Source organism: Cetorhinus maximus, chromosome 3 (genome assembly GCF_964194155.1).
Source record: "Cetorhinus maximus chromosome 3, sCetMax3.hap1.1, whole genome shotgun sequence".
Taxonomy (NCBI): domain Eukaryota; kingdom Metazoa; phylum Chordata; class Chondrichthyes; order Lamniformes; family Cetorhinidae; genus Cetorhinus; species Cetorhinus maximus.
The window spans coordinates 4,507,397-4,649,563 of record NC_135881.1 but is presented as its reverse complement, the minus strand read 5'-3'; the positions used below and the strand labels follow the sequence as shown (position 1 = coordinate 4,649,563).

Genomic DNA, 142,167 nt, shown 5'->3' with positions numbered 1-142,167 from the left:
CGGATGGGGGTTTGAATCCCAGGACAGCAGCTGGTGGAATTTGAATTCGGTTTTTGTTTTATTCCTTCATGCGATGTGGGCTAGGCCAGCAATCATTGCCCAACCCTAATTGCCCTTGTTTGGGGGGCAGTTAAGAGTCAACCACATGGCTGTGGTTCAGAAATCTGCCATCCTTACCTGTCCTGGTCTCTGTCTGACTCACGTTACTCTTCACTGCTGTCTGAAATGGCCTAGTAAGCCATTCTGTTCAAGGGTAATGAAAGGTGTGCAGCCAATGCTGACCTTGCCATGCCTATAATCTCATGAAAGAGTAAATAAATACTATCGAAATTAATATTGTTAGGGTGCCCTTCATTGCTCAGTTGGCAATGGTGACACTGGATAATTTTGCCTAGTTGTCATTGCGACAATCCTGGAAACTGGCAGCAGGTCAAGATCACCATGAAGCCGACTGGGAGGAGGAGGTCAGCATCACTGCGAAGCAGACCAAGAGGATGCGAAGGAGATCAGGATCACTGTGAAGCAACCCGGGAGCAGTGTGAAGCAGGTCAGGATTACTGTGAAGCAGACCAGGTGGAGTCTGAAGCAGGCCAGAATTAATGTGAAGCAGGTCAGGATCACTGTGAAGCAGACAAGGAAGAGTGTGAAGCAGGGTCAGGATTAATGTGAAGCAGACTGGGAGGAGTGTGAAGCAGGTCAGGATCACTATGAAGCAGACCAGGAGGAGTGTGAAGCAGGTCAGGATTAATGTGAAACAGACCAGGAGGAGTGTGAAGCAGATCAAGATCACCTTGAAGCAGACTGGGAGGAGTGTGAAGCAGGTCAGGATCACTATGAAGCAGACAGGGAGGAGTGTGAAGCAGGTCAGGATTAACGTGAAGCAGACATGGAAGAGTGTGAAGCAGACCGGGAGGAGTGTAAAGCAGGTCAGGATCACTATGGAGCAGACCAGGAGGAGTGTGAAGCAGACCAGGATTAATGTGAAGCAGACCAGGAGGAGTGTGAAGCAGGGTCAGGATTAGTGTGAAGCAGGGTCAGGATTAGTGTGAATCAGGTCAGGATTAATGTGAAGCAGACAAGGAAGAGTGTGAAGCAGGGTCAGGATTAATGTGAAGCAGACCAGGAGGAGTGTGAAGCAGGTCAGGATTATGTGAAGCAGACCAGGAGGAGTGTGAAGCAGATCAAGATCACTTTGAAGCAGACCGGGAGGAGTGTGAAGCAGGTCAGGATCACTATGAAGCAGACAGGGAGGAGTGTGAAGCAGACCGGGAGGAGTGTAAAGCAGGTCAGGATCACTATGGAGCAGACCAGGAGGAGTGTGAAGCAGACCAGGATTAATGTGAAGCAGACCAGGAGGAGTGTGAAGCAGGGTCAGGATTAGTGTGAAGCAGGGTCAGGATTAGTGTGAATCAGGTCAGGATTAATGTGAAGCAGACAAGGAAGAGTGTGAAGCAGGGTCAGGATTAATGTGAAGCAGACCAGGAGGAGTGTGAAGCAGGTCATGATTATGTGAAGCAGACCAGGAGGAGTGTGAAGCAGATCAAGATCACCTTGAAGCAGACCGGGAGGAGTGTGAAGCAGGTCAGGATCACTATGAAGCAGACAGGGAGGAGTGTGAAGCAGGTCAAGATTAACGTGAAGCAGACATGGAAGAGTGTGAAGCAGACCGGGAGGAGTGTAAAGCAGGTCAGGATCACTATGGAGCAGACCAGGAGGAGTGTGAAGCAGACCAGGATTAATGTGAAGCAGATCAGGAGGAGTGTGAAGCAGGGTCAGGATTAGTGTGAAGCAGGGTCAGGATTAGTGTGAATCAGGTCAGGATTAATGTGAAGCAGACAAGGAAGAGTGTGAAGCAGGGTCAGGATTAATGTGAAGCAGACCAGGAGGAGTGTGAAGCAGGTCAGGATTATGTGAAGCAGACCAGGAGGAGTGTGAAGCAGATCAAGATCACCTTGAAGCAGACCGGGAGGAGTGTGAAGCAGGTCAGGATCACTATAAAGCAGACAGGGAGGAGTGTGAAGCAGGTCAAGATTAACGTGAAGCAGACATGGAAGAGTGTGAAGCAGACCGGGAGGAGTGTAAAGCAGGTCAGGATCACTATGGAGCAGAGCAGGAGCAGTGTGAAGCAGGTCAGGATTAATGTGAAGCAGACCAGGAGGAGTGTGAAGCAGGTCAAGATCACTATGAAGCAACCTGGGAGGAGTGTGAAGCAGGTCAGGATCACTATGAAGCAGACCGGGAGGAGTGAAGGAGGTCAGGATCACTGTGAAGAGACCTAGAGGAGTGTGCAGGAGGTCTGGATCGCCGTGATGCAGACAAGGAGGAATATGAAACAAAAACAGAAAATGCTGGAAAAACTCAGCAGGTCTAACAGCATCTGTGGAGAAAAAGAAAACAGAGTTAAGATTTTGAGTCCTTATGACTCTTCTTCAGAGTAAAAGAGAAGTAAAAATATAATGAAATTTATACTGTTTAAGGGGGGGGGGGGGGGGTGCAGCAGGTGAAGCTCCTTTAGCCAGTACCACTATCATTAACACCCCTTTGTCCTTTCGCCCATGACATCCTTGTCAATCTCTCCTTTGCCTCCACCAATCACTGGCCTTCCATTTAGCTTCAATGCAGTTTCCTCTACATTGGAGAGACCAAATGCAGACTGAGGGACCACTTTGCAGAACACCTTTGGTCTGTCCGCAAGCATAACCCAGGCCTTCCTGTCGCTTGTTATTTTAACACTCCACCCTGCTCTCATGCTCACATGTCTGTCCTTGGCCTGCTGCATTGTTCCAGTGAAGCCCAACGCAAACTGGAGGAACAGCACCTCATCTTCCGATTAGGCACTTTACAGCCTTCCGGACTTAACATTGAGTTCAACAACTTCAGACCATGAATTCTCTTCTCCATCCTTACCCCCTTTTTATCACCTTTTTTCAATATTCATTTTCATTTTAAAATTTTTAGTTTTTAATTTTTATTTTTTAACCATTTATTTTCATTTTTATTTATTTTCATTTTTATTCATTGTTTTATCCCCACCTTTTATCCTATTTTCACTCTTTTTCCCCACCACCATCCGCTCCCCACACCTCGAATCCCCATAAGGGCCCTCTGTCACTTGTTCATGTTGTTCTTTCCAGAGTACTTACCCTTGTCCTGCTATTATCACATTCTGCTTTCTTACCTTAATGCCGCCATCAGCACCTCCTTTAGACGGTATCACTACCATTAACACCCCTTTGTCCTTCTGTTTATGACATCACTGGCAATCTCTCCTTTGCTTCCACCTATCGCTGACCTTCTATCCAGCTTCACCTGCTCCACACCCCCCCCTTAAACAGTATAAATTTCATTTTTACTTCTCTTTAGCTCTGAAGCAGAACTCAAAACGTTAACTCTTTTTTTCTCCACAGATGCTGTTAGACCCGCTGAGTTTTTCCAGCATTTTCTGTTTTTCTTTCAGATTTCCAGCAGCTGCAGTATTTTGCTTTTAAGAAGGAATATGAAGCAGGTCAGCCAGAGTGTGAAGTAGATCAGGATCAATGTGATGCAGATCTCGAGAAGTGTGAAGGAGGTCAGGATCTCTGCGAAGCAGACTAGGAGGAGTGTGAAGCCGATCAGCATCACTGCGAAGCAAAGCAGGGAGAGTGTAAAGCAGGTCAGGATCATTGTGAAGCAGACTGGGAGGAATGTGAAGCAGGTCATCATTACTGTGAAGCAGACCGGGAGGAGTGTGAAACCGGAGAGGATCACTGTGAAACAGATCAGGAGAAGTGTGAAGCAGGTCAGCATCACTGTGAAGCAGGCTGGGAGGAGTGTAAGGAGTCCATGTGGTGTAGGTACACCCACAGTGCTATTAGGAAAGGAGTTCCAAAATTTTGACCCAACGACAGTGAAGGGACGGCGATATTTTTCCAAGTCAGGATGGTGAGTGACTTGGAGGGGACCTTCCAGGTGGTGGTATTCCCACCTTCCTACTACCCTTGTCCTTCTAGATGGTAGTGGTCCTGGGTTTGGAAGGTGCTGCTGAAGGAGCCTTGGTGAATTCCTGCAGTGCATCTTGTAGATAGAACACACTGCTGATACTGTGCATCGGTGGTGGAGGGAGTGAATGTTTTTGGATGTGGTGCCAATCAAGCGGGCTGCTTTGTCCTGGACGGTGTCAAGCTTCTTGAGTGTAGTGGGAGCTGCACTCATCCAGGCAAGTGGGGAGTATCCCATCACACTCCTGACTTGTGCCTTGTAGATAGTGGACAGGCTTTGGGGAGTCAGGAGGTGAGTTATTCATCACACGATTCCTATCCCCTGACCTGCTCTTGTAGCCACAGTATTTATATGGCTGGTCCAGTTCAGTTTCTGGTCAATGGTAACCCCCAGGATGTTGGTAGTGGGGGATTCAGTGATGATAATGCCATTGAATGCCAAGGGGCAATAGTTAGATTCTCTCTTGTTGGAGATGGTCATTGCTTAGCACTTGCGTGGCGCAAATGTTACTCTCTACTTGTCAGCCCAAGCCTGGATATTGTCCAGGTCTTGATGCATTTGGACATGGACTGCTTCAGTATCTGAGGAGTTACGAATGGTGCTGAACATTGTGCAATCATCAGCGAACATCCCCACTTCTGACCTTATGATGGAAGGAACATCATTGATAAAGCAGCTGAAGATGGGCCTAGGACACTACCCTGAGGAACTCCTGCAGTGATGTCCTGGAACTGAGATGACTGACCTCCAACAACCACAACCATCTTTGTTTGTGCTCGGTATGACTCCAACCAGTGGAGAATTTTGCCCCTGATTCCATTGACTCTAGTTTTGCCTAGGGCTCCTTGATGCCACACTCAGTCAAATGCTGCCTTGATGTCAAGGGCAGTCACTCTCACCTCACCTCAGGAGTTCAGCTCTTTTGTCCATGTTTGAACCAAGGCTGTAATGAGGTCAGGAGCCGAGTGGCCCTGGCAGAACCCAAACTGGGTGTCAGTGAGCAGGTGACAGCACTGCTGTTGACCCCTTCCATTACTTTACTGATGATCAAGTGTAGACTAATGGGGTGGTAATTGGCAGGGTTGGATTTGTCCTGCTTTTTGTGTATAGGACATACCTGGGCAATTTTCCACATAGCCGGGTAGATGCCAGTGTTGTAGCTATACTGGAACAGCTTGGCTAGGGGCGTGGCAAGTTCTGGAGCACAAGTCTTCAGTACAATTGCTGGAATATTGTTAGGGCCCATAGCCTTTGCAGTATCCAGTGCCTTCAGCCATTTCTTGATATCACGTGGAGTGAATTGAATTGGCTGAAGACTGGCATCTGTGATGCTGGAGACCTCTGGAGGAGGCCGAGATGGATCATCCACTCGGCACTTCTGGCTGAAGATTGTAGCGAAGGCTTCAGCCTTATCTTTTGCACTGACCTGCTGGGCTCCTCCATAATTGAGGTTGGGAATATTTTTGGAGCCTCCTCCTCCAGTGAGTTGTTTAATTGCCCACCACCATTCATGACTGGATGTAGCAGGACTACAGAGCTTAGCTCTGATCCTTTGTTGTGGGATCGCTTAGTTCTGTCTATCACTTGCTGCTTATGCTGTTTGGCAACATGTAGTCCTGTGTTATAGCTTCACCAGGTTGACACCTCATTTTTCGGTATGCCTGGTGTTGCTCCTGGCATGCCCTCCTGCACTCTTCATTGTTTCAGGGTTGATCCTCAGGCTTGATGGTAATGGTAGATTGGGGAATATGCCGGGCCATGAGGTTACAGATTGTGTTCGAGTACAATTCTACTGCTGTGGATGGCCCACAGCACCTCATGGATGCCCAGTCTTGAGTTGTTAGATCTGTTTGAAATCTATCCCATTTAGCACAGTGGTAGTGCCACACAACACGATGGAGGGTATCCTCAATGTGAAGGCGGGACTTCGTCTCCACAATGACTGTGCGGTGGTCACTGCTACCGATACTGTCATGGACAGATGCATCTGCAGCAGGCAGGCAATACCACCTCTAAAGCCTTCACATCCTTCCTAATTGTGGTGCCCAAAATTGGACACAGTAGGGGGACATCTGACCATGAGCTGCACATTAATTGTGTTTAGTCGTGTGCAGGTGGTGGGCAATAACTGAGCATTCACTTTTGCCCCTATGAACACACACAGAATTTTAAAAAGATAAATCTTTATCCACGTCATTGAATTCGTTGAGGAGGTGACAGAGAGAGTAGACAATAGTCACGCTGTAGGTTTTTAAAAGGCCTTTGATAAGGTGCCACATATTAGACTGGTCGGAGACAAGTGGCAGAATGGACAGTTAGCTGGAAGGAAGCAGAGACTTGGGGCTAAAGGGTATTTATTCAGATTGGCAGAAAGTGCCCAGTGAGCATCCCCAAGGGTCAGAACTGGGACCACTGGTTGTTCACAATTTATTATTTACGATTTAGACTTGGCAATGAAAAACATCAATTCTAAATTTGCAGACGATACCAATTCGTGGGGAGGGAGGCAGTCAACTCTGAAGAGGATTGCAACATATCCCAGAAGAAATTAACAAACTAGCAGAATGGACATACAATTGGCAAACAAATTTTAGCATAGGTAAGTATGAGGTCAAAGCATCCCACTTGATTGGCACCCCATCCACCAACTTCAACATTCACTCCCTCCACCACTGACGCACAGTAGCAGCAGTGTGTACCATCTACAAGATGCACTGCAGCAACTCACCAAGGCTCCTTAGACAGCACCTTCCAAACCTACAACCTCTACCATCTAGAGGGACAAGGGTAGTAGCTGCATGGGGAACACCACCACCTGCAAGTTCCACTCCAAGCCACTCACCATCCTGACTTGGAAATATATCACCGTTCCTTCAGTAGCTCTGGGTCAAAATCCTGGAACTCCCTCCTTAAAACAGCACTGTGGGTGTACCTACACCACATGGACTGCAGCGATTCAAGAAGGCAGCTCACCACCACCTTCTCAAGGGCAACTAGGGATGGGCAACGGATGCTGGCCTAGCCAGCGATGCCTACATCCTGTGAACGAATGAATAAGATTACATTTTGGTAAGAAAAGCATTGAGATCACATATGAGTTAGAAATTAAGAATCTAAATGTGGTAAGGAGCAAAGAGATCCAGGAGCACAAATAAACAGATCACCAAACATAGTGACACAGCTACATAAAGCCATGAAAAGGCAAACCAGAGGTTATTTACAGAAGAAATTGAAAATCAGAGAAGTTATGCTGAAACATTTATCGAACCTTAGTTAGACCACACCTGGAGAAAGGTGAACTGTCCTGGTCACCAGATAATCAATAGGAAGAAAAGGGTGTGAAAAATAATTGTCACCTAGTCACCGGAATTGGGAGGTTATTCCTATCGGGAATGGATGAATAGGCTGAGTCTCTTTTCTCTTGAGAAGAGTGGTCCATAGAGCTCTTGACATTTAGGAAAGGTTTGATGGAGCAGACAGAGAGAGATTGGATTTTAACTCACTCAAAACCCACTCACACTCAGATTGAGTTCAGATTGGTTCTACTTGTGGTGGTGGGGGGAGAGAGCAAAGCTACAGTTCCACCAAGATCAGATAGTCACCAAGAAATCCAATAGAGAATTCAGGAGAAACTTCTTTAACCAAAGGGTGCTGAGAATGTGGAACTCACTACCACTGGGAAAGGTTAGGCCAATAGTACAGAGGTCATCCAAGACCCTGTTGCCCGGGTCTTAACTCACACTAAGTCCCTTTTCCCTACCACCCCCTGTGCTCGCTAATCTACATTGGCTTCCAGTCAAGCAATACCTTGGGCTTAAATGTCTCATCCTTGTTTTCAGACATCTCAATGGCCTCGCTCCTCCCTTTCTCTGTAATCTTTCCCAGCCCCACAACCCTCCAACATCTCTGCATTTCTATAATTCTGCCCTCTTAAGCATCCCCGATTTTAACTGCTCCACCATTGGTGGCCGTGCCTTCAGTTGCCCAGGCACCAACCTCTGCAATTCCCTCCTTACGCCTCTTTGCCTCTCTACCTCACCTCCCTCCTTTAAGACACTCCATAAGACCCACCTATAGTGTGTAGTATAGTGTTCTGTTGAAGCAGCTTGGGATGCTTCATTATGTTGAAGGCACTGTATAAAAATAAGTTATTGTTGTTAACAGGAAGTGAGTAAGCATATGAAGGAGGATAAGCTGATAGGTTTGGATGAGGACCAAATGACCTTTTTCTGTGCTCTATGTTTTATGTAATTCTAGATGTTGGATAAATGAAGGCACGAAGGTTCCTGTCCTTGCTTAGTGCCCACTTCTCTGAGTGAGAAGGCCATGGATTCAAGACCAGAGCACACACAGAATTCAGGCTTCACACCCAATGCAGTACTGAGGGAGTGCTGCACTGTCAGAGGGTCAGTACTGAGGGAGTGCTGCACTGTCAGAGGGTCAGTACTGAGGGAGTGCTGCACTGTCAGAGGGTCAGTACTGAGGGAGTGCCGCACTGTCAGAGGGTCAGTACTGAGGGAGTGCCGCACTGTCAGAGGGTCAGTACTGAGGGAGTGCTGCACTGTCAGAGGGTCAGTACTGAGGGAGTGCCGCACTGTCAGAGGGTCAGTACTGAGGGAGTGCTGCACTGTCGGAGGGTCAGTACTGACGGAGTGCCGCACTGTCGGAGGGTCAGTACTGAGGGAGTGCCGCACTGTCGGAGGGTTAGTACTGAGGGAGTGCTGCACTGTCGGAGGGTCAGTGCTGAGGGAGTGCTGCACTGTCAGAGGGTCAGTACTGAGGGAGTGCTGCACTGTCAGAGGGTCAGTACTGAGGGAGTGCTGCACTGTCAGAGGGTCAGTACTGAGGAAGTGCTGCACTGTCGGAGGGTCAGTACTGAGGGAGTGCTGCACTGTCAGAGGGTCAGTACTGAGGGAGTGCTGCACTGTTGGAGGGTCAGTACTGAGGGAGTGCTGCACTGTCAGAGGGTCAGTTCTGAGGGAGTGCTGCACCGTCGGAGGGTCAGTACTGAGGGAGTGCTGCACTGTCAGAGGGTCAGTACTGAGGGAGCACAGCACTGCTGGAGCGGCAGTACTGAGGGAGTGCCACACTGTCAGAAGGGCAATACTGCTGTCCCCATGTACTGCTGCTGTCTCCCTGTACTGGTGCTGTCTCCCTGTACTGGTGCTGCGTTCCTGTGCTGGTGCTGTCTCCCTGTACTGGTGCTGTCCCCCTGTACTGCTGCTGTCTCCCTGTACTGGTGCTGTCTTCCTGTACTGGTGCTGTCTCCCTGTACTGGAGCTGTCTCCCTGTACTGGTGCTGTCCCCCTGTACTGGTGCTGTCTCCCTGTATTGGTGCTGTCTCCCTGTACTGGTGCTGTCTCCCTGTATTGGTGCTGTCTCCCTGTGCTGGTGTGTCCCCCTGTACTGGAGCTGTCTCCCTGTACTGGTGCTGTCTCCCTGTACTGGTGCTGTCTCCCTGTACTGGTGCTGTCTCCCTGTGCTGGTGCTGTGTTCCTGTACTGGTGCTGTCTCCCTGTACTGGTGCTGTCTCCCTGTATTGGTGCTGTGTTCCTGTACTGGTGCTGTGTTCCTGTACTGGTGCTGTCTCCCTGTACTGGTGCTGTCTCCCTGTACTGATGCTGTCTCCCTGTACTGGTGCTGTCTCCCTGTACTGGTGCTGTCTCCCTGTACTGATGCTGTCTCCGTGTACCGGTGAAGTCTCCCTGTGCTGGTGCTGTCTCCCTGTACTGGTGCTGTCTCCCTGTACTGGTGCTGTCTCCCTGTATTGGTGCTGTGTTCCTGTACTGGTGCTGTGTTCCTGTACTGGTGCTGTGTTCCTGCACTGGTGCTGTCTCCCTGTACTGGTGCTGTCTCCCTGTACTGATGCTGTCTCCCTGTACTGGTGCTGTCTCCCTGTACTGGTGCTGTCTCCCTGTACTGATGCTGTCTCCCTGTACTGGTGAAGTCTCCCTGTGCTGGTGCTGTCTCCCTGTACTGGTGCTGTCTCCCTGTACTGGTGCTGTCTCCCTGTACTGGTGCTGTCTCCCTGTACTGGTGCTGTCTCCCTGAACTGGTGCTGTCTCCCTGTACTGATGCTGTCTCCCTGTACTGGTGCTGTCTCCCTGTACTGGTGCTGTCTCCCTGTACTGATGCTGTCTCCCTGTACTGGTGCTGTCTCCCTGTACTGGTGAAGTCTCCCTGTGCTGGTGCTGTCTCCCTGTACTGGTGTGTCTCCCTGTACTGGTGCTGTCTCCCTGTACTGGTGCTGTCTCCCTGTACTGGTGCTGTCTCCCTGTACTGGTGTGTCTCCCTGTACTGGTGTGTCTCCCTGTACTTGTGCTGTCCTTGGTTCTAGTTCTATCGAAATGCACATTCTCCCCATCACAAAAACATCCCACTTCCGACTCTGTAATATCGCCAAATCTGCTCCTGCTCCAGTCCGTCTGCCTCTCACAACCTCACCCTTACATTTTTTTACCTCTGGATTTGACTATTCCAATGGTTTCCTGGCCAGCGTTTCACTGTCACTCTCCAGCACCTTGAGTAATGATCTGTTGTCTGGATCCTAATTCGCTTGAAATCCCATTCATCCATCATCCCGGTGCTCACTGTCAGCACTTGGCTTTCCAGCTGTGCATCAGTTTTAAATTTCTCATCTTTCAACATGAATCGCTCCGTGGACTCACCCCCTTTGTCTCCGTAACCTCCTCCATCCCTACAACCCTCTGAGAACACGCAATTCTCAATCACTGGCTGTATCCCCAGCAGCCTGGATCCTAAACCCTGGAAATCCTCTATCCCTGTCCCTCTCTCTCTCTCTCTCTCTCTCTCTCTCCCTCTCCCCTCCTTTATGACAGTCTTTGACCAAGCTTTTAGTCACCTGTCTTAATATCTCCTTACGTGTCTCAGTGTCGATATCTCACTCCTGCCAAGTACCCTGGGACCTTTTGGAGGTTTAAGGGACATTCTGAGGTGTCTGACCTTTCTACAGGAAACATAAAGTACTGACAATCCCTGGTATGGGATCCGACAGTGCCAGTGTTTTGTGGGCAGGCTGCATGTTGTTATCTTTTTATTCACCTTTCTCACCTTACCTCTCTAAATGGTTGACAACTTGTCAAAGGTGCTGCCATTGGCTTTGAGCCTAGACTGAAGCCTGACCAGACTTTCCACTGTGCGGAGCGAGGAGAGGGCAGGAGGTGTAAGACAGTCGACTGCAATTATCACATCATTCATCCCGGAATAATGGCTTGTGCGCTACCTCCCCCTCGACCCATTCACGTTACCATTGGCAGCTGTCCCCTCCACTCTCCGCATTACACACTCTGCAATTCAGCCATTAAATCTCACCTCTCTTTTTGACTTTAAAACAGTAAAAGTCACCTCTTCAATTTAACGTTCACTCATTTTCAAATTGTCGGCCTTGTTTACAAATCCGTTCATGGCCTCAGCCCCTCCCATCTCCGGAATCTCCATCAGCCCCAAAACCCTCCAGAACCTCGTCTCCAATCCTGCCCCGTTGCCCATCCGTGATTTCCACAGACCCACCATTGTTGGATTCAGCTGTCCAGGCCCCCAGCTCCTGAATTCCCTCCCTAACCCTCTCGGACTCTCCACCAACATCCCCTCTAATATTTCATTGGTGTACACAGCCTGTTTTGTGGCACCGCTCGGTACATCGACAGGGACCGCTCGGTACATCGACAAGGACCGTGCGCTACATCGACAGGGACCGCTCGGTACATCGACAGGGACCGCTCGGTACATCGACAGGGACTGTGCGGTACATCGCCAGGGGCCGCTCGGTACATCGACAGGGACCGCTCGGTACATCGACAGGGACCGTGCGGTACATCGACAGGGACCGCTCGGTACATCGACAGGGACCGCGCGGTACATCGACAGGGACCGCTCGGTACATCGACAGGGACCGCTCGGTACATCGACAGGGACCGCTCGGTACATCGACAGGGACCGCTCGGTACATCGACAGGGACCGCTCGGTACATCGACAGGGACCGCTCAGTACATCGACAGGGACTGTGCAGTACATCGACAGGGACCGCTCGCTACATCGACAGGAACCGCTCGGTACATCGACAGGGACTGTGCGGTACATCGACAGGGACTGTGCGGTACATCGACAGGGACTGTGCGGTACATCGACAGGGACAGCTCAGTACATCGACAGGAACCGCTCGGCACATCGACAGGGACTGTGCGGTACATCGACAGGGACCGCTCGGTACATCGACAGGGACCGTGCGGTACATCGACAGGGACCGCTCGGTACATCGACAGGGACCGTGTGGTACATCGACAGGGACCGCTCGGTACATCGACAGGGACCGCTCGGTACATCGACAGGGACCGCTCGGTACATCGACAGGGACCGCTCGGTACATCGACAGGGACTGTGCGGTACATCGACAGGGACCGTGCGGTACATCGACAGGGACTTCCCGGATGTGCACAGGTGTATCTTAGAGCAGATATCGGTTGTGCACGGCCTGTTTTATTGCTCTGCGAGGGGTTCCCAAGGTTCCTGCACAGCCACACACCCCACACATCTCAGTGGGAACAAGGCTGTCGACCTCGCTCTCCTTTCAGACACTTTTAAACACCGATCTCGTTTGGCTCAGCTTTTCGTCATCTGTCCTAGGACCTCCTCATGTGTTTCGGTGTTTGATAATGTTTCATAAAGCACCTTGGGGATGTTTTAGCATATATAAAAGCTGGTTTATAAATAGCATTGGCTTTTGTTGGTATCCAGTTTTTCTTCGATGGTGAATCCTCCCTGGAAAGTTTCTCCACATTAAGTCCAAGTTGCTGTGACACTTCTCCCTGAGCGAGACCGAGCTGACCACTGCCAGGGACGATACGGACCAGATAGACGGTCAAAACCCAAATGCTACCTGCAGTCATCTGAGGTGTAATACACCTTTAAGACAAATGTTGCACTGTAAGGTCACATGATGTTGATAGCCAATAGCAGAGCAGCGCGGGCTCCCTCTGTGGTCAGTCGCCTTGAGTTCGAGTCTGAAGAGGAAAGACAGAGTTTGGAGTTGTCAGCTGACAAGTGTCGCTGCTGAGTTCCATGTGTAAATAAACAGAATGTGTTCCTCCTAAGAACTGATCTTCTCTGTCTTGGTACCAGCTCGGTCACCCCGAAACCAGCGAGCAATCGGATCCTTTAGCCCCGAACAACCAGGATCCACTGGATCCCACACCACTACCACCCCCAAGTCAACACTTTACCTTTATAGAGTTGACTCGGGACTGGAATTAAAAGTTTTGTTGACTTCAGGTCTGTACCGTTTAACGAAACCATGGCAAGAGCTGCCATTGCATTCCCACAATCCTGCTCAACATCATCAGCGGGTGAATAATAAATAAATCAGCCTTTCAGGGTCATTCCACCTGAGACACCCCCTCACGATCCCCTCCCAAAAAAAACAGGAGGAATTTGATCAGTTCTGCTCCAGACCACGGGGTGGCGGTGTTGTCAAAGACACCGTGCCCGCTCTCCAGGTCAAAGTCTCGGAATAGTTTCCCTTCCATAACAACAACAACCTGCATCTACATGTCACACACTCAATCCTTGGAAGATGTCTCCGAGCGCTTCACAGCAGCGTAATGATTGTCACTGAATGACATGGTGACATATTCGTCACGTGCTGACCAAACAAGGTCAGTTGTGGGTCAGCGGGTGGCAAAATTGCTGACCGGTCAACCCGTTGGTTTTGGGTTCAAGACCCACCCCAAAGACTGCAGTACGTCAAATAGACTGACCAGTGAAGGACTGAAGGCAAGCTGCACTGTCAGAGGGTCAGTACTGAGGGAGTGCTGCACTGTCAGAGGGTCAGTACTGAGGGAGTGCTGCACTGTCAGAGGGTCAGTACTGAGGGAGTGCTGCACTGTCAGAGGGTCAGTACGGAGGGAGTGCTGCACTGTCAGAGGGTCAGTACTGAGGGAGTGCTGCACTGTCAGAGGGTCAGTACTGAGGGAGTGCTGCACTGTCAGAGGGTCAGTACCGAGGGAGTGCTGCACTGTTAGAGGGTCATTACTGAGGGAGCGCTGCACTGTCAGAGGGTCAGTACTGAGGGAGTGCTGCACTGTCAGAGGGTCAGTACTGAGGGAGTGCTGCACTGTCAGAGGGTCAGTACTGAGGGAGTGCTGCACTGTCAGAGGGTCAGTACTGAGGATCTAATCCAGAGTCTTTCAGCCTTTTCTGCCCTTTCCTAATGTTTCCTGTGTTACAGCACAGGACTACTTGCGTGTCAAACAGAAAAAGCAGCTTGCGATAGACAGGCCTAAGCGATTCCTCAACCAGAGATCAAATCTAAGCTCTGCAGTTCTGCCAAATCCAGTCATGAATGGAGTGGACAATTAAACAACTCACTGGAGCAGGGGGCTACACAAAATCCCCATCCTCAATAATGGGGGAGTTCAGCACATCAGTAGACAAGCCTGAAGCATTTGTTACAATCTTTAACCAGAAGTGCCAAGTGGATGATCCATCTCGGCCTCCTGCGGAGGTCCCCGGCATCACAGATGCCAGTCTTCAGCCAATTCAATTCACTCCACGTGACATCAAGAAATGGCTGAAGGCACTGGATACTGCAAAGGCTATGGGTCCTGACAACATTCCGGCAATAGTACTGAAGACTTGTGCTCCAGAACTTGCCGTGCCCCTAGCCAAGCTGTTTCAGTACAGCTACAACACTGACATCTACCCGGCTATGTGGAAAATAGCCCAGGTATGTCCTGTACACAAAAAGCAGGACAAATCCAACCCGGCCAATTACCGCCCTATCAGTCTACTCTCCATCATCAGTAAAGTGATGGATGGGGTCATGGACAGTGTTATCAAGTGACAATTACTCAGCAATAACCTGCTCACTGACACCCAGTTTGGGTTCTGCCAGGGCCACTCAGCTCCTGACCTCATTACAGCCTTGGTTCAAACATGGACAAAAGAGCTGAACTCCCGAGGTGAGGTGAGAGTGACTGCTCTTGACATCAACTGAGTGTGACATCAAGGAGCCCCAGCAAAACTGGAGTCAATGGGAATTAGGAGGAAAATTCTGCTGGTTGGAGTCATACCTAGTACAAAGGAAGATGGTTGTGGCTGTTGGGGGTCATTCATCTCAGCTCCAGGACATCAGTGCAGGAGTTCCTCAGGGTAGTGTCCTTGGCCCAATTGTCTTCAGCTGCTTCATCAATGAACTTCCTTCCTTCATAAGGTCAGAAGTGGGAATGTTTGCTGATGATTGCACAATGGGCCTGAACTTCCTCGCAGTGGCAATCAGCATCAGATTGCTACTCTGTGCCCAATTTCTTACCTGATTTTCTTTTCCCAACCTGTCTTTGCCTGACCTCCCAACTCAGGCTGGGCGAGATCCAGCCAGTGCACATCTCTGGGGCCCAGCATCGAAGTCCAGCAGTCGAAGAGAAGGAGGCCACAACACTTTGGGGTCCCCTCTGGGGTTGAGGGTGTGGGGGAAGTCCCATGGGGGGTAGGGGGTTGGTCTGTGTCTGTACAATAGTTACCCAGGAGTTAAAAGTGGTTTTAAACCTTCTTCCTTTTTCATCTTCATCTGAAGTTTCCCAGTGCAGGGCAATTACCCAGGAGAAGTTTGCGCTTCTGGGCAATTGCCATGCAAACCTTCTGAAGGTGTTTCCCCCAATACGACACTGGGAAATTACGGCTAAATGTTTGGCACGATTCGTAACTCCTCAGATACTGAAGCAGTCCATGTCCAAATGCAGCAAGACCTGGACAATATCCAGGCTTTGGCTGACAAGTGGCAAGTAACATTCACGACACACAAGTGACAGGCTGTGACCATCTTTAACAAGAGAGAATCCAACCATCTCGTCTTGACATTCAATGGCATTACCATCACTAAATCCCCCACTATCGACATCATGGGAGTTACCATTGACCAGAAACTGAACTGGACTAGCCAAACAAATACTGTGGCTACAAGAGCAGGTCAGAGGCTAGGAATCCTGCGATGAGTAACCCACCTCCTGACTCCCCAAAGCCTGTCCACCATCTACAAGGCACAAGTCAGGTGTGTGATGGAATACTCCCCACTTGCCTGGATGAGTGCAGCTCCCACAACACTCAAGAAGCTCAACACCATCCAGGACAAAGCAGCCCACTGGATTGGCACCCTTACCACTCCTTCAGCATTCACTCCCTCCATCACAGACGCACAGTGGCAGCAGTGTGTACCACTTACAAGATGCACTGCAGCAACTCACCAAGGTTCCTTCGACAGCGCCTTCCAAACCCACGACCCCTGCCACCGAGAAGGACAAAGGCAGCGGATGCAGGGAACACCACCAACTGCAAGTTCCCCTCCAAGTCCAACACCATCCTGACTTGGAAATACATCACCATTCTTTCACTGCCGCTGGGAACTCCCTCCCTAACAGCACTGAGTGTTCCTACGCCACATGGACTGCAGCACTGAACAGCAATACGTGCTGACCTTGCCAGCATCGCCCACAATCTGGGAAAGAGCGAGGCTGCATTTCAAAAGTACCTCGTTGGCTCTAAAGAGCACTGGACCTGAAAGACACTATAGAAGTTTGGCTGTTCTCTCCGTCAGGATTTTCGTATCTCTCTTTTGCCTCGTTCACCTTCATTGCTTTCCATTTCTCTCCTGGTGTTTGACAAGGTGTTTACTAAAACCCGCTTTCACAGCCAGATTTCCTTTCTCAGTGACATCTTTTGGTTATCTCCACCTATCACTGGCCCTCTATCCAGCTCTACCTGTCCCAACCCCCACCCCCCCCCCAAACCAGCTTATATTTCACCCCTTTTCTATTTTTCCTCGGTTCTGTTGAAGAGTCACACGGACTCGAAACGTTAACTGTGTTCCTCTCCGCCGATGCTGTCAGACCTGCTGAGTTTTTCCAGGTGTTTTTGTTTTTGCTATAGAAATGCAAGTCTTTTCTCACGGGTGGACATAAAAGATCCGGTGGCACTATTTGGAGGGGAGGGGAGTTATTCCAGGTAAACCTGTCTGAGCTGCTGAGCATCTCCAGCACTTTCTGTGTCCATTACAGGAATACAAACTCCTTTATTATTACTATTTCTGTTTTTAACTCCTTTCATTAACCAGAGACAGGGGAATTAGGAATATAATTATCAGTAAGACAATATAACACAAATGACAAACCAATTTAAATATAATAAGCAGGTGTTTTTATTACATTGTTAAGTCAAAAATTGATCTGCACCAACTTGACCCACCCAAGGCTGGAGACAAATCCATTCAAACCCCCCACGTGTCTCGACTGGAATTGAACTACATTTCCCAAGGGGCAGTTCGGCGGCTCCGCGCATGCGCACATGTGTTGGCCGCCTCGGGATCTGATTGGGTCGGTCCGTGACTGGTCGCTGGCCCGGAAGTGGGGGTCAGGTGGCCCGCGAGCACGAGTCGCGAGCGCAAGGCGGGAAAAAGCGGTCGCCACGCGTGGGGAGGAGGAGCTGCTGCGCCCCCCGTGTCGCTGGAGCAACAGGAGAGACTCCGGCCCCGCCTACAAGGGGGGAGACTCCGCCCCCCCCCGCCCGTCCGTCACGTCCAGCGCCCCGCCCCCTCCACACACGGACGGCACCGCCCCCTCCGCTCGCTCTGCTGCCCCCGCCCCCCCACCACCCGGAGCCGTCCGCCTCTCACCGGCACCGGCACCATGAGCGGAGTGGCGGCCGCTCCCGCGCGGCGGCGCGGACACGGGCACGGGCACGGGCACGGTACCGGGAGCGGGTCCGGGAGCGGGAGCGGATCGGCGGGGATGACCAGAGCGTCTCGGTCCCTGAGTCACAAGGACCTGAACAAACTCCAGGAGGCGGAGCTGAGCGAGAGGAACTGGCTCAGGTAAACCCGTCAAACTACCGGTAATTCTGCCTGTATCACCCTGTCCGGTAAATCACCCTGTGCACCGGGTCTGACTGTATCACACTGTCCGGTAAATCACCCCGTACACCGGGTCTGCCTGTATCACCCTGTCCGGTAAATCACCCCGTACACCGGGTCTGACTGTATCACCCTGTCCGGTAAATCACCCTGTGCACCGGGTCTGCCTGTATCACCCTGTCCGGTAAATCACCCCGTACACCGGGTCTGACTGTATCACAGTGTCCGGTAAATCACCCCGTACACCGGGTCTGCCTGTATCACAGTGTCCGGTAAATCACCCCGTACACCGGGTCTGCCTGTATCACCCTGTCCGGTAAATCACCCCGTACACCGGGTCTGACTGTATCACAGTGTCCGGTAAATCACCCTGTACACCGGGTCTGCCTGTATCACCCTGTCCGGTAAATCACCCCGTACACCGGGTCTGACTGTATCACAGTGTCCGGTAAATCACCCCGTACACCGGGTCTGACTGTATCACACTGTCCGGTAAATCACCCTGTGCACCGGGTCTGCCTGTACCACCCTGTCCGGTAATTCACCCTGTGCACCGGGTCTGCCTGTATCACCCTGTCCGGTAATTCACCCCCACACCGGGTCTGCCTGTATCACACTGTCCGGTAATTCACCCTGTGCACCGGGTCTGCCTGTATCACACTGTCCGGTAAATCACCCCGTACACCGGGTCTGACTGTATCACCCTGTCCGGTAAATCACCCCGTACACCGGGTCTGCCTGTATCACACTGTCCGGTAATTCACCCTGTACACCGGGTCTGCCTGTATCACCCTGTCCGGTAATTCACCCTGTGCACCGGGTCTGCCTGTATCACACTGTCCGGTAAATCACCCTGTACACCGGGTCTGACTGTACCACCCTGTCCGGTAAATCACCCTGTACACCGGGTCTGCCTGTATCACACTGTCCGGTAAATCACCCTGTACACCGGGTCTGTCTGTATCACCCTGTCCGGTAATTCACCCTGTACACCGGGTCTGCCTGTATCACACTGTCCGGTAAATCACCCTGTACACCGGGTCTGCCTGTATCACCCTGTCCAGTAATTCACCCTGTACACCGGGTCTGCCTGTATCACCCTGTCCGGTAATTCACCCTGTACACCGGGTCTGCCTGTATCACACTGTCCGGTAAATCACCCTGTACACCGGGTCTGCCTGTATCACACTGTCCGGTAATTCACCCTGTACACCGGGTCTGCCTGTATCACACTGTCCGGTAATTCACCCTGTGCACCGGGTCTGACTGTATCACACTGTCCAGTAATTCACCCTGTGCACCGGGTCTGACTGTATCACACTGTCCGGTAATTCACCCTGTACACCGGGTCTGCCTGTATCACCCTGTCCGGTAATTCACCCTGTACACCGGGTCTGCCTGTATCACACTGTCCGGTAATTCACCCCCGCACCGGGTCTGCCTGTATCACACTGTCCGGTAATTCACCCTGTGCACCGGGTCTGACTGTATCACACTGTCCGGTAATTCACCCTGTACACCGGGTCTGCCTGTATCACACTGTCCGGTAATTCACCCTGTGCACCGGGTCTGACTGTATCACACTGTCCGGTAATTCACCCTGTACACCGGGTCTGCCTGTATCACCCTGTCCGGTAATTCACCCTGTACACCGGGTCTGCCTGTATCACACTGTCCGGTAATTCACCCTGTGCACCAGGTCTGACTGTATCACACTGTCCGGTAATTCACCCTGTACACCGGGTCTGCCTGTATCACCCTGTCCGGTAATTCACCCTGTGCACCGGGTCTGCCTGTATCACACTGTCCGGTAATTCACCCCCACACCGGGTCTGCCTGTATCACACTGTCCGGTAATTCACCCTGTGCACCGGGTCTGACTGTATCACACTGTCCGGTAATTCACCCTGTACACCGGGTCTGCCTGTATCACACTGTCCGGTAATTCACCCTGTACACCGGGTCTGCCTGTATCACACTGTCCGGTAATTCACCCTGTACACCGGGTCTGCCTGTATCCCTGTCTGGTAATTCACCCTGTACACCGGGTCTGCCTGTATCCCTGTCTGGTAATTCACCCTGTACACCGGGTCTGCCTGTATCCCTGTCTGGTAATTCACCCTGTACACCGGGTCTGCCTGTATCACACTGTCCGGTAATTCACCCTGTACACCGGGTCTGCCTGTATCCCTGTCTGGTAATTCACCCTGTACACCGGGTCTGCCTGTATCACACTGTCCGGTAATTCACCCTGTACACCGGGTCTGCCTGTATCCCACTGTCCAGTAAATCACCCTGAACACGGGGTCTGCCTGTAACACTGTCCGGTAAATCACCCTGAACACGGTGTCTGCCTGTAACACTGTCTGGTAAATCACCCTGAACACGGTGTCTGCCTGTAACACTGTCCGGTAAATCACCCTGAACACGGTGTCTGCCTGTAAAGCTATCCGGTAAATCACCCTGAACACTGTGTCTGCCTGTATCACTGTCCGGTAAATCACCCTGAACACTGTGTCTGCCTGTAACACTGTCCGGTATATCACCCTGAACACGGTGTCTGCCTGTAAAGCTATCTGGTAAATCACCCTGAACACGGTGTCTGCCTGTAACACTGTCCGGTAAATCACCCCGAACACCGTGTCTGCATGTATCACTGTCCGGTAAATCACCCTGAACACAGAGTCTGCCTGTGTCACTGTCCGGTAAATCACCCTGAACACTAGGTCTGCCTGTATCACACTGTCCGTTAAATCACCCTGAACACGGGGTCTTCCTGTATCACTGTCCGGTAAATCACCTGAACATGGGGTCTGCCTGTATCACTGTCCGGTAAATCACCCTGAACGCCGTGTCTGCCTGTATCACTGTCCGGTAAATCACCCTGAACACGGGGTCTGCCTGTATCACTGTCCGGTAAGTCACCCTGAACACCGTGTCTGCCTGTATCACTGTCCGGTAAATCACCCTAAACACCGTGTCTGCCTGTATCACTGTCCGGTAAATCAGCCTGAACACGGGGTCTGCCTGTATCACTGTCCGGTAAATCACCCTAAACATAAGAACTAGGAGCAGGAGTAGCAATAAAGCCCCTCGAGCCTGCCCCGCCATTCAATACGATCATGGCTGATCTCATTTCGGCCTCAACTCTAATTTCCCACCCTCTCCCCATAACCTTTCAACCCGTTACTAATTAAAAATCTGTCTAACTCCTCCTTAAATTTATTCAGCGTCCCGGCATCCACTGTACTCTGAGGTAGTGAATTCCACAGAACCACGACCCTTTGAGAAAAGTAATTCCTCCTCATCTCTGATTTAAATCTACCACCCCTTAGCCTAAAACTCTGGCCTCTCATTCTAGAATGCCCCACAAGGGGAAGCATCCGCTCCACGTCTACTTTGTCTATTCCCTTTAGCATCTTATATACCTCAATTAGATCTCCTCTCATCCTTCTAAACTCTAGGGAGTATAGGCCTAAACTGCTCAATCTCGCCTCATAAGACAAGCCCCGCATCTCTGGAATCAATCTAGTGAACCTGCTCTGAACCGCCTCCAGTGCAACTACATCCTTCCTCAAGTAAGGGGACCAAAACTGTGCACAGTGCTCCAGGTGCGGTCTCACCAATGCCTTGTACAGTTGCAACAACACATCCCTATTTTTATACTCTATTCCTTTAGCAATAAATGCCAAAATTCCATTTGCCTTCCTTATTACCTGCTGTACCTGCAGACTAGCATTCAGCGATTCATGCACGAGGACACCCAGATCCCTCTGCACTGAAGAATTCTGAAGTTTCTCTCCATTTAAATAATAAGTCGCCTTTTTATTCTTTCGACCAAAATGGATAACCTCACACATATACACATTAAACTCCATCTGCCAAATTTTCGCCCATTCACCTAACCTGTCCATATCCATTTGTAAATTTCTTATTTCTTCATTGCATAAGATTGTAAGTAAATCACGCTGAACACGGTACCTGTCTCTATCACTGTCAGTAAATCACCCCAGACACGGTATCTATCTCTATCACTGTGTCACCCTAAACGCGGTCTCTGTATTACTGTTGGTAAATAATCCAAATGCGGTGTCTATCTGTATCACTGTCAATAAATCACCCTAAGCACGGAGTCTATCTGTATCATTGTCCGGTAAATCGTCCAAATGCGGTGTCTATCTATATCACTGTCAATAAATCACCCAAAACATGGTATCTATCTGTACCACTGTCTGTAAATCACCCTAAACAAAGTGTCTGTCTGTATCACTGTCCGGTAATTAACCCTGAACATGGTGTCTATCTGTATCACTGTCCGGTAAATAACCCTGAACATGGTGTCTATCTGTATCACTGTCCGGTAAATAACCCAAAACATGGTGTCTATTTGTATCACTGTCCGGTAAATAACCCTGAACATGGTGTCTATCTGTATCACTGTCCGGTAAATAACCCAAAACATGGTGTCTATTTGTATCACTGTCCGGTAAATCACCCTAAACACGGTGTCTATCTGTATCACTGTCTGGTAATTAACCCTAAACATGGTGTCTAGCTGTATCACTGTCCGGTAAATAACCCTGAACATGGTGTCTATCTGTATCACTGTCCGGTAAATCAGCCTAATCACGGTGTTTATCTGTATCACTGTCCGGTAAATCACCCTAAACACGGTGTCTATCTGTATCACTGTCCGGTAAATAAGCCTGAACATGGTGTCTATCTGTATCACTGTCTGGTCAATCACCCTAAACACGGTGTCTATCTGTATCACTGTCCGGTCAATCACCCTAAACACGGTGTCTATCTGTATCACTGTCCAGTCAATCACCCTAAACATGGTGTTTATCTGTATCACTGTCAATAAATCACCCTAATCACGGGGTCTATCTGTATCACTGTCCAGTAATTAACCCTAAACACGGTGTCTATCTGTATCACTGTCCAGTAATTAACCCTAAACACGGTGCCTATCTGTATCACTGTCAATAAATCACCCTAAACACGGTGTCTATCTGTATCACTGTCCGGTAAATCACCCTAAACACGGTGTCTATCTGTATCACTGTCCGGTCAATCACCCTAAACATGGTGTCTATCTGTATCACTGTCCGGTCAATCACCCTAAACATGGTGTTTATCTGTATCACTGTCCGGTAAATCACCCTAAACACGGTGTCTATCTGTATCACTGTCCGGTAATTAACCCTAAACACGGTGTCTATCTGTATCACTGTCCGGTAAATCACCCTAAACATGGTGTCTATCTGTATCACTGTCCGGTAAATAACCCTGAACATGGTGTCTATCTGTATCACTGTCCGGTAAATAACCCTAAACACGGTGTCTATCTGTATCACTGTCCGGTCAATCACCCTAAACATGGTGTCTATCTGTATCACTGTCCGGTAATTAACCCTAAACACGGTGTCTATCTGTATCACTGTCCGGTAATTAACCCTAAACACGGTGTCTATCTGTATCACTGTCCGGTAAATCACCCTAAACACGGTGTCTATCTGTATCACTGTCCGGTAATTAACCCTAAACACGGTGTCTATCTGTATCACTGTCCGGTCAATCACCCTAAACATGGTGTCTATCTGTATCACTGTCCGGTAAATCACCCTAAACATGGTGTCTATCTGTATCACTGTCCGGTCAATCACCCTAAACATGGTGTCTATCTGTATCACTGTCCGGTAATTAACCCTAAACATGGTGTCTATCTGTATCACTGTCCAGTAATTAACCCTGAACACGGTGTCTATCTGTATCACTGTCCGGTAAATCACCCTAAACACGGTGTCTATCTGTATCACTGTCCGGTAAATCACCCTAAACATGGTGTCTATCTGTATCACTGTCCGGTAAATCAGCCTAAACACGGTGTCTACCTGTATCACTGTCCGGTAAATCACCCTAAACACGGTGTCTATCTGTATCACTGTCCGGTAAATCACCCTAATCACAGTGTCTATCTGTATCACTGTCTGGTAAATCACACTAAACACGGTGTCTATCTGTATCACTGTCCGGTAAAAAACCCTAAACACGGTGTCTATCTGTATCACTGTCCGGTAAAAAACCCTAAACACGGTGTCTATCTGTATCACTGTCCGGTAAATCATCCAAATGCGGTGTTTACCTGTATCACTGTCCGGTAAATCACCCTAAACATGGTGTCTATCTGTATCACTGTCCGAAATTAACCCTAAACACGGTGTCTATCTGTATCACTGTCCGGTAATTAACCCTGAACACGGTGCCTATCTGTATCGCTGTCCGGTAATTAACCCTAAACGCGGTGTCTATCTGTATCACTGTCCGGTAATTAACCCTAAACACATTGTTCTTCTGCATCACCGTCCAGTAATTAACCCTGAACACGGGGTCTATCTGTATCACTGTCCGGTAAATTACCCTGAACACCATGTCTGTCTGTATTACCGTCCGGTAAATTGCCCTAAACACAGTGTCTATCTGCATTGTTCTCGGTAAATCACCCTAAACACAGCGTCTATCTATCACTGTCCGGTAAATTGCCCTAAACACGGTGTCTATCTGTATCACTGTCCGGTAATTAACCCTAAACACGGTGTTCTTCTCTATCACCGTCTACTAATTAACCCCCGAACACGGGGTCTATCTGTATCACTGTCCGGTAAATAACCCTGAACACCGTGTCTGTTTGTATCACCGGTCCGGTAAATTGCCCTAAACACGGTGTCTATCTGCATCGTTCTCGGTAAATCGCCCTAAACACAGTGTCTATCTGTATCATTTCCCGATAAATCGCTCTAAAGCATAAGACATGGTGTCTATCTGTATCACTGTCCGGTAAATCACCCTAATCACGGTGTTTATCTGCATCATTGCCGGTAAATCACCCTAATCACGGTGTCTATCTGTATCTTTGCCGGTAAATCCCCCTAAATACGGATGTCTATCAGTATCACTGTCTGGTAATCAGCTTTAACATGGTGCCCCTTTCTGCTGTCTGGCAAAACACTCCAAACTTGGTTTATGTACTATTGAGAAAGCAAAGGCAAAATAATTGCATTCATTTGCAATCTGACAAATATTGTGCCATTCTAGGGACATGTGGTTATAGGAGCATGTAAGTGTGTATCTACCACAATGGAAAACTAATGTATGTGTTTGTACACTGTAGAGCAGGTACAAATTGGCGAGGAAAAGAAAAGCAGAGTATATAACCATGGCCAGCTCAGATGAAAACTGCTCACACTTTGAAAGGAAGGTGCTCAACCCAGTGAGAGATGATGAAACTTAGCAAGTTTGATGGAGGATGTGGTAAGAGAGAAAACAGATTGCAGCATAAATATCAGTTACTGAAGACAAACACAAATAGTAAGGGTTGAGCAAGATCAGGTAATACTGGCCCAGCAGAATGACCATTTGTCTAGGTCAAGCAGTGTGGGGGAGGAGAAGCTGCTCAGAAGGCCCCAAGAGCCCTCATAATTCATGAGAAGGGCCCTGGCGAGGAGAAATTTGGGAATGGAAGAAATTCTGATGAGCGCAATTCTCCACTGCTCGCATGAGCGGCCCTGAGAGAGAGAGCAGGGTGAAAGTGATGCAGGCAGGCTGAACATAGTAAGTCCTGTTGACCAGTTTGTGCGGGGAAATCCCAAGGTCCTGTTAGTAAACTTGAAGGTTTGGAGCCTAAGCTGCAGTCTGGTAATGTTTGGCTTGTGATGGATTTGGCATGTGCCTGTGGGCTGCAGTACTATTCATTATTGTGCAGAGCACACCTGAGCGTCAAAGTTTCCATCCTTACCTTCAATTGTGCAGGAACTTCTTCCGCACTCAGATCCTTTCACACTCTCCAAATGTGATAAATCAGGCTTTTTTTGCCACCTAACTTCAAAATGGGAAAATGCTGTAAAGGTGGATATCAAGATTCCTGTTAGTTCAGTTTCTGAAGCCTATTTCAAGCTGGAATTGTAAAAATCCCTGCCTAGGTGCAGCAAGACATAAATGCCTAAAATTAAATACAACTCAGTTGGCTTGCACCAAGGGCAGTGTCACTCAATTGCAAAAAAAATGAATACGACAAATCGCTAACAGCCAAAGTACCTTTTAACCCAATGAAGGGAGAATTTTCACTACCGATTTCATTTGAAGAGAATTTGACGTTTTGTAACTTTAAGAACATAAGAAATAGGAGCAGGAGTAGGCCATTCGGCCCCTCAAGCCCTGCCCTCTCATTCAATAAGATCATGGCTGATCTGCCCCATGCCTTAGCTCCTCTTTTGTGCCAGCTCCTCATAACCCTCAACTCCCCAATTATTTCAAAAATCTATCTACCTCTTAAATACTTGCAGTGATCTAGACTCCACAACTCTCTGGGTTAGAGAATTCCAGACATTCATTACCCTCAGAGAGAAGAAATTCCTTCGCATCTCAGTTTTAAATGAGTGCCCCCTTATTCTGTAACTATGTCCCCTAATTCGAGATTCCCCCACTAGTGGAAACATCTTTTCAACACCTACCCTGTCAATCCACCTCAGAACCTTGTACATTTCAATAAGGTCACCCCTCATTCGTCTAAACTTCAATGAATAAAGGCCTAACCTGTTTAGCCGTTCTTGATAAGTCAACCCCTTCATCCCAGGAATCAGCCTAGTGAATCTCTTTTGATCCGCCTCCAATGCCAATATATCCTTTCTTAAATACGGGGACCAAAGCTGTACACAGTACTCCAGGTGTGGCCTCACCAAAACCTTGTATAATTGTAACAAGGCTTCCCTATTTTTAAACTCCAACCTCCTAGCAATACAAACCAAGATTCCATTTACCTTCTTAATTACTTGCTGCACCTGCATGCTAACTTTTTGTTTCATGCACAAGAACACCCAGATCCCTCAGTGCTGCACTTTTTTGGAGTCTCTCTCCATTTAAATAATAGTCTGCCTTTTGATTATTCCTACCAAAGTGCATGACCTCACACTTTCCTACATTAAACTCCATCTGCCAAGTTTTTACCCACTCACTCAACCTGTCTATATCCCCTTGTAGATTCCTTATGTCTCCATCACAATATGCCCTCCCATCTACTTTTGTATTATCAGCAAATTTGGTTACATTACATTCTGCCCCCTCCTCCAAGTCATTAATATAGATAGTAAATAATTGAGGCCTCTTTGTGGCACTCCACTAGTTATGTCTTTTCAACCTGAAAAAGACCCATTAATCCCGACTCTCTGTCTTCTGTGTGTTAACCAATCCTCAATCCATGCTATTACATTACCCCCAATACCGTGAGCTCTTATCTTGTGCAATAACCTTTTATGTGGCACCTTATCAAATACCATCTGGAAATCTAAATATACTACATCTACCAGCTCCCCTTTATCAACTCTGCTTGCTATATCCTCAAAGAACTCTAGCAAATTTGTCAAACATGATTTCCCTTTCACAAAACCATGTTGAGTCTGTTTGATTGAGTTAATCTTTTCTAAATGTCCTGCTATTTCTTCCTTAGTAATGGACTCTAGCATTTTCCCAATGACAGATGTTAGACTGACTGGCCTATAGTTTCCTGTCTTTGCCTCCCTCCCTTCTTGAACAGGGGCATCACATTAGCAGTTTTCCAATCCGCTGGGACCCTCCTGGAATCCAGTGAGTTCTGGAATATTTCAACCAATGCCTCCACTATCTCTGCAGCCACTTCCTTTAAAACCCTGGGATGCAGGCCATCAGGTCCTGGCGACTTGTCTGCCTTTAGTCCCATTAGTTTGTCAAATACTTGATACAGACAGTTACAAGATCTTTCCTCCCATTAGCTCCTTTCTTATCTGATATCTTTGGAATTTTTAAAGTGTCCTCCACCGTGAAGACCGATGCAAAACATTGGTTTAAATTATCTGCTACTTCCCTGTTCCCCATTATCAATTCTTCAGTTGCATTCTCCAAGGGACCCACGCTGACTTTAGCCACTCTCTTTCCTTTTATATACCTGTAGAAGCTCTTGCTGTTTGTTTTTATATTTCTTGCCAATTTACTTTCATTAGCTTTATTAGCTTTTTAGTCTCCGCTGCTGGTTCCTAAAAAATTCCCGATCCTCTGGCCTATCACTAGCTTTCGTCACTTTGTATGCCTTAGTTTTTGATTGGATACTCTCCTTGGCCGTTAACTACAGGTGGTTTACCCTTCTCATTGAGTCCTTCTTTTTGACTGGGATAAATTTTTGCTGAGTGTTATGAAATATCTGCTTAAATGTCTGCCACTGCTCATCCACTGACCTTTTCCCTTAGTCTATTTTCCCAGCTCGCTTTAGACAACTCTTTCTTCGTACCTCTGTAATTGCCCTTATTTAAGCTGAGGACACTGGTTTGAGACTCAACTTGCTCGCTGTCAAACTGAATTTGAAATTCTACCACGTTGTGATTGCTACCCCCTAGAGGATCCTTAACTACGAGATCTCTTATTAATCCCACCTCATTGCACATTACTAGATCTAAAATAGCCTGTTCCCAGGTAAGTTCTACAACATATTGCCCTAAGAAACAATCCCTAATGCACTCTACAAATTCGTCTTCCATGTTACCCCTGCCAATCTGATTTGTCCAGTCAATGTGCAGATTAAAATCACCCATGACAATTGTAGCAGCCTTCTTGCATGCCTCCCATTATTTCCCAATTTATACTTTGTCCTACAGTGAGGCAACTCTTCGGGGGCCTATAGATGACTCCCACCCATGACTTCTTCCTCTTGCTATATCTTATTTCTACCCAAACTGATTCCACATTACGATCTATTGAACCGATTATCACTACTCACCACTGCACTGATATCTTCCTTTAGTAACAAAGCTACCCCATCTCTTTTTCCATTTTGCCTACTTTTCCAGAATGTCGAATACCCTTGAATATTGAGTTCTCAGTCTTGGTCACCCTCAAACCACATCTCTGTAATAGCTATCAAGTCATATTCATTCATTTCTATTTGTGCCGTCAACTCACCAATCTTGTTACAAATGCTGCGTGCATTCAGATAGGGAGCCTTAAGCTTTGACTTTTTACCATTATTAATCATTCTGGTTCTAATTTCTGCTGCACTCTTCTGCTTATATTTTCTGCCCTTTCCTGTCACACTTTGATTATCATTCGCCTCTTCATTACCCTGCACCTCTGCTCTCTTGTTTCATTTTGATTTTTTAAACTTCCCTTCAATTCCCTCCCACCCCCGCCACTGATTAGTTTAAATCCCTATCTACAACCCTAGTTATACGATTCACCAGGACACTGGTCCCAGCATGGTTCAAATGAAGCCCGTCCCAACAGAACAGCTCTCTCCTTCCCCAGTACTGGTGCCAGTGCCCCATGAATCAGAACCCATTTCTCCCACACCAATTTTTGAGCCAGGCATTTACCCCTCTAATTTTATATCCTACACCAATTTGCACGTGGCTCAGGTAGTAATCCGGAGATTATTACCTTTATGGTTCTGCTTTTTAATTTGGCCCTGAGCTGCTCGTAGTCCCTCAGCAGAACTGGGCTCTGAAATGGCCAGGGAAACCACTCAGTTCAAGGGCAGTTAAGGATGTGCAACAAAAATGCTGGCCTTGTCAGCAACTCCCACATCTTATGAAAGATTCAAGAAAAAAAAAATCCACAGCTCAAAGGTACAGGAGGAACTGTATCTTTCAACGTAAGTCTAAGGTGGATTGTTTTTTTTTTGGCCAAAATGCAGGGACTGCAAAGATACATATCTCAGTTCGTTTTGACCATATTGATATATTTCAGGTCAATGTACCAACATGTGTTGAGAAAGAGAATGATTACTTGTCATTATTTATGCTGTTCATCCAGCCTTGAAGCAAAGTTTTGTTCAATGCTAGTTAACTAATGCGTGTGTGACTCCGTTACAAGTACTTTGATTTGTAATAAGTAGGTGGTGGGTTCAGGCCATACTCCTGGATTTGAGCACAATCTCAGCCAGCACTTCCGTGTCCTGCTGATTGTGTTGTAGGCAGGTACTGCCTTTTGGAGATGTTAAGAAGGCCCATTCTGCATGCTCAGGTGGATGTCAAAGATTCCATGGTGCTATCTAAGGAAGAGCAATAAGTTCACTGGTGTTGGCCAACGTGCCCCACTACCAAGAGAAGTCTTAATTCCACAGGTGGTCCTGAGCGCATTACCTTTTTGGAAGTTGTCTTGCAGTTCCCAATATCCACTTGTGTGATGACATAACGCAGGGAAGTAACTGTAAAAGCCCTCCCTTGTCACCTGAAGCCGATATCTATGTTTACTCTTTCAATCTTTCTGAGAGGATGCTCAAGATAGATCGCTCAATGTTGGTGTCTCAGGGAATCGAGGGATATGGGGAACGGGTGGGAAAGTGGAGTTGAAACGCAAGATCAGCCATGATTGTATTGAATGGTGGAACAAGCTCAAGGGGCAGGGCAGGGCAGACTACCCTGTTCGTATCTCTTGTGTAGAAAAATATGACAACTTTGCAGCTGTGACGTTCTGGAAATCTGAATCTCTTTCTGGAATTACCTTGCCGGAAACCCTATTTTACTCTGGAGAGACACTTGAAAACTAAAGTAGTAAAAAGGTATGCAGGCGAAAGTGGGAAATTGGGATTGAAAAGAAAATTTAAGAGCTTTGAAAATCTTGTGTCGCACCTGCAGGGACCAAAACTGGCACCATATCAGGGCGCAGTGCAAAGAGGGCACTGCATAGTTTTATCAAGGCATCCCAAGTTATACTGCACTGATCCAGCAATATAACTTAGCATTCCACTCACTCTCTGTATTGGTTCCCCAGAGGGATTCAACATGTTCAGTGGTAAATCTGCAATGATATCCTATATCCTTTCTCACTGCACTTTTAACTATTTCCACAGTATGAGAATATACCGATGACACATGTATTTTGCCTGCTCCGATTTTCCGCTTTCACATTATGTAACTTCTCTGTTATTAGCTGCCTGCTTCCTCCAACTCAACTGTTCTTCGTATTTTAATGTTAACCACAAGGCACAATGATCTGAATGGCCTCCTTCTGCACAATTCTATATAATTGCTTGGCTAACATAATATCTAAGCAGGTTCCATTTGCCAAATGGTTTAACCCAATTTGCAAGAATGATATGTTACCTGGGTTGCATTTATTTACTAAATATTAGAAATATTTGTTCAATTATTGCGCATCCATTGTTCTGTTAGAACCATAGAAAAGCTACAGCGCAGAAAGAGGCCATTCAGCCCATCGTGTCTGCACCAGCCAAGAAAGAGGAAAAGAAAAGAAACTAGCCACCCATTTTAATCCCACTTTCCAGCATCTGGTCCATAGCCTTGTAGGTTTCGGCACCTCAGGTGCGAATCCAGGTACCTTTTCAATGAGTTGTGTTCAGCCGCAACTACCAACTTAGGCAGTGAATTTTTGACGCCCACCACCCTCTTGGTGAAAAGGATTTCCTCATGTCCCCTCTAATCCTTTTACCAATCGCCATAAATCTATGCCCCTAGTAATTGACCCCTCAGCTAGGGGAAACAGGTCTTTCCTGTCTACCCTATCGAGGCCCCTCATAATTTTGTACACCTCAATTTGGTCACTCCTCAGCCTCCTCTGTCTGAAGGAAAACCGTCCTAGCCTATCCTACCTTTCTTTATAGCTGAATGTTCAAGCCCTGGCAACATTCTTGTAAGTCTCCTCTGTACTCTCTCCAGAGCAATTATGCCCTGCCTGTAATGTGGTAACCAGAACTCTGTACGCAATTCCAGCTGTGGCCTAACCAGCATTTTATACAGTTCCATCACTTGTATTGTATTCAATATTTCGTTCAGTAAAGGAAAGCATTCCATAAGCTTTCTTTACCATGTTATCTACCTGCGCTGCCACCTTCAGGGACCTGTGGACATGCACTCCAAGGTCTCTCACTTCCCCAACCCATCTCAATATCTTTCCGTTTATTGAGTATTCCCTGGCTTTATTTGCCCTCCCCAAATGCATTACCTCACACTTTTCCAGATTGAATTCCATTTGCCACTTTTCTGCCCACTCAGCCAAACCATTGATATAATTCTGGAGACGACAGCTACCCTCTTCACTGTCAACTAATCGGCCAATTTTTGTATCATCTGCAAATTTCTCAATCATGCCTCCCACATTTAAGTCCAAATCATTAATATATACAACTAACAGCAAGGGCCCCAACACTTAGCCCTGTGGAACACCACTGGAAACCGCTTTCCATTCACAAAAACATCCATTGACCATTATCCTTTGTTCCCTGTAGCGGAACCAATTTTGGATCTAACTCACCACCTTCCCCTGTATCCCATGGGATCTCACGTTTCTGACCAGTCTGCCATGTGGGACCTTGTCAGATGCCTTACTGAAATCCATGTAGACAACATCCACTGCACAACCCTCATCAATCCTCCTCGTTACTTCCTCAAAAAATTCTGTTGAATTAGTAAGACACGATCTTCCCCTAACAAAACCATGCCGACTATCCCTGATCAATCATGCCTTTCTAAGTGACAGTTTATCCTGTCTCGGTATTGATTCCGATAATTTGCCCACTACCGAAGTCAGTCTGACTAGCCTATAATTTTCTGGCCTATCCCACGCACCCTTTTTAAATAATGGTACAACGTTGCAGACCTGCATTCCTCTGGTACCTTGTCTGAATCTAGTGAGGATTGGAAAATGATCATCAGAGCATCTGCTATTTCCTCTCTGGCTTCCTTTACCAGCCTGGGATACAATCCTTCCAGCCCTGGTGATTTATCCACCTTCAAGGATGTCAGCCCCTCCAGTACTCCCTCTCTCATTGTGCTTATTGTATCTAATATAGTACACTGCTCCTCTTTAACCATAATGTCTGCATCATCCCTCTCCTTAGTGAAGACAGAGACAAAGTACTCATTGAGAACCCTGCCCACATCTTCAGCATCAATGCACAAGTTACCATGTACATCTCTGATAGGCCCTTCCCTCTCCTTAGTTGGTCTCTTGCTCTGAATGTACTGGTAAAACATCTTTGGGTTTTCTTTGATTTTACCGGCCAATATTTTTGTATCCTCTCTTTGCTTTCCTAGTTTGCTTTTTTATTTCACCCCTGTACTTTCTAGACTCCTGCAGGCTTTCTCCAGTACTAAGCTTTTTGTGACTGCCATAAGCTTTCTTTTTCTACTTTATCTCACCCTGTATGCTTCTGGATAACCAGGGGGCTCTAGATTTGGTAGTATCACCCCTTTTCTTTGTGGGGACATGGCTACACTGTGCCTGTAGAATCTCGCTTTTCAATGCCTCCCACTGATCTGACACTCTTTTCCCTTCTAGTAGCTGTATCCAGTCCACTTTTGCCAGTTCACCTCTCAGCTTTGTAAAATCTGTCTTCTGCCAATTTAGAACTTTTACTCTTGTTCCATCTTTGTCCTTTTCCATAATGATGAAACTGCATTATCCTCACTTTCCCCAAACTGGTCCCCCAATGCTACTTCATCCATTTGCCCAACTCCATTTCCTAAGACTAAATCTAGAATTGCGCCCCTTCCCGTTGGGCTTGTTACACGCTGGTTGAAAAAGTTCTCTTGAATGCAGTTCAAGAATTTTGTGCCCTCTGTGCCCTTCACTCTGTTCGTATCAATAGAGCACCCCTTAAAGTTTGAAATTCAAGGGAATACAAGCCTAGTCAATGGAAAGCCTAGTCAATACAATTTGTCCTCGTAACTTGATCCTTTTAGTCATTTACTCTACTCTGGTGAATATGCGTCACATGCCCTCCAAGACCAGTATGTCCTTCTTTGAGTAGCATGCCCTGTACTAAATGCAGTTATTCCAGATGGATTCTAACCAGAGCGCTCTGTGCAGTTGTAACTTAACCTCCACTGCCTTTTATTCCATGAGTAATATGATCTGCTGTTTTATGCTATTACTTGCCTCAGGATATGGGGAAACACGGTATAATGGAGTGGGTTTGTAAACAGAGGAAATGTATTACTCTATTCAAAGATTAAGACGTTATATTACTAATCTCGAGGTACTTTGTTTTTTTAGCCAGTTATAGATGAACTCTTTAGGTCACCGAGTAATTCTGTACTTGGATCCTTTGTGTGAATTGTAAGTAGATCAAAAGGTTGAACAGATCTTTGTACCATAAACATCCTTAATCATTTGTTTGGTAATCTAATCGAGAACATCTGACCAAACCTATCTCTAACGCAGAAGTTGTCAGATATAAAATTGCTGTGTAGGGTGAAATTCAGTTACAACTTCCATTTTTATAATGTGATTATTGTAAAAGGAGTCCCAGGGTGCTGCTTCACAAGGCACATTATCAGTGAAAATTTGACACCGAACCACTTAGAAATATTAGGACATGTGATCAAGTGCCTGGTCAGAGTTAGGCTTTATGGAAGGACTTAAAGGAGGAGAGGGGTTTAGGAAAGAAATTCCAGTGTATAGGTGCTTTGGAGCTGAAGGCGCAACTGCCAGTCAGCACCCCGTTGGGTTTCAGGGTGCTGTTTCCTGATAATTTCCATTATCTTTACTCTCATGATGTGGGTGGTGCAGACACGGCAGGAACATAGGAGTAGGCCATTCAGCCTGTTGATCCTGCTCCATCAATCAATACAATCATGGCTGGTCATCTACTTCAGCGTGACTTTCTTGCACTATCTCCATATTCCTTAATGTCATTATCTAAAAATATGTCAATTTCTGTCTTGGACATGCAGAATGATTGAGCTTCCACAGCCCTCTGGGGTAGAGAATTCCAAGGTTCACCACCCTCTGAATGAAGAAATTCTTCCTCATCTCAGTGTTAAATGGCCTACCCTGAGATTATGCCCCCTGATTTTTGACTCACCATGCTGTCTTATCTACATCCATCCTGTCACATCTTGTAAGAGTCCCTTAAGTTTCAATGAGGTCACCGCTCATCCTTCGAAACTCAGCTCTAGGGAACACAGATCCAGTCTCCTCAATCTCTCATAAGACAATCCTGCCACCCCAAAGATTAATCTGGTGAACCTCTGTTGCACTCCCTCTATGGCAGATAAGGGGACCAAAACTGTACACAAAACTCCGGGTGAGGTCACACCAAAGCTCTATGCAACTGCAGCAAAACATCCTTACTCCTGTACTCACATCCCCTTGCGATGAAAGCCAACACACCATTTGCCTTCCTAATTTCTTGCTGCACCTACATGGTAACTCTTAATGACTCATGAATAAGGTCCCTTTGGACACCTGCACTTCCCAAACTCTCTCCATTTAAGAAATACTCTGCCTTTCTGTTTTTTCTACCAAAGCAAATAACTTCAAACTTATTCACATTATATTCCATCTGCCATGTCCTAACCCATTCACTTAGCCTGTCCAAGTACTCTTGAAGTCTCCTTGCATCCTCCTCACAACTTGCATTCCTACCCAGTTTGGTGTCATTAGCAAATTTGGAAATGTTACGGTTGGTCCCTACATCCAAATCATTTATGTAGATTGTGAACGGCTGTGGACCTGGCATTGATCCTTGTGGTACCCCACTAGTAACAGCCTGCCATCCTGAGAATAATTCGTTTATTCCTACTCTCTGAATTCTGTCTGTTAATCAATTCTCAATCCATGTTACCCTCAATCCCATGCACCCAATTTTATTTACTAACCTCCTACGTGGGACCTTAGAGCCTTCTGAAAACCCAAATACACCACATCCATGGTTTTCCTTTATCTATGCTGCAAGTAACATCCTCAAAAGACTCCAAGTTGATTTCGTTTTAATAAATCTGTGCTGACTCTATCCAATTTTACCATTCCTACAAATGCCCAGTTATCACATCCTCAATAATAGACTCTAACATTTTCCCTTCTCCCAATATCAGACCAACAGATCTGTAGTTCTCCATTCTCCCTCTTCCTCCCTTCTTAAATAGTGGGGTTACATTTGCTACTTTCCAGTCCGCAGAAACCTTTCCAGAATCTGTAGAATTTTGAAAGATAATTACCAATGCATCCACTTTCTCTCTAGCTAGCTCCTTCAACACTCCAAGGTGAAGCTCATCTGGTCCAGGGGATTTACCAACCTTCAATCCAGTTAACTTTTCAAGTACTACCTCTCCTCGTATTTCTGGGAGATTTTCTGTATCTTCTTCCATGAAGACAGATGCAAAGTAACTGCTTAGTTTCTCAATCATTTTCCTGTTCTCCTGTCCCCACCTGTAATGGGCCCACGTTTGTCCTGGCTAATCTTTTCCTTTTCATGTGCCTAAAGGAGCTTTTACAGTCCGCCTTTATGTTTCTCACTAGTTTGCATTCATATTCTCTTTTCCCTTTATCAGTTTCTTGGCCCTCCTTTGCTGGATTCAAAATTGCTCCCAATCCTCAGGTGTACCACGTTTTCTGGCAACCTTATAAGCCACTTCCTTTGATTTAATGCAATCTTTAACTGCTTTTGTTAACCATGGTTGATTTACCTTTCCCTTTGGGTGTTTGTGCTTCAGACGCATGTATATGTATGTAGACCATGTAGTCATTCTTTAAATACTAGGCATTGCCTGTATACTGTCATTTCTTTGTGTACTTTCCCAATTCATCCATAGCCAACTTGCAGCATTTATTGCTCATTCTGTGGACATTGAGTCAACAACGTAGTTTGGGGCTAAAGTCACATATAGGCCTGACTGGTTACGGGTGGCCAGGATATCGGTCAGGTTTTTACAATAACCCAACAGCTTTCACCGTCATTTTTATGCTCCCAGTCCACGAGTAACCAAGTTTACTCAATTTCCTTATCCATATCGCAGAGGTTGACAGAAATGCAACTTTGACCTTGTTAAGGAATTTAGTAGGTGACGTGCTCTGAAGGCTTGCAGTGAATAGAATTTGTATGACGGAGGTGGGCCAACTAGTCTATAGTTTTCTTTCACATGAGTAGCAGTCTGAATGCCATGTACCCACCCCTGTTCCCATATCCTTTTATTCTCCTTTCCTTCAATCCTCCATGTAACCTATTGAATGTTGATTGGCCTTTGCGTCAGCCTCATTCCAAGGCTTCACAACCCTCTGTTTTATTCTATAAAAAAAAAGGTTTCTGCTGCTCCCTGCATTGAATCTTTCATCTATGTTCCTTCGTTTTAGACCCCTCAATCAATGGAGACTGTCTGTGTACTCTGTCTTGTCCCTGCATAATTTAAACACTTCACATTAGATCAGCGTGTAATCCTCCCAGTTCTACCAAAGAGCTGCAGTTTATCAAGTTGCGTTGCTAGTCCTGGTTTCGTCCCTTGACATTCCATTCTGGGTTCAGCATAGATTTGTGTGGGGTTCAGACTGTTACAGTTACAGCATTATTTGATCTTTGAGGAACCTTTAAGCAAAAATGCTGTTAGATTTTGTTTCTAGCTACCACGCCTGCTGTGACGAGCCTGATTTTAAATGAAGTTGATGATATTGCCATCCTTGTGTTTGTCAACAAGGAGAAATTTTGTCAATTTGCCTGTACGTTACAGCGCCATTAATATGTAAGAGTGAAAATATGCTGATTCCAAAGTTAAGCATTGTTTTTTCTTTCCCCCCAGGGTCTGTTCAGTACAGGCCGAGTATCCTTTACCCTTAAATCAGAAAACCGAACATATCCGACAAACACACGTTTTTTTTGTGAACTTCATCGGCGTTTGGTGCAGGAGGCCTAGTTCGTTGTTTGTCTGCACTGTTTACCTTGCGATTTTTGTGGTGAACATGTCAAAAAGAAACTTGTTACATGTACCCTGTACTTATTATTCAGTGATACATCTTACTTTTCTCGCCATTTTATTTACTTTAGACTATAGCTAGCCTAGGCTTAAGTTATTTAGGCTATTATAATGTAAGTTCATATGCAGTACCCGAAAACCAAAATGATCTGAAATCCGAAATGCACTTGTCCCTAGGGTTTCGGGTAAAGGATACTCGGTCTGTTGGAAGAAAGAGAACTTGTTTTTATACGTGGGCCTTCATGAGCTTTGGATATCCAAAAGTACTTTGGAGCCAATTTGAAGTGCAGTTACTGTTGTAGCGTAGAGAGATGCAGCAGCCACTTTATGCACAGCAGGATTCCACCAACAGCATTGAGCTAAATGCTTTGGTGGCTGAGGGGCTAAATGTTGAGTAGAATGCTACGGAGAACAAACTGCTGCTCTTCGAATAATGGCGTGGAACCTTTTCCATCCACCTGAGAGGGCAGGCAGGTCCAACAATGACAGCACCTCCAGCAATGCAATGCTTCCTCAGTCCTGTACATCAGCGTCAGTACTGCCCTGGAATGTCAGCCTACTAGACTGAGTGAGAACTGACCCCACAACCTTCCAGCTCAAGAGCCGAGAATATTACAACTGAGCCAAGGACACTCTATTCGATGCTGTAAACTGACTCCCAAAATGGATTTCATCCCAATCTGAGCTTCCTATTTGAAATGTTTATTTTGAAGCCCTATTTAACACAATGAACTGCTTGTGCTGAAGCTTTCCTGATGTAGTGTGGCATGCTTCAATGTCACATAGCCCATTTGTACATTTTCTTCTGTCTAGCAATAAAGCCAGCAGTTTGTGTAGAGAGGCCTTCGCAGTGTAATTTATCTAGTTACTTAATTGCATCCAGATGCTGACGTACAGGACTGTGGGATGACCTTTTAACCAGATGGTAAATTTGCAGGAATGCTGTAAAAACTGGTTGGAACCAAGAGGGTGCAAGTGCATTTGTGTAAATCATTTTCCTGCAAGTAGTGTAAAAGTGAGATCATTAAGCTGCTTTTAAAAAAAATATATTCACCCCCCCCCCCCACCCTTCCAAATCTACAGCAAGACTCGACAGTCCCCTCATAAATCTAAGATACATTCTTAGATGTAGTGGTCGTGAAAGAGACACCAGGATGGTATGTTGCCTCCCTGGTGCCAGGGTCCAGGATGTTTCTGATCGGGTATGGGACATTCTGAAGTGGGAGGGAGAACAGCCAGAGGTCGTGGTACACATTGGTACTAACGACATAGGCAGGAAGAGCGACGAGGTCCTGCAGCGCGAGTTCAGGGAGTTAGGCAGAAAGTTAAAAAACCAGGACCTCTAGGGTTGTAATCTCAGGATTACTCCCTGTGCCATGTGCCAGTGAGGCTAGAAATAGGAAGATAGTGCAGCTGAACACGTGGCTGAACAGATGGTGTACGAGGGAGGGTTTCCGATATCTGGATCAGTGGGATCTCTTCTGGGGCAGGTGGGACCTGTACAAGAAGGACGGGTTGCATCTAAACTGGAGGGGCACCAATATCCTGGCTGCGAGGTTTGCTAGTGTCACTTGGGAGGGTTTAAACTAGTATGGCAGGGGGGTGGGAACCAGAGCAATAGGTCAGCTGGTGAAATAAATGACTGTGAGCCAGTGAATATGGCCAGTAGGACTAAGAGGAAGGGCAGGCAGGGAGAAATTACTGAACACAGTGGGACTGGGGGTCTGAAATGCATTTGTTTCAATGCGAGAAGTATAACAGGCAAGGCAGATTAGCTTAGAGCTTGGATTAGTATTTGGGACTATGATGTTATTGCTATTACAGAGACTTGGTTTAAGGATGGACAGGATTGGCAGATAAACGTTCCAGGATTTAGATGTTTCAGGCAGGATAGAGAGGGATGTAGAAGAGGTGGGGGAGTTGCACTGCTGGTTAAGGGGAATATCACAGCTGTACGACAGGAGGACACCTCGGTGGGCTCATGCAGCAAGACAATATGGGTAGAGCTCCGGAATAGGAAGGGTGCAGTCACAATGTTGGGGGTTTACTATAGGCCTCCCAATTGCTGGCGGGAGATTGAGGAACAGTTATGTAGGCAGATTTTGGAAAGATGTAAAAGCAATAGGGTTGTTGTGGGTGATTTTAACTTCCCCTATATTGACTGGGAATCACTTAGTGCTAGGGGTTTGGATGGTGCAGAATTTGTAAGGTGCATCCAGGAGGGCTTCCTGAGACAATATGTAGATAGTCCAACTAGGGAAGGGGCAATACTGGACCTGGTATTAGGGAATGAACCCGGCCAAGTGGTCGAAGTTTCAGTAGGGGAGCATTTCGGGAAAAATGACCATAATTCAGTAAGTTTCAAGGTACTGGTGGATAAGGATAACAGGAGTCCTTGGGTTAAGGTGCTTAATTGGGGGAAGGCTAATTATAACAATATTAGGCAGGAACTGAGGAATCTAGACTGGAGGCGGATGTTTGAGGGCAAATCTACAACTGACATGTGGGGGGCTTTCAAACATCAGTTGAAAAGAATTCAGGACCGGCATGTTCCTGCTAGGATGAAGAATAAGCATGGCAAGTTTCAGGAACCTTGGATAACAAAGGATATTGTGAGATTAGTCAAAAAGAAAAGGGAAGCATTCGCAAGGGCTAGAAGGCTGGGAACAGATGAAGCCCGTGGAGAATACAAAGAAAGTAGGAAGAAACTTAAGCAAGGAGTCGGGAGGGCTAAAAGGGGTCATGAAAAGTCACTGGCAACCAGGATTAAGGAAAATCCCAAGGCCTTTTATACATATGTAAAAAGCAAGAGGGTAGCCAGGGAAAGGGTAGGCCCACTCAGGGACAGAGGTGGGAATGTGTGTGCGGAGCCAGAAGAAATGGGAGAGATACTAAATGAATACTTCTCATCAGTATTCACCAAAGAGAAGGACTTAGCAGTCGATTTGTCTAGGGAAGAGTGTGTAGATAGCCTGGATCATGTTGAGATCAAAAAAGAGGAGGTGTTAGGTGTCTTGAAGAATATCAAGGTGGATAAGTCCCCAGGGCCAGATGGGATCTACCCCAGAGTACTGAGGGAGGCAAGGGAGGAGATTGCTGGGGCCTTGACAGAAATCTTTGTATCCTCACTGGCTCCGGGTGAGGTCCCAGAGGACTGGAGAATGGTCAATGTTGTTCCGTTGTTTAAGAAGGGTAGCAGGGATAATCCAGGAAATTACAGGCCGGTGAGCCTTACGTCAGTGGTGGGGAAATTATTGGAGAAGATTCTTTGTGACAGGATTTACTACCATTTGGAAGCAAATCGGCATATTAGCGAGAGGCAGCATGGTTTTGTGAAGGGGAGGTCGTGTCTCACTAACTTGATCGAGTTTTTCAAGGAAGTGACAAAGATGATCGATGATGGAAGGGCAGTGGATGTTATATACGTGGATTTTAGTAAGGCCTTTGACAAGGTCCCTCATGGCAGACTGGTACAGAAGGTAAAGTCGCATGGGGTCAGAGGTGAACTGGCAAGATGGATACAGAATTGGCTTGGTCATAGAAGACAGAGGGTAGCAGTGGAAGGGTGCTTTTCTGAATGGAGAGCTGTGACTAGTGGAGTTCCGCAGCGATCAGTGCTGGGACCTTTGCTGTTTGTAGTATACATAAATGATTTGGAGGAAAATGTAACTGGGCTAATTAGTAAGTTTGCAGACAACACTAAGGTTGGAGGAGTTGCAGATAGTGAAGAGGATTGTCAAAGGATACAACGGGATATAGATCGGTTGGAAACTTGGGCGGAGAAATGGCAGATGGGGTTTAATCCGGACAAATGCGAGGTAATGCATTTTGGAAGGTCTAATACAGGCAGGAATTATACAGTAAATGGCAGAACCCTTAAGTGCATTGACGGGCAGAGGGATCTGGGTGTACAGGTCCACAGGTCACTGAAAGTGGCAACGCAGGTGGATAAGGTAGTCAGGAAGGCATATGGCATGCTTGCCTTCATTGGCAGGGGTATTGAGTATAAAAGCTGGGAAGTCATGCTGCAGCTGTATAGAACCTTGGTTAGGCCACACTTGGAATATTGCGTGCAATTCTGGTTGCCACATTACCAGAAGGATATGGAGGCATTGGAGAGGGTGCAGAGGAGGTTTACCAGGATGCTGCCTGGTCTGGAGGTTATTAGCTATGAGGAGAGGTTGGAGAAACTCGGATTGTTCTCACTAGAGCGACGGAGATTGAGGGGCGACTTGATAGAAGTTTACAAAATTATGAGTGGCATGGACAGAGTAGATAGAAGCTTTTTCCCCAGGGTGGAAGAGTCAATTACTAGGGGACATAGAGTTAAGGTGAGAGGAGAAACCTATAGAGGAGATGTGCGGGGCAAGTTTTTTACGCAGAGGGTAGTGAGTGTCTGGAATTCGCTGCCAGAGGAGGTGGTGGAAGCAGGTACGATAGTGGTGTTTAAGAGGCAGCTTGACAAATACATGAATAGGATGGGAATAGAGGGATACGGACCCTGGAAGTGCAAAATGTTTTAGTTTGATAGGCAATATGATCTGCGCAGGCTTGGAGGGCTGACGGGCCTGTTCCTGTGCTGTACTTTTCTTTGTTCTTTGTTCTTGTTCAGGCGTGTAACTAGGGTAGAATGGTGCAGATGAGTCACTGTTTTTCCTTGAAATTCCACTTGGATTTTATTTGTGGATTGGAAAACATTTAATTGCAGAACCTTTCCTCTGGAGAGGGAATATGTGGAATAAAAACTGGTAGGATAGGAGCTTTGTGGGTTAAATAAGACTTGCTTAGTCAATGCTTTGTGCTTTGTCGCACACAGGTGTCGTGGATTTACTTTACTGCTTCCACCTGACCTGAGCTTACCTCTGGCTCCACCTACCTTCCCACACTGCTTATAAAATAAATCTCAGCACTGTTAAGAACCTGGAATCGGCATTCAAACTTGAAAAGATTTTTTTTTTACCAGTAATCAAATAATCTCTGCGAAGCCACACAACCAATTTCCTTGGAACTTAGAGCGAGCTGAATTAACAATTAAAACATGCATCTCTGTAACCTCCTGCAATTCACCCAAACCTCTCTGCTCCTCCAAGTCTGGCTGCTTCTGCATACCCAATTTTCAACACTTCACCATTGCTGATGGTGCCTTCAGGTGCCTGGGCTTTTAGCTCTGTATTCCCTCTATAAACCCCTGTCCTCTTTCCTCCTTTAAGACACACCTTAAAATCTACCTCTGACCAAACTTTAGGTTACTCAATGTCCTTATGTGACTTGGTGTTTTTTCTTAATAATGCTCCGGTGAAGAGCTTCAGATGGTTTGCTACATTAGAAGTGCTATATACGTGCAAGTTTTTGTTGCCCAGCTACTGAAGTATCGTGGATTAATAAACCAAAGCGTAACTTCATTTTCTATGGTTATTCGAGGCAGAGATAGTGGATTTTTATTTGTCTCTTGGGAAATCGAGGGATGTGGGCAGCAGGCAGGAAAGCGGAGTTGAGGTAGATAAGCTGTGATCTTATTGAAGCAGGCTTGAGGCACTGTATAGTTTAGTGCTGCTCCTATTTCTTACGTTCTTAAAACGCTCGGTAGCTCCGAGGTCTATTTTTCACGATTGCTCATTTTGAAAACATTTTGACAGTATTTAAATCGGTCAAAAACATTTGTTTGGTCTTTGAAGTATCGATTTTTCCCCAGTGTTCTCTGACTGGGGGAGAACACCGTTGCCTCATTGTTTAAATATCACTTCTCATGTGGTACTATTCTGGTAGATTTCTAAACTGGCTTACTGGAGAGGATGCGGCTGGTAAGCAGTTACCTTATCCTACGGATTAACAAATAGGTGCTGCTGAGAGATTAAGTCAGCAAGTCCTACGCCAGCTGTTACTGCTTAATAGCTACTTGCAAGGAAATGGATTTTTTTTTTCCATATTTTACCTTGGGATGTGAGACACTGGGTAGGCAACATTTATTAGATTAAGGGTACTAAAGGTTAACTAATATGAAATTGGAGACAAGTATGATCTTGGTTGGATGGCCGGATGTTAGCTAAATCAGCTGGGAATTTGAAAATCTGGCACATTTCTTAGTGCTTATTTTTGATTTGGTGCTATTTCACAAATTGTCATCCTGGGCTTTGAGCCTTCGACCTTTCCTGGCGTGCATGGGATAGGATGCAGGGAACCGACGTTTGGATCGTCTTAAATTTATTATTTCATGATACGTGGGTGTCGCTGAGAATTTGTTGCCTATTCTTAATCGCCCTTAAACTGCGTGGCTTGCTAGGTCGTTTCAGAGGGCAGTTACAAGTCATCTGTGTTACTGTGGGCCGACAGTCCCATGTAGGCCAAACCAGGTAGGATGACAGACATTAGTGAACCATTTTTACGATGATCAATGCTAGTTTCATATTCCAGATTCATTTAATTGAATTCAGAGTGGGATTTGAGCCCGTGTCCCCAGAGAATTAGCCTGGAGCCTCTGGATGACTAGCCCTGTGACATCACCACTACTCCACTGTCTCCCCCCCCCTTAGATGAGAGATTTATGAAAGGTGGAGGACAGAAAGCTGTGGGATCAAGGTGAGGGCGATGTATAGCTCGGTGGGCAAAGAGAAGAGAGAGGAACAACAGGTGAGGCTGAACAAAAAAGCTGAAATGCTGGAAGGCTGAAATGAAAAATGCAGAATTATAAATGAGTGAACATTTGCAACAAGGAAAAAACTGGTCAGTATTTCAATTGCTGAAGCATAAAGGGCCAGAGGTTATGTTGAAGCAGTGCAGAGCTGGAGTTGGGCACCTTTTGGAGTAACTGCATTCAGTTCTGGGCACCTTCAGGAAGGATACATTGGCCTAGAGGATGCAGGATGATACCAAGGCTAAAAGGGTTTAATTATGAGGACAGATAGCATAGCCTAGGTTTGTATCTCGAGGATAGAAGTTTAAGGATTTTTCAAATTGAAGTTGAGTTGGGATGGTTAAGGGATTTGATGGGTTGGATAAGAGACTTTTTTTCTTCCTGTGAGAGGGTCCAGAATAAGGCAGTTAACCTTAAAACTAAAGCTAGACCTTTCTCATGGCCTCATTATGATTCACTGAAATTCCTGGTGACAAGAGTGCTGTAGATGTTCTACTTGAATCAGCTTCCACATCAGGTGCCATTGGTTTATAATTAGTGGTATGAAGCTTCTGCATCTTCCAAACCCACGACCGGTACCACCCTAGAAGGGCAAGGGCAGCAGACACATGGGAACACCACCACCTAGAAATTCCCTTCCAAGCCTCTCTCCATCCTGACTTGAAAATATATCGCCGTTCCTTCACTGTCGCTGGGTCAAAATCCGGGAACTCCCTTCCATACAGCACGGTGGGTGTACCTACACCACATGGACTGCAGCGGTTCAAAAAGGCAGCTCACCATCACCTTCTCGAGGGCAACTAGGGATGGGCAATAACTGCTGGCCCAACCAGCCCACATCCCATAAAGGAATTTTTTTTAAATAGTACCAATGTGAATGACCTTTCAGCTGCTGCTCTGAATTTCACCTGTCAAGTACATGTGGCTTAAAAACTTGGCAGATTTTATTGATCGTCATTGTTTGTGGGGGGGAAATGCTTTTGCATATGTTTGGATGGTACAGAAAAAGGCCATTTGGCCCAACCAGTTTGTTACTCGAGCCTCCTCCCATCTTTATTCATTGGGTCATCATAAACGTATCTATAGACAGCATACACATCAGGTACCACGTCTCAGCTTATTGGGACAATGACCCATGGCACTCTTCCCCACCCCCCCACACCTACCGGTACGACCCCCTGTTGACCAGCACCTCAACTATAAAATTAAATATAGGTATAAAACCAGGGAACAAAGGTGTGAGAATCCTTTGGTCAGACTATTCCACTGTGCACAGTAAAATCAACTCCAGTCCAGCTCTCAGTTTTAATTACGTAGATACAGCAATATATAGGTTGTTACTGGATCAGTTAATTCAGAGGTCTGGACTAATAACCCAGAGAAAGTGAATTTCAATCCCTCTGACGGTTAGAAAATTTGATTTTGGTTTAATAGCTGATATCAGTAAAAGTGAAAATAAAGCTGTCGGATAATCCAGTTTGTTCACTGATGTCCCTTAGGGAAGGAACTTGTCTTACTTACCCAGTCTGGCTTATGCGTGACTCCAGTTCCATACCAACCCTTAATTCCCCCTCTGACATAGCCTGGAAGCTGCTCCGATGTATCAATCCATTGCAAAGATTGGCCAGAATCATCACATGAGGACCACAACCTTCTCAGGGCAACTGAGATGGGGCAATAAATGCCGACTTTGCCAGTGCTGCCCACATCCTGAAAATTAGCTTTTCTAAAAGAATTTAAACTGGGCACGAATTGTACTGTTGTGTGAATTGTTTCCTCATTATCGTTTTGTTTGTTCCAGTTGTCACAAGCTCCAGGAGTCCTTGTTGAGCTCAGCGAGTGGATACAACAACTACAGAGGAATTCTCAACTGGTGTGTGGTCATGCTGGTGAGTCCCAATGGACCTGCTTACAAATTTATATTTTAATGCACCCAATTACATGCCAGAGGATTTAAAAACTAGCATTGGTACAATGGGCTGTTTTGAAGCTGGATTTGCGAATTAAACCTTCAACTTTTGAAACAGTATCCCATCTTAAAGGAATTAGATATTTCTTTTTAAGTTCAAGGCATTCATCATCAGCATTGAAATGTGTCCCATTTTCCTGGTGTAACTAAGTTGCACAGTGCTGCAGTAAACTTGGCCTTGTCCATGTGGGATTTATAACCTGAAGGCACTTGGGTTACTCTGAAAGTGTTCCAAAATTCTTTGCAGATGATTTTATGCAAATTATGTGTCTTGTCTTTATCTGCTGAGGCAAGTACTTTTCTTTGCATTTTGTTCTCTTTTGTAGTGATTTTTGTGCATTAACATACAATGAACTAAGTACCATACTCCTCTGTAAAACAGGTTCTAGCACAGTGGTGCCATAAACTGTAACTGAATGCATTTTATAATTGTCACTGCTGGGTGAACTTGTCTAGCAGGATTGGGGAAGGTACCAGCTAAGATTACATTTCATAGGATGTACAGCACAAGAACAGGCCATTCTGCCCAACCAGTCCATGCTAGCGTTTATGCTCCACTCGAGCCTCCTCCCATCTTTCCTCATCTAAATCTAGCATAGTAACCATCTATTCCCTTCTGCCTCATACATGCTTTTCTAGCCTCCCATTAAATGAATCTATACTATTCCCTGTGGTAGCAAGCTCCACACTCTCACTACTCTTTGGGTAAAGAAGTCTCTTCTAAATTTCCTAATCAATTCTACCAATCTGACATGAGTTTAATGTTTGAGGACTATACCTGGTACTCAACTAACTTACCCCTTGATAAACAAGTAACAATTTATTTTATTCAGTGGCTCAAGTGAAGGTCCAAGGCCTGTTGTACAGGATACTGCCAAAAATAGAGAAGATAAGGAACTTGATTTAAAAATCGTTTATCATGTAATCAGGACATTATAGATTGTTTGAGAAGCGATTATTTTTCAAGCGCCTTCACAGTTGACAGGCGAATGCAGCAACTTGCACAAGACAGCCTTACAAACAAATGAGAAGAATATCCTGTTAATCTGTTTTCTGTGCTGTTGGTTCAAGGATGAATGTTAGCCAGGACACTAAGAGAACCATGCCATGCGAGCTTTCACATCCTTGTGAACCACTGGAATTTGTCTTGGTTTAAGGTCTCATCTAAAAGACTACACTGTTATGTGCCTGGGTCTTTAGCCCAGATAGTTTTCTTGCTTTAGCATATCGAGCCACTTCTGTAGGCAGAGCCTCATTCCCAATGAACTGGAGTACACCTTCCTTATCTGCCCAATATATAGATCGCCAGCTCGTGGATCAAAGCGAAAGCCTCTGTTGCTGTCTTTTGACAACTGGCTAATCATGTCCCCTCATGTAACCATTGGACAGAATTAAAATGAATGCTCCTCTAGACAGCATGAGGCTATAAATAGTTGTGGGTTTATTAGAATGTAAATATAGGTGAACTGTAGGTTTGCATTGGATACATTCCTCTTCTGAACTGTTAAACTACAGTGCGAATTGGACCAGACACAAGAGGTAGAAATCATTTGTTTTCATTTTTCAGGCCTAATACGGCAACGGAGCACACCAGTTTAGCAGTAGAATGATCTGCACACAAGATGTGGAGGCACAAAGAAATTTGTGGAGCCCATTTCTTTACAGCTTAAACATAAGAACTAAGAGCAGGAGTAGGCAATTCAGCCCCTCGAGTCTGCCCCGCCATCCAATACGATCATGGCTGATCTCATTTCGGCCTCAACTCCAATTTCCCGCCCTCTCCCCATAACTTTTCAACCCGTTACTAATTAAAAACTTGTCTGTCTCCTCCTTAAATTTATTCAGCGTCCCGGCATCCACTGCACTCTGAGGTAGTGAGTTCCACAGATTCACGACCCTTTGAGAAAAGTAATTCCTCCTCATCTCTGATTTAAATCTGCCACCTCTTAGCCTAAAACTGTGGCCTCTCGTTCTAGAATGCCCCACAAGGGGAAACATCCGCTCCACGTTTACTTTGTCTATTCCCTTTAGCATCTTATATACCTCAATTAGATCACCTCTCATCCTTCTAAACTCTAGCGAGTATAGACCTAAACTGCTCAATCTCTCCTCATAAGACAAGCCCCGCATCTCTGGAATCAATCTAGTGAACCTCCTCTGAACCACCTCCAATGCAACTACATCCTTCCTCAAGTAAGGGGACCAAAACTGTGCACAGTACTCCAGGTGCGGTCTCACCAATGCCTTGTACAGTTGCAACAACACTTCCCTATTTTTATACTCTATTCCTTTAGCAATAAATGCCAAAATTCCATTTGCCTTCCTTATTACCTGCTGTACCTGCAGACTAGCTTTCAGCGATTCATGCACGAGGACACCCAGATCCCTCTGCACTGAAGCATTCTGAAGTTTTCTCTCCATTTAAATAATAAGTCACTTTTTTATTCTTCCGACCAAAATGGATAACCTCACACTTAACTACGTTAAACTCCATCTGCCAAATTTTGGCCCATTCACCTAACCTGTCCATATCCATTTGTAAATTTCTTATTTCTTCATTGCAACTTACTTTCCCACCTATTTTGCTGTCATCTGCAAATTTAGCTATAGTACCTTCTATCCCTGAATCCAAGTCATTCATATAGATTGTAAATAGTTGGGGCCTAAGGACCGAACCCTGTGGCACCCCACTAGTTACAGCTTGCCATCCAGAAAAAGACCCATTTATCCCGACTCTCTAAACAGGTATCAGACTCTTCATTTGCATATTTAGGGGCCTAATGCTTGAAGGCCCCATCCAGATATCAGTCAGCTGAGCACAGTAGCCTGCCGCACCCCAGAGTCTTCAGTAACCCCGAGGGCCACCAACTTCAATTTAAGTCAATTTATTTTTGTTCTGTCAAGTAAACCCATCGTGTGGAGCCAGAAGGAGCAGGCCTGTTTGGATATCCCCCACAGGGATTGCTCAATAACCTACTCCAATTCCTCAACCCTGGACCTGCCAGATGGTCACTGCCAGTAATACACAGGCAGCCCAATATTGATTTCTTCACTCAGGCTTGCTGCCTGTGGAGCTAGGATAACTAGATTTTGATCAACCTCCGACCCCCTTGATTCAGGCGGGTGTTGAGCAGGTCCAGAGCAAAATCTACTCGGGCCTCGGAATGTCAACCTTTTTCCGGTTGCTTGTTACTGACAGACTAGAAAAACTCTGAGCGATCTGTATCCCTTGGATAAAAAAAGCAGCTAACAGTCAAACATGTGTGGAAACAAACCACAAGATGTTTCCCTTTAGCCAATGAAAATGAAGTACGCCTTCAGTACAGCAGTGAAGCACAAACATTGAATTCAAGCTCAAAACCAAGTGATCTTGATCCTGCGCAAAAATCTAGGCTGACAGTCCAGTATAGCACTGAGGGAATGCTGCACTGTTGGAGGTGTTGTCTTTCAGCTGAGATGTTAAACCGAGGCCCCATCTGCACTCTCAGGTGGAAGTAAAAGATCCCTTGGCACTGTTTTGAAGACAGGCGGGCAAGTTATTCCAGGAAAAACTCAGCAGGTCTGGCAGCATCGGCGGAGAAGAAAAGAGTTGACGTTTCGAGTCCTCATGACCCTTCAGCAGAAGGGTCATGAGGACTCGAAACGTCAACCCTTTTCTTCTCCGCCGATGCTGCCGGACCTGCTGAGTTTTTCCAGGTAATTCTGTTTTTGTTTTGGATTTCCAGCATCCGCAGTAGTTTTTTGTTTTTATCTGAGTTATTCCAGGTGCTTTGGCCAATCTTTATCCCTGAATCAACGTCACAGAAACAAAACTAAAAGCAAAATACCATTGGAGATCTGAAGTAAAAACAGAAAGTGCTGGGAAAACACAGGAAGTCTGGCAGCATCTGCGCAGAGAGAAGCAGAGTTCGTGTTTTGAGTCCAATATGACTCAGCAGAAGAGAGCCTTGGTTTAATGCCTCATCTGAAAGACAGCACCGCTGACATTAAAGTACTACCTCAGGACTGCACTGGAGTGTCATTCTTGACTGGCAGTGTACATTTCCACTTCTCTTCAGCTCTGAAGAAGAGTAGTCATAGGGACTCGAAACGTCAGCTGTTTCTCCCTGCACGGATGCTGCTAGACCTGCTGAGTTCTTCCAGCATTTCCTGGCAGTGTACTGTCTGACTGAAAAGAAATAAAACTTGCTTTTCTATAATGCCTTCCATGTCCACGGGGCATTTCAAAGTGCTTCATGGGCAATGAATTACTTTTGCAGTAAAGTTATTTGTCATTAAGAATGATGAAGCAGCCATTTTGCATGCAGCAAGGTCTGACAAACAGCAGCTGATCCTATTTTTATGGTTTTGTTGGGTAAAATAAATGTAGGCCTGGACGCCAAAGAGAAATCCAAGGGATTTTTGGACTAGATAATGTTCTCAAGTCCCTGAAGTGGGAAGTGAGCCACTAGCCTTCATTGTGCCTAACTGACACCAGGATAATCAACTCTGGATGTATTCCCAGAGCTTCCATCCACGTGCCTGCCCATCTCTAACTGCCTTGCCTAGTCAAACCGTTAATTTTCCCATCTCCAATGTTTTTGGAAGAAATAAGTGTTCAAAGAAAATAGGGAGAAAAAAGCATGCAATTTTATTTAATGCCCCATTAATTTTTCTCCTGGGTTGCTTACAGCAGTGTCTAGAACATTGTTCTTCAATTCCCGAATCTTTGAAGGAAAACCTTCAAGAATTTGCAACCACCAAGCACACTGACTACCTAGACGTGGGTTTTATGTACAGCTCATTAAAACACCACCTAGAAACTTACTCCACATCAAACATTGATGGTAACAGTGTGGATTCATTTTAAATCCCTGCGAGGAGGAGTGGGCACAGTTGAAGAGAGCAGTGGAGTTACTCAAATCCTGCATAATTCAGGGTTTTATTCTCTTCCCGTAATAAATTATCCTCGGAGGCATGGATCTAATATAAAGCTGCACATGTGGGTTGAAATGTGATACTGAGGGGAGTCAAGTCAGGCATTACTGATTCCTGTAATAACTGTTTCATTAAGTAATTGAGTGAAATGGAGCATATAAGCCTTGCCCACAATGGAGTTAATTCTGCTCAGGGATTATTGGTTTGTAAATCAACAGTTTTCTTTGGTTTTTGTAATCCACACCACTCTGATCCAACCATGTGAATGCTTCTAAAGCGCGCAACAGGATAAAGGTACCTGAAAAATTCAGTGGACAGCCTTCTGTCTGAATCTGAAGTTTGTGAGTTCAAACCTCACTCCCAGGGCATGAGTGTTTGATTTGGACTCTGTCTCCAGTGCGATGCTGAGTGCTGTCGAGTAGTTGTCAGTGGTGTCTCTACTCTGGATGCAGCATTAAAATTAATCCCAAGATGCCTGTTCAGATGGTTGTTCAAAAATGCAATGGGATTGTTGATAGACTAGCAGAGTGTTCTTTTCTGGTGTCTGAACCAAAAATCCATCGCAAAACACTTTCCAGCATCCGCAGTGTTTTGTTCTTATCCCCTGAGGAATAAATTAAATGATCATGTTCTTTCATTCGGTTTTGTGGGAATCTGCTGTGCACCAAATAGTTGCTGTTTCCCTCCCACCCCCCCAAATGTCTCAGTTTCCAGCTAATTCATCAGATGTGATGTAGGCTGTATTCTGACAACACTCAGCTCCATCTCACCCCCGCCTGTCATGCCTCCTCCTCTGTTGTTAAATTCAGACCGCTTATCCGACATCTAGTATTGGATAAGCAGAAATTTCCTTCAGTTGAATATTGGGGAAGACTGAAGCCATTGTTTTCCGTCTCTACTCCAGAGCCCCTTCCCTACCTACCGACTCCATCTCTCTTCATGGCAACAGCCTGAGATGAAGTCAACCTGTTCACAAACTTGGTGTCACATTTGAACATGAGGTAAGCTTCCGACCTCAAGTTCATGCCATCACTAAGACTGACTATTTCCACCTTTGTAACATCGCCTGACTTCACCCCTGTCTCAGCTCCACTGCTGTTGAAGCCCTCATTCATGCCTTTGATACCTTTAGGCTCAACTATTCCAATGCACTCCTGGTGAGGCTGCCAAATTCAGCCCTCCATAAACTTGAGGCCGTCCAAAACTCCGCTGCCCGTGTCTTAACCTGAACCAAGTCCTGTTCCCCTATCACCGCTGTGCTCACTGACCCACATCAGCTCCCAGTCAAGCTATGTCTTGACTTCAGAATTCTCATCCTTGTTTTCAGATCCCACCATGGCCTTGCCCCTCCCTATCTCTGTAATCTCCAACCCCACAACCCTCTGAAATTTCCACATTGCTCTAATTTTGCACTTTTTTAAAAAAAATATTATTTCATGAGTTGTGGGCATCTTTGGTAAGGCTAGCATTTGTTACCCATCCCTAGAATCATAGAAAGTTTACAGCATAGAAAGAGGCCACTCGGCCCATCGTGTCTGTACCAGTGGAAAAATGAGCCACCCAGCTTAATCCCACATCACAGAATCTCACAGTGCAGAAGAGGCCCTTGCCAGCATTTGGTCCATAGCCCTGCAGGTTACAGCACTTGAGATGCATTTTCAGAACCCTTTTATATGAGTTGAGGGTTTCTGTCTCTACTACCCTTTCAGGCAGTGAGTTCCAGACCCCCCCACAACTCTCTGGGTGAAAACGTTTATCCTCATCTCCCCTCTGACCTTTCTACCAATCACTTTAAACTTATGCCTCCTAGTCACTGACCTCTCTGTTAAATTAAATAGGCCCTTGTCATCCACTCTATCCAGGTCCTTCCCATCCACTCTATCCAGGCCCCTCAATTTTGTACATCTCAATCAAATGCACCCACCGTTCGAGCTGGGGAACGTAAACAGTGGAACAGGGAAGATTTGTGGAGAGAGGGCCAAGTTTGGCAGCGGTTGGCCAAGGATTGAAATGCACAATGAGAAGATTTGACTGTCCAGGGGCCATCTTGTAGGGGGTAGAATACGAGGGTTCCAAGGTCTTGAAGAGGCTGTAGAGGTACCGTACCAGAATGATACAGGATGACTGACTTCCATCATGTGGAGAGACTGGAGAAGTTGGCATTAGTTGTTATTTAGAGAAGAGAGAATTTAAAGAGAGCTTGATGGAATTGCTATGTCATTCTTTGTTATTCCATCTTCTGTTCTTCCATTTTTTGGATAGAGATAAGGGCTGAAATGTAACGGTGATGAAAATGGAACATCCCAAGTATCTGACTGGAAGCTACCATTTTAACAAAGTTGTGAATTAGATCCAAATGTGATCTATTTCGGTTCAATATGAAAAACAGCTAATCAAAGCTGTTACAAGGAACTAGCTTTTCCAATCTCAGATCAGAAAGGGTTAACCAAAGATAACTGAAAAGGCTCCTTTAACCTCACACAGCTATTCCTTCATACATTTACCACATCCTACCCCCACCCAGCCAAAACGGGTAGACTGTAGATGTGCTCTGTAACCAGCCCGGTATCTTTCTATTTTCCCCCCCAATCCAGTCTCCCCGTGGGAAACCTTTTACTACTCTGTTGATGGTGTCCCCATAGTTACGTGGTTGAGATTGCCTCAGTTGCTTGGGAATTAGAAACATGACGCCCATTCTAAACGCTAAAGCTATCCCAGTTACAATGTAGGAATTTTAAAAGTTCTTTGTTGCAGCAGACTTGGAGTTGGATGTAAGTTGCCTTAGCAACTGTTTGGCTCACTGCACTTCTGATCTGAAGAGAATTTTTTCCTCCGGAGAGAAGTTTTGGGCTTGGGAAGCATATTTCAGAAATCTAAATCTGAGCATTTCTACAGGAAATGAACAAGAGTTTTAAACTGCAGCTCATATGACTAAGTGAATTCTGTTCATAAATGTATCAGCCGCATTTGACTGGTGAATCATATGCAGGGTAGAGATCAGGCTTTTGTGTTGGGTCTTATCTGAATAGTTCGGCCAAATACAAAAAAGAAACAGGAGCAGAAGTAGGATATTCGGACCCGCCGTTCAATAAGATCATGGCTGATCTGTTTGTGTTCCGTATTCCACATTCCCATCTTACCCTCGATAACCTTTTATTCCCTTGCCTAACAAGAATCCACCCCGGCCATAAAAATATTCAATGACCCTGCCTCCACTGGCTTCTGAGGCAGTGTTCCAGAGTTTCACAACCCTTTGAGAGACAACATTTCTCTTTGTCTCTGTCCTAAAGGGGCAACCCCTAATTTTAAAACAGTTCTGGATTCACCCACAAGAGGAAGCATCTTTTCCATGTCCACCTTGTCAAGACTGTTCAGGATCTTGTATACTTCAATCAAGTCACCCCCTCACTCTTTTAAACTCCAGCGGAAACAAGCCCAGCCTGTCCAACCTTTCCTCATAAGTCAGCCCGCTCATTCCATTATCAATCCAGTAAACCCTCCTCTGAACCGCCTCTAACGCATTTACATCCTTCCTTGAATAAGGAGACCAAAACTGCACACGGTATTCGAGATGTGGTCTCATCAATGCCTTGTATAACTGAAGCATAACATCCTTACTTTTATCTTCAATTCCTCTTGTAATAAAGGATAGCATTTCTTAGCCGCCTTAATTACTTGCTGTACCTGCATACTAACTTTTTGTGACTCATGTACTAGAACACCCAGATCCCTCTGCACCTCCAAATTCTGCAGTCATTCTCTATTTAAGTAAACATTCATTCCACCACTGACGCACAGTGGCAGCAGTGTGACACATCTACAAGACACACTGCAGGAATTCACCAAGCCTCCTTAGACAGCATCTTCCAAATCCACAACTACTATCATCTAGAAGGACATGGGCAGCAAACTGATTGGAACACCACCACTTGGAAGTTCCCCACCAAACCACTCACCATCCTGACTTGGAAATATATCGCCGTTCCTTCACTGTCGCTGGGTCAAAATCCTGGAACTCCCTCCCTAACAGCACTGTGGGTGTACCTACACCACATGGACTACAGCGGTTCAAGAAGGCAGCTCACCCCCACCTTCTCAAGGGCAATAAATGCTGGCCTAGCCAGCGATGCCCACATCCTATGAATGAATTTTTAAAAAAAACTCTGCATTTTTATTCTTCCTGCCAAAATGAACAATTTCACATTTTCCCACGTTATACTCCATCTGCTAGACTTTTGCTCACTCACTCACTCAATCTACCTATATCTCTCTGCAAATTCCTAATGTCTTCTTCATAACATTTTCTTACCTATCTTTGTGTCACCTGCAAATTTAGCTACCATGCTAAATGTGGCACTGTACCATGCTCGCTCCCCTAAGTCACTAAATTGCTGAGGCCCCTGCACAGATCCCTGCGGAACTCCCCGTCACACCCTGCCAATCAGAAAAAGACCCATTTATGCATTCTGTTTTCTGCCAGCCAGCCAATCCTCTCTCCAGGCTACTATGTTACCATGAGCTTTTATTTTTCGCAACAACCTTTGATGTGGCACCTTATCAAATGCCTTATGGAAATCCAAGTACAGCACGTCTACAGGCTCCCCTTTATCCAGGGCGCATGTTACTCCTTCAAAGAACTCCAATAAATTGCTTAAATTTATTGAAGCTCTTGCTATTTGTTTTTACATTTCTAGCTAGCTTCCTCTCCTATTCTAATTTATTTCTCCAATTAACCTTTCAGTCATTCTCTGCTGTTCATAATATTCTGACCAACCATCTCTCCTGCTGCTCATCTTTGCACAGTTATATGCTTTTTCCTTAAGTTTGATGCTTTCCTTAACTTCTTAGTTAACCACGGTTGGTGGATCCTCCCTTTAGAATTTTTCTTTATAGTAGGAATGTACTTAATCTGTGTATTCTGAAATATCCCCTTAAATGTCTGCCACTGCTCCTCTATTGATTTATCCTCTAGCTTAGTATCCCAGTTCACCAGCTAGCTCAACTTTCATACCCACATAGTTGCCCTTATTTAAGTTTAAAATACTAGACTTGGACCCACACTTCTCCCTTTCAAACTGGATGTAAAATGCAATCATATTGTGGTCGCTGCTACCTAGGGATGCCTTTACTCTGGTTGGACGTATTCCTATGATTTCCCGCCGCTCGCCTCTATAAGCTCTGCCCAGTCAAACACCCCTTTGTCCCATTTCCAATATTGATATAGCTAGTGAAGTGGGGAAATAAACAAACTTATGTAATGATGAATTGATTTTTCCTCCTGACTTGCTCACAGCAGTGTCCAGGAAATAACTTTTCAAATCCCGGAGATTTCAAGACAACCCGGAAGGTTAACAACCCCCTATCAGGGGGGTTGTAGATCAGAGAGATGTAGAGGGAGGGTTGGTTGGCCTTAATAAAAACAAAAAACTGCGGATGCTGGAAATCCAAAACAAAAACAGAAATACCTGGAAAAACTCAGCAGGTCTGGCAGCATTGGGACAAGCAGCCAGTGATAGGTGGAGATAACCAAAAGATGTCACAAACAAAAGAACAAAGAGGTGTTGAAGGTGGTGATATCTAAAAGAATGTGCTAATTAAGAGTGGAGAGCAGGACAAGCAAGGTACAGATAGCTCTAGTGGGGGTGGGGGGAAATAAACGATGGGTGGAATACATTTAAAAATAATGGAAATAGGTGGGAAAAGAAAAATCCATATAAATTATTGGAAAAAACAAAAAGGAGGGGGAAGAAACGGAAAGGGGGTGGGGATGGAGGAGGGAGTTCAAGATCTAAAATTGTTGAACTCAATATTCAGTCTGGAAGGCTGTAAAGTGCCTAGTCGGAAGATGAGCTGCTGTTCCTCCAGTTTGCGTTGAGCTTCACTGGAACAATGCAGCAAGCCAAGGACAGACATGTGGGCAAGAGAGCAGGGTGGAGTGTTAAAATGGCAAGCGACAGGGAGGTCTAGGTAATGCTTGCGGACAGACCGAAGGTGTTCTGCAAAGCGGTCACCCAGTCTGCGTTTGGTTTCTCCAATGTAGAGGAAACCGCGTTGGGAGCAACGAATGCAGTAGACTAAGTTGGGGGAAATGTGAACCATGTGAAAATGATGGAGGGGTGGAGATTGAAAGCAAAATTAATAAATTTTTCCAGGTCCTGACTAGAGCATGAAGCAGCACCGAAGTATTTTGCCTGTCTCTTTATGGGGTATGTGGAACATTCCTTGTTCCAGTCCTAATCCGGCCCCCTCCCACAACTCTTTCTCCGGTACATCGATGATTACTTCGGTGCTGCTTCATGCTCTCGTCGGGACCTGGAAAAATTTATTAATTTTGCTTCCAAGCTCCACCCCTCCATCATTTTCACATGGTCCATCTCTGACACTTCCCTTCCCTTCCTTGACCTCTCTGTCTCAATTTCTGGTGATAGACTGTCCACCAATATCCATTACAAGCCTACCGACTCCCACAGCTACCTCGACTACAGCTCCTCACACCCCGCTTCCTGTAAAGACTCCATCCCATTCTCTCAGTTCCTTCGCCTCTGTCGCATCTGTTCTGATGATGCTACCTTCAAAAACAGCTCCTCTGACATGTCCTCCTCCTTCCTTAACCGAGGTTTTCCACCCATGGTCGTTGACAGGGCCCTCAACCGTGTCCAGCCCATCTCCCGCGCATCCGCCCTCACGCCTTCTCCTCCCTCCCAGAAACATGATAGGGTCCCCCTTGTCGTCGCTTATCACCCCACCAGCCTCCGCATTCAAAGGATCATCCTCCGCCATTTCCGCCAACTCCAGCATGATGCCACCACCAAACACATCTTCCCTTCACCCCTCTGGCAGCATTCCGTAGGGATCGTTCCCTCCGTGACACCCTGGTCCACTCCTCCATCACCCCCTACTCCTCAACCCCCTCCTACGGCACCTCCCCATGCAAACGCAGAATATGCAACACCTACCCCTTCACTTCCTCTCTCCTCACCGTCCAAGGGCCCAAACACTCCTTTCAAGTGAAGCAGCATTTCACTTGCATTTCCCCCAACTTAGTCTATTGCATTCGTTGCTCCCAATGCAGTTTCCTCTACATTGGAGAGACCAAATGCAGACTGGGTGACTGCTTTGCAGAACACCATCGGTCTGTCCGCAAGCATTACCCAGACCTCCCTGTCGCTTGCCATTTTAACACCCCACCCTGCTCTCTTGCCCACATGTCTGTCCTTGGCTTGCTGCATTGTTCCAGTGAAGCTCAACGCAAACTGGAGGAACAGCACCTCATCTTCCGACTAGGCACTTTACAGCCTTCCGGACTGAATATTGAGTTCAACAATTTTAGATCTTGAACTCCCTCCTCCATCCCCACCCCCTTTCCATTTCTTCCCCCTCCTTTTTGTTTTTTCCAATAATTTATATAGATTTTTCTTTTCCCACCTATTTCCATTATTTTTAAATGTATTCCACCCATCGTTTATTTCACCCCACCCCCACTAGAGCTATCTGTACTTTGTTTGTCCTGCTCTCCACTCTTAATTAGCACATTCTTTTAGATAATATCACCACCTTCAACACCTCTTTGTTCTTTTGTCTGTGACATCTTTTGGTTATCTCCTCCTATCACTGCTTGCTTGTCCCAACAACCCCCCCTCCCCCTTAAACCAGCTTATATTTCACCCCTTTCCTATTTTTACTTAGTTCTGTTGAAGGGTCATGAGGACTCGAAAAGTCAACTTTGCTCTTCTCCGCTGATGCTGCCAGAGCTGCTGAGTTTTTCCAGGTATTTCTGTTTTTGTGTTGGTTGGCCTTAGCCTGGTACAGAACAGGCACAGTCCAAAGTGCAAGGTGCTTCTGTGCCATGCATCAGGTACGAAGGGCAGAGATGATTCAGCCAAATTGTGTTTATTTGGCACTAGTTTAGTACACATCTACAGCAGCCTAGTACAGGTCAGGCGTAAAGTAGAGATCCAACTATGCTTAAATAAAAGCAAAAAACTGCGGATGCTGGAAATCCAAAACAAAAATAAAAATACCTGGAAAAACTCAGCAGGTCTGGCAGCATCTGCGGAGAGGAACACAGTTAACGTTTCGAGTCCGAATGCCCCTTCAACGGAACTAAGTAAAAATAGAAAAGAGGTGAAATATAAGCTGGTTTAAGGGGGGGGGACAAGAAGAGCTGGATAGAGGGTCAGTGATAGGTGGAGATAACCAAAAGATGTCACAGACAAAAGGACAAAGAGGTGTTGAAGGTGGTGATATTATCTAAAGAAATGTGATAATTAAGGGTAGAAAGCAGGACGAGCAAGGTACAGATAGAAACGCTCTAGTGGGAGTGGGGTGGGGGGAAGGGATCGAAATAGGCTAAAAGGTAGAGATAAAACAATGGATGGAAATACACTCCAGCTATGCTTGACTTTCAAGAATAATCCTAGTTATTTAATCATTCATCAAAGTTAGTGCCTCTGATTATGGTTTACTGGCTGAATTTTCCCACTTTGTTAGTTATATTAATATTCCCCTAATTAACCTGCCCGATTCAAGGAGAGCTGGGTAGAAATTGTTCCATTAGCACAGGCGAGTAGATAAAGATAGCTTTTAATATGTGCTTACATGGAGCTTTATGGTTGCAAGGATTGCTTATCCTATAGACATTTCTTGCCCCAAATACTTTTGAAAGACTAATTTAAAGAGAAAAATGTAATCTAGGCATAACTATTTTAATTGAAATGGCCTCCAATCTGAACCTTGATAAATTTTTTGAGAAATTGTAATGTCGCAATTTTTAAAGTTTCTTTTGGGTGAGGCATTAAATCAAGACCTCTTCTGTCTCGGGTGAATGCTAAAGATCATGTGGCACTTTGCAAAGAAGGGTGGAGCGTTCTCCCTGGTGCCCTGGTCAATATTTAACCCTCAAGCAACACTCTATCTATTCATTTAAAAAAAAACAAAATTCTGGAAATACTCAGCTGGGTTTGGCAGCGTCTGTGGAGAGAAATGATTTAACATTTCTGACCTTTCATCAGAACTACTGTAATGACAGAATCACAAAATCTCAGTGCAGAAGAGGCCCTTTGGCCCATCGAGTCTGCACCGACACGTGAGAAACACCTGACCTACCTATCTAATCCCATTTACCAGCACTTGGCTCATAGCCTTGAATGTTATGACGTGCCAAGTGCTCATCCAGGTACTTTTTAAAGGATGTCAGGCAACCCGCCTCCACCACCCTCCCAGGCAGCGCATTCCAGACTGTCACCACCCTCTGGGTGAAAAAGTTTTTCCTCATATCCCCCCTAAACCTCCTGCCCCTCACCTTGAACTTGTGCCCCCTCATGACTGACCCTTCAACTAAGGGGAACAGCGGCTCCCTATCCACCCTGTCCATGCCCCTCATAATCTTGTACACCTCGATCAGGTCGCCCCTCAGTCTTCTCTGCTCCAATGAAAACAACCCAAGTCTATCCAACCTCTCTTCATAACTTAAATGTTTCATCCCAGGCCACTTCCTGGTGAATCTCCTTTGCACCCCCTCCAGTGCAATCACATCCTTCCTATAATGTGGCGACCAGAACTGCACACAGTACTCCAGCTGTGGCCTCACCAAGGTTCTATGCAACTCCAACATGACCTCCCTACTTTTGTAATCTATGACTCGATTAATGAAGGCAAGTGTCCCATATGCCTTTTTCTCCACCCCCACTAACATGCCCCTCCGCCTTCAGAGATCTATGGACACACACACCAAGGTTCCTTTGTTCCTCAGAACTTCCTAGTGTCATGCCCTTCATTGAATACTTCCTTGTCAAAGTACTCCTTCCAAAGTGTATCACCTCACAGTTTTCAGGGTTAAATTCTATTTGACCAGCCGTCTATATCTTCCTGTAGCCCAAGACACTCAACCTCACTGTTAACCACCCAGCCAATCTTTGTGTCATCCGCAAACTTACTAATCCTACCCCCCCACATAGTCATCTATGTCGTTTATATAAATTACAAATAACAAGGGACCCAGCACAGATCCCTGTGGTACGCCACTGGACACTGGCTTCCAGTCACTAAAGCATCCTTCTGTCATCACCCTCTGTCTCCTACAACTAAGCCAATTTTGAATCCACCTTATCAAATTACCCTGTACCCCATGTGCATTTGCCTTCTTTATAAGTCTCCCATGTGGGACCTTGTCAAAAGCTTTGCTGAAATCCATATAAACTACATCAACTGCACTACCCTCATCTACACACCTGGTCACCTCCTCAAAAAATTCAATCAGATTTGTTAGGCCAGGCATGACCTCCCTCTGACAAAGCCATGCTGACTATCCCTGATCAAACCTTGCCTCTCCAAGTGGAGGTAGATTCTCTTCTTCAGGTCATTGACCTGAACTGTTGACTCTGTTTTTCTCTCCACTGATGCTGCCTAACCTGCTCAGTATTTCTAGAATGTTATCTTTTTATTTCAGATTTCCAGCATCTACAACATTTTGCTTTTATATTAACTGATCAGGTAGATAAGGTGAGCTAGAGTATTAAGAGTATGGAGATTGTGCTAGTACTGTATAAAACGGTAGTTAGACCACAACTAGAACACTGTGTACAGATGCTCACAATATTATAAGAAGGACATGATCACACTGAAGATCATACAGAGGAGACACAAGAATGTTGCCAGGAATAGAGAATTTTAGCTATGAGGAAAGATTGGATAGGCTGAAAGGAGATATAGTTGAGGTTCATAAAACTGAGGTGTCAGAGTGTGGATTGGAAGGACCTGTTCCCTTTTGCAAAGTCAAAAATCAAAGGGTAAGGATATAAAGATTAGAGGCGAATTGAGGATTTTTTCACCCAGTGGGTGGTGAGGGTCTGGAACCCGCTGCCTGAAAGGATGGTTGAGGCAGAGACCCATCATCACCTTTACAAATAACACATGGATATGCATTTGAGATACCATAACCTACAGGGCTATAGAGCAAGAGCTGGGATTACACGGAATAGCTCTTTTAATTGGCATGGACGCCATGGGCCGAATGGCCTCCTGTGCTGTAAATCTTTCTCTATTGTCGTATTGCTTGTGGGAACCTGCCATGTATAAACTGGTTGTTGCGTTTCTGTACCTCGCAAAGGTGACTGCTGTTTAAAGGTATTTTTAGGTGGGATGCCCTGGGGCTGTGGAAAGCACTATATAATCGCAAATTCATTGTTCTGTCATTTTCAATGCAGAGCAATTAAGTGCGTCTTTGCATTGAAACTGCCGAATCCAGTGAGCTGTCCTACTGTGTTTCACACAGAGTCAGAGATTTGCTTTTAAAGCTCTGCTGAGACTGCTGTCATATTCTATCACACTTGTTGGTAACTGTCACTAAGAGAAGTGTCACTGTCAGTTTGACAGATGGAACCTCTGGTGTAACCATTCTGTTTTTCTGCTGTTGATATGATGCTCGCGATTGCTCAGAACATTGACTCTCTATCTCTCTCTAGTCCTAATTTGAGGGGAGATTAAGGCTATAGCTTGTCTGCAAAGTCAAAGTTGTCTGAAACAAAAACAGAAAGTACTGGAAAGACTCACCAAGTCTGACAACTACTGTGGAGAGAAAGACAGAGTTAATGTTTCGAGTCTGTATGACTCTTCTTCAGAGCTAAAGGGAAGTAGAAATGTGGTGAAATAGGTGAAGCTGGATAGGCCAGCAATAGGTGGAGGAACTTGTTTACACTCTAGCTGTCAGTGACCAGCTTCAGGGTGGTTACCATGTACATCTTTGTTGTTCACATTGCTCCTGGCTTTTCACCTCCTTCCTCCTCTCTTCCCCTTGCTTCCCTCTCCCCCAAGCAAAGAAAACGAATCAGTCTGCTGCAGCACTAAATAGCGAAGGAACCTACTTGCTTGGCATCCAGCAATAATGCAACAAGCTCCACTTATATACAACCTTTAACATAGCAGAACGCTCCAAAGTGACTTACAGAGGAGTAATCAGAAAAAGATGGATGGCAAGCCAAAACAAAAAACATATTATGATGTCTGATGGAAATTCATGTGGACACTACTGCCACATCATCCGAGCTGAGACCTTGTGTCATTTATGTGGTGTCAAGATAATGTCTCTATTAATACAGCCAGCGGCAGTTTGTTATTTAATGGAAAATGGGAAAAGGAACTGAGTATTCCTGCCAAATCACTTTTTTTTTCAATTAAAGTATTGCTTCTCCCCATTGTTTTTCTCTTTCCTCCTAGTTTTCTCTTTCACGCACTCTTTCTCTCTCTCTCTCTCTCTCTCCCCCCACCCAACCCCTATGCAAACTTCTGAGTAACATACCCTGGAGAGTGTCTGTTACCTATACACTCGTACCTGGTCTGCACTAAGTTAGCCAATCCTGGCTGGAGTAGGGCTCCGCAGTTAATGTACAGAATGGTCCCTGAACCTGATTGTTGCAGGAAATATCTTCCTTTGTACCAATTGTTGTCTCTTGCCTTGCTTACCATATTGGTATTGATACATCATTGAAAAATCACTGAGTTTTAATGTTTGGTTTTATTTATTACCTATCTGTCAATACTCCAAAGGTGTTAAGAATCAATCATACGATGTGGGACTGGATTCACATGTCGATTGGGCTGGGTAGGGATACCTGACCCTCTTCCTCAAGGATGTCAGATCATTTCCGATTACTGCTGCCGAATTGTGTATCTGTGAATACTTCCCCCTTGGGCTGTGCTATTTGCAGACCCATTTGACCCATTCTTGTGGTGATTGTCTTCTCAACTCCTGACCTCGAAGTTGGGAAAGGTTTACCTTTGGGTTATAGCTGACTGCACAAGTCCCAAATGATGCTAGTACAAAATATCTCCCAGAACAAGAACAAATTGAAGATTTTTTTTAAAAAAAATTATGACTAAGATTTAAATTAAGAGCTCTACTTCACCCTTTGCACCTTGATGGTTCTTTTCTTGTAACGATAAATGTTGATTTCTGTTCAAGAATTGGATTTAGGAATACCAGAACTAACAGTGACCACCTAAATAACGCTACTTGCTGATGTAACCCTTGACTGACGACTCTACTGATGGTCAATAAGGAAAGCATTGAACTCAGTATCATTCCTCTGATACCAGCACTTGCTGAGCCTTAATTCTACCACCAGAATTCTAATGTGGGATTCACTTTACAGTAAATTGTTCTCATAATATGTCGAACAGAACCCCTTACAGGTGGTGGGACGTCCCATGTGGGATATACTGTCGTAAAGCTGCCCAAAGACTTTAGGTGAGTGATGCTGTGAATGCAGGAAAAACCTGTTATAGTCGCTAGCAGAAGCATTGTGCCAATTTCGGACTTGCAGACGCCCAAGCAAATATCGAGATTTAAATTTGAACCCTTGTATAACTGAGTTCACAGGCCTCCTTTTGAAAACCCATTCTTAGAACCTTAAAGGCAGTCTTAACTTCAGTGAAAATAAGCAATTGTTGTCTGATGAGGGTCTGAAATGGGTGTTGGCTGGTGCCATTGAGGGAAGCTCTGCCCCTGGTGGCTGTGTCAGATTTGCTGTCAGTTTGTAAAGCCTTTAGGGAAGGAAATCTGCTGACTTAGCCCATCGAGCCTAAGTGTGTCTCCAGAACCACACAGTGACTCCTAATTAACCTCTAAAATGGTCTAGCTGTGTAGAAATGGGCAATAAATGCAGGCCAATTATGTCTACTTCTCCTGAATGGAAAGAAGGTGTATGGCCAACAGTGGTGCATATTCTTTTACAAACACAGTAGTTCTGCTTGGGTGGCTGTGAATCTTTTACCCAATGATGATAAATGGGGCAGCTTTAGGGACTGACTTCCTTCCTGTCGCTCCTCCACTCCCTTTCCATATCTGACCTTTGCTCTAAATTGCCTTCTGATAAATTGCAGTACTCAACCACCCTATAAATAAGTGTCTAATTCAGGCCTTGGGGGTAACTTTGTGGCCAAGCACCTGTTGGTAAACGGACTTGCCTTCTTTTGAGTAGCTTGTTGAAACCTTTCATAGTGCCAGCAACTAAGGTACAAACTTGTTCTGTATCAACTGGACCTCCAATCGGCAACCCTGAATAAAACCCCTAGATGTGTTTTGACCTCATCCAACCTCCTGCGACACTCAGTTGTTCACCAATAAATTTGAAAAGTCTTGGCCAGAGCTATCAACAGGACCTTTACTGACTGAATAGTGATATAAATTTGTCTGTAACGAGGCAAACCTAACATAATTTTTATGAAACTTTGAGCTCTGCTATTTTATCTGGAGGCTCCCCATATACTTTATTGCAGAGCCAAGGGCTAGATAACCAGAAGAAGACTTAAAGCGACTTATGGTGCCCGATCTGCGGTGGAGGCAGATTCAATCGTGGCTTTCAAAAGGGAATTGGATAATTATCTGAAGAGAAAAATTTGCAGGGCTCCAGGGAAAAGACATGGGAGCAGGACAAACTGAGCTGCTCTTAAAGCCGGCACAACCACAACAGGTTGAATGCCCCCTTTCTGTGCTGTTACCGTTCTATGAATTGATGGATTTGTATTATACAGTTCACAGCGCCCCTCAGCTTAATACTCCACCCCTGAAGGGCCAGAGCAGTGAAATTGTGGAAACAGCATCGCTTTCAAGTTCCCCTCCAAATCACACATTTGGACATGTGCTGCTATACTTTCGTTACTGCTTTGGGTGTACAGTTTATTGCCATTCCTTCGTCGCTAGGTCAGCATCCTGGAATTCCCTATCTTAAAGCACCTTCAGTAAAAGGAGTGGGGCAGTGAAAGCAGCGGCCCCTCTGCCACCACTACCTCAGTGCAATGAGGAATAAATAAATTGTAGCTTTGCCAGCGAATCTCACGTTCCAGGCACAAATGGGTGGGGGTGGGCAGGGGGGGTTGGTAAATGTGACAAAACTTACTACTTAGATGAGCGCTTACAACTTGGGAAAGCCTCTCGAGGCACTTCACAGAAGGGTAAGGAGACAAAAAATCATCTGAGCCAGAGTCGTGGGGAACAGGGTAACAGAAAGTTTACTGAATGCGTGAGTTTTAGTGAAGGTTCCGTAATCAGTTTTGCTGAAGAAAGGGTTGTTTTGGAGCTAGAAGAAAGCAGTCTTTGTGGTAGAGAGGATATGGTACTGACAGCTGAACTTAGGCTTTTGGTGTCACTGAGGGGCAGCATGTAAATAGGAAAGAGGAGGGGACCCAGGATTGATCCTTGAGGAATTCCAGAGGTAAGGGTGCAGGGATGGCAAAAAAAGAAATTGCTGTGCTAGAAATGCTGCATCTACACTTTGATAAGTAAGAGTTGAAATTGAGCAAGACCGATATATTGCTTCAAAGTATAGTGACTGTTAGACAGCAGCCATTCTACATGTAGGAAGATCCACAAACAAAGAAAGTGAGTGGCCAGTTATCTTCCATTTTTGGTGGAGGGAAGAATATGAGGAGAACTCCCTGCTCACCTTTGCAAAATGCTATGGGATATTTAAAGTTCCCAGAACAGTCACCCGCAGATATAGGAGAGGCTTTCCCTGCACCCCTTCTGTGTTTCTGGTTGGATTGCAGATAACATATAAATAGATATTGTCTTGATTCTCATGGGCCAGCACTCCCACCCAAAGTCAATGGACCTTTGGCTGGTCCGTCAAATTTTTTGTCCCACCCGCGACAATTCCTGCAGTGGGCAGGACCGGAAATTCCTGGCCATGGTTTTAGATTGGCAAAGCTGATTTTAACTGCTGAATTATATCACTTCCTGGAGAGATTCTTGGCCATGTTGCCCATCGCCTCAGCAAATGAGAAAATAACAAGCTGCTAGGTAATTCAATACAGATTCATAGACTCATAAGAATACCTTAAACAAAAGGATCAAAACAACCAAACTACACAATTTTTGATATATATTATACTGTTTTGATGCACATAGCAGTGAAGTACGTGACTAGATCATTTGTGATGATGATTTAGGGAGGCAGTGGCAAAGTGGTATTGTCACTGGACTAGTAATCGAGAGACCCAGGGTAATGCTCTGGGGACCCGGGTTCAAAACCCACCACAGCAGATGGTGGAATTTGAATTCAATAAAAATCTAAAGATCATTGTCGATCACTAATGTGCTTTAGGGAACTCAACTGTCGCAGGCTCTTAAATGCCCTCGGAAATGGCCGAACAAGGCATTCTATTGTGTCAAACCGCTAAAAAGCCAATAAAATGGAATGAAACCGGACGGCATCAACCGAGGCAATGGAAATGATAATGGAAACCTGTTAACCCTGCAAAGTTCTCCTAGTGCCAAAATTGGGAGAGTTGTCTCTCAACAAGCAACAGCCTGACAGTCATCCTCAGATACAGATAATGTCCCAGACACCACCATCACAAGCAGAGGAGGTGGCACGGTGGTATACAGTCGGGAGGGAGTTGCCCAGGGAGCCCTCAACATCAACTCCCCCAGGAAGTCTCATGGCATCAGGTCAAACACAGACAAGGAAACCTTCTGCTGTACCGTGCCCCTCCCTGCACACACACACACACACACACACACACACACACACACACACACACACCCCCCCCCCCCCCCCCCCCCCCCCCGCCGTCTCTCGGTTGATGAATCAGTATTCCTCCATATTGAACACCACCTGGAGAAAGCACGAAGTGTGGCAAGGGTGCAGAATGTACTCTGGTACAATGTCTGTCACCAAGAGTGGCTCAGTAGCACCACCACAGATCGAGCTGGCTGAGTCCTAAGGATATAGCTGCTAGACTGGGTCTGCAGCAAGTGATGAGGAAACCAACAAAAGGGAAAAAAATACTTGACCTCATCCTCATCAACCTGCCTGCCACAGATGCATGTGTCCTTGACAGCATCGGAGGGAGTGACCACCGCACAGTCCTTGTGAAGACAAAACCCCGTCTTCACATTGAGTCCATCATGTTGTGTGGCACTACCACTGTGTTAAATGGGATAGATTTCGGACAGATCTCGCAACTCAAGACTGGCATCCATGACCACAATCTGTAACCTCATGGCCCAGCGTATTACCCACTCTACCTTTACCATTAATCCAGGGGATCAACTCTGGTTCAATGAAGAGTGCAGGAAGGCTGCAAGGCACACCACCACACATACCTAAAAATGAGGTGTCAACCTGGTGAAGCTACAACACAGGACTACTAGTGTGCCAAACAGCATAAGCAGCAAGTGATAGACAGAGCTAAGCAATTCCAACCAACGGGTCAGATCTAAGCTCTGCAGTCCTGCCACACCCAGTCGTGAATGGTGCTGGACAATTAAACAACTCACTGAAGGAGGAGGCTCAACAAATATTGCTATCCTCAATAATGTTGGAGTCCAGCACATCAGTGCAAAATTGCAACAATCTTCAGTCAGAAGTGTAGAGTAGATGATTCATCTCCGCCTCCTTCGGAGGTTCCCAGCATCTCACATGCCAGTCTTCAGTCAATTCGATTCCCTCCACTTGATATTAAGAAACGGCTGAAGGCACTGGATACTGCAAAGGCTATGGACCCTGACAACCTTCCGGCAACAGTACTGAAGGCTTGTGCCCCAGAACTTGCCACGCCCCGAGCCAAGCTGTTCCAGTACAGTTACAACACTGGCATCTACCCAGCTATGTGGAAAATTGCCACACTATGTCCTGTACACACACAGCAGAACAAATTCAACCCAGCCAATTACCGCCCCATCAGTTTACTCTCGATCATCAGTAAAGAGATGTAAGGGACCGTCAACATTACTATCAAGTGGCACTTGCTTAGCAATAACCTGCTCACTGACGCTTAGTTTGCGTTCCGCCCGAGTACTCAGCTTCTGATCTCATTACAGCCTTAGTTCAAACATGGACAAAAGAGCTGAACTCCTGAGGTGAGAATGACTTCCCTTAACATCAAGGCAGCATTTGACCGAGTGTGGCATCAAGGAACCCTAGCAAAACTGGAGTCAATGGGAATTAGGAGGGAAGCACTGCTGGTTGGAGTCATCCTAGCACATAGGAAGATGATTGTGGTTGTTGGAGGTCAATCATCTCAGTTCCAGGACATCACTGTAGGAGTTCCTCAAGGTAGTGTCCTAGGCCCAACCATCTTCAGCTGCTTCATCAGTGACTTTCCTTCCATCATAAGGTCTGAAGTTTGCTGATGATTGCACAATGTTCAGCACCATTTGCGACTCCTCAGATACTGAAGCAGTTTGTTTCCAAATGCAGCAAAACCTGGACAATGTCCTGGTTTGGGCTGACAAGTGGCAAGTAACATTTGCGCCACACAAGTGTCAGGCAATGACCATCTTCAATAAGAGAGAATCTAACCATTACACCTTGACGTTCAATGGCATTACCATCACTGAATCCCCCACTATCAACATCCTGGGGGTTACCATTGACCAGAAACTGAACTGGACTAGCCATATAAATACTGTGACTACAAGAGCAGGTCAGAGGCTAGGAGTCCTGTGGTTAGTAACTCACCTCCTGACTCCCCAAAGCCTGTCCACCATCTAAAAGTCACCAGTCAGGAGTGTGATGGAATACTCCCCAAATGCCTGGATGAGTGCAGCTCCAACAACACTTGAGAAGCTTGACACCATCCAGGACAAAGCAGCCCACTCGCTTGACACCCCTTCCACAAACATTCACTCCCTTCACTGCATGCACAGTGGCAGCAGTATGTACTATCTACAAAATGCACTGCAGAAACTCACCAAGGCTCCTTCAGCACATTCCAAACCCACGACCACTGCCATCTAGAAGGACGAGGGCAGCAGATAGATGGGAACACCACCTCCTGGAAGCTCCCCTCCAAGTAACTCACCATCCTGACTTGGAAATATATCACTGTCCTTTCACTGTCACTGGGTCAAAATCCTGGGACTCCCTCCCTAATCGCACTATTGTGTGTACCTACACCACATGGACTGCAGCGGTTCAAGAAGGCAGCTCCCCACCACCTTCTCGAGGGCAATTAATGATGAGCATTAAATGCTGGCCCAGCCAGTGACACCGACATCCCGTAAATGCATATTTTTTTTAATAATAGCTAGGACACCAGGAAAACTTCCCTGTTCTTCCAGACAGGGCCAGGGGATCTTTTGCATCCACCTGACTTAAATGGAGTCTTGGCTTAAAGCATTATTGATAATAGCTCAAACAATTCAGCACTCCCTTAGTATAATGGCAGAATCCACAAGATTCTGGACTGGGTTTCAAACCCACGACCTTCTGACTCAGATGAGAGTTTCTTGAAATCCATGCCTCTTCCTGGCCACATTATCCACTTCTGGAAAGTCTGAGGATGAACCAGACTGTTTACAACCACAAGCCATAGTTTGACCTAGAGCTGAGCTTCCAGCCCCACAGCCTCTAACACTAATACCGGCTACTGCTACCTCTTTAACATCACCTCTCTCTCTGCCCCTGCCTTAGCTCCTCTCCTGAAACCTTCATCCATGCCTTTGTTACCTTTAGACTCAACTGTCTGTGGTGATCTCCTGTACTGTGCGCCTCTGTAAACGTGAGCTCATCTAAGCTCTGCTGTTCATTTCCTAACCCACACATGCTGGACTGCTTCCTTGATTTAATTTGTCGTGTTTCTCTAGACACCGGAGTGTACAGACATGTAATTGTAACAATGCAGGGTTAGATCTTTATTGGACCACCATTTTAAACTGATTGAAATCATGATCAGGTACATGACATTACACTTTTTCAGAATGAGTGCATTGCTTATACTATGTCAGCAATGGCAGGAGTTTCTGGGAGTAATTTGGGAGAGACAGCAAAAATTCATCCCTAGGAAGAAGAAGCATACTAAAGGGAGGATGAGGCAACCATGGCTGACAAGGGAAGTCAGGGACAGCATAAAAGCTAAAGAGAAAGCATACAATGCGGCGAAGGGCAATGGGAAACCAGGGGATTGGGAAGCCTACAAAGACCAACAGAGGACAACTAAAAAAGAAATAAGGAGGGAGAAGATTAAATATGAGGGTAAACTAGCCAGTAATATAAAAGAAGATTGCAAGAGTTTTTTTAGATATATAAAGGGTAAGAGAGGGGCAAAAGTGGACATTAGGCCGCTGGAAAATGACGCTGGAGAAGTAGTAGTGGGGAACAAAGAAATGGCGGAGGAACTGAATAAGTACTTTGCGTCAGTCTTCACGGTGGAAGACACAAGTAACATCCCCAAAGTTCAAGAGAGTCGGTGGGCAGAGGTGAGTATGGTGGCCATTACCAAGGAGAAGGTGCTAGGAAAACTGAAAGGTCTGAAGGTGGATAGATCACCTGGACCAGATGGATTACACCCCAGAGTTCTGAAGGAGATAGCTGAAGAGATAGTGGAGGCGTTAGTGGTGATCTTTCAGGAATCACTGGAGTCAGGGAGGGTCCCAGAGGACTGGAAAATAGCTAATGTAACCCCCCTGTTTAAGAAGGGAGTGAGGCAAAAGACGGGAAATTACAGGCCGATTAGCCTGACCTCGGTCGTTGGTAAGATTTTAGAGTCCATTATTAAGGATGAGATTTCAGAATACTTGGAAGTGCGTGGTAAAATCGGGCAAAGTCAGCATGGTTTCATCAAGGGGAGGTCATGCCTGACAAATCTGTTAGAATTCTTTGAGGAGTTAATGAGTAGGTTAGACAAAGGAGAGCCAATGGATGTTATCTACTTGGACTTCCAGAAGGCTTTTGACAAGGTGCCGCACAGGAGGCTGCTCAGTAAGATAAGAGCCCATGGTATTAGGGGCAAGGTACTAGCATGGATAGAAGATTGGCTGTCTGGCAGGAGGCAGAGAATGGGGATAAGGGGGTCCTTCTCAGGATGGCGGCCGGTGACTAGTGGAGTTCCGCAGGGGTCAGTGTTGGGACCACAACTTTTCACTTTATACATTGATGATCTAGATGAAGGTACTGAGGGCATCCTGGCTAAGTTTGCAGATGATACAAATATAGGTGGAGGGACAGGTAGTATTGAGGAGGCGGGGAGGCTGCAGAAGGATTTGGACAGGTTAGGAGAATGGGCAAAGAAGTGGCAGATGGAATACAACGTGGGGAAGTGTGAGGTCATGCACTTTGGTAGGAAGAATAGAGGCATAGACTATTTTCTAAATGGGGAGAGAATTCAGAAATCTGGAGTGCAAAGGGACTTGGGAGTCCTAGTCCAGGATTCTCTTAAGGTTAACTTGCAGGTTGAGTCAGTAGTTAGGAAGGCAAATGCAATGTTGGCATTTATTTCGAGAGGACTAGAATAAAAAAGCAGGGATGTGCTGCTGAGGCTTTATAAGGCTCTGGTCAGACCACATTTAGAATATTGTGAGCAATTTTGGGCCCCGTATCTCAGGAAGGATGTGCTGGCCCTAGAGAGGGTCCAGAGGAGGTTCACGAGAACGATTCCAAGAATGAAAGGCTTAACATATGAGGAACGTTTGAGGACTCTGGGTCTATACTTGATGGAGTTTAGAAGGATGAGGGGGGATCTGATTGAAACTTACAGAATACTGAAAGGCCTGGATAGAGTGGACGTGGGGAAGATGTTTCCATTAGTAGGAGAGACTAGGACCCGGGGGCACAGCCTCAGAGTGAAGGGAAGACCTTTTAGAACAGAGATGAGGAGAAACTTCTTTAGCCAGAGAGTGGTGAATCTATGGAATTCATTGCCACAGAAGGCTGTGGAGGCCAGGTCATTGAGTGCATTTAAGACCGAGATAGATAGGTTCTTGATTGGTAAGGTGATCAAAGGTTACGGGGAGAAGGCGGGAGAATGGGGTTGAGAAACTTATCAGCCGTGATTGAATGGCGGAGCAGACTCGATGGGCCGAATGGCCTAATTTCTGCTCCTATGTCTTATGGTCTTATTTTGACCTTTGATCGCTACACTCCACACAGACCACTAATAATTCATAGTATAGCAAAGGTACATAAATAACAACAAAATAACAAAATGCACCTAGTCCTTCTCAGTTTCTTCTGTTTATTACCTTAATTATATTGCCCTCTCAAACTCTTCTGATCATTTTATTGCATTGAATGCAAGTGATCAGGGTAACATATTCCAGACCGTCACTCGGTGATTCTTGCACATTCCATCACCCTGCTTGTCTGTGGAAATATCTTACCTCAAGCCGGCTTACACAATGCATCTCATACTCAGTAGAGAACTGTTTTAATTCATTGCTGATTCCACGGACAGCCCAAGCCGCTGACGTACCCGGCTAGTGTGAACTCACTCCCACAGCGCCAAGTCCTACCTACTCGTCACCCCTATGGTCGCTGATCACATTGGCTCCCAGTCCAGCAACTCCTGTTTTAGGTTATGATCTTCTGAATGCTGGCTCCAGGGATAAATAGCTGGCTCCAGGGATAAATACCTTGCTCCAGCTCCTGTTTCTTGCATTCTTAAGCAGTGTCTTAAAAAGAGAGCATGAAATCCACCTCTTTGACCAAGCTTTTGGTCACCTGTCCTACTATCACCATTTGTGGCTCAGTGGCAGTTTTAGTTGAAAACACTCCTGTGAAGGGTATTGGCACATTTTCCCATCTTAAAGTTATTAAATGAATGCAAGTTATTGAAATCCTTTACATTCTTAATAATTTGGGTTTGGGTGGCACTAGCAATGTCTTAATTATTACCCATCGTATTGCCCCATACCCCGTGGACACCAGGAGTCAGGCAAAGAAATGTGAAGTCAAGTGTAGCCAGTGCAGGCGCGGTGTCGAGAATCTGTTGGATTTTTACAACAGATTTACTCAATGCTGTTTTGCAGCTTGTCCCTGGTAGGATTTGTTAGGATAACTGCAACTTGCTGATAGTTTGTTTATTTCGGGTCAATTTCCACACATCAAATGCTCTGAAACTAGTCCAAAAGCTCTGGACTTAAAAAATTGCCATGAAGGTTTGCTACTTAAATGCTTGAGTGTTTAATTACAGTTCATTCATTCTGAACCTTTAATCACTGCAATGAATTTTTAATAGTTTTAAAGTGTGTGTGGGAGCTATTATAACTTGGTTGTGGTTTATTGCTTGGGTATTGAATTATTCCAGTTATTGAGCTGTGAGCTTGCTTTGTTCAGAGAATGAATGTCCTAGAATGTCTACAGGATTGCAGAATATTTGTGTAACAAGGTCACTCCCACTGCTTTTGCTGGAGCCTCCCTTCACTGTGTACTTTGTTGATTTGGCTCATGCATTTTGGGAGGTTGGCCTTCCCTGTGCCATTAACTGAGCATGTGTTTAACAGTTCCACCACAGCCTTGTACTCATATGACCTGTGAGTCAGTCAGAAGTGGTGAAATGTTGTATTTTGGCACAGGTCTGTTCTTCACAATCTGTCAAACCCATTGAAACAGAGATATGTTTTTTTTTAAGTATATGCAATGATGGATAACCGCTGCTACTTCCAGCCTTATTTATTGTTTGGATCTGGGCAGCACTAGTAAAGCCCTATTTATTGTCCATCTAACTGCCCCATGTCCCGAGGGCTTTAGGAGTCGGGCAAAGAAACCTGAAGTCAAGTGTAGCCGGAGCAGGCGAGGTGTCAGATTCCTCATGGAACAGTTTGGCTTGTATAACAAATTGCCGGATTTACCAATTTAGCAACGTTCCCAGGTAGGATTTGAACTATCAACATCTGCATTGATAGTCTAGTACCAAAATCACAGGGGACAGCTTTACAATCAGTAACTCTGCAGATCACTAACACGTGCTTTTGGCTGGGCATGTGTAAGTCTGCTGGGAGGGTGGTTGTATTGACCACCAAAGAGATGAGTGGCCAAAGGAGTGAGGATGTTTTCAGTCCATTCATAAAGAAATCATCCAGATCTGTCGCGGTTTTGAAGCGGTTGTTTCTGTTCATGGAACCACTGCACAGGGTACCAGTGTACAGGGGTTGTGTTGCCCAGCCATCTTCTGCTGCTCCATCGATGACCTTTCCTTCAAAATAAGATCAGGAGAGGGGATTTTTACTGATGGTTGCAGAGTCTTCCGCCACTCCTCAGATACAGAAGCAGCCTGTGTTCAGATACAGCAAACTGGAGGAACAGCACCTCATCTTCCGACTAGGCACTTTACAGCCTTCCGGACTGAATATTGAGTTCAACAACTTTAGATGCACTGCAGCAACTCATCAAGGTTCCTTTGACAGCCTCTTCCAAACCCCAATCTCTACCAGCTAGAAGAAAAAGGGCAGCAGTCACATTAGAGCCTGCAAGTTCCCCCACAAGTCTCTCAACATGTTGACTTCAAACTATATTGCTGTTCCTTCATTGTCACTGGCTCAAAAACCTGGAACACTCTATCTAACAGCACTGTGGGTGTACCTCCACACGTCGTCTGCTTGCTTCAAAAGGCACCTCACCACCCCCAGCTTGGGGACAATTAGGAATGGGCAATAACTGCTGACTGAGCCAGTGACACTCACGTTGCATAAATAAATAAAATCAATGTTAAGCAGTTATGTTACTCGTCAAATATAAATCTCACAATGGCAGTTTGAGAGTATGAATTCAGATTGTAGGCAAAAGCAAACGTAAAGCTAGTATTGTGAAAAAGGTGACCATAAAGCTAGTAGGTTGACATGAAAACCAAACAGTTCATTAATGCCGTGTTTTGAGACGGAGAGCTGCTGTACTTGTCTAGTGTTGCCGATATGTGACTCACCAATGTAGTTGACTCTTAACCACTCCTGAAATAGTCTAACTCAGTCGTTTCAAAGTCAAGGCAACTGGGGACAGAATATTTATGGTGACATCGACAGTGACATCCACACGCACAATATTTTTTCTCTGAAGCACTGTCATTGTTTAGAGCTAACTGAGTTCAAAAAATGCAGAGAGGGATATAGCTGGCAATTACAGACCAGTCACTTTAATGGCGGTTGTAGGGAAGCTTTTAAAAACAATAATCTGTTGGAAAATTAGTAGCCATTTGGATAAGCTGTAAAGGAGAGCCAACTTGGAGTTGTTAAGGATGTTTGACTAACTTGATTGAGTTTTAAGATGGACTAACAGTAGGTGGATGAGGGCCCTGGACCCAATACAGTTGACCTTGTTTATATCAGCTTTCAAAAGGCATTTACATACGTATGAATCAAGGGCAGGAGTAGGCCATTCGGCCCCTCGATCCTGCTCTACCAATTAATAAAATTGGGGCTGATTTGATTGTGGCCTCAACAGTCCTGTCTGCCCCCATACCCTTTGACTGCCCTGACAATCAAGAATCTATCTAACTCAGCCTTAAAAATATTCAATGATTCTGCCACCACTGCTCGCTGGAGACTAATGACCCTCAGAGAAAAGAATTCTCCTCACCCCCATCTTAAATGGGAAATCCCCTATTTTTAAGCGATCCTATTTTTATTCTCCCTCAGCATCCACCCTGTCAAGACCCCTCAGGATCTTATATGTTTCAATAAGAAAAGCAGGACAAAGCCAACCTGGCCAATTACCGCCCCATCAGTCTACTCTCGATCATCAGTAAAGTGATGGAAGGGGTCATCAACGGTGCCATCAAGTAACACTTGCTTAGCAATAACCTGCTCACTGACGCTTAGTTTGGGTTCCTCAAGGGCCACTCGGCTCATGACCTCATTACAGCCTTGGTTCAAACATGAGTAAAAGAGCTGAACTCCCGAGGTGAGGTGAGAGTGACTGCCCTTGATATCAAGGCAGCATTTGACCGAGTGTGACATCAAGGAGCCCTAGCGCAACTGGAGTCAGTGGGAAACGGGAATGGGGGAACTCTGTTGGTTGGAGTCCTATGTGGCGAAAGGATGATGGTTGTTGGAGGTCAATTATCATGGTTCTGAGAGGGAGAGGAAGGTGTGAGGGCGGATGTGCTGGAGATGGGCCGGACACGGTTGAGGGCCCTGTCAACCACCGTGCGTGGAAAATTGCTTATTTCTTCCTCAAAGAACTCTAATAAATAAGTCAAACATGATTTCCCTTTCACAAAACTATGTTGACTCTGCCTGATCCCGCTATGATTTTCGAAGTTTTGTTGCGACCGGGATGGGAGGAGTGCACTGTCTGTCTCCAGTTCCACTACTCCACGGAGTCACAACACATATTTAAACGATTTTTCCAGATAGCTTTAAAGTCAAGCATGTGCTTTTACCAATGAATCTCAGAATGACCACTCAATGCCTTCTTCAGTAACAACAACATTATTAGTTTGTTATAAAACCAGACTTGTCAAGCAGAAGGTAACATAGTTTCTTTTAATTTATTTGTTCATGGGATGTGGGTGTCGCTGGCTAGGCCAGCATTTATTTCCCAACCACATTGCTGTGGGTCTGGAGTCACATGTAGGCCAGACCAGGTAAGGACGGCAGATTTCCTTCCCTAAAGGGCATTAGTGAACCGGATGGGTTTTTACAACGATCGACAATGGTTTCATGGTCATCATCAGGCTTTTAATTCACCATCTGCTATGGTGGGATTTGAACCCGGGTCCCCAGAACATTACCCTGGGTCTCTAGATTACTAGTCCAGTGATAATATCACTACGCCCCGGCTCTCCCAGGTGGAGTGGTTTGTAAATTCTGCCCAATCTTCTGACCCCCCTACTATTAATCTTCGCAGAATTGTACGCTTTTTCTTTCAATGTGATACTCTCTTTAACTTCCTTAGCCAGGGATGAACTAACACATGTTAGACTTGTCAGCAAAATTTGGAAACCTTGGGGAAGAAGCAGAAACAAAATTGGTTAAGGCATTGAAAATAAAAGATGCTGGAAATAACTAACAAGTCAGGCAGCGTCTGTGAAGGCCCGAATCTCTCTCTCGCGCCTTGCCGAGTATTTCCAGAATTTTAAATTCCATTTCCGGTTTCTAGCATCTGCAGTATTTTGCTTTTGTAATAGGAAATAGGGTTGTAGGGAATGGCTGTTTTTCAGACTTGAGGGAGGCATACATGGAGTTCCCCAGAGTTCAGTACAAGGATTAGTGCTTCTTTTTTATATACATTTGTGACTTGGACCTGGAGCTGCAGGGCACAGTTTTGAAACTTGCAGATGACGTGAAACCTGGAAGGGTAGTAAACAGTGAAGGACATTGTCATAGATTTCAAGAGGATACAGGGTGATGGAATGGGTAGACATGTGGCAAATGAATTCGACACACAAAAGCAAGAGGTGATACACTTCTGTAGGAAGAATGAGATAAAATACAAGCTAATTTGTACAATTTTAAAGAGGGCGCAAGAGCAGAGAGACCCGGGGGTGTTTGTGTACAAACCTCTGCAGGTAGCAGGACCAGTTAACAAAGTTAATAAAGCATATGAGATGCTGACCTTTATAAATAGAGGCATTGAGTACAAAAGTCAGCAAGTTATGCTAAAACTATTTAAAACACTAGTTCAGCTGCAGCTGGAATAGTGTGTCCAGTTCTAAGCACCACACTTTAGGAAGGATGTGAAGGCTTTGAAGAGATTACAGAAGAGATTTACTAGAAGAGTTCCAGAGATGAGGAATTACAGTGAGCTGGATAGACTGAAGAAGTGGATTGCTCCTCTTAAAGCAAGGAAAGCTTGACAGAAGTGCTAAAATCTTGAAGGGTTTCAATAGTGTCCCTTTTGGATCCAATTTTAGCCTTCAGAAGAGAATTCGATAAATACTGGGAGGGAAAGATTGCTGGGATATGGGGAAAGAGCAGGGAAGTGGAGCGAACTTTGAGAAAGCTGGCATAGGCTTGTTGGACGGAATGGCAGCCTCCTGAGCTGGGCTAGGATTCTAATGAGGGATGAGACCAGCATGGCTGCAATTGGTATCTATTCCTGCTAGCAACACTGTGCTTTTTCCAAATTTAGATTTAGGACATTCCCATTCTGACATTGCAACCTCGGAGCTAAATGCAGCAGAATCGTAAATGATGGCCAAAAAAAAACTGGCACAAAAGCTAAGCGGAACCTTTTCATGCAAAACAGATGCAACATGTTTCACTGCAACTTTGCATAGTTTTGGATTTAGAGCTTTCCATATGGTAAAATTCCTGACCGCAGCTAATCCACTATGGAAAAGAGCAGAAGAGGACAGGGTTATTGAATTTTGGTGCGCTTCAACAACACGTGCCCTTCACCAATCCCTGATCAATGAGGCGGAGAAACTTGCTGCCAGGCCTCTGACAGTGCAGCTCTTAAACTAGCTACTTGGGTTGCTGAGTGCATTCCTTAAACCAGGGAAGCAAAGTTTCTTCACCCTCCTCCCTTGGGGAAGGTGGGGAATTGAACAGCATTGCCTGAATGACCACAATGTACCTAGCCTTTTCAACCTCGCCACCCTAACAACATGGCGACATGGTTACAAGGTGATCAAGTTGAGAAGTAAGTATTCCAAGTTCACAATATTTCAAAAAGACAGGCAGAATGGAAGAGGAGGAGGGGTAGCCCTGGTAATCGAGGATGACTTGAGGAAATTAATGAGAGGTTCCGGACTCAAAATCAGGAAGCAGAATCAGTATGGGTGGAGATGAGGAATAGTAAGGATCAGAGCGCACTGGGAGGGAGTAGGTTATAGACCCCATAACAGTAGTTATGCCGTTAGAAAGAGCATTAAACAAGTAATTGTTGGAGTTTGTAACAAAGGCAATATGATAGCTGTGGGGGCCTTTAATCTTCATATAGACTGGATCAATGAAATTGACAAAGATGGTCTGGAAGATGAGTTTGTCGAATGCTTTCATGACATTCTCCTGGAGCAATATGTTGTGGAACCTAGGGAAAAAGCTATATCGGAAAATGCTGGAAAAACTCAGCAGGCCTAACAGCGTCTGTGGAGAAAAAAAAAGTCAGTATTTTGCTTTTATCTTGGGGATAAAGCTATTTTAGATCTAGTGTTATGCAATGAGGCAGGGTTAACTGGTAATGCCATAGTAAAAGTGGGAAATAGTGATCATAAAACAATTGAATTCCATATTAAGTTTAAAAATGACATAATCCAATCTCAAACAAGAATCTTAAACAGCCAATTACACGGGTATGAGGAGAGAGCTGGCTAGAGTTGATTGTTTACTGCCAAACCTTTTAGTTTATTTACCCAAACAGTGGGAAACATTTAAAGAAACAATTCAAAATATTCAACATGAACACATTCAATTGAAAAACAAAAACTCAGCAGGAAAGATCCATCCATGGCTTACTAAGAAAGTTGAGAAAAGTGTTAATTTTAAAGAAGAAGCTTATCATGTGGCATTGAATAGCCTTGTGGCAAGCTGAGGATTGGGAATGTTTTAAAAACCGGAAAAGAGTGAACAAAAAGTGGATAAAAAGAGAAGAAAAAAATATGGGAGTAAACTAGGCAGGAATATGAAAACAGATTGTAAGAGCTTTTACAATATAAAAAGGAAGAGAGTAACTAAAGTAAATGTTGATGCTTAAGAAGAGACCGGACAAATCATCATGGGGAATGAGGAAATGGCATTAAACAAATATTTTGTGTTTGTCTTCACAAGTTATTTGCCAGAAATAGAGGCTAACCTAGTGGCTAATAAGAGTGAGGAAATTAAGGTAGTTAATATCAGTGGGGAAAAAGTACTGGAGAAACTTGAGGGACTAAAATCCAACAAATCCCCAGGACCTGATGACCTACATCCTAGAGTTACACAACAACATAAGAACTAGGAGCAGGAGTAGGCAATTCAGCCCCTCGAGCCTGCCCCGCCATTCAATACGATCATAGCTGATCTCATTTCGGCCTCAACTCCAATTTCCCACCCTCTCCCCATAACCTTTCAACCCGCTACCAATTAAAAATCTGTCTATCTCCTCCTTAAATTTATTCAGCGTCCCGGCATCCACTGCACTCTGAGGTAGTGAATTCCACAGATTCACGACCCTTTGAATTCTGCAAGAAAGGAGTTGCAGATAAACCAAAACAAACTTCTGAAATGCATGGCTGACATTGATTATTTTTGTTAGGTAAAGGTATTAAGGGCTACAGAACCAAGAAGGGTGAATGGAATTAAGATACCAGCGTGATCTAATAAAATAGCAGGTCAGGCTCAGGGGGCTGATAGGCCCCTTCCTATTCCTATGTTGCTAAATGAGACTTATCGAGGATTGATTTCTGCACCGATCATTGAAGTCTGGTTTAATTGTGGAAGGGATGCACTTAGATTAGGAACTCTACAAATTAGTAGCTGTAGATTTTGGTGTTATTGACACCATAAATTAGCAACAGATATTGTGTAACCAATTTTCAATTTTTCTTACAGATCTTGAGCAATGCTCGCCTTTTCCTAGAGAACCTTATTAAGTAAGTATTGATTTGTTTTTTTTTAAGTGTCTTTTACTCTTGTAGTGGATGAATTATCAACAACTGTTAGATATGTGAGGAGGAGGAAATCAATAAAGTTTTAATTTGGATTTCATGCAAAATACCAGCTTCAGTTGCCCAATTATTGTGAGATACATCTTGGGGAATATGGAATCACTCTACTCAGGATGCACCATAATGACCCAATTTACTTCATAATTGAGCAAAACCTCACCAACTGTGTCAGGAGGAAGAGGCAAAGAATCTTTTCAGCAATGTCTCCTCCCTCAATAGACTACCATAGTTTTTTTTTAAAAAGGGGAAGCCCCATGACTCACTACCATCTAGAAGGACAAGGGCAACAGATGCATGGGAACACCACCGCCTGGCTAACTAAAAAAGATAATTAGAGTATCAAACTTAAAGGAAAAGCATATAATTTCACAAAGATGGGTGGCAGATCAGAAGATTGGACAGAATATTTTTAAAAAAGCAAAGGATGACTAAAAGATTAATAAGGAAGGAAAAATTAGAGTACAAGAGAAAGCTAGCTAGAAATATAAAGACAGATCGTAAGAGTTTCTATAAATATTTTTAAAAAGAAAAAAATTAACAAAGTCAGTGTGGGTCCTATGGAAAGTGAGCCTGTGGAATTAATAACGGAGAATAAGAAAGTGGCAGATGAATTGAACTGATATTTTGCGTTGATCTTCACTAAAGAGTATACAAGTAACATCCCAGAAATAGCTGTAAATCAGGAAATGGAAGGGAGGGAGGAACTCAGGAAAATTACAATCACCAGGTAAATGGTACTGAGAAAATTGTTGAAGCTGCAGGCTGACAAATCCCAGGGTCCTGATGGACTTAATCCTAGGGTCTTAAAAGAAGTGGCTAGTGAGATAGTTGATGCATTGATTTTAATTTTCTGAAACTCCCTAGATTTGGGCAAGGCTCCATCAGATTGGAAGATAGCGAATGTAACTCCTTTATTCAAAAGGGAAAGAAGATAGAAAGCAGGAAACTACAGGCCAGTTAGCATAACATCTGTCATGGGAAAATGTTGGAAGTTATTATTATAGACTTAATAGCAGGGCACTTGGAAAAATTCAGGGTAATCGGGCAGAGTCAACATGGTCTTGTGAAAGGGAAACCAATTTATTGGAGTTCTTTGAAGAAGTAGCATATGCTGTGGATAAAGGAGAACCAGTGGATGTACTGTATTTAGATTTCCAGAAGGCATTTGATAAGCTGCCACATCAAAGGTTATTTCAAAAAATAAAAGCTCATGGTGTAGGGGGTAACATTGGCATGGACAGAAGATTGGCTAAGTAATAGAAAACAGAGGGTAAGCATAAATGGGTCATTTTCTGGTTGGCAAGATGTTACGAGTGTTGTGCCACAGGGATCATTGCTGGGGCCTCAGCTTTTTTTTATTTAAATGACTTGGATGAAGGTACCCAAGGTATGGTTGATGTGGGAAAGTGAAATTGTCCATTTTGGCAGGAAAAGTGGAAAAGAAGCTTATTATTTACATGGTGAGAGATTGCAGTGCTCTGAGATGCAGAGGGATCTAGGTGTCCTAGTCCTTGAATCAAAGGAAGCTAGTATGCAGGTATAGCAAGTAATTAGGAAAGATAATAGAATGTTATCATTTATTGTAAGGAGAATTGATTACAAAAGTAGGGAGATTATGCTTCAATTGTACAGGGCATTGGTGAGACCACATCTGGAGTACCATGTACAGTATTGGTCTCTTTATTTAAGGAAGGATGTGAATGCATTGGAAGCAATTCAGAGAATGTTTATTAAATTAATACCTGGATTGGGTGGGTTGTCTTATGAGGAAAGGTTGGACAGGCTAGGCTTGTATCCGTTAGAATTTAGACAAAGAGTAAGAGGTGGCTTGATTGAAACATATAAGATCCTGAAGGGTCTTGACAGTGGATGTGGAGAGGATGTTTCCTCTTGTGGGAGAATCTAGAACTAGGGTCACTGTTTAAAAATAAGGGGTCATACATTGAGGACAGATGCGGAGAAATGTTTTTCTTCTGAGGGTTGAGAGTCTTTAGAACTCTCTTCCTCAAAAGGCGATGGAAGCAGAATCGTTGAATATTTTTAAGGCAGAGGTAGATAGATTCTTGATGAGCAAGTAGATTATTGGGGGTAGGCTGGAATATGGAGTCACGGTTACAATCAGATCAGCCACAATCTTATTGAATGGCAGAGCAGGCTCAAGGGACTGAGTAGCCTACTCCTGCTCCCAATTCTTATGTTCATATACATCATTCTTTCTAAGTAGTGGCATTTCCTGATATTAGTTCTAAAGTTACCTGTTAATAGTTTTAACTTTTGCCTCCTAGTTCTCCTTGCGCAGTGTAATTTGAAGTAATGTTCCAGATTTTTTTTAATGCTTAATCTTCTATAACTATGCAAGATTTGCTCTCGGAGAACTCCAAAATTGCTCTCTGTTTTCAAGGTGCGATCTAGCCTGTGCATGATTACATTCTGCTATGAACTCCGACTTTTGTGAACTATTCTGGCTATAAACTTAAATTCTGTTGGGTTTATTGATCTGTGCTAGTGTGGTGTTGAATCTGTTAAGACTCCTAGGTGCCTTTCAGTATCATCACTAGTTATTTCGGTTCCATTTATGGAGTATGTGTATTGTCCAGCTAGCTATTATTGTAGGATTACCGGAAAGGAGTCTTGGACCCAGGGAACTGCCTGGCAATGACGTTTTAATTGGCTCCTGACCAGGTGACCAGGGTTTGTGTGAGAGCAGTGCAGCAGAATAGCTCCTAACCTGAAAGGAAAAAGACCTAAAACCTCCCTCTCCTGGGTGTGTAAGATTCTGGTAATCCTACAATAATAGCTAGCTGGCCTTTTCATATCTCTGTAACCTGCTCTCTCTCTCTCGGAAAACCCCTGTCAAGAGGCAAAGGGGAAAATCACTTAGAGACATTGAGAGGCTAGTGCTCAACTAGTGAACTAAATATTAAAAGTGCTTGTGTCATCAACAAGAACTGAGAGGAATTTGAAAGACATCGATCAAAATCAACCCATCGAGTCCTGTACTCTGCAATTGGTGCTATTGAACTGTTTTATCCCATCCTTAACATCCATGTTTTCGTGTGTCTTATGTGTCTTGTATGTGTGTGTATAGAGATTTTGAAGGGGTAGAATTTAGGTTATAGAGTTAGAAATTAGCAGTTCATATTTCTTTCTTTTGCCACTGGTTAAAACCAATTTGTTCAATAAACAGTTATTTACTTATTTAGTTTACAAACCTGGTGCTCGTATTCTGTTAGCCTAAATTAAACAATTAGATGGGTTGATCAAACCTTTTCGCATTTGTCGCGGCTCGGGGAGCAGTTGGGCTTGATATTGCAGCGCACAATCCCCAGGGAGTTGTGACAACATGCAGCAGTTTACACTTGTCTGCATGAAATTTCATCTATTCGTGCTCTGTTAACCGTCACATTTTGCGCCCCTCTCCCTCTTCTCCTTTATGAATTCCCTTAAAGCCCAACCCTTCGACCAAGCTTTTAGCTCTGAAGAAGAGTCATAAGAGCTTGAAACGTTACCTCTGTTTCTCTCTCCGCAGATGCTGTCAGACCTGCTGAGTTTTTCCAGCATTTTGTTTTTATTTCAGATTTCTAGCATCCACAGTATTTTGCTTTTACCTTTGACCAAGCTTTTGGTCATTTCTCCTCATGTCTCTGCCCCGTGTCCCAGCATCGATTTGTGTGTCCCGCTACACTATCTGAAGTGGATTGGGATGTTTTTCTGTGTTAAAGGTGCTATATAAATGCACATTTCTGATGTCCAGCACATTCTGCTACCTCCAATTCCAATGCCCTCCTACCACCAGCAGGTTTGACTGCTTTACGTTGATCTTGTGAATTCAGGTCAGTTATGTAAATTAAAATCAATGGTACTTCGCTTCCTGATGAATGATGTGAGCAGCTTGCACACAATCATTTTGCTGAGAACACTCCCTTTGCCTCCACACTTGAGAAGCTTGCGTTTAAGCATTTTCCCAACAAGCTGCAATGTAAAAGTGTGATAGAAGGTCTGTCAAGACAAAGATCAATGCAGTAAACACTTGCTGAATATTGGTCAGCGCCTCATCGGCTTTTCCTAATTTACATGGCTAGTGATGCTTACAGTCAAGTTAACTGTGCTTGTTGAGTGCTGTGTGAACAACAATGACCCTTGTGTTGGGAGGCGGGAGGGAGTCATAGAGGTCTACAGCACAGAAAAAGGCCCCTCGGCCCATCGAGTCTGCGCCGGTCAAACAAGTACCTAACTATTCTAATCCCATTTTCCAGCACTAGGCCCATAGCCTTGTATGCCATGGCATCGCAAGTGCACATCCAAATACTTCTTGAATATTGTGAGGGTTTCTGCCTCTACCACCCTTTCAGGCAGTGAGTTCCAGATTCCCACCACCCTCTGGGTGAAAAAATTCTTCCTCACGTCCCCTCTAAACCTCCTGCCCCTTACCTTAAATCTATGCCCCCTGGTTATTGATCCCTCCACCAAGGGGAAAAGTTTCTTCCTGTCTGTCCTATCTGTGCCCCTCATAATTTTATACACCTCAATCATGTCCCCCCTCAATCTCCTCTGCTCCAGGGAAAATAACCCCAGTCTATCCAATCTCTCCTTATAACTAAAACTCTCCAGCCCAGGCAACATCCTGGTAAATCTCCTCTGCACTCTCTCGAGTGCAATCACATCCTTCCTATAATGTGGATTCCAGAACTGCACGCAATACTCTAGCCGTGGCCCAACCAGCGTTTTATACAGTTCCAGCATAACCTCCTTGCTCTTATATTCTATGCCTCGGCTAATAAAGGTAAATATCCCAGATTTCTTCTTAACCACCTCATCTACCTGTCCCGCTACCTTAAGGGACTGGTGGACATGCACACTAAGGTCCCTCTGATCCTCGGTACTTCCCAGGGTCCTACCATTCATCGTGTATTCCCATGCCTTGTTTGTCCTGCCCCAGTGCATCACCTCACACTTATCCGGATTAAATTCCATTTGCCACTGATCAGCCCATCTGACCAGCCCGACTATATCCTCCTGTAATCTAAGGCTATCCTCCTCACTATTTACCACCCCACCAATTTTTGTGTCATCCGCAAACTTACTGATCAATCCTCCTACATTCAAGTCTAAATCATTTATATATACCACAAACAGCAAGGGACCCAACACCAATCCCTGTGGAACCCCACTAGATACAGGTATCCAGTCACAAAAACACCCCTCGACCATCACCCTCTGCTTCCTGCCACTCAGCCAATTTTGGATCCAATTTGCCAAATTGTCTTGGATCCCTTGGGCTCTTACCTTCGTTATCAGTCTCCCATGAGGGACCTTATCTAAAGCCTTGCTGAAGACCAAGTAGACTACGTCAAATGCATTGCCCTCGTCTACACACCTGGTCACCTCTTCAAAAAATTCAATCAAATTGGTCAGACATGACCTCCCCTTAACAAAACCATGCTGACTGTCCTTGATTAATCCCTGCCTCTCCAAGTGTGGATTAATTCTGTCCCCCAGAATTGCTTCTAATAGTTTCCCCGCTACTGAGGTTAGACTGACTGGCCTGTAGTTCCCTGGTTTATCCCTTCCTCCCCTCTTGAATAACTGTACCACATTGTCTGTCCTCCAGTCCTCTGGCACCTCTCCTGTGGCCAGAGAGGTATTGAAAATTATTGCCAGCGCCCCTGCTATTTCCTCCCTTGCCTCACTCAAGTGAGGGAAGCAAGGTTTTGATGTGTGTGTGTATATATATATATATATATATATATATATTTTTTAAATTTGTTTTAAATTGCATTGTTGGCAAGGTCAGCACTTACTGGCCATCCCTGTAGTTGACCTAAGAAAGTGATGGTAGACCATAGTTCTACTACAACTGATTAGTTTGCTGGGCCACTTCAGAGAGGTGGGTAAGAGTCATCCACGTGATACTGGAGTCACATAGCAGCCAAACTCGGGAAGGATGGACGCTTTCCTCCTTAAAAGACATCAGTAAACTAATTGAGCTTTTGCACCAACCTGAAAGCTTCATGGTCATGTTTGCTGGTGCAGATATGATTTATTTCCAGACGTTTTAAATTCAGATTCTCAAAATACCATGGTGGAATCCAAGTTCACTTTCTCTAGGTTACTGGTCCAGTGATATAGCCCACACACTCCTGTAATTAAAACGGAGAGTTTCTCTGAAGATGGTCTTACTGTGTATAGTGAAATAACCTGGGCAAAGGATTCTGGGTGGTGCCTGGTCAGAACTGAGCAACATTGTTGGTGTTTCTCTGCTGGATTTATATTTATTTTGTTTATTGGGAATGGAGTTCCTGAGTGTTCCAGTCTTTAACTCTTGAGTTGATAGAGCAGTTATCTGAAAGTTTAGTTTTAATTTAATGTAAAAAAAAATTAATTTTAAATTGATAAGGGTCAAAAGATTTTTTAAAATTGGTAATTGATCCCTTTTCAATTGCAGATATGGTATATTGGTGGATCCAATTCAAGTTGTCTCACTGTTCCTGAAGGATCCCTACAGTTGGCCTGCCTTGTGTCTTATAATTGGTGAGTATCCCACACTGGGTAATGATTTGTTCCCCTGACCCTTTTCCACTCTCTCGTGGTTTCCAGAACTCCAGTCATAGATTAAGGTAAAGGTATTTGCCATTGGCTTGCTCAGAGGAATGCTATGCTAACAACCCTTTGCTGGTTTAGTTCTCACTATGGCACATCTAAGTGAGAATTTTTAGAAGCAAGAACGCTCAGTTGTCCCTGACCTCTCTCTCAAGTATCCACGTGATGTCCTTCCCTGGTAACTTACTCTGAACTCTATTAAGCTTGTGGGCGAAAATGTTCATCAAACTTTCCTTCTTCAGATCTCCTAACTTTGAACTTGTCCAGTGATATTTAATATTCCCCCTCGCCTGCAATTCACTAATTTTGAACTTGCCCCCTGATATTTTCTACTGATCTTTAATTTCTAACATCAGAAACCCTTCTTGAAAGCTCAAGTTACTAGTGATTAGAATTCTCCTTTCACATTCACATCTTCATTCCTATTATATAACAAGGTAATCTTCCCTCGTCCCACGTGCAGTGAACTCTTGTTTATTTTGAGATTCCCCCTCATGCCTTGCCTTGGGATCAGTGGCTCTTCTATTGCTGTCACCGTGGTTGACAAGTATTGTGTTCAGCGACTGGGCAGGAAGTGAAACTGTAAAGGAAAATGTGTGACAGCAAGAGACGGCATTACTGTCACAGTGCGATATTTTACCCAAATATCAGTAGTGTACATATATATATATATCGTTCTCTCTCCACTTGCTATTTGTGATTTAACAGACCTCTTTATGTTCCCCAGTCTCGAATGCTTTTGTAATTGTGACACTGCAGATTGAAAGGAAAATGGCTCTGGTGAGTTTGTAGTTTTCTTTTTCTTGAGGGATAGGGAGCACCTGTGTTTTACTTTTTTGTTAGTATCTGGTGCTAGTGAGACTATTGGAGAAGCTCACTTGTAGAGGTGGACAAATGGGTTGCCGGTTCTCTGTGAAATGTCATCACCTCACCCTCGTCTCTTACCCTCCACCAGCGTAAGTCACTGCCCTTGGGAGGGCAGGAGCTTCACCTGTGTCGAGGCAAGTCACGCCTCTGTGATCGGATAGCTAAGAAATAACAAGCCTTTCTTTATCCCGGCTTTCCTAAAGCTGTGCAAGTGAAGTTCCAGAGACAGTGGGAGCCCTTCAGCACTTTCCCCAAATGGCCATTGTTCATTATGTGCATCCCGTGACACTGAGTGTTGACATGGAATTTGTCTATGTGGGGGCCATCCCAGCTGAGCTTGATTTGTTCTTGGATCCGGACGGACACCCACCCTTCAAGGAAGGGTTTCTAGATAGGAATCAGGAGGAGGGATCCTGCCCATCGTCTTTCCCTTCCTACAACCAAATCCTCCCTCTAATCCAGTGTCCAGGATGTTTGAGGCATTCCTCAAGTACCCATCCCTCTGCCCTCTGTCCAGGCAATGGTATGCCAAGTGACTACGAGACTGGATGAGCAACCCTGAGGCCTTGAGGTCAAATGCCATTGCAGCAAGCCGGAACTAAACTCAGTAAATCCAGAAATTAGTGAGCTGGAACTCGGAAACAAGGTGATGATAGAAAGCTGCTGGTTTCCTGAATCTCCTTCAGGGATGGGAAATCTGCCACCCCTATTGGTCCTCACATGGACACTAGTCTCTATGGTATGTAGCTGATTCTGTGCCCTCTGAATTATCCTAGCTGCCAACGACTTGTTAGAAGAAGGCCCACCACTACTTTCTTCAGGCATCTAGGGAGGGGCAATAAATAGTGTTTAAAGGAGAGGCAGTGGCATAGTAGTATTGTCACTGGACTGGTATTCCAGAGTCAGACCCGTGTTCAAATCAGATGGTGAAATTTAAATTCAATAAAAATCTGGAATTAAAAGTCTGACGCTAACCATGAAACCATTGTTGGTTGTCATTAAAAACCCACCTGGTTTGCTAATGTCCTTCTGGTCTGGCCCACATGTGACTCCAGACCCACAGCAATGTGGTTGACTCTTAAATGACCTTTGAACAAGAGCAATTAGAGATGGGCAATAAATGCTGGCCTAACCAGCAACGCCCACACCTCAGGAACAAACATAAAAAAGTAGTTCAGAGTTCAACAGCACCATCCAGGAGTTAGTTACACCTGAAACCTTTCAATCTGCGGCTCAGTGTGACAGCTCAGTCATTTGTTATGTTACGGTGCACATTCTTTATGATTGCTACATTTAGTTTGGCTTCATGTGTAAGTCATTGAGGTTGATATGACTTGTAAATTATGCATCCTTTACCCTTTGTTATCTTAAGCACTCAGCTTGTCACTGCCCTTCATGTTTGAGCACCTGCCTTTCTAGCAGGGTGGGTTTCAAATAACGTTCCTTCTGTGTGCCGGCATAGGTCAATAAAACAAGCAGCTGTGTTGGCAATTCGGAGATCCTGTGGAACGTAGAGCATCACATTTTAGGAATTTAATTACCCTTGGATAGAGTTGCCACATTTTGCCAATCTAAAACAGGAATGGGTTGGGATCAGAGCTTGAATTCTTAACTTTCCCAGAGCACAATAATTGGGAACACTGACAATGGACTTGTGATTGAAATCCAGGCGACGTGATTAAAAAATTGGACTGTCCTGTAAAGAACTTGGCAAGTAGCAACTCTTCCCACAGCCATCTTTCCTCAGCAAAGAATACACTGTGAATGTTTCAGTTCCTAAGTACTGTCGTGTCTATGCATTCAGGTGATTTTTTGATTTAAAATTTGCAAGGATTGAGTTGCAGTGCATTGACAGATACAGAGAGGGTATTTTATTCTGATCTTCACATACCCATACCTAACCTGAGAGCGTTTGCTCGACTGGTGTCGTGGAACCTGGAATTGTTTGGTTTCGGTATATACCTGACCTTGCACCCAACTACAGCTGTGTAAAATTTCCACTTTACACCATGTGCATTTTTGCTCAGGGCTTGTAAACTAGAACAAACTGGTTTGTGATTGTGCACAACTCCTTTCACTTCGGAACTGGGGTTCGAATTCTAAACTCTCTAAATTAAAGTGAAACAATAGTACTAAATCCATTATGCCACCAAGACTTTTTAATGAGTAACCATCCCCCTGTATTGTTCTAGCACCTCCGAGTTTGCTGTGCTATGGAACTAGCTGCAGCTAAGAAGGTGCCAGCCTGTTCTTGGGCTTTGTGCTCTCCACTCATGATGCAAGAAAGGTGCAAAAGGAGCCTGGCAGCCTGACTTTATGCCTTTTATTCTCCTTTTCTGTGTCCAATGTTGGCCTCCACTTTTAAGAAAGGTAGATTTAAATCAGAGATAAGGAGGAATCACTTTTCTCAAAGGGTCGTGAATCTGTGGAATTCACTACCTCAGAGTGCAGTGGATGCCGGGACGCTGAATAAATTTAAGGAGGAGATAGACAGATTTTTAATTAGTAACGGGTTGAAAGGTTATGGGGGAGAGGGCGGGAAATTGGAGTTGAGGCCGAAATGAGATCAGCCATGGTCGTAATGAATGGTGGGGCAGGCTCGAGGGGCTGAATTGCCTACTCCTGCTCCTAGTTCTTATGTTGTTATATATTTGCATTGGAGGCAGTGCAACGAAGGTTCACTAAATTGGTCTCTGGCATGAGGGTGTGTCCTATTATGAAAGGTTTAGTAAATTGGGTTTATATTCTCTGGAGTTTAGAAGAATGAGAGGCAATCTCATTGAAACATAAAAGATTCAGAAGGGCTTTGATAGGGTGGATGCTGAGAGATTGTTTCTGCTGGTTGGGGAATCTAAAACACAGAGACACAGTCTCAGGATAGGGGATTGATCGTTAAGGACCCAGATGAGGATAAATGTCTTCACTCACAGGGTTGTGAATCTTTGGAATTCTCTACCCCAGAGGGTTATGGATGCTCCGTTGTTGAATAGATTTAAGGCTGGGATCGACAGACTTTTAGGGGGTTAAGGAATCGAGGGATATGGGGAGCGGACAGGAAAGTGGAGTTGCAACCAAGATCAGCCATGACCGTATTGAATGGCACAGCAGACTTGCTGGACCATATGGTCTATTCCTGCTCCTATGTCTTGCGTTCCACTTCCTGTGCCAAGATACCTGATAGTGCTCTGTCTCCCTTAGCAATGCAGCCAAGACCAGTTTTTGAGGGTGACCTCTTACTTTTAGTCTTGGTGCTGCAGTACCCTCTTGGGAAATACGATCGTATGAAATGTTGCCCTTGCTGAAAGATGGCTGCTGATGTTTTTGGGTGGGAGGGGAGGGACTTAAGCAAATTAAATCAAAGGCCTGTAGATTCCTGAGCAAGGAGAAATAATAAACTTGCATTTAAACCTTTCCCCAAAGACCTCAGGACTTCCCAAAGCACTTGAAAGCCAATGAAGTGTAGTCACTGTCGTAGGGAAATGTGATGGCCAATTTGTGCACAGATCCTACAAACAGCAGTATTATAATGACCAGATAATCTGTTTTAGTGATTTTGGTTGAAGCCAGGGCAGTGGGAGAGCCCCACTACTTCTCTTCTAATAGTGCCATTTGAGGGGGCTAGGGCTTCAGTTTATAATCTCACCTGAAAGACAGCGCCTCCGATAGTACAGTACTCCCTCAATGCGTCACTTCAGTTTCTAGGGTACCCAACTGCTTATTGAACACAAACCTGATTTTTTTTTTAAAGTTGTCCCGAAATATGATCTACTTGAAATTACACTCACCTCGAAGAAAGGCCATTGCATCTGTCATTCTTTAACCCATTGTTCTTTTTCTCCACAGGGTGTTCTGTCTGAGAATTTTGGGCTGGTCTTGCACACAGTTAACCTGATCACCATTCTCTCCTTCCCTGTAGCGGTGGTATTAACAGTCAATTCAATAACCCCAGGTGAGTGCAGTGGAAGACAGTTTGGATAGGTAGGTGGGTGGGGGTGTTGGGGTGGTGCAGGAGGCTCAACTTATTTCAACCCCATTTCAGAGCACACCAAGTTTGGCTTTTGATTCTATGGAGAAGCCCTGTCATTTGGAACATCAATTGGTTCCAAACCAACTAAAGCTTTCGGTGGTCATCCGGTACAGAGTGGAAAATGTCCCGGCCTGCGTTAACATCATTCCAAGAATAGTAACCTTTTTCTCTCTTAAAGAGCTGGAATTTGCAGCAATGCTAATCCACTGACATCAGAAAAGGCTGTTCGGCCCATCAAAAGCCTGGCCCTATGCTACATCACAGCCACGCTAACTTCTTGCTGCACTTGGAACATCCTTGCTGTCTCTGACCTGATTAGTGGCAGACAAGATATCATTCTGTCTTTGAGGTGTTACACTAGATCCCCACACCTTCACTGGTGCGGGATCAAAATCCTGGAAACCCGAGCCAACACTATTGTGGTTCTCTAAATATCGAACCTGCTTCCGCTTCCTTAATAATGACCGATGTTAAGCTAACTCGTCTATAGTTTCCTGCTCTCTGCCTTCCTTCTTCTCGAATGGGCGTGTTACATTTGTGGTTTTACAATCCACGGGGACCTTTCCAGAATCTAGCGAATTTGGAAAGATTGCAACGAATGCATGTACCATCTCTGCAACCACTTCTTTTGAGACACTAGAGTGCAGGCCATCAGATCCAGGAGATTTTTCAGCCTTTAGATCCATTAGTTTTCCTAGTACTTTGCCTTTTAGTTTTAATTTCCTCCCTCCCTTGTGCCCCTGATTTTCTACTATTATTCAATGCCTTTGGTGCTGTCTACCGTGAAAAAGGATACAAAATATTTGTTCAAGTTCTCTGCCATTTCCTTGTTTATACTTTTTAATTCCCCAGTCTCACCCTCTAAAGAACCTATGTTTACATTGGAACAAAAGCTCCAGCTGTTTGTTTTTATTTTCTTGCTAATCTACTTTCAATCTGTTTGCGCTCTCTCATTATTCTTTAATCATCCTTTGCTGGATTCTAACATTTTCCCAATCCTTTGGCCTACCACTGATCTCAACAATGTATGCCTTTTCTTTCAATTTGATACCATTCTCAATCACAGATAACTCATCCTTCTCGCAGAGTCTTTCTTTCTCGATGGAATATCTCCTTGTTGAGAATTCTGAAATATCCCCTTAAATGACTGCCACTGCTTATTTACCATCTCGTCTTATTTTTTGCTTTCGCAGGATGTGGGCTTCGCTGGCTGGGCCAGTATTTATTGCCCATCCCTAATTGCCCTTGAGAAGTTGGTGGTGAGCTGTCTTCTTGAACCGCTGCAGTCCATGTGGTGTAGGTACACCCACAGTGCTGTTAGGGAGGGAGTTCAAGGGTTTTGACCCAGTGACAGTGAAGGAACAGCAATATAGCTCCAAGTCAGGATGGTGAGTTACTTGGAGCGGAACTTCCAGGTGGTGGTGTTCCTATTGCATCTGCTGCCCCTGCCCTTCTAGGTGGTAGAGGTCACAGGTTTGGAAGGTGCTGTCTAAGGAGCCTTGGTGAGTTGTTGCAGTGCATTTCGTAGATGGTACACACTGCCGCCACTGTGCGTCGGTGCTGGAGGGAGTGGGTGTTGAAGGTGTTGGATGGGATGACAATCAAGCGGGAAGGTTATTGATGTAGCAGCTGAAGATGGTTGGGCCTAGGACCTTTTGATCTATTTTCCCAGTGCACTTTAGTCAGCTCTGTTTTCAGTCCTTTGTAATTGACTTATTTAAGTTTAAGACATGAATTTCAGAGCCACATTTCTCACCCTCAAACTAAATATGAAATTCATCATGTTATGCTTCATGATGTTATAGGGGACAGTAGCCTGGTGGTAATGTTACTGTAACATTAATCCAGAAGCCCATAGTAATGTTTGGGAGACATGAGTTCATATCCCGTCATGGCAGTTGGGGGAATTTAAATTTAATTCATAAACCTGGAATAAAATGCTCGTTTCATTAATAATAATCATGAAACTACCAGATTGCTGTTTTAAAAAAAAAACATTAGGTTCACTTCCTTCAGGGAAGAAAATTTGCCTTCTTTACCTGGTCTGGCCTACGTGTAACTCCACAGCAATGCAGTTGACTCTGAAATGTCCCAGCAAGCCAAGTTCAAGGGCAATTAGGAATGGGCAATAATTTTTTTTTTTAATCATTCGTTCATGGGATGTGGGCTAGGCCCACATTTATTTTCCTTGAGAAGGTGGTGGTGAGCTGCCTTCTTGAACCGCTGCAGTCCATGTGGTGTAGGTACACCCACAGTGCTGTTAGGGAGGGAGTTCCAGGATTTTGACCCAGCGACAGTGAAGGAACGGTGATATATTTCCAAGTCAGGTCAGTGAGTGGCTTGGAGGGGAACTTCCAGGTGGTGGTGCTCCCATCTATCTGCTGCCCTTGTCCTTCTAGACGGTAGCAGTCATGGGTTTGGAAGGTGCTGTATAAGGAGGGTCTCTGGATTATCAGTCTAGTGATAATACTACTACGCCACTGCCTCCCCCAGACTGTGAATTAAAAAAAGACCCCTCTTTCCTAGAGGACCCTTTACTACGAGATCATCGACCTAAAATGTTCCCTGGTTGGTTCCAAAAAGCATTGTTCTAAGAGACTTTGTCTCTTGTTCTACAGTTGGTGCTGTATTGGCACTGATGTGCTACACCATCCAGTTCCTCAAGCTCTACTCGTACAAGGATGTAAACAAATGGAGCAGAGAACTGCGCAGAGCCAAAGTGAAAACGCTGTCCAGATCTCAGTCAGGTGAGTGTATTAAAAAAATTTAGGAATAGCGCCTTTCACAACTCCAAACATCTGCTTTACAACCATAAAAACAGAAAATGCTTTAAAATGCTCAGCCAGTCAGGTATATCTGTAGCGAGTTAAACAGAGTTAACGTTTCAGACCCATAATCGTTCATCAGAACTGATTATTTTTGAAGTGCTTAAGTTTGGCTTGACAAGATGTCCCAGTCATGCTGATACGTGTAACATAAGTGCCCAGCAGGCCCTGCACTGCCTTTGGAGATAGTGCATGAGGATGCTGTTAAGTGGGTAATTAGGTTGCCTGGAAAGGTGTTACCTTTTGAATATTCCTGGTGCATTCTCCATGGCAACACCCCCACCAACCAGAGCTGAGTTGCCAGCCAATCAGTTACTCTTTTGTCATGCAGTACAAATTGTTGTCCCCTTTGAGGTTTGGTATCCCTGCATCTGTCCTGATGAGTGCAGATGAAAAGCTTTGACAACCTGTCTCTTTTATCAGCAATACTAAACGGAAAATGCTAATATTGTGATTTATTTATTTATTTTTTTTGCAGTACCAGTAGCGTGCATGACAAAATGATTGAATATAATACTTATTTACCAATCTCATCCAGGTCATTGGAGGGGGTACAGGGTTGGAGAGAGTAGCAAGATATGCAGACTTCTTTGCCCGCATTTTGATGGATTTTCTCGATAGGGGGTGTAAAGGAAATGAGCCAAAGCCCAAGACCGATAGAGCTGTACACAGGTCAACTATTCATATACTCTAAAACAAAAACAGAATTACCTGGAAAAACTCAGCAGGTCTGGCAGCATCGGTGGAGAAGAAAAGAGTTGACGTTTCGAGTCCACATGACCCTTCAACAGAACTGAGTGTAGTTCTCTATACTTCATATACTCTATTGGAGAGTAGTACATAGCATTGGAAGGTCTGAAAATTGTCCAAAAAATTACGGTGGAACAGTAATATTAGTTTTACAGTGCTGTTTCTCTTTGGTGTTCTAGCTGAAGGCTGTTTGGACTGGGCTTTGAAGCATTTTCCCAGTCAGAGCAGGTAACATTGGCATCAAACGTTTCCAGGGCAGGTACAACAGAACCAACCTTCCCCCATTCTGCTCCGACAATAAAGGAGCAAATGAATGAAATAACATTTATATCGCATCTTTTAAGTCCTTGAGTCATCCAAATAAATTGCTGTTTCAAAGTGCTGCCACTGTTGTTAAAAGTGGGCTGAATTGGCAGCCAGTTTGTGCAGAACAAACAACAGTGCGGTAAATAATCAGATAATCTTTTCTCAAGGGTAGATTTTGATCAGGACATAGGTAGAATTCCTCTGCTGTTCAAAACAAAAACAGAATTACCTGGAAAAACTCAGCAGGTCTGGAAGCATCGGTGGAGAAGAAATCAGTTGACGTTTCGAGTCCTCACGACCCTTCAGCAGAACTGAAGTATAGTTAGGAGAGGGGTGAAATATAAGCTGGTCTAAGGTGGGGGGCGGGGGGAGAGAGAAGTTGAGGGTGGGGTGATTGTGGGGATAAGCAAGCAGTGATAGGAGCAGATAATCAAAAGATGTCACAGACAAAAGGATCAAAGAGGTGTTGAAGGTGGTGATATTATCTAAGAAAAGTGCTAATTAAGAATGGAAGGCAGGATACTCAAGGTACAGCTCTAGTTGGGGTGGGGTGGAAAGACTAACAAAGTTTTAGTTTTAGATTTAAAAATAATGGAAATAGGTGGGAAAAGAAGAATCTATATAAATTATTAGAAAAAAAAAGGGAGAAACGGGGTGGGGATGGGGGGAGGGGGAGTTTAAGATCTAAAGTTGTTGAATTCAATATTCAGCCCGGAAGGCTGTAAAGTGCCTAGTCGGAAGATGAGATGCTGTTCCTCCAGTTTGCGTTGGTCTTCACTGGAACAATGCAGCAAGCCAAGGACAGACATGTGGGCAAGAGAACAGGATGGAGTGTTAAAATGGCAAGCGACAGGGAGGTTTGGGTCTTTCTTGCGGACAGACCGCAGGTGTTCTGCAAAGCGGTCGCCCAGTTTACGTTTGGTCTCTCCAATGTAAAGGAGACCGCATTGGGAGCAACGAATGCAGTAGACTAAGTTAGGGGAAATGCAAGTGAAATGCTGCTTCGCTTGAAAGGAGTGTTTGGGCCCTTGGACGGTGAGGAGAGAAGAAGTGAAGGGGCAGGTGTTGCATCTTCTGCTTGGGCATGGGGAGGTACCATAGGTGGGGGCTGAGGAGTAGGGGGTGATGGAGGAGTGGACCAGGGTGTCCCGGAGGGAACGATCCCTACGGAATGCCGCCAGGGGGGGTGAAGGGAAGATGTGTTTGGTGATGGCATCATGCTGGAGTTGGCGGAAATGGCGGAGGATGATCCTTTGAATGCGGAGGCTGGTGGGGTGATAAGTGAGGACAAGGGGGACCCTATCATGTTTCTGGGAAGGAGGAGAAGGCGTGAGGGCAGATGCACGGGATATGGGCCGGGCACGGTTGAGGGCCCTGTCAACGACCGTGGGTGGAAAACCTCGGTTAAGGAAGAAGGAGGACATGTCAGAGGAGCTGTTTTTGAAGGTAGCGTCATCAGAACAGATGCGACGGAGGCGAAGGAACTGAGAGAATGGGATGGAGTCCTTACAGGAAGCGGGGTGTGAGGAGCTGTAGTCGAGGTAGCTGTGGGAGTCGGTAGGCTTGTAATGGATATTGGTGGACAGTCTATCACCAGAAATTGAGACAGAGAGGTCAAGGAAGGGAAGAGAAGTGTCAGAGATGGACCATGTGAAAATGATGGAGGGGTGGAGATTGGAAGCAAAATTAATAAATTTTTCCAGGTCCCAACGAGAGCATGAAGCAGCACCGAGGTAATCATCGATGTACCGGAGAAAGAGTTGTGGGAGGGGGCCGGAGTAGGACTCTGCTGTTCCTCTGCTGTTGTCTGACTAGTTCCATGGGATCTTGTGCATCTACCTGCAATGGTGAGATAGCTCAAGGCAGCACCTTTTGACAATGCAAGATTCGTTGAACTACACTCAAGATTCAGTCTGGACCTGGGGTGGGGCTTTAACTCTCAATTTTGTGACAATGTGCCTCGCTCCCAATCTCGGAAGAACTCCTGATGTGTAGCGCGACATTTGCATCTTTCCTAACTGGTGCCAGTTTGACATTGTTTTGTCCTGTGGGCCCATGTACACAAGGTGTGAAGATTAAGATTGCCCAACTAATTTCTTTAAACAACTTTTTGGTCCTTGCAGCCAGTAAGGAAGGGAGACTTTCGTCATAGCGGTTAATTCGAAGCCAGGTTCCAATGGGAAGGATAATGCAGGAATTTCCTGGCCCACCCTCTACTTCAAGTCAGAAGCGCTTTAAAGAAATCTTATCTGCCTCTGCTCCTCCTGTAGAGATCGTATTGCTGAATTAAATGTTGTAAGCAAATCTCATTACCGCTGCTTTCTTTAAACCATATCCTCAAAAGTACCTCTTGTGCCTCTATTTTCATCGACTGCTGGAGGGTGCCAGCAGTAGATGCCAAGGACTGATTAAATGTGAACTGCGGAGAAATTCTTCAACAGCAGAATTGATGCGCCAGTTTACTGCTGTAGGTCTTTGCTCTGACTGTGGACATTATTTGAGTTTGAGCTGCAGCTGGAATAACTTAACGAATCTTTTCGTAGCTCCTGGTTTGAAAGAGAACGGAGAAGCGGTGCAAACAGTGGTCGTGTATCCAGGAAACCTGACGTACAAAGGTGAGGGGAGTTTCATAACGCTTGAGTTGTAAGTCCTGGTTGTTGGCCCCTTGGCAGATCTGAAATGGTCCTTGTCGTGGGCTGTAAGTTTATCGGTGAGACTCCGTGGCACGTCTGCAGATGGGAATTTCTGTGACTATTGAAGCTCAGTCAGCCATTTGTCTTCTGGGGGGTTGCAGGGACATGGGGAAGGGGCAACGCCTGGTGTATGTAGGGTTTGGGGATGGGATGGGGCGGGGGGGGGATGGGGACTGGAGACAGCATTTGTGCTTTTTATAGTGAACCTCCTGTTAGCCAGTCACAGGAAGTTTGCCACATCCTGCTGTCAGTCTTTGAGACGAATGTCCATTTAAGGGAGAAAGCTAAAGATACCAAATTTACAAGGCCGTGGGGAAAGAGCAGGGAACAGAGCTAATTGGATAGTTCTTTTCAGAAACCCAGCACAAACAGGTACATTGAGTTGAATTTCCTGCTTCGGTGTTGTTTGATCCTATAAGTCACTGTGGTTGAAATGTCCCTGTATAATTCAAGCATTTCAACCCAGTAAATTACAGAGTGTTTAACTCTGTCACTGTAACTCGTTATAATTTGAGTTTGGCATTTTACTATGCCTGTTTTCATCATTGTATGCAAGTAATATTTCATAGTTAACAGAACCCTTCAATCTCAAAGTATCTGTAACATGGGTTCTGTTGTATCCTCACATCCATAGTCATTGGATTGTCTGAACATTTGCTTAAACACTGGTACCTGCTGCTCTTTTCACTGAATCTGCACAGGAGTGAACGAAGGAGACAGTTAGGAAAGCACACACAAACCTGAAAGTTATCAGTTTTTTTCCAAGACAATTTTGACTCCCCTAACTGCATCCCACTAGCTTGAGTGTACATTCAGAATGGGATTCATTAATCATCGGGGCTATTAAACTCCTCGTCACTATTCATTTAACCTTCTGCTGGCAAATGCTTTGGCGTGGATGGGTTTGAGCTCCCTGTGATGCCCCAAATAAAGAATGGACACTTGGGTCAACCAGATGACAAGTGGCAAGTTATCATTTTCAGGTGAGGGGGAAAGGTAACAAGTTAAATGCAGACCATGTTCAGCTCCACTGAGTAGGGATTTGCAAAATGGCATGGCATGGCTCTGCAGAGCAAGTCTTGTTCTTAGTTTGACCCTTTAACTCAATATTCCTTCACTGATGACAACTTTGGTTTCTTTTGTCCTATATGATAGTTGCTGATGTTGAGAAACTGTTCAGAGTGAGGAACATTGGAGCAGGGCGTAGTCCATTCATCAGCTTCTCAAGTCTGTTCTGCTATTAAGTAAGATCTTGGTTGATCTTCACCATTTATCTCCATGTTCAGCTTCATGATGATTGACACCCTTGCCTGACAAAACCTTCAATCTCAGTTGTCAATAGCGAGGAGAAGAGGCTAGGCGATATTCCCTTACAGGAGTGTTGGAGCAAGGAATGCTGTGCCTCAGGAGATAGTTGAAGCAGAGACCAGGGAAAATGGATAAATATTATGAGCAAAGGAAAAGATTGGGAGATTACAAAGCAGTGGGATTAGTTTCAGAGTATTGAAGCATAGAGCTGGTGTTTTGATCCAGATAGTCAGGCACTGAGGGATCAAACTAGAGCCTAATCTTTACGCACTTGTAAACTTTTATTCACAGAGACGCCCACTACAGACATGCATTTCAAAACCCAACGAGCCACAGTTTTTAATAAAAGAAAAATACTGCAGATGCTTGGGGATCTGAAATAAAAACAAAGTGCTGGAAAATCTCAGCAGGTCTGGCAGCATATGTGGAGAGAAACAGAGTCAATGTTTCGAATCCAATATTACTCTTCTTTGAAACCACGGTTTTTGGCTATCGGAGCATAATCGAATCCCAAGTTAATGCCCATCACCTGAATCCGATTAAATACTCAAACATACAGTTAACAGCTGGCACAGATGCAGTGGGTCAAATGGCTTCCTCCAGTACTACCTAACGTAGCTTACACTTCTACCAAAACCAGATTTTTATGAACAGGAAAAGCCCATTAGGCCAATGCTACTGACGAGTGTTAGGATATGGCTATTGTACCAATAATCCAGAAAATTGCAAGTTCAAATCCCATTGTGGCATTTTGGGAGTTTGAATTCCGATTTGAATCCAAGTCACTAAAAGTGATAACCAAGTCAGTGGATTGTTGTTAAATCTCTCCTTACTTGGCCTGGATGATATGACACACTCATCCCGCATTAAGTGGTTAACTCTTAACTGTGCTGTGAAGTGGCCATGCTGTAGTACTTAACTATGACAGCACCTCCAAGTAACTGGGGACGGGCAGTATATGTCAGCCTGACCAACTGCTCCTGTATCCCAGGAATAAATAATTTGAAAAGCTATCCCATCAAATCTCTGTCGAAACACATCTCATCTATTAACCCCGTTTGTGTTGTAAGCTTTAATAATTTTCCTATTATATGTTAAGTTGTGCTGAACTAATTGTTAGAATCATATCTCTCAAGACTGAAGCTTTCTTTTGAAAATGTAAGGACCTGTCATGACCTGGTCATCTGGATGCTAAACTGGGATTTTTTTTAAAAAGGTCATAAGTTTACCTTGGAACTGTCAACAAGCAGGCCTGGTCCAAGAAATCACCTGACCTATATGGTACTTGGGAAGGAGTTGTTTGTTTGTGTTGAACTTTAATTAATGAAAATCTGGGAGATAACAAGGCAATGACATGGGAGAGAGGGAAAAAACGGAGGTTGTGAACCTGCTTGTTTTGAGGGGCAGTCTTGTTGGAGAGCAAGCTGAGAAAGGAAAGCTACCTTGACTGGCTCCCTCCCTCCACCTTGCCTCAAATTGACTGTCAACCTGTAGCCAGAGAACCCTCACCCGAGCGTAACCAGTCTGCATTTGGACCTGCAAAGCTGAGACCAGTTGGTGATAACTTCCAGACACGAGGGAACTCCCGGTCGACAGCGTCGAAACCCTGCGGACTTTATCCTTTATAAGGCCAATCCTTCAAAGCCCATCCCTGCAGAGAGACTGTTTCTGTTTGTCCTTTGTTTGTCTGTGTGTGTGTGTGCGCTGGGGGAATTCTTCAGGAAGAGATAGATTAAACTTCCCCGATTACAATTGTGTGTTAACCAGTACTTGCAACTCATTAAAAGAAATTTTGTTTTAAAATAGATTAATCATTCTGAGCTTTTGAAAGAAGCCTGGTCAGAGTCTCTCTTCTACTGGGTACTCGAGGTATAGGTATAAACAATTGGCCATTTTGGTGAGAAAAATTAAACATTTAAATTAACAGTACGGCCTGCGGAGTAATTTATAATTTGTGGGATCCTCCCATCCCGGTCGTAACATAATAAATTTTGCCTCCTTTATTTTGAATCCTTTTCCATAATGATAAAGCTGCCTGAGTAAATTTGGTGTTCGGTTAGCATGAACGTCAGTGAGGTCACCTCCGAGTTTCCTCAGCACAGACAGCCGAACCCAGTTTTCGAAACATTTCCTTAGATCACTGGCACAGGGGTTGCCTAACGTTTTTGTTTCTGACGCTTCTTTCCCAGTAGTCAGGAGTGGCTGGTGAGTAGTCAGAGTGGAACGGAGCAAGATACCATGCACTGGTCACGTAGCTGCTGAGTTACAGTAGATAAAAGCTGATGAGCTTGTGTAGGATGCTGTAAGTAAGCCTACTCTGCCCCCTGCTGAGTGTAATCTGCCATTATTTGTATGTTGATTTAAAAATATCCTTGAACAGGGAAGGTTGGAATGGATCTTTTGGTGAAGTTATTGTGATAATTTGCACTAAATTTAGTCACCCTTCTGCTCTTATTTTTTGGAAGCCAAGATATGAAAGGAAAAAGTGACTTGCATTTTCATACAGATCTTTCATGACCTCGGGAGGCTCCCCGGTTTTGATGGAGGATGTGAACATAGGCGCAGAAGTTGACCATTCGTCCCCTCGAGCTTTCTCCGCTATTCAACTAGATCATGGCTGATCTTCTTCCTCGACCCCATCTTCCCACACTATCCCCGTGTCCCTTGATGTCATTGGTATCTAGAAATCTATCAACCTCTGCTTTGAACATGTTCAGTGGCTGAGTCTCCACAGCCCCTCTGGAGTAGAGAATTAGAAAGATTCACCACCCTCTGACTGAAGAGATTCCTCCTCATCTCAGTCCTAAATGGCCCACCTCTTATTCTGAGACTGTGTCCCCTAGCTCTGGGCCCTCCCAATCGGGGGAAACATCTTTCCTGCATCCACTCTGCTGAGTCCTGTGAGAATTTTATACGCTTCAATGAGGTCGCCTCTCATTCTTCTAAACTCTAGAGAAAACAGGCCCAGTCTCCTCAATCATTCCTCATAGGACAATCCGACCATCCTAGGAATTGGTCTGGTGAACCTTCATTGCACTCCCTCTATGGCCAGTATATCCTTGCTTAGGTAAGGAACCAGAACTGCACACAATACTCCAGGTGTGGTCTTACCAAGGCTCCATACAACTGCAGCAAGACTTCCTAACTCCTTTACTCAAATCCCCTTACAATTGGCTAACATACCATTTGCCTTCCTAATTGCTTGTGGTACCTGCATGTTAGATTTTGGCTTATGAACAAGGACACGCGTGTCCCTTTGGACATCACCACTCCCCGTATAAGAAACACTCTGCATTTCTGTTTTTCCAAACAAAGTGGATAACTTCACATTTTTCCACGTTATATTCCACCTGTCATGTTCTTGCCCACTCACTTAGCCTGCTTAAATCTCCTTGAAGCCTCCTCACAACTCACCTTCCCACCCAGCTTTGCGTCATCAGCAAACTTGGAAACATTACATTTGGTCTCCACATCCTAATCATTGATGTGGATTAAAGAGAAACTTTCCACTGATGGACGGGCCAGTGACTGGGGGGAATTAGGGGAAATTGTTTTATTATAATCGGGAATGCACGAGTTGAAAGAATGACGGAAGCAGATTCAGGAATAACTCACAAAAGAAAGTGTACTTCAAAAAAAGAAAAAAATTGCAGGGCTGTGGAAAACGAGCAAGGGTGTGGGGGCGAGCGGGATAGCTTGCTCAAAGAGCTGGCACGGGCAGGATGGGTCAAATGGCCTCCTGTGCTGTAAGATTATATGATTTATTGCCCAATCCTAATTACCCTTGAGAAGATTTTGGTAAGCCTTTCATTAACTGTATAATGAAGTTACCCCCACGAGTGGTTTGATGTGATGGGCCACTTCAGAAGAACGTTAGGAGACAGCCATGTTGGTGTGGGATTGGAGTCACATACAGGCCCAAAGTGAGGAAGGAGGGGACAGCCAGTTTCCTTTCCTCCCGTTCTGTGATTCGCTTTTGTTGCCCCCCGCCGTTATTTGACGTCTTTTGTTTCCATTTGTTTTCTAGACATGTATTACTTCCTATTAGCTCCCACTCTCTGCTACGAGCTAAATTTTCCCCGATCGTCCCGGATCCGCAAGCGGTTCCTGCTGAGGAGAATGTTTGAAATGGTGAGCAACTTTCGACACAATTCCACCCCAGAACCTCTGATCCCTCTCGGCACAAGAATACGTCCAAGGTTTTCGGGGTGGGGGGTCGGGGGTGGGGAGAGGTTGGAGAGAATGTACTTTTGCCAGCATCTCAATCCGAAGGAAAATGGAAACTCCTTTTGTGGCTAAAATGGGACTAGATAAATAAGGAGACAGATACCGACCTGTAAATACCAGTGAGTCCAATTTGTACGTCCTCCCCATTGCTCCTAAAGGTAGCAGCTCTCGCTATGGTACATCACTAACCCTGCAGGTAACCCTCAGCAATGAGGCATTCTTCCTGTGTGAATCTAATTGGTGGATGACTGTTGACTGGAGGGTTGGGGTGGAGGAATCTACAGATGGACCCCCCCCCTTAATGTCCCTGCGCCCACTTCTCCAGCCAATTTATAAACCCCAGCTGTTTTCACAATTCTGAGTCTATTTTGGAACTAGTGGTATATTGGCTTACATTGCATTACATGTCTAATACAGGTACTGGGGCTGGAATGGTTCACCTCGGGTGACCCTCCTGCATTGCCAGCAGTTAGTCGTTTTCCCCCATCCGGCAGCATTAATGCAGCAAATGGAAATGTCTTTGAATTCTGGATAGTGGTGGGATTAGTTCTCCATTTACATGTCTCGTGCCATCATCACAGGAACTAGGTAATTAGACAGCAGACCATCTCATATCTAAAGTATTGATATCCATTCTCGGCACCGCAACTCAGGAAGGATCTATTGGCCAGGAATGAGGCATATAGTTTAGATCCGCCAGTTACCAGAGCATAAAGGGTTAAATTATGAGGACAAGTTGCATAAAATTGGTATGTATTAAAAGAAAGGCAGGCGTGCTTATATAGCAATTATATTGACCACTGGACGTCTCAAAGCACTTAACAGCCAATGAAGTACTTTTGGACCATAATCACGGTGGTAATGTAAGAAACAGGCAGCTTAATGTGCACACATCAAGCTCCCACAAGCAGCAATGTGATAATGAACAGATAATTTGTTTTATGATGTTGATTAAGGGATAAATATTGGCCAGGACACTGGGGATAACTCCTCTGTTCTTCTTCCAAATAGTGCCGTGGGATCTTTTACATCCACCTACCCAACCCTTGGTTTAAAGTCTCATTTGAAAGATGGCACCTCTGACAGTGCAGCACACCCTCAGCACTGCAGTGGAGTGTCAGCCTGGACTTTTTGTGCTCAAGCCCTGGAGGGGGACTTAAACCTCAGAGACCAAAGTATAGCCACTGCCGACTCGTCCCCCTGAGTTTGATGGTGGAGGGGCGATATTTTCAAGACATTTAAATTGATCAAAGGATTCAAGAGTAAATACAGAGAGAACGCCTTAATCTGTTGGGGGAATCCAGAATAAAGCTTGCAGATTTAAAATTAAAGCTAGACCATTTAGAAGTGAAATTAGGAAGCACCTCTCCCCACACACAGTCGTAGCGATCTGGAACTCCAAAATGTTCTGGATGCTGGGGGGGGGGCGGTCAGTTGAAATTTTAAAGACTCGGATGGATAGATTTTTTTTATTAAGGGTATCAAGGGGTATGAAGCCAAGATCTAATATAATGGTGGAACAGACTGGAGGGGCTGAATGGCCTACTCCTGTTTTGATATCATGGGGCCTTGCCACTCGTCCCACAGATCTGGTTTGATGTTTATTTTTCCTTTGCAGCTTTTCCTCATCCAGTTACAAGTGGGGTTGATTCAGCAGGTGAGTAAATTCTAAGTTTGGAGTAATGCGCTGATCTTTAAAGGGTGTGTTAATCATTAGGTGTTTACTAAGCTATTTTGTGAGCGGAAGAGGGAGTTGAGCCGTGTGCCTCATCACTGTGATTGTTACGGTCACTGTGGTTGTTACAGTCACTGTGATTGTTACAGTCACTGTGATTGTTACGATCGCTGTGATTGTTACAGTCACCGTGATTGTTACGGTCACTGTGATTGTTACAGTCACTGTGATTGTTACGATCGCTGTGATTGTTACGGTCACTGTGATTGTTACAGTCGCTGTGATTGCTACAGTCACTGTGATTGTTACGATCGCTGTGATTGTTACGATCGCTGTGATTGTTACAATCGCTGTGATTGTTACGATCGCTGTGATTGTTGGTCACTGTGATTGTTACGGTCGCTGTGATTGTTACGGTCACTGTGATTGTTACGATCGCTGTGATTGTTACAGTCACTGTGATGGTTACGGTCGCTGTGATTGTTACGGTCGCTGTGATTGTTACGGTCGCTGTGATTGTTACAGTCACTGTGATTGTTACGGTCGCTGTGATTGTTACGGTCGCTGTGATTGTTACGGTCGCTGTGATTGTTACGGTCGCTGTGATTGTTACGATCGCTGTGATTGTTACAGTCACTGTGATTGTTACAATCGCTGTGATTGTTACGGTCGCTGTGATTGTTACGGTCGCTGTGATTGTTACGGTCGCTGTGATTGTTACGGTCGCTGTGATTGTTACGATCGCTGTGATTGTTACGATCACTGATTGTTACGGTCGCTGTGATTGTTACGATCGCTGTGATTGTTACGATCGCTGTGATTGTTACGATCGCTGTGATTGTTACGATCGCTGTGATTGTTACGATCGCTGTGATTGTTACGATCGCTGTGATTGTTGGTCACTGTGATTGTTACGATCGCTGTGATTGTTACGATCTGTTAATACTGGACAAGTCAGATCCCAGAGTGAAACCTGGCTTGATAGATCCTAACTTTCTTTTTTAGAAACTATGGAGGAAAATTACTGAACAATTTCAAAGAAATCTGCTGATGAACGTTTAACAAAAAGAATAAAGTATTTAATAAACAAGGAAAAATGAACTACATTACACAAGACAAAAAGGCTGGAAAGATCTCGAAACAAACACAAGAGGATGCTTCAAATTCACACTATTCCTTTACCCCAGCAATATCTTTACAGACATATAAACCAGTGAAGAAATGAAGAGTTACCACTAGTTTGACGCAAAGGCTTCCCTCTGGAGACTGGCACAGTTGCAAACAGCTTCTTTCTGGTGAATTCCTGAACATTCGCTCAATGCTTTTCACCCAACTCGTATCTGGACACCCAAAAACCGCACTGTAAACTTGGTCCTCTGGTAGCACCTCTGCTAAACCGATCACTTTACTGAGCTCTATAACTGACTACTCAGTCAACTACTTTCCCCAATAACTTTGCAGTCTTTCTCATCAAAGGATGTAGAATTCTTGTTCCTTTCTCTGACACACACTGAACACTCCCCAGTAAATGACAGGTGCAACCAAAGCAGATTCCATGGATTCTTAACCCACCCATCCTGACATTTGTCACATTGTGAGCCAGCCAACCAATCTCGCTGAAACTTCGTTTCTCTCACGAGGGTTTCAAATCTCCGCATTTGAAGATCTCGCCTTGGAATTCTTTCCAAAAGCTGCTCCTACTCGGGCGGTTTCAACAATGACCCACTTCGCAGGGTTTCAATCTCTTCTTCCAAGATTCTTTTCCCCCTGGATCTCCGAGTAGACTTAATCTTCACTTTCCAGGCACGGTTTCAGACCTTTGGCTGTGCCGAGCAGATCTCCGCTGCCCGTAGCACAGGGTCTCCGACCTTCAGCTGCCTTCTCGGCCTTCAGGACTCCTCTCGTGCTCACTTTGCTTGGTCTGCTCCTGCAGCTGTTTCTTGAATTTGCAGCCTATTACTCTGCTCCTTTCTTTAACCTCACTTAACAGGATCTATTCCTGTCCCCCATCTTCATCCCTTTCCTGGGACTACCTTTGGGGACCTTCTCCTTGTCCCCCTCCTGTGTCTTGCTCCCTGGGACGACTCCTTGGTAATGGCACTCTGGTTCAGATCACTTGACCTGCTTTTCGGGTCTTTTGCCCTTCCTTGCTGCCACAGAGGCTGGTTCCTGGCCTGAAGAAGATAACATAAACGAACTGCGCATGTTCGGCCATGTCCCGGCTGGCTCATGCGCGAAAGGCCCGAACTGCTCATCGGGAACTGGAGACCTCCGGCTTCAGATTCATCACACGATAACCAGGTGACATGGAGAATGTCCTGATGGTTTGTCATGATGCTTTATTGTGGTGGCTTGTTTATTTGTTTTGGGGACTATTTGTTTTTCACAGTGAAGGAGGTAAGAATTTTTTCAATCCAGGCAACCATGTGTCAGCATCAGACATTGCCCAGACACATACACCGAGGTTGTCTGCAGAATAAAGCTCCCTCTGCACTTCCCCAATCCAGTCCTCAGAAAATCACTCACTATTGAATTATGCGGCGATGATGGCATATTGGTAATGCCCCTGAACTAGTAATCTAGGGGCCTAGGCTAATGCACTGGGGACATGGGTTCAAATCCAACCATGGCAGCTGGTAGGATTTGAATTCGATTAATAAAGTCTGGAATATAAAGCTAGTCTCAGTAATAGTGGCTGTAAAAGCCCATCTGGTTCACTAATGTCCTTTAAACCTGCCATCCTTACCCCTTACCTGGTCTGGCCTACGTTTGACTCCAGATCCACAGCAGTGTGGTTGGCTCTTAACTGCCCCCTGAAATGACCTAGCAAGTCGATCAGTTCAGGGCAATTAGGGATGGGCAATAAATGCTGGCCTTGCCAGCGACACTCGCATCCCACGAAAGAATAAAAATATGTAGAATCTACAGCACAGAAATAGACCATTTGTGGCCCAACTGTCCTGTATAACTCGCACAAGCTTCTTCCCTGTCCTAATTGCCTCTTCCTGCTTTTGCCCCTCAATTCCACTTTCCCTCATTTATACATCAATGCTGTCTACTTCAATCATTCCATGATGGAATTTTTAGCCATATCCATTGGATTGGGTAAAAGGTTGGTCTCTAACTGTACTGCAGCACCGGTCCTCAACGAGTGACTCTTTAAATGACTGGGACCTCCCTGCATCTTTCTTTGCTTGTATTTTTGTTAACGCTCTCATGTTTGCAGTCTGAAAAATCTCCTGGGATTTGAGGCCAGCTCCTGATGTAACAGAGCTCCAGGTTATATAACTCTAGGTTATATTTATACCATGGACTTGTTTGCACTGGAGAAAGCAAGAAAGCCATCAACTTTTATAGCACCTCTTGTGACCTCAGTGGGTCCCAAAGTGTTTCACTATCAATGAACTACTTTTAATTTGCAGCTGCCATTGCGATGTAGGGAATGTAGCGTCCAATTTGCACACAGCAAACTCCCACACACAGCAACGAGACAATGACCACCTCATTTGTTTCAGATTTTGGTTGAGGTATAAATGTTGGCCAGGGCACCGCAGGGAACTCCCTGGTCTTGTTGAATAGTATCTGTAGCCAATGTATCTGTAAAATCCAAGTGAGAGGATTTGCGGGGTCTCAGTTTAACATTTCATCGAAAGGGTGACACCTTCAACAGTACAGCATCCCCTCAGTCTTGCAGTAGAGTATCAGCCTAGCTTTTACGCTCGAGTCTCTGGAGTGGGACTTAACTCCTGACTCCAAGGAAAGAGTGCTACCCTCTGAGCAGATCCACAATGTCTCCATGTTTATGTCGTCAGAAGGAATTAACGTAGGTGGTGAGATTAAACAGCTACACATACAGAATTGTGCAGATGGTCGAAATAAATGTTCACAAATTTGGTTCTACCGCTTTTGCCAGTGTCAGATGATGTCTGGACCTAGCTGTGAAGAAATGCATTGCTGCTTCTTCGAGCCAGTTGCAATACAGGGCCCCACACGGACAGTAAAAGTGACAGTTGATGGATTCTCGAGGCCAGAACCTTACTCTCACTCCCCCAGCCACTCGTGCTGACTGGCTCTTTGCCTTTTTTCCGAAGGGCTTCTCCGACACCCAAACTTGTGCATCTGTGGTCCTGGGAACATTAGGTCGACCTTGATTACTTTGCAGTCCTGATGTATAAATAATGTATCGTCACCCAGATCTGTGTAAAAGGACAGTAATACAATCCACTGATGTGCAGTGTCCTGTACTGAGATGAGGAGGAATTTCTTCACTAAGAGGCTCGTGGATCTTTGGAATTCTAACCCCAGAGGGCTGTGGAAGCTCAATCATTGAGTATGTTCAAGACAGAGATTGATTGATTCCTAGATACTAATGACATCAAGGGATATGAGGTTAGTGAGGGAAGATGGCATTGAGGTAGATGATCAGCAATGATCTGGTTGAGTGGTGGAGCAGGCTTGAGGGGCTGAATGGCCTACTCCCGTTCCTATTTACTGGATGCTGAGTTCTATACCCTGTATTAAATGTCTTGCATAGAGATGTACTGTAAGTTGAGAGACTCAGAGCTTTTCTTTTCTTTCACTAGTGGTTGGTACCAGCTATACAGAATTCCATGAAGCCATTCAAAGTAAGTAACTGGCTATATCAGACTTCTGTTCTTCTGTTTTTGACCATCACTACGGATGGATCCATAAATCTCCAACGACAATTGTTGGATGTGCACACAGAACGTGTTAAACAATTATCTGTACAGGCACGCTACTGCAAAAATAGATCCTTTACTCCATCTTAGTGGTCATGCCTTCAGCTGCCTGGAGTTCTTAAGTTCTGAAATTCCCTCCTGAATCCTCTCCTCCACTCTCTTCCTTTAAGATGATCCTTAAAACCTAACTCTTTGACCAAGCTTTTGGCCATCTGCCCTAATATCACCTTATGCAGCTCGGTGTCAAATTTTAATTTTTAATGGTCCTGTGAAGTGTCTTAGGACATTTTATTACATTTAAAGATGCTACCTAGAATCACAGAATTCATACACGTTCTTGTTTTTGGATCAGTTGTGATCTACTCAAATTTGCATTGATCTTGTTATTTGAGCTCAGAAAAAAACATTTCTGGCACCCAGCAACCAGTATTGAGCCTCCAAGGTTAAATAGAAGAATTGTGTCTATACTGTCCTATCAAACACTGCCAGGACAGGTACAGCACGGGGTTAGATACAAAGTAAAGTTCCCTCTACACTGTCCCCATCAAACACTCCCAGGACAGGTGCAGCACAGGGTTAGATACACAGTAAAGCTCCCTCTACACTGTCCCCATCAAACACTCCCAGGACAGGTACAGCACGGGGTTAGATACAGAGTAAAGCTCCCTCTACACTGTCCCCATCAAACATTCCCAGGGCAGGTACAGCACAGGGTTAGATACAGAGTAAAGCTCCCTCTACACTGTCCCCAGCAAACACTCCCAGGGCAGGTACAGCACGGGGTTAGATACAGAGTAAAGCTCCTTCTACACTGTCCCCATCAAACACTCCCAGGACAGGTACAGCACGGGGTTAGGTACAGAGTAAAGCTCCCTCTCCACTGTCCACATTAAACACTCCCAGGACAGGTATAGCACGGGGTTAGATACAGAGTAAAGCTCCCTCTACACTGTCCCCATCAAACACTCCCAGGACAGGTACAGCATGGGGTTAGATACAGAGTAAAGCTCCCTCTCCACTGTCCACATTAAACACTCCCAGGACAGGTACAGCACGGGGTTAGATACAGAGTAAAGCTCCCTCTACACTGTCCCCATCAAACACTCCCAGGACAGGTACAGCACGGGGTTAGATACAGAGTAAAGCTCCCTCTACACTGTCCCCATCAAACACTCCCAGGGCAGGTACAGCACGGGGTTAGATACAGAGTAAACCTCTGTCTGCACTGTCCCCAACAAACACTCCCAGAGCAGGTACAGCACGGAGTTAGATACAGAGTAAACCTCTGTCTGCACTGTCCCCAACAAACACTCCCAGAGCAGGTACAGCACATGGTTTACAGAGTAAAACTCCTTTTCCATTCCCTCCATCCTCACGTACCTGAAATGACGGAGGATTCGGATAGTGTACATTGAGAGGATGTCTTGATTCTTCGTCTGAAGCCTCTCAATTAGTGCGTTTTGAAGTTCGATTTTATTAAATTTTATGATCTTTTTTCCCTCAGTTTTTCATCAGTATTTCCAACAGCTTCTCATGCAGACTTCTGTTTAACATGTTCCGTATACTTGCACACACTGATCACCGTTGAAGACTGTGTGTCATAATGTTTGTATGTGTTTATGATACACCTTGGTAATTATTAATTCCAGGATATGGACTATTCCAGGATGATAGAGCGCCTGCTGAAGCTTGCAGTAAGTCATTTTCTTTTTTTGGAAAATAAGTTTACAGATAGCTCTGTTTGACTATGTATTTTGCATTACCAGTGTTCAGAATTATTTATTATAGATACGTGGGTGACAAGCTCCTAATCCCAATGGGGTTCTTTAATTGCTATGTGACCTTTCCTAAACCTAACCCTCATACCTGCATTCTACATTGGCGGTGGGCAGTACATAGATGAAGGGCTGGACCCAGCTCGCAGTTCCTTTTTGAGCCTCTGCAGTTTTACAATTTTGGATGATTTGAAAAGTTCTGGTGAATTTAGACATTAGACCAGTGAAAGAGCAGCCTTTCAGCCTCAGTCAGGAATTAGGTCTTATTAGTTCACACAAGCCTAATGGAAAAGTAGAGAACAGGTAAGAGTAAACCAAGTCACAAAACGAATAACAGCAGAATATATGAACATTGAAATTAGGAGCAGGAGAAGGCCATTCAGCCCCTCAAGCCTGCCCTGCCATTTGAGAAGATCATGGCTGATCATGGCCAGATGGTTGGTGCCCTCTACTTTCCTGTTTACCTCCTGTACCATTTGATTCCCTTGTCAGTCAAGAATCTATCTACCTCTGCCTTAAAAATATTCAATGACCCAGCCTCCACTGCTCTCTTGGGAAGAGAATTCCACAACTAACGACTCTCTAAGGGATAAAATTTCTCCTCATCTCCGTCTTAAATGGGAGACCTCTTGTTTTTAAACTGTGTCCCCTAGTTCTAGTCTCTCCCATAAGGGGAACCATCCTTTCAGCATCCACCCTGTCAAGTCCCCTCAGGATCTTATGTGTTTCAGTAAGGTCACCTCTCATTCTTCTAGGCAGCTGGTGATCACTGTAACTCAGTGTAGCGGTGGGTTTGAACTGTGAATGATGCTCCTGTTTTATATAGATTTGACAGCGCTGCAACAGGCCCAACCAGAATCTGTAGGTGATTACACCCCACCCAAGCCTCCTCCCAACTTACTGCAACTCATGCTTTCAACATATCCTTCTATTCCTTTTTCTTTCATGTACTTACCTAGATTCCTTTTAAATACATCTATCCTTCTGGTGTAATCGATGCCGCGGTCATTCGGTAGTTGTGGCGGATGGATCCTGACCATTCTCCAAAAGGTTGGACACCATCGGCCAGGGCTCCTCCACATGTCGCACTCTCACCTCTTGGGTCAGAAGGTCATGGGTTCAAGTTCCAGTCCAGAAACATGAGCACATAATCCAGGCTGACATTCCCAGTGCAATACTGAGGGGGGAGTGCTGCATTGTCAGAGGTGCCTTTCTTGGGCTGAGCTGTTTAAACAAGGCCTGGCAGCACCCTCGGGTGGATGTTGAAGACCCACGGCATTATTTTGGGGAACAAAAAGCAGGTTTCCTGGCCAATATTCATCCGTCAAGCAACATCGTTAAAACCACCTTGTTATTCTTCAAAAAAATACAACCGAGTGAGTCAGACACAACCTTCCCTTAACAAATACAAAACAGAAAGTGCTGGAAATACTCAGCAGGCCTGGCTGCATCTGCGGAGGGAGAAAAATAAGTCAATGTTTCGAGTCCGGATGACTCTTCTTCAGAACTGAAGGGCGGTAGAAAATGTGATGGGTTTACTGTTGTTGAAAAAGGAGGGTACCAGGTAGAAGAAAAGGGAAGGTTAGTGATAAGCTAACTATTCTTGATTAATCCATGTCTTTCGAAATGAAGATTTATACTGTGTCTCAGAATCTCTTCCAATAATGTGCCCACCACCCAGGTTATAAGCTGACTAGCCTGTAATAATCTGGTCATTATCAGATTGCTTTGTCGGACTCCTTTGTGTAGAAATTGGCTGCTGAGTTTCCAATATTCCAACATGTCAAAAAAACTGCATTGGTTGTAAAGTGTTTTGGGACATCCTGAGGTTGTGGGAGGCACAGTACAGATGCACTTCTTGTTCTTCCCTACGTCACATCCAATTGTGGTTCATGTTTGTCATAAAGCAGTGAATCTCACAGGGTATTATGATGAAAACCTGTGTGATTTATCACTTGCTCCAGTGATTCATTACATTACATTAGAAGTTAAGCAAAGAAGCAGCCCAATGGATCTTGTTACGATTTTTAAATAAAATTAATTCAAGGGATGTGGACGTTGCTGGCCTGACCAGCATTTATTGCCCATCCCTAATTGCCCTTGAATTGAGTGGCTTGCTAGGCCATTTCAGAGGGCATTTAACAGTCAACCACAATACTGTGGGTCTGGAGTCACTTGTAGGCCAGGCCAGGTAAGGACAGCAGGTTTCCTTCCCCAAAGGACATTAGTGAATCACAGAATTTTAACGGCACAGGAGGCCATTCGGCCCATCCTGTCTGCACCAGCTCTCCAAATGAGCATTATGACCTGGTGCCATTGCCCTGCCTTTTCCCCGTATCCCTGCACATTGTTCCTATTCAGATAATCATCTAATGCCCTCTTCAATGCCTCAATTGAACCTGCCTCCACCACACTTCAAGGCAGTGCATTCTATTAAGCTCCAATAGTTGTTTAGAAATGAAGACCGAAACCAAGACCAACTCCTTCAGACAGAGTTTTATTGCTTGTCATGAAACTCTCCACAGACAGCACTAGTCTCAGCTGTTATCCCTTTTATACAACCAATGTGTACTTAATTAAACAACCTAATAATTAGCAATTGAACTTCTTTTACTGTTTTCCTTCCCCAACCGATTCCCCTCTTTTTAAAAAGAAAGTAACCCTGAGTTTATAGAATCACACAAAAAAAAATAATGGTAATAACAAGCATCAATATATATTTTTCATTCGATAAATTGACCTTATTCCCCTCCTTTAAAAAGAAAACACATGTATATACATTTGTCCACACAAGAAGTATTTTTTCTTAAAGAAAAAGACATCCCTCTTTGAGGATCTCTAGTAACTTCTTGGAACCAGATGTGTTTTCCTGAAAATTGACAATGGAGTTTTTTTATGATTGTCATTAGACTTTTAAAACGAGTTTTTTTTTTATTGAATTCAAACTCCCCCATCTCCAGAGCATTACCCTGGGTTACCAGTCCAGTCACAATGCCACTACGCCACCACCTGCCCAAATTTTGTTAAGGTCCCAAATGAGACCCTCAAATTTGTTAGGACCAGCAACTTTTTGTTCTAAAGTTGACAAAATCAGAAATCCCGGTTACTAAGAGAATAAAGGCACAAGATCCCACAGTTTTAAACAAGAAGGAATTTTACTACACAACAGTTAACAAAGCAAACATTCAATACTCTAACTTACACGCTAACATACAGGATTATCATGAGGTAAACATGAATGTTTACTGTGGTCAAATACCACAAACTGCACATTAAATGGTAGAGACTAAAGCAGATTCCCTGAATTTCTCAGCAACTCACTCAGGTATCAGTTATCACTGTGAGTCATAAAAATTCTTTAAAAACTCTTGTTTTCCGCAAGAGGAATTTCAGCTCCTCTCCTTCAAAGAGCTAGTCTGATCCCCAGCTCAATTCCATCTGAGATCCACGGGTACAATCCTCACCCACATGGCACACTATTCCAAATCTCTCTCAAACCCACTCCCGGGTCCAGCCGCCTTGGGCTCTTTTGCAGCTGAGCTGACCGACTACCGAGACTGACCCCCCCCTCTCCAATGTGTCGGCCAAGCTACGCTCCAGCGTCTAAACACAAGAACAGTCCCAGCTCCTCAGCCAAGCTGCTGCCAAAATTGCTCCAGGGCTTCCCTGAGCCCCAGCTACACAGAGCGAATACAGATCCTGCACTTCCCCGAGTTCCAACTCTTAGCACAGAGCTAACAGCTCCCGGGGTATCTCTGAGCCCCGGTCCCCTCAGCAGAACAGAGCTAACAGCTCCCGGGGTATCTCTGAGCCCCGGCCCCCTCAGCAGAACAGAACTAATGAGCACTTCAGCAGCTTGGAGCCAACTCTCCTCTCCGACTGCTCATGGGGGCTTGTTTTTGTGCCGTACTCCGGTTCTGTGGTTGTTGTTTCTGCAGCCTATCCGCAGAGGTTGTCCTTGCACATGCACAGCCTGTTCCCCTTTTCCACCCTGTGCTTGTGCTGGAACTTCCTTGCACGTCGGGAATTGTAGCCCTGGGTCTCTGCCCGGAAAACCCATTAGCCGGACAAGACCAATTCCCATGATCTCTGAGGGCTCTCCACTCTAATTCATTGAGTCATATCAGAATTACCTCTTCCTATTTCCCTCATGTATTTATCTAGCTTCCCCTAAATGCAAGGATGTTATTAACCTCAATAACATCCCTGTGATGTTCGGTCAACAGTTTAATATCTGGTTGCAAGGTGAGGTTTGGTTAGTGTTGGCGAACGGAACACTCCCTGCTTTTGGGCACCCAGTGATCGACATTGAGTGCAGCAACAAGTTAGGCATTGTGTAAATCTTTTGCTCCTGCTGCAAGAATAGGATTTTGATTCTGAACTTAGAAACAGAAAGATTCATGGCACAGAAGGTGGCCATTCAACCCATAAGAAACATAAGAAATAGGAACAGGAGTAGACCATTCGGCCCCTCGAGCCTGCTCCGCCATTCAATAAGGTCATGGCTGATCTTCTTGTGTTTCAAATTCCACTTTCCCATCTACCCCTGATAAGGCTTGATTCCCTTACCTAACAAGAATCTACCTCTGCCTTAAAAATATTCAGTGACCCCGCCTTCTGAGTTCCAAAGTCTCACAATCCTCTGAGAAAAAATTTCTCCTCCTCTCTGTCCTAAAAGGGTGACCCCTAATTTTAAAACAGTGCCCCCTAGTTCTGGACTCACCCACAAGAGGAAACATCCTTTCCACGTCCACCTTGTCAATGCCGTTCAGGATCTTGTATACTTCAATTAAATCACCCCTCACTCTTCTAAACTCCAGTGGAAACAAGCCCAGTCTGTCCAACCTTTCCTCATAAGGTAACCCACTCATTCCAGGTATCAATCTAGTAAACCTCCTCTGAACCGCCTCCAATGCATTTACATCCTTCCTCAAATAAGGAGACCAGCTGCACACAGTATTCGAGATGCGATCTCACCAATGCCCTGCATAACCGAAGCATAACATCCTTACTTTTATGTTCAATTCCTTTCATAATAAAGGGTAGCATTCCATTAGCCACCTTAATTACTTGCCATATCTGCATACTAACTTTTTATGGCTCGTACCTAGATCCCTCTGCACCTCAGAATTATGCAGCCGTTCTCCATTTAAGTAATAGTCCCCTTTTTTTTCTTCCTGCCAAAGTGAACAACTTCACATTTTCCAACATTTAACTCCATTTGCCAGATCTTTGCCCACTCATTCAACCTATCTATATCCGTCTGCAACCTCATGTCCTCTTCACAACATACTTTCCTACCTATCTTTGTGTCATCTGCAAATTTAGCTACCATGCCATCACTCCCCTCATCTAAGTCATTGATGTAAATTGTAAAAAGTTGAGGCCCCAGCACAGACCCCACTCATCACCATCTTCCCCATCTGAAAAAGACTCATTTGTGCATACTCTGTTTTCTGCCAGCCAGCCAGCCAATCTTCTATCCAGGCTAATATGTTAACCCCTACTCCATGAGCTTTTATTTTCCACAATAGCCTTTGATGTGGCACCTTATCAAATACCTTATGGAAATCCAAGTACAGCACGTCTACAGGCTCCCCTTTATCCACAATGCATGTTCCTCCTTCAAGACTCCAATTAGTTAAATTGGTTAAACATGATTTCCCTTTCACAAAACCATGCTGACTCTTCCCGATTACCTTGTGTTTTTCTAAGTGCCCAGCTCTAACCTCTTTAATGATCTAATCTAACACCATCCCCACGTCGGACGTCAAGCTAACTGGCCTATAGTTTCCTGTTGTCTGCCTCCCTTCCTTCTTGAATAGAGGGGTTATATTTACTACTTTCCAGTCTGATGGAACCTTTCCAGAATCTAGTGAATTTTGGGAAATTAACACCAGCATATCTACTAACTCAGTAGCCACCTCTTTCAAGATCGTAAGATGCAGTCCATCTGGACCTGGAGACTTGCATGCAGCTCCATCAGTTTGCTCACTACCGCTTCCCTAGTGAGTTCAATTTCACCAAGTTTCTCTCTCCCTTTCACCTTCTGATTTATAGCTATTACTGGAATATTTTTTGTATCCACTATAGTGAATACAGAAGCAAAATATTTGTTCATTTCTTCCGCCATTTCCTTATTATCTACTACTAACTCCCCACTGTCACTCTAGAGAACCAACACTCACTTTACTTAGTCTTTTCCTTTTTAAATACCTGTAGAAACCATTGCTGTCCAGTTTTACATTGCTAGCTAGCTTCCTCTCGTACTCAAATTTAATTCTCCTGGTTAATCTTTTAGTCATTCTCTGCCGTTCTTTATATGCTGACCAATCATTTGTCCTGCCTCTCATAATTGTGGAGTTATATGCTTTTTCCTTAAGTTTGATGCTTTCCTTAACTTCTTTAGTTAACCACGGATGGTGGGTCCCCCCTTTAGAATTTTTCTTTATACTAGGAATGCTACTTATTCTGAATACTCTGAAATATCCCCTTAAATGTCTGCCACTGCTTCTCTATTAATATGTCCTCTAGCCTAATATCTCAGTTCACTTCAACTAGCTCAGCTTTCATGGCCACATAGTTTCCCTTATTTAAGTTTAAGATACTAATCTTAGACCCACTCTTCTTCCTTTGAAACTGGACGTAAAATATTGTGGTCGCTGCTACCTAGGGCTGCCTTTACTCTGAGGTCATTCATTAATCCTGTCGCATTACACAATAGCAGGTCTATTGTAACCTCTCTGGTTGGTTCCAGAACATGCTGCTCTAAGAAACTATCTCAAAAGCATTCTAAGAAATCCTCATCCAGGCTACTACTGCCAATCTGATTTTTCCAATTTATATGTAGATTAAAATCACCCATGATTATTGCCGTCCCTTTATCACAAGCACACAATATTTCCCCTTGAATACTTTGTCCTACACTGTGGCTACTGTTAGGGGGCCTGTAGAACACTCCCACTAATGACTTATTTCCCTTACTATTCCTCACCTCCACCCAAACCGATTCTACATCCTAACCTTGTTTGTGCTGGGCAAAGAGCTATCTAATCTAGTCCCACCTTCCAGCTCTTGATCTGTAGTCCTGTAGGTTACAATACTTCACATGCATGTCCGAGTGTTTTTTTTAAATGCAATGAGAGTCTCTGCCTCCCACACTTTCAGGCAGTGTGTTCCAGACACCACCATCCTCTAAATGAAAAAAATACTCCGACTCTCCTCTAATCCTTCCATCAATTACTTTAAATCTATGCCCCGGCTATTGACCCCTCTGCTAAGGGAAATAGATCCCCCCTATCCACTCAATCTAGGCCCCTCATAATTTTATACACCTCAATTAAATCTCCCCTCAGCCTCCTCTGCTCCAAAGGAAACAACCCCAGCCTATCCAATCTTTCTCAATTCTCCATTCCCAGGAACATTGTAAATCTCTTGTTTTTATTCATTCACGGGATGTGGGCATCGCTGGCTGGGCCAACGTTTATTGCCCATCCCTAATTGCCCTTGAGAAGGTGGTAGTGAGCTGCCTTCTTGAACTGCTGCGGTCCATGTGGTGTAGGTAAACCCAAAGTGCTGTTAGGAAGGGAGTTCCAGGATTTCGACCCAGTGACAGTGAAGGAACGGTGATATATTTCCAAGTCAGGATGGTGAGTGACTTGGAGGGAAACTTCCAGATGGTGGTGTTCCCATGTATCCGCTGCCCTTGTCCTTCTAGGTGGTAGCGGTTGTGGGTTTGGAAGGAGCTGTTTGGAAGGAGTTGCTGCAGTGCATCTTGTAGATGGTACACACTGCTGCCACTGTACGTCAGTCTTCTTGAGTGTTGATGTAGCTGCACTCATCCAGGCAAGTGGAGAGTATTCCATCACACTTCTGACCCGTGCCTTGGAGATGGTGTAACCCTTTCTACAGCGATCACATCCTTCCTGTAATGTGGTGATCAGAAACGTACACAGTTCGCTAGCTGTGGACCAACTAGTGTTTTATACAGTTCTGGTACAACCTCCCTGCTCTTATACCCCAGGCCTCGGCTAATGAAGGAAAGTACCCCATATGCCTTCTGAACAACTTTATCCACCTGCAGAGATGTGCGGACATGCACTCCAGGGTTCCTTTGTTCCTCTGCACCTCTCAATATCCTCCCATTTCTTTTGTATCCCTTTGCCTTTGTTTGACCTCCCCAAATGCATTACCTCACACTTCTTCAGATTGAATTCCATTTGCCACTTTTCTGCCCATCTGACCAGTCCATTGATATCTTCCTGCATTCTACAGATTTTTTTTCCTCACCAATTTTTGTATTTGCAAACTTCTTAATCAAGCACCCTACAGTTAAGTCCAAATCATTGTTAAATATATGTACCACAAATAGCAAGTTCCCCAGCGCTGAGGCCCATGGAACTTCACTGGAAACAGCCCTCTAGGTACCAAAACACCCACCAGCCTCATCCCTTTGCTTCCTGCCACTGAGTCAAATTTGCCACTTTCCTTGGATCCCATAGAACAATAGAACGTCTGCGGCACAGAAAGAGGCCACTCGGCCCATCGCGTCTGTGCTGGCCAAAAAACGAGCCCCCCAGCCTAACCCCACTTTCCAGCATTCGGACCGTAGCCCTGCAGGTTACAGCACAGGAGGTGCATATCCAGGCACCTTTTATATGAGTTGAGGGTATCAGCCTCTACTCCCCTTTCAGGCAGTGAGTTCCAGACCCCCCACAACCCTCTGGGTGAAAAACCTTTTCTTCGTCTCACCTCTAATCCTTCTACCAGTCACCATAAATTGATGCCCCTAGTCACTGATCATAAGCATTTAATTTACTAATCAGTGTGCCATGTGGGATTTTATCAAAAGCCTTGCTAAAAATCCATGTCGACTACATCAGACGTGCTGCCCTCACCAGCCTTCCTTGTTATTCCTCAAAAAATACAATCAAATTAGTCAGACATAACCTTCTCTTAACAAATCTATGCTAATGATTGATTAATCCATGTCTCTCTAAATGAAGGTTTATACTGTGCCTCAGAATTGTTTCCAATGCCTTTCCCACCGCCCAGGTTAGGCTGACTGGTCTGTAATTACTCCGTCTATCCCTTTCTAACAACGGTACAACGTTTGCAGTCCCCCAGCAGCACGTCTATAACTGCAGAGGAATGGAAAACAATGGTTAGAGTCTCCGCTATTTCTTCTGTTATGACCCCTTGGAGGCCTGGGATGCATTTCATGCAGGGTGCTGGTTTATTCACTTTCAAAGATTCTAAGCCCCTTGGTATTTCCTCCCTCACAATGTTTAATCTCTCATCCAATATTCCGCACTCTGCCTCCATAACTACAAGGTCTGCTTCATCCCTCTCACTGATGAAAACAAATACAAAGTATTCATTAAGGACCATTCCCACGACTTCTGCCTCCACACACAAGGTACATTTTTGGTCTCTAATTGGCCATTCTGTTTCCTTAGTTATCCTCTAGCTCTTTGTGTTTATAAAACAAATCCCACTTTGGGATTTCCTTGAGGATTTTTCATGCCCTCTCTGCTTTTGATTGCTTTTTAACTTCTCAGCATTACATTTACTAAACCTCTCCAGACTTGCTGCGGTGTTGAGCTCCTGGCATCTGTCGTAGACTTTTTTTTTTTGCCTTTTCACATCCAGTGGGGTCTGGATTTGCGAGTCCCGCCGTTCTTCTTGGTGGAATTATATTTGTTCTGAATCCTCTTTACCTCTTCCTTGAATGCTTTCCACTGCCCCAACACTGATTTACCTTCAAGTAGCTGTTTGCAGAAGAGAACTGGTTTGAAAAAAAAAATGATTTTATTGTTCTTTCAGCACCCCTGGTGGTGAGGGGTGGGGGAGGGGGGTGGGGTGGGGGTTCAACGTAAGGAAAACAAGACGTGGAGTGCAGAATTGCATTAACAGCTTTCCACTGTGTGTAGAATTGTATGGGTCTCATCAATGGAGTATTGTGGCTGTGACCCTTGTCGCATCGCTCTAGTGCTGCTTGTCCCTGCTCCTATTGCAGTACCCAGCAATCTCGATCCCCGTGTTTGAGCTTGTTTGAGCTGCATGGCTGTGATGCTGTTTAACATCATGGGCTATAGGGTCTGTATTCAAGTGAGCAACTCTCACTATCCAAAACTGCATTGGAGTCGGGCACTCAGCTCCTGAATAATAAAACTTTTATTTAATTTGTGTGCGCTTGAAGTTTATTAAACAGTGGATGAACACCTCTGATGCAGCACAGTCACAGATAACTGGTCTTGTGTAGATGTTGATAACTGGCTTGTGGTTTCACTGCATGTCTTCACCTCAGTGGCTGTCCATGACCTTGAAGAGAATAGAAATGCAACCAAAAAAACCTTGAGCTGAATTCTCCATTCTTTGCCATTTTGCAGGTTCCCAACCACCTGATCTGGCTCATCTTCTTCTATTGGTTCTTCCATTCCTCCATGAACGTTTTAGCTGAACTGATGATGTTTGGAGATCGCGAGTTCTACAGGGACTGGTGGTAAGAACTGGGCTCTGGAGTTATGAGATATTGCACTCTATATCCATCCTGGAAGATCTTTCTCTCAATATTCCGGTTGGGATGTGTTTGATTTCATTATCAACAGTACACTCAGGTTAGTCACCCATGAGGTTTCTGAGAGACCGACTGTCCGGAGTACACATATCGAAATTGAACTCCAATTGATCAGTCCCCTTGAACTGTTGATCTCTCTAACTCTCTTCCTAGTCCAATCCCTCCAGTGTCATTGTCTGTTGAAGCTAAGAGGTTCAAATTCCAGTAGTCTTTCGTTTCTCCTCCTCCCTTTCTGTTTTCTTTTTCCTGTATTTTTTTTCATCATTACACCAGGATATACGTTGACACTATTGTCTTCATCACAGGTAGTCATTGTTGGCACATTCTGGATGTTAAATTAGCCACCATGGGGATGTTGGGATTTCACCCTTGGTGACGAGTGACAATTTCCAAAGTCGCTGAGCCGAAGCTTTATGAATGCGACAGGCTTAAGTATCTTTGGCTAAATGCTGTCCCATGTCAGCAGAGCCAGGTTACTTTGCTAAACTGCTCCAGATCTCTCAGTCATGCACTTCCCAGCAGTGATTGTTGTGGCTGTAGCCTCTTACACCCCACTACCCACTGTTCTCCTCCCCCTGCCCCCCACCCCCAAAACGGTCCCCATCCAGGAGGGATGCTGAAGCTGATTTGTAGTGTTGCATTGCTTTTCCTCTTCACTTATGAGTTTGCTAAATACAGAAAAGGAATTGTCCTGCTCTCTGCAGCTCAGTACCTCACCTACCTGCTGATCACCTACCTGCTGAGTGGTGGATAGAACCCATGTTATTATTTTTTTTAAATTGCTTTGGCCAATTTCTCTTGACCGAGGTTGGAGGGAGAGGAGAAATGGATGGCGTGGTGTATCCTGGGAAGATAGTGGCAAGGTTGTCAATGCTGAAGTAAATGTATAACAATCTGTTTTTGCCCTAGGAATTCAGAGACTGTGACGTACTTTTGGAAGAACTGGAACATTCCCGTGCACAAGTGGTGCAGCAGGTGAGGACAGTTACATAGAAACTAGGAGCAGGAATAGGCCATTCGGCCCTTCGAGCCTGCTCCACCATTAATTATGGTCATGGCTGATCATCCAACTCAATAGCCTGCTCCTGCTTTCTCCCCATACCCTTTGATCCCTTTTGCCCCATGAGCTAAATCTAACTCCTTTTTGAAAACATACAATGTTTTGGTCTCAACTACTTTCTGTGGTAACGAATTCCACAGGTTCACCACTCTCTGGGTGAAGAAATTTCTCCTCATCTCAGTCCTAAATGGTCTACCCCATATCCTCAGACTGTGACCCCTGGTTCTGGACTCCCCCCACCATCGGGAACATCCTTCCTGCATCTACCCTGTCTAGTCCTGTTCGAATTTTATAGGTTTCTAACAGTTACTGCACCCAATAGCTTCTTTCTACACTCCCAAGTTTCTCTGGCCTCAGTGATATGAGTCAAACGTGTAGAAAGCCTTTCTGTGCCAACAGTTTCTGATCTGATAATATCCGTGTCAGTAGTGTCCTTAACATTGGTGAAAGAGAGAGCCCCAAGATGATTGGCAGAGGTATAAGGAACAGGAACACTGACAAAGGAGGAGAGATTAGGTGGGCTGGCCAAAAAGAGTTTACAGCACAGAAACAGGCCATCGGCCCAACAATCCACGCAGCTGTTTACGCTCCATACATGCAAGACTTGATAAGATTACAGAATATGAACAGTAGTTTACATAATTGAGATTTATATTACCCCGTTTATGCCTTGAGTTAAAGTCATGGTAACAAGTGCCTGCAACCCCCTATCCAAACCCTTGGCTGGCTCTCAGTGTCTCTCAAAGCCTTCTACACGTTCTGACTGTTTGGACCTGCTTTTTATACCCCTTCCTATAATACAAAAAAAAACCACAACATTTTGCTAGACTGATCATTGACACTGGCATCACCTTATTGTCCAATTATGGGGATAACATGTACACAAGCCTCCTGTTCCTCAGGATTCAAGCTAATAATTCCTCACATCAGTTGTTTCTCTCCTCCTGAAGCTGTTGTCAGTGCAGTGGCAATAGAAAGAGGCACCTTTTATACTATAGACATGTAGTGTCCTTGACAGGCTGATGACTCCGGGTAAAGGATCCTGTCTTTTATCAGGACCCCAGTCCTCCGCCTCCTCTTCTCTCATTTTAATTAAGATGCCTAGTCTACGTTCCCATGGGAATGTAGCTGCCTCTCCTTGTTGTCCTTTTCATTTTATTTCTGCTATTCTGTTAATTTAATTTGTTATACTTCCCATTATCTCTTTAAAGGGTCTCTCTTTTCATTCTACCCCCACTTTCCTAATGTTATCTGCACTTGCAAGACATAATGGTCTCTTGGGTTAATACAAAGGGAAAACAAAACATACCTATGGATATTCTTAAGATTACACGGTAGCAGTATTGTTACAGATCCATTTTATACTTGAACACTTATCCTTAGAAACCAGTAAATATACTGGAGGACCCCCCCACCACCTCCCCCAGTTACCCGAACACATTGTCGCATTGTCGACCTACATGATTTTTTTTAAAAATGTTCTTATTAGATTTGAGCGTGGTTCGGGGTGAAGCTGCAGACGGACTTGAAGGTGAAAAATCTTCAAATCTGAGGGATTTGGTGGCCCAGTGCGGGTCAGTGAGGATGGTGGGCAGGGGAAGAATCTGACAGGTGTGTGTCAGTGAGGATGGTGGGCAGGGGGGAATCTGACAGGTGTGGGTCAGTGAGGATGGTGGGCAGGGGGGGGAATCTGACAGGTGTGGGTCAGCGAGGATGGTGGGCAGGGGGGGAATCTGACAGGTGTGGGTCAGCGAGGATGGTGGGCAGGGGGGGAATCTGACAGGTGTGGGTCAGTGAGGATGGTGGGCAGGGGGGTGGAATCTGACAGGTGTGGGTCAGTGAGGATGGTGGGCAGTGGGGGGGAATCTGACAGGTGTGGGTCAGTGAGGATGGTGGGCAGGCGGGAATCTGACAGGTGTGGGTCAGTGAGGATGGTGGGCAGGGGGGAATCTGACAGGTGTGGGTCAGTGAGGATGGTGGGCAGGGGGCAATCTGACAGGTGTGGGTCAGTGAGGATGGTGGGCAGGGGGCAATCTGACAGGTGTGGGTCAGTGAGGATGGTGGGCAGGGCGGGAATCTGACAGGTGTGGGTCAGTGAGGATGGTGGGCAGGGGGGGAATCTGACAGGTGTGGGTCAGCGAGGATGGTGGGCTTGGTGTGGGTCAGGGAGGACGGGGGTGATGGGTGTGGGTCAGGGAGGACGGGGGTGATGGGTGTGGGTCAGTGAGGACGGGGGGGTGATGGGTGTGGGTCAGTGAGGACGGGGGTGATGGGTGTGGGTCAGTGAGGACGGGGGTGATGGGTGTGGGTCAGTGAGGACGGGGGGGTGATGGGTGTGGGTCAGTGAGGACGGGGGGGTGATGGGTGTGGGTCAGTGAGGACGGGGGTGATGGGTGTGGGTCAGGGAGGACGGGGGTGATGGGTGTGGGTCAGTGAGGACGGGGGTGATGGGTGTGGGTCAGTGAGGACGGGGGTGATGGGTGTGGGTCAGTGAGGACGGGGGTGATGGGTGTGGGTCAGTGAGGACGGGGGTGATGGGTGTGGGTCAGTGAGGACGGGGGGGTGATGGGTGTGGGTCAGTGAGGACGGGGGGGTGATGGGTGTGGGTCAGGGAGGACGGGGGTGATGGGTGTGGGTCAGGGAGGACGGGGGGGGTGATGGGTGTGGGTCAGTGAGGATGGGGGTGATGGGTGTGGGTCAGTGAGGACGGGGGTGATGGGTGTGGGTCAGGGAGGACGGGGGGTGATGGGTGTGGGTCAGTGAGGACGGGGGTGATGGGTGTGGGTCAGGGAGGACGGGGTTGATGGGTGTGGGTCAGGGAGGACGGGGGTGATGGGTGTGGGTCAGTGAGGACGGGGTTGATGGGTGTGGGTCAGTGAGGACGGGGTTGATGGGTGTGGGTCAGGGAGGACGGGGGTGATGGGTGTGGGTCAGTGAGGACGGGGTTGATGGGTGTGGGTCAGTGAGGACGGGGGGGTGATGGGTGTGGGTCAGGGAGGACGGGGGTGATGGGTGTGGGTCAGGGAGGACGGGGGGGGTGATGGGTGTGGGTCAGTGAGGATGGGGGGGTGATGGGTGTGGGTCAGTGAGGACGGGGGTGATGGGTGTGGGTCAGTGAGGACGGGGGTGATGGGTGTGGGTCAGGGAGGACGGGGGGTGATGGGTGTGGGTCAGTGAGGACGGGGGTGATGGGTGTGGGTCAGGGAGGACGGGTTTGATGGGTGTGGGTCAGGGAGGACGGGGGTGATGGGTGTGGGTCAGTGAGGACGGGGTTGATGGGTGTGGGTCAGTGAGGACGGGGGTGATGGGTGTGGGTCAGTGAGGACGGGGGGTGGTGATGGGTGTGGGTCAGTGAGGACGGGGGGTGGTGATGGGTGTGGGTCAGTGAGGACGGAGGGGTAATGGGTGTGGGTCAGGGAGGACGGGGGTGATGGGTGTGGGTCAGTGAGGACGGGGGTGATGGGTGTGGGTCAGTGAGGACGGGGGGGAGGTGATGGGTGTGGGTCAGTGAGGACGGGGGTGATGGGTGTGGGTCAGTGAGGACGGGGGTGATGGGTGTGGGTCAGTGAGGACGGGGGTAATGGGTGTGGGTCAGGGAGGACGGGGGTGATGAGTGTGGGTCAGTGAGGACAGGGGTGATGGGTGTGGGTCAGTGAGGACGGGGGTGATGGGTGTGGGTCAGTGAGGACGGGGGTAATGGGTGTGGGTCAGGGAGGACGGGGGTGATGAGTGTGGGTCAGTGAGGACAGGGGTGATGGGTGTGGGTCAGGGAGGACGGGGGTGATGGGTCAAAGACTTGTTTGTGTGTTGGTTGGGGAAGAATGTTGATGAAGTAAGCCTGTTAAATATCTTTCTGTTTTGTGTGCAGACATTTCTATAAGCCCATGTTGAAGAGAGGAGTGGACAAGAGAATGGCCCAGACGGCTGTTTTTTTCGCATCAGCTTTCCTTCATGAGGTCAGCATGTGGGGTTTTTGAGTTTCCTTTTCTGCTGAGATTATTAATGGTGCTTGTCAGCATTGCGCCTCTGCACTGCTCCATTTCCCCTGCTGACTGCCTGCCCCCCTCCCCCAGCCTTCACATGCAATATCACTTGTAGCTCCTGCCTTCAGTTCAGTGGCACTTATTGTGCACTTAACCCTCTGCATCGTCCATCATCTGCCAATGCAACCTTGCTGCTGTTACATCATTTTTTAATTTATCCTTTCATGGGATGTGAGCGTCAGAGGTGAGGCCAGCATTTGTTGCCCATCCCTGTTTGACCTTGGGAAGGTGGTGATGAGCTGCCGGCTTGAACCGCTGCAGTCCCCGTGGTGTATTTATTAATACACTTTCACAACATGGGAAGGGAGAAGACTTATCTCTTTTGGAGATTGTCAAGATAAACAGATGAACACCAAATGCTGGAAATCTCAACCAAAGCAAATTGCTGGAAATGGCATCATGTGCGTTAGCAGTGGAAACAGGAGTGAGGGCATCATGTTCCTTCCATCAAAACACCATCAGGACACGGCAAAGTACTTTTACAACCAGAGAAGTACATTTTGAAATATAGTCAGATGCACTGTTGGAGAACATGACAACCAATTTTGCATCAGTTTTCACTGTAGAGGATACAAGTAACATCCCAGAAGCAGCAATAAACCAGGAAATGGAAGTGGGGGAGGAAGTCAGGAAAATTACAGTCACCAGAGAAGTGGCACTGACTAGATTGCTGGAGCTGTGGGCTGACAAGAGCCTGGGTCCTGATGAACTTCATCCAAGGGTCTTAAAAGAAGTGTCTAGTGAGATAGTTGATGCATTGGTTTTAATTTTCCAAAACTCCCTAGATTCAGGGAAGGTCCCATTAGATTGGAAGATAACAAATGTAACTCCTTTATTCAAAAAGGGAGGGAGACAGAAAGCAGGAAACTACAGGCCAGTTAGCCTAACATCTGTCATAGGGAAAATGTTAGAAGCTATTATTAAAGAAGTTGTAGCAGGGCACTTGGATAAGCTCAAGGTCATCAGGCAGAGTCAACATGGTTTTGCGAAAGGGAAATTGTGTTTATCCAACTTATTGGAGTTCTTTGAGGAAGTAACATGTGCTGTGAATAAAGGGGAACTGGTGGATGTACTGTGCTTAGATTTCCAGAAGGCATTTGATAAGGTGCCACATCAAAGGTTATTGTAGAAAATAGAAGCTCATGGTATAGGGGGTAACATATTGGCATGGATAGAAGAGTGGCTGGCTAACAGGAAGCAGAGAGTAGGCATAAATGGGTCTTTTTCAGGTTGGCCACAGGGATCAGTGCTGGGACCTCAACTGTTTACAATTTATATAAATGACTTGGATGGATGGGATGGTTGCCAAATTTGCTGATGACACAAAGATAAGTAGGAAAGTAAGTTGTGAAGAGGACATGAGGCTACAAAAAGATATAGATATGTTAAGCAAGTGAGCAAAGATCTAGCAAACGGTGTATAATGTGGGAAAAAGTGAAATTGTCTATTTTGGCAGGAAGAATAAAAGAAGCATATTATCTAAATGGTCAGAGCTCTGAGATGCAGAGGGACCTGGGTGTCCTAGTGCATGAATCGCAAACGGCCAGTGTGGAAGTACAGCAAGTAATTAGGAAAACTAATAGAATGTTATCATTTATTGCGAGGGGAATTGAATTCAATAGTAGGGATAAAAGCAAAATACTGCGGATGCTGGAAATCTGAAACAAAAACAAAAATAGCTGGAAAAACTCAGCAGGTCTGACAGCATCTGCGGAGAGGAACACAGTTAACGTTTCGAGTCCGTTGTGAAGAGTCATACGGACTCGAGACCTCAAAAGTAGGGATGTTATGTTCAGTTATACAGAGCACTGGTGAGACCACATCTGGAGTACTGTGTACAGTACTGGTCACCTTATTTAAGGAAGGATGTAAATGCATTGGCAGCAGTTCAGGGAAGGTTTACCAGACTAATATCTGGAATGGGTGGGCTGTCTTATGAGGAAAGGTTGGACAGGCTAGGCTTGTATCTGCTGGAGTTTGGAAGAGTGAGAGGCGACTTAATTGAAACATATGAGATCCTGAGGGTGGATGTGGAGAGGATGTTCCCTCTTGTGGTAAAATCTAGAACTAAAGGTCACTGTTTAAAAATAAGGGATTGCCCATTTAAAACAGAGATGAGGCCAAATTTTTTCTGAGGGTTGTAAGCCTTTGGAACTCTCTTCCTGAAAAGGTGGTGGAAGCAGAGTCTTTGAATATTTTTAACGGAGAAGTGGATAGATTCTTGGTAAGCAAGGCGGGGGTGGCGGGGGGGGGAGGTGATAGGTTATCGGGGGCGGGGTAGATGGGATGCGGATTTCGGGTTACTATCAGATCAGCCATGATCTTATTAAATGGTGGAGCAGGTTTGAGGGGCTGATTGGCCTCCTCCTGCTCCTTGTTTGTATGTTCGTACAGCAACCTCCGACAAACACCAAATTAATAATGAGTTGACCAGTTTGTGTTAAGAACAGAAGGAGCAGAAAATGCTCGGGCAGCATCTTTGGAGAGAGAAACGGGCGGACGGAGGTGGTGTAGTGGTATTGCCACTGGACTGGTGATCCAGAGACTCAGGGTAATGCTCTGAGGATGGCAGATGGTGGGATTTAAATTCATTAAAAATCTGGAATTAAAAGTCTAAATGATGACCATGAAACCATTGTCGATTGTCGTAAAAACCCATCTAGTTCACTCATGTCCTTTAGGGAAGGAAATCTGCCATCTTCACCTGGTCTGACCTACATGTGACTCCAGACCCACAGCCATGTGGTTGACTCTCAAATACCCTCTGAACAAGGGCAATTAGGGATGGGCAATAAACCCTGGCCTAGCCAGTGACACCCACATCCCATGAACAAATGAAAAAAAACAAGAGTTAACTGACCTGCTGAGAGTTTCCAGCATTTTCTGTTTTTATTTCAGATTTCTGGTCTCTGCTGTAATCTGTTTGTGATGTTGGTTGAGGGATAAATATTATCCAGGACACTTTATTCTCTCTTGTTCGGCCGACGCAGACACAATTGGCTGAATAGCCTCTTCCTGTGCTGTAACTTTTCTATGGTTCTAGATCCCCTAACTCTTCAAAATTGTGTCATGGGAGTCCTTACACCCATTTAAGGGGGTAGACACTGCCTCGGTTTCATGTCTCATCTAAGGAAAGGAACGTGAAAGGTGGCAGTACTCCCACAGTAAGGCATTGGGGAGGTCAGCATGGATTACACACTCACGTTCTGGAGTAGTGCTTGAACCCACAACCTTATGACTTGGGTGAGATTGCCACCAACTGAGCCATGGCTGACATGTAACGAGTTGCATCTCTACTTCAGTGTTATGATTTCCAGGTAGTGTTTCAACTGTCTCTCTACCTCAAGTCCTAAATGGCTGTCTTATTTCCCCAGTACTTGGTCAGTATACCTCTGAAGATGTTCCGTCTGTGGGCGTTCATGGGGATGATGGCTCAGGTGAGTAACTAACAGCATCAATACGGTTTGATTCTGGGGTTTTTGGTGGTGGGAGATGGATTTGGAGAAACCAGAAGTCCATCCTGTTCCACTCCTAGTCCTCCCTGTGGTGCTGGGCAAGATGGAGAGGCTGCACTGGGCCTTGGATTGTTTGGGAGCAGGTCAGCACGATTTGGTAACATTCCTTGAAGAACAAAGGGATGCATCCTCTTGTCTTGGCAATTGGTGATTTCTTTAAGTAGTAACGAAGCTGAAACTCTGAACTTCACAGTTATTGCACAAGAACAGGAGAGAAGGATGCAAACAAGCCATCTGACAGACTGAAGTGAATTTTCCTCCCTCTCCCTGACCCAGTATCATCCCCATGCTCTCAGAAGTAAAACTGCTGCAGCCATGAATGGTTTTAAAAACAAGCAACAGCATAAACTGGCAGTGATCGCAGCCGCTTAAAAATAAATCTCTGACCAGCTCCACTGCAGGTTCTTTCCCACCCGCCCTCTATAGACCAGTCTAAAGACGTGATTTTAAGCTTAACAAATGTGACTGTCCAAAATATTTGGCTTCATTCATGATCCACTGAATTGGAGAGGCAAATTTAGCCATCTGGTTAAGGGGTACATGATCTGAAACCCAGCTTAGTGCAGACTTGTGTACGTTTTTCAGGCTGGTTCATTGTTGCTAATGTCCCTCGGTTATGTATATTGGGGCGGGGGGAGGGGGCGCGAGAGTGATGGCAGAGAGAGGGAGGGTGAAGTACAGGGGGGCGTTAAAAAGATATTGAGTCACTTTACCCTTTTTTTCACTTCCAGGTTCCGCTGGCTTGGTTAGTTGGGAGGTTTCTGAGTGGGAATTACAGCAATGCAGCAGTGTGGTTGTCCCTGATCATTGGGCAGCCGATTGCAGTGCTGATGTACGTGCACGATTATTATATCCTGAACTATGAGGGACCTCAGTGATTGCAGGAAACCCACAACAACCACAGGACCGAGTAGCTGTACAAAGGACTACGATGATGCCTTCCTCGTTTATTTTTATAATTGCTGGAAATTTCTTGGGAGAGGAATTATTTCTTTTTGTTTTGATGAGGTGGAGGAAATGTTTGTGGAACACAAGCGCGCCATCGCTTTAATTATTCCATTTGCAGCCGGTACACTCACATGTGCATGAACTCAGCTCCCACTGAGCAGTGGGAGATATGGGACCTCAGTCACTGAATATTGCAAATGGAGCCCAGAGGGCTGAAACTGATGAATGGATGATAGGGAGGGTTGGGGAAGGGTGTGGGGAAGGGGGTTGCGGGATGGAGTAGAATGAGGTTGATAGTAGAATTTCAACTCGCAGCAAGCCAGCCACTGAGATGAGGAGCGTGACTTGTGCCATCCATAAAAGGCGCGAGCGTAACTGTCCATCGGAGGAAAGTGGGGTTTTGTCCGTCTGCAGCGTTTGATCCTCAAACAAGGCAAACGACCCCGTTGAATGTAATATTTAATTCCCCTCTTCTCCCTCCCTCCCCCATCCTCCTCGTTCAGAAGTAGGAGATTAAATCACGGAGTTGGCTGTTGTTTTTCTCTGTTAAATCACATCGCTGCTGCTGGGCGTTTTGTTTGATGAGATGTCTGAAGGTATTAAGGTTGAACTCCTTTGGCTAGAGATGGTGTATGTTGCTGAGCCAGTGAGAGAGGGTATAGAGGACCTTAGAGAAAAACATTTTTTTTTTTCACCTTCACGAAGTTTGAATTTCTTGGTTTCTGCCCCTTTGGAAAGCTGGTGTGCTTGACCCTCTACCCCGTGTCCTGAAAGGAGTATTCCTGGTGACAGGTTCGATTTGAGATAGCTGTGTTCAGGAATGTGTTCCCAAGAGTTAATAAGCCCAATGTCGAATTTCTCCAGTTTCTTTTTGATTGAAGTCAGCCCTCTGGATAACCTGCCCCCATGCGATTGGGTGTGGAACATTTATCCAAAAATAAAATGTCTGCTGACCGCTGAGTTAACGCAGGTGAGGTTCCTTCCTTGCCTCCCCAACTTTACATCCCCCACTGCCCTGAATGGATAAACTACCCATTTGTTTGGGAGGAGTGGGGGAGGGGTGATGTAAACTATGTTGCAAAGGACTGTGCTGTTCCCCTTTGAGTTAAAGCTTTCAGGGCTGATACAGGGAACAGATGCAGTTCACAGAGATGTCTGTACTGCTGCTGACACGGGGCTTGGTGCAGGTGAAGGGACTATCGGATGGGGCAGCCTGGGTGGAAACGGTGACTTGTCGACACGACTGTCCAGCTTGTAGGACCTCTCTCTCCGTCCGGTTCCACTGTTTTTGCAGGGTGGTCAACAAGATGATAACCTGATTGGGAAACAGCCATATTTTAACCCACTCAGCAAAGCTGAATAAAATGTGTTCCACAGAAACACTTCAGGGATGTATTAGTGATGTCTCTGCTTATTGGGTGGGGTGGGGTGGAGGAGTCATTTATATTTTTATTAATATTTTTCTCTGAAGCCAATCTTGTTTTAGCCCCTTGTGACAGAATTTGCTGTTTTACACCTCATTTGCACAACCACACAATGTATTTGGTAAGAAGTTGTATAAACCTGGTGTCGTCATCCGCTTGCCGTTGACGCTGAGAATGAGACTGCAGCCTGTATGGGTACAGGCTGGGATAGAAGGGGCTCTCAACGCCAGTTTTGTCCCAGTTGAAATTCAGCGGTGAGATGTACAAAGCTTTTTTTTTTTAACCCTTGGTCTTGGAGAGGCTTTCATTTCCCCTCGTGCCAAACAAAATGGTAGTGTGCTAACATTAAATAGTGCAAAAAGGAATTTAATTCAAACTCGTCAACTGGAGCGGGTGCTCTCTGAGGGAGGGCTATTATTATAAGCCTACAGGTGAATTAATGAATTAATTGCGTGCAGAATTCAGAAGTGATTCAAAACTTGTGCGAGAGCTGAATTCTGAAACTTTACCTGAGCCGGGTCACCAGCAATCCGTTTACACCAAGGGGCTGCCACCCAGCAACTTTTCACATACACTTCCCCAGTGGACAAGGCTCCCAAACCTTAAACATCAAGGTATGGAGGAGAGGATATTTAAACATCAAGGTATGGAGGAGAGGATATTTAAACACCAAGGTATGGAGGAGAGGATATTTAAACATCAAGGTATGGAGGAGAGGATATTTAAACATCAAGGTATGGAGGAGAGGATATTTAAACACCAAGGTATGGAGGAGAGGATATTTAAACATCAAGACACGAGGCAGAGGGAAGAGAGTTCATCTCACCTTCAGAAAATAACAGTAATTTCTGATTATGATGATAACTTAAGGACATCCCTTTGCCATCGAACACAAGGCATTTGATGTGAAGTTAGGAATTAGCTTTTATTCATAGCAAACTTTTGTCCATCCGATTTATAAAGGGTGGGTGGGGAGGGAGGAGGGGCGGAAACAAGTTATATTTCTATAAGTGTATCTATTTTTTTTAAAGGCACACGTTAGTGCCCCTGTTCTCATCCGCTCCACATGAGTGTCTCCACCCCTTGTACCCTGCTTTCATGCAGCCTGCCCACCTGTGACAAGGCTGAACTCTCCAATATAACCAGCGAGGCCACTGAATGATCTGTATCGGGGCGGGGGGGGGGGGGATTTTACAGAATGGCCACGCAGGAAGGAGTCTTGGCCTGGCAGCTCTTCATGTAGTCTTGTTAATACGGTTTAAAAAAAAATAAAAACTTGAATGGGTGAGTACTTAAAATTATAAAATACTCCACCGCTCTGTATAATTCCCTGCAAGAGCTACACTCCAATTATCCATTTCCAGTCACCCACCATGTGTGTACACACAGTGGATGTAAGTTTCACCATGTTACAATATTCTTAAGTGTTGGAGAAGGTGGGTCATTAGAAAACCTAATTCTTTCAAATGCTTTTGTGCCTTAAGGGGGCTAAAACCAGACTGAAGGAGAGACAATCCTCTCCAGCTTCTTATTTTTCACCAAGTGCCTGACTGATTTTGTAACTTTTTGTAAATCTGTTTCCTGTTTTTTTTACTGCAAGTTAAGAAAACTGCATCAGCAATGTAATCTCTGGAGTATTATCTGTTCAGACAGATATGTCCAACTTTCAGTCTCTAATGTGTTCCCCAAGTGGGTCAGTAATCATCTGTCGAAATGTTAAATATCAAATGAGTGTGGAGAAGAGGGGCTCGTTTATTAAAAATGGGGAGCGAGTTGTGGGGATGGGGTCAGTGGGCAGATAATTGTGACAGATGCCTTTACTAATGGGATCTGTATAAGGGCAGCTATTTCCTGTTTTGGATCTGTACGGTCACCAATGCTGAATACAAGTCACGAGTGAAACCAGCGAGCTTTCCGCTCTACACCAGACAGGTCTAATGGCAGCATCAGGGACGCACTAACTTGGACTCTCAAATATTGTAACCTTCTGTTCCTGTTAAATGGGTCTAAGTTGTGTTTTCCAAGGAGAAAGGAGTGAGAACTATCAAATCTACTATAGCCCATCCATGATCCTGAGACTAAGACTCCTATCCTTCCTCTACAACACCCACCCCACCTCCCCACAATTGGGCTACCGTGTTCTCATTTTATACAGTGCCCCTCTCTCTTTTGTACCCTTATTTGTTGCTGGCATCCTGCCCCTGGAAACAAAACAGGCAGATTAATTGGGATAAAGAAGTGGTGGGAAGCACTATTTCTGCATCTGCCATCTCCTGCACTACATCCAGGTTCACTGACTACTTCACTGAACCTCGACTTTCCTTTGTGTGTCCTGGTGTCCAGTCTACAAGCAGCTGGTGAGGGTGGGGCGGGGAGAGGGTGTCAGGTGGAAGAGGTTCCAGACTAGGATCATACTGTCCACTTTGAAATGCCTATGCTAATTTTTGACACTTGAATATATAACTGGGTTTTTAATCCCTGTGCAGAGATCTGTTTTCTAGTAAATGCACTGCCTCCATCTGACATTGGGCTGAGCAAAAGGTGGGCTGTATAACTCCCAACAAGAGGACTTATTGCTTACATCTGGTGCATTTTATTGGACTAGAGTTCTTACAACTTCATTCCCTCCCTCCATGCCCCACCCTTCCCTTTTCTCTGTGTTAGGAATAATTTGGAACCCCTGAGCTATTATAGCCTGCCTGACCCTATAGTTAGAAGTGCCTTGTTTAATACATTGTACATTATGCAAGCTGATTTGACTCGATAGTTGAGTCGCTAAGCCCTGTTGGATGAAAGTTAGTTACTGTTGAATACTAATCATGGACTCTAAGCACCGCACTTCACTGGCTTTCTTATACCCTCTCAATCAAGATGACTGCCTTTTGCTTTTAAGGAACAAAAATTGTTTACCAAACAGTATATTAGGTCATGATTTCACAGTCACAGCCCTCATAAGGGAAAGGAACGTTTACCACCATATCTATATCCATGTGCCTCAACTGGTGTCCCAGTCTCTCCTTCAGAGAAATAGCTGAGCTTTGACCGGTGTGTCTGTTTCTCCTTCGTTCCCGTCTTTTATACTGCTCAGCTGTAACCTGGAATCAGACGTTTATCCAGCATTTCCCACTTGCTGAAGCCCTTGGCTGATTTCATTGAGTTCCAGCTGCATTGAAGAGGTCTGTGATGTCTCACTAAACATGTTTGTTATACAGTTTTATGTATGTAGATTCAATGCCTGATACTGTAATGATTTCATGCTTCTTGTGGCATGTCTTTAGGGAGTTATTTGAAACTGTACTTTAATCGTGGAAATTAAACAAATTAAAGGAGATCATGGATTAAAAAGGGAAACCAAGGCCAACACAAGGTCTGGCCAGGCCTGAAAATGGGTATTCTTCAGGCAGCACTTGTAATAAGTGTGGTTTTTAATAAAACGATCATTTTAAACAAGTTCATGAAGGTGCTTTTGATGAATTGATTGTAACTCAAGGTGTTGCATTGAACCATGAAACTATCTGGCAAAGGACTTAAGGTCAAGTAACACCTTCATTTTAAAATTCTCATCTTTGTATTCAAATCCCTCTGACTGTGTGTCTCCCTGTAATCTCCTCCAGCCCCACAAACCTTCGGGATACCTGTGCTCATCTCATTCTGGTTCTTTAATTGCTCCACCATGGGTCACTGTGCCTTCAGTTGCCTGTGCCCCAAGCTCTGGAATTTCCTCCCAACAGCTCTCTCTGACTCTCTCCCTCACTTTCCTCCTTTAAAATGCTTTTTAAAACTGAGCTTTTGGTCATCTGACCTAATATATCCTTATGGATATTGTTAAAAGTATGACACCGAGCCACATGTGAAGCAATTTGGGACTGTTTTATGTAAAAGGTGCTATATAAATTCATTTTGGTTTTTGGCCTTTATGGCAAGGTCAGCATTTATTGCCCATTCCTAACTGCCCTTGAGAAGATAGTGATGAGCTGTCTCACAAATTATCCTGAATTACAGTACCACATTTGTATTCGGGGCCTGGCAAGCAGTTTGAGCTCCTGCTGTTAATTACTGACCTGGAAATGCCACAGTCAACAACATCCTCTCTTCCCCACCTGACCCCCTCCAATAATGTGCAACATTTCTCTCATTGGTGCTGTAGGCTCACTGTCAAGTTGCCTGGGTTGAACTGGATCTAGTTCCAGCTGAGTGGAAAAAGCTTTTCCCAATCATGTGCAGTATCTCACTGCAGATTGAAGCATTATAGACACAAGATTTGTTGGAGCTGCACTCACCCACGCATCTGGAGAGTATTCTATCACATTCCTGATTTGTGCTGTGAATGACGGGCTTTGGGGAGCCACAGAATCAACAATCTCTGACCTGCTCTTGTAGCCACATTAAATAACTAGTCCAGACCTCTCAGCATCTACCCTGTCAAGCCCCCTAAGAATCTTATATGTTTTAATAAGGTTTTTATATGTTTTAATAAGGTCACCTCTTATTCTTCTAAATTCCAATGAGTACAGGCCCAACCTACTCAACCTCTCCTCGTAAGAAAATCCCTCCACACCCAGGATCAACCTAGTGAACATTCTCTGGACTGCCTCCAATGCCAGTATATCTTTCCTTAGATAAGGGGACCAAAACTGTTCACAGTATTCTAGGTGTGGTCTAACTAGTGTCTCATATAGTTTTAGCAAGACTTCCATATTCATCACCCCCAACAACTCAACCCCCTCACACGGCACCTTCCCATGCAACCGCAGAAGGTGCAACACCTGCCCCTTTACTTCCCCTCTCCTCACCGTCCAAGGGCCCAAACACTTCTTTCAAGTGAAGCAGCATTTCACTTGCACTTCCCTCAATTTAGTCTACTGCATTCGCTGCTCCCAATGCGGTCTCCTCTACATTGGAGAGACCAAACGCAAACTGGGTGAGCACTTTGCAGAACACCTTCAGTCTGTCCGCAAGCATGACCCAGACCTCCCTGTCGCTTGCCATTTCAACACTCCACCCTGCTCTCATGCCCACATGTCCGTCCTTGGCCTGCTGCAATGTTCCAGTGAAGCTCAATGCAAACTGGAGGAAGAGCACCTCATCTTCCGACTAGGCACTTTACAGCCTTCCGGACTGAATATTGAGTTCAACAATTTTAGATCATGAACTCTCTCCTCCATCCCCACCCCCTTTCTGATCCCCCCCTTTTTTTTCCCCAATAATTTATATAGATTTTTCTTTTCCCACCTATTCCCATTATTTTTAAATTTATTTCCATCCATTATTTTATCTCTACCTTTTAGCCTATTTCAAGAACAAGGACTCCCAAATCCCTCTGTGCTGAAGTCTTTCTCCATTTAAGTAATATTCAGCTCCTCTATTCTTCCTGCCAAAGTGCATAACCCCACACTTGCCCATATTACATTCCATCTGCCAAGTTTTTGCCCACTCACTTAAATCTGTCTATATCCCTCTGTAGACTCCTTCAAAGAGCAGCCACCACGATAGCACAAGAATAGCTCCTTTAAAGAGCAGCCACAATGGGCTGAATGGCTGCGTCCTGCACTGTATGATCCTATGAAACTTCGGGGATATTGACAAACTTTAGCTTTTACACACCTTTAGACTCTAGTAAGTCAGGGTTATGTGAACAGGCTGCTCATCCCAGAGCCACTAGAGATTGTGAGAAAATCCATGTTTGAGGCTATAATCTTCATGGTTCTGCAAGTCAACTTAGCACCAAGTCCTCCATGTGCACTACATGAAGCCCACAGGAATGACATCAATATACGTCAACAATGACCATAGATGGGGAACAAACATATCATGTTAACAGCTTCACGGTGGTGCATGTTTGAAATGGGAGCTGAGCAAGAGAGATCAGTAATTGGATGACAGATTTGGACTGGCATATCAGTTGAGAGATAGTGAAGTGCTCTGGATTCTGTTTCTGGACAACTCGAAATGGACCCTTCTGATACAGAACAGAACATTTAGGCATGTCTATTCTAATATATCCAATCCCAGCTGTGCTGCTGAAGACTTGTTCTCCAGAAATTAGCCACACCTCTTTCTTTGTTTCAGTGAATCTCAGAAATGCGCAGCATGGAAAGAGGCCATTCTGCCCATCATATTGGTGCCAGCTGTCAAGGAACCTATCCAGCCTAATCCCACTTTCTGGCTCTTGGTCCGAAGCCTTGTAGGTTATAGCACTTAACACTTGTCCACTTTCAAAGATATTAAACCCCTTAATACTTACTCTCTCTGCATATTAATTTAATACTTCTCACTCCTCCCTGATTGCAACTGCTTTCACAGACAGGAATGATAGACATCATATAGTATTCATTAAGAATCACATTGTTAGAATTATATCTTCCAAAACTGAATTGTTCTTTTAAAATATGGAAGGACGTGGCATTATGAGGATATTTGGATGCTGAGCTGCAGTTTTTAAAAAAGGGTCACAAGTTCACCTTGGAACTCTCAAGAGGCAGGTCTCTTCCAGGAAACCTCCTGACCTGCAGGGTACCTGAAGGACTAGCTGTTTGTTTTGAACTGCACTCACTTTAATTAATGGGGGAAATAAAACTGGAAGACAAAGGCTGGAGGTTTTCACTGGAAATCACATGGCAGAGGCAAACTTTTAAGTTTTGAACCTTGTTGGGGAATAAGCAAAAAGGCTATCCTAACCGCCACACACACTCTCTCTCTCTCTCTGCCTTACTTGAAGCTGTGTGTGGTTATCAACCTGTAGCCGGATATCCCATCGGAGTGTAACGTGTCCGTAGTTTTGGACCTGCAAAGCTGAGACAGGAAGAATTAATCCAGCCACAGAGAAGTTCTGTTGGTGAAACCCTCCAGACATCCACCACAACTTCATGCAGGGGAGCTCCAGATTCACAGCATCGAGATCCTGTGAACTTTATCCTTTACTTTATAACAAAGTAAAAATGCCTTTATATCCTCTAAAATTCAGCTCTGCAGAGACAGAGAGAGACTCTGTTTGTCCTTTGTCTGCACTCGTGCTGGGAATTTATTTTTAAAGAAGATATAGACATTTATATTTCCAGAGTGCAATTGTCCACAGTTCATGTAACTTGTTAAAAGAGAGGATTTGTTTTATAATAAACAATCGTTCTGAGTTCATTAAAAGAAGCCTGGTTACAGTTTCTTTTATTCTGGGTACCAGTGGTGAAGGTAAACGATTGGCCATTTCAGTGACAAAATGGAACTTCTAAGTTAAATGGTACAGCCTGCGAAGTAGTGGGGCTTGATAGGACAGGTGGGGAGTGCACATATTAACAATACCAACATTCACCTCCTCCACGCCCTATGATCTCAAACAGGCTTTACTTTCTTTAGTATCCTCTTGTGATTTATATATTTAAACATTTGCCTCCCCCCCCCTTACGA

The 142,167-nt window shown here is 45.1% G+C and overlaps 1 protein-coding gene and 1 long non-coding RNA gene across 2 annotated transcripts; both read left to right on the top strand.

Moving 5' to 3' along the window:
* The first annotated feature begins 25,075 nt into the window (after nt 1-25,075).
* Nucleotides 25,076-133,592, top strand: LOC144675088 (diacylglycerol O-acyltransferase 1-like). The gene is made up of 17 exons (XM_078536117.1): nt 25,076-25,208; nt 46,057-46,144; nt 81,329-81,369; nt 87,890-87,975; nt 88,772-88,824; nt 92,755-92,860; nt 95,557-95,685; nt 99,363-99,434; nt 104,848-104,951; nt 106,666-106,704; nt 111,306-111,347; nt 113,072-113,116; nt 123,589-123,701; nt 124,686-124,751; nt 128,705-128,792; nt 132,254-132,316; nt 133,126-133,592. The coding sequence occupies exons 1-17, from the start codon at nt 25,204-25,206 to the stop codon at nt 133,270-133,272; spliced, it is 1,287 nt and encodes a 428-aa protein (XP_078392243.1). The 5' UTR covers nt 25,076-25,203; the 3' UTR covers nt 133,273-133,592.
* A 1,378-nt stretch (nt 133,593-134,970) lies between these two features.
* Nucleotides 134,971-135,790, top strand: LOC144675077 (uncharacterized). The gene is made up of 2 exons (XR_013574753.1): nt 134,971-135,410; nt 135,561-135,790. It is a non-coding gene; the product is annotated as an uncharacterized LOC144675077 (long non-coding RNA).
* Nucleotides 135,791-142,167: the final 6,377 nt, after the last annotated feature.

Coding starts and splice junctions, on each gene's coding strand:
- LOC144675088 (XM_078536117.1), top strand. Junction 46,145..81,328: donor ACTGGTGTGTGGTCATGCTG/GTGAGTCCCAAT, acceptor TTTTTCTTACAG/ATCTTGAGCAATGCTCGCCT. Junction 81,370..87,889: donor TTCCTAGAGAACCTTATTAA/GTAAGTATTGAT, acceptor TTTCAATTGCAG/ATATGGTATATTGGTGGATC.